Source organism: Mixophyes fleayi, chromosome 4 (assembly GCF_038048845.1).
Source record: "Mixophyes fleayi isolate aMixFle1 chromosome 4, aMixFle1.hap1, whole genome shotgun sequence".
Classification (NCBI taxonomy): Eukaryota; Metazoa; Chordata; class Amphibia; order Anura; family Limnodynastidae; genus Mixophyes; species Mixophyes fleayi.
In genome coordinates this window covers 64158949-64289901 of record NC_134405.1, presented here as the reverse complement: position 1 = coordinate 64289901, position 130953 = coordinate 64158949, and the positions used below count along the sequence as shown (strand labels likewise).

General features: G+C 41.6%; 4 protein-coding genes, 1 long non-coding RNA gene and 1 pseudogene across 12 annotated transcripts; 3 read left to right on the top strand and 3 right to left on the bottom strand.

The window, feature by feature from the left end:
• The first annotated feature begins 20770 nt into the window (after nt 1–20770).
• Nucleotides 20771–23522, top strand: LOC142150708 (uncharacterized). The gene is made up of 4 exons (XM_075205904.1): nt 20771–20911; nt 21359–21540; nt 22307–22569; nt 23036–23522. The coding sequence occupies exons 1-4, from the start codon at nt 20771–20773 to the stop codon at nt 23497–23499; spliced, it is 1050 nt and encodes a 349-aa protein (XP_075062005.1). The 3' UTR covers nt 23500–23522.
• A 736-nt stretch (nt 23523–24258) lies between these two features.
• On the bottom strand, nt 24259–24861 carry LOC142149881 (uncharacterized). The gene is made up of 3 exons (XR_012690899.1): nt 24783–24861; nt 24578–24695; nt 24259–24367 (listed from the first exon to the last, which is right to left on the bottom strand). It is a non-coding gene; the product is annotated as an uncharacterized LOC142149881 (long non-coding RNA).
• Nucleotides 24862–33604: 8743 nt separating this feature from the next.
• On the bottom strand, nt 33605–94386 carry POLM (DNA polymerase mu). 8 transcript variants are annotated; one of them, XR_012691208.1, is made up of 13 exons: nt 93716–94307; nt 92970–93162; nt 86714–86906; nt 84654–84758; nt 83786–83956; nt 83040–83111; nt 82643–82763; nt 82434–82566; nt 81251–81353; nt 79573–79848; nt 77397–77480; nt 74959–75098; nt 33605–33765 (listed from the first exon to the last, which is right to left on the bottom strand). XR_012691208.1 is itself a non-coding variant. In XM_075207310.1 (13 exons), exons 3-13 carry the CDS (start codon nt 93152–93154, stop codon nt 75012–75014), a joined length of 1530 nt encoding a protein of 509 aa, XP_075063411.1. In that variant the 5' UTR covers nt 93155–93162; nt 93716–93754; nt 94354–94386; the 3' UTR covers nt 74904–75011. The 8 variants fall into 8 exon arrangements, 3 of the variants coding, with proteins under 3 accessions (XP_075063411.1, XP_075063412.1, XP_075063413.1); XR_012691209.1 differs by lacking the exon at nt 33605–33765 and adding an exon at nt 36723–36738; XR_012691206.1 differs by lacking the exon at nt 33605–33765 and adding an exon at nt 62224–63630.
• H2AZ2 (H2A.Z variant histone 2) lies at nt 69639–74517 on the top strand. Its single transcript, XM_075207313.1, has 5 exons — nt 69639–69835; nt 72957–73034; nt 73370–73483; nt 73761–73890; nt 74158–74517. The coding sequence occupies exons 1-5, from the start codon at nt 69833–69835 to the stop codon at nt 74217–74219; spliced, it is 387 nt and encodes a 128-aa protein (XP_075063414.1). The 5' UTR covers nt 69639–69832; the 3' UTR covers nt 74220–74517.
• Nucleotides 94387–94673: 287 nt separating the features above from the next.
• On the top strand, nt 94674–117681 carry SH2D6 (SH2 domain containing 6). Its single transcript, XM_075207309.1, has 14 exons — nt 94674–95000; nt 96762–96787; nt 96880–96914; nt 99541–99557; nt 99637–99742; nt 101318–101376; nt 103484–103505; nt 105045–105182; nt 106955–106983; nt 108187–108214; nt 109420–109451; nt 111602–111685; nt 112728–112883; nt 117304–117681. The coding sequence occupies exons 2-14, from the start codon at nt 96765–96767 to the stop codon at nt 117418–117420; spliced, it is 846 nt and encodes a 281-aa protein (XP_075063410.1). The 5' UTR covers nt 94674–95000; nt 96762–96764; the 3' UTR covers nt 117421–117681.
• Nucleotides 110441–110556, bottom strand: LOC142155554 (5S ribosomal RNA; annotated as a pseudogene).
• Nucleotides 117682–130953: the final 13272 nt, after the last annotated feature.

Below are 130953 nucleotides of genomic sequence, written 5' to 3'. Positions count from 1 at the left end.
TTCTTTCTTCTGTAGGATCCGGTCTTGTAAGCTTTCAATCCAAATTTGTCCTGACTGCCGGGATGTATGTCCCGCTCAACACATTGCGGAACAGCGGTGAGCGAGAAAAGTCAGCATCTGCCAATGGTGCTAGGCTCACCTCTCCTGAACGGTTGGAAGCTTTGTGTTCTGCGCTGCATCCCGGCAACGAAGGGAACCGGGTGCGCACGCGCAGCAGCCTGAAACCTGTGGCTTGATTAGACAAGCCTTCCACCAGTCTGTGAGTGATTTATGTTGTGTTATTAATCATGCAGGGGGCTGTGAGTTATTCAGAGCTAGGCTCTGATTGGTGGCCACTAGTATTTAAGGCAGTGAGGTCTGCAGCCTCACTGCCGGTTATAGCTCCTGTTACCAGTCTACTGACCTGCTCTGCTCCTTGCTCCTGCCCTTTGTATATTCTGTTGGATTGCCCGTGTATGACCCCTTGCCTGGATTTGGACCCTGCCTGTGTTTCTTGTGACCCCGACCTCTGGCGTGTTCATCGACCTTCCTGTTTGCTCGTGACCCTTGACCTTGGCTTGTCTATTGGATTCGTTGTCTGCTGCCGGCCCTCGACCCTTGTCTGGACTTCGCCCCACTTTCCTGGGTTCTCCCCAGCCGGTACGCACTTCACGACCCTCTGTCAGTCTGCGGCCCAGTCTGTCCCCACCACTAGGGGCTCCAGTGAACACCTGACTGGCAGAGTAGATTCCGGGTTGTGCTGTACCGGCTAGAGGGGCTCCTAACAGATAAGTGAGTTAATGGAACTTCTTTTATTTGCTTAAGGAACTAAATGTGAAGCATCATAGTTCTGTAGAACTGTGAGCACGTTGTTTGCAAATGGTGCTGGGGTGAAGTGTGCCAAACGTGATCATGTGCAAAAATTTATATCATAAATCATATGTAGTTTCTATTATGCAATTAAATGTAATTTTGGGAGTAAATGATGACAGAGGACCTATTATGGCCAAAGATTGTGCCTAGATTATCTTCATATCCTTTGCTTCCAAAGGAGTTAGGTAACGGACTATCGGGATACCCTAAGAGATAACAGTCAGCTCTGCACCGTGTTGTTTCTACTTTGTAAGATCAGCAAAACTAAAGCTCAATAAAAATTTACTTTTAACTGCATGAATCTTCTGACTAGTGATAGTTTCTGTGTGAGTGTCTACAAGACAATCCCCCACAGTCCTAAATATCTTAATCCATTTATATTATTAATCAGTATTTACATAGCAGTCACTGTAATATTAAAAATATATATCATAGTGTTAGAAGAGTAAAATATCAGGCTCTTTTGTCACAGAATTCCACATATGATCTAATTAAATGTTTCATTTGTGTCTGTAACATTTTTATTATATTACTATCATATTTTTTTTAAATATTGCAGAGATTACTTACTAGGTAAATAAGCTGTATATGATTTTTATGTTTGTGCTGTTTGTATGTGTATGTAATAAATAAGTGCAAATAAAGGGTGCGCTTCAACCTCAAAAATAAAAAAATGTGAAGAAACAATACTGATTTGGCAACTTTAATAGCTTAAATGTGTCCAAACGATCAGTACAATAGATCCCAAGTAGCACTAAAATACTTGTGGATCTACAGCTCTCCTTTTAATTACCCAATGTCTCTTCAGGCTATGATATTTATAAAGAAAGAAAATAAGAAAAAGGAGGCACATTATAATGCAATATTATTACTTTATTAAAAACACTTTTTCTGAATTAAAAATACACGTACCAGATAGGAATAGTACAAGGCATGTAGAATTGAGGAACACATCAAATTACCACCATGGAGAAGAATCATAGATACAATCTCATTTCATCTGTTGCCTAAAACGCAGCACATTCAAGTAAGCTCTGAGCGCCAAGCCAACCTCACGCGTTTTGTCAGCATAGAACTTCATCAGGCAGATGTCCTGGCATGGGTGCATATGGTTTATATAATATATAGCTCATAAGGAGACTAGCAATGGTGGTTTTTTGCATAATTAACCAATCAGATTCAGTCATACTATACAGACTGCTCAAAATGGCCAATCCGAATACACATCACAATAACAAATCAGAATAAACAGAATACAAACAGTTCTAATAGCCAATTGGGATACAGAATTCATTGATAAATAAAATTAAAAATCAAAGTTTTTTATGTTATCTTTACTTATGAACTATATACTACACCAACCACCCAAGTCAGGACATCCCCCTGACGAAATCCTTCATTGACGAAACGCGTTTTAGGTAAAAGATGAAATGAGATTGTATCTATGTTCCTTCTCGTTGGTGGTAATTTGATGTGTCCTTCATTTATTACACATGCCTTGTTACTTTTTCTTGTCTGGTTCAAGTTTTTTTTATCTACAAGATGCATGTCATGCGTCAGACTCCTAGGCTTACTTACCGGGGTCCAGTGTGCAAGACAGTGTTCAGTGTGCAAGACTGTCCTCCTCCAATGGGCCTCTCCATGGCGGTGATGGTTCCTCCGTCTTCCGTTGGCGGACACCATCTTGAATTGCGGGAGTGCACATGCATTGCAGGTTAAATTGGCTTCCAGAAGCTTTCACTGGAGAAATCTGGTAAGTCCGTTCACCAGCGTAGGCTACTGCTGGCAATAGCACGGTAGTACACTTTGATAGATAGGGTGAAGCCCTATTTCCTGTTAAAAAAAACCACCAGTTTTTGCCAGAGGTAGGACTTTGTTCTGTTTAAAAAACAGATCCCATAGGATTTTTAATCCTTTATCTATTTAGTAAAAGTAATATGAAGCTGCTCATATATTTTTCTTTTTCTTGTTCAGTATATTAAAGATTAGAGACTGTCTTAGAGTGCTCTTTTACCCTTCTCATACAGTAATCAGTTTTAGCCCCGAAAGGTATTTCATTTTTTTCTTTTATGTGCAGGAACATGTGGCTGGGCTCCATGAAATGAGTACATGAATCCACAAATATCCCACAAGCCACTAGTAAAAGCTCTATGTACAGTTTAGGACCAGCAGGACAATAGCTGAAGCAAATAAGTGTTTCATACGTTAGTTATTTCTCCTGCACCAGTCACAGGAGATATTAAACTGCTGCTCAGGATCTGATTTGATATTGTGTACACCTTTTGAGGCAATGTTTTTCCTTTGAACATATAATGTGCTATGAAATGCAGAATAGTTTTAGTCTCACTGTTTTTACGTTGAGCGAAAATGGTTCTGTGACTTCAGCCTAACACACGTGATTACCATAATAATAATTATAGGTAAAGGCATTTGTGTGTCTCTCTACTTCTTTGTACCTATGCTAGGTACACAATCTATATATACAGTTCCAAATTATATATAAGCTATTGCCAACTTGTATGATCTCAGTGTCAGGTGGCAAGGGCAGGAGGGGGGTTGGTCAATCCAAGGCTTCACTGTGGCCACGCCCACTGTTATGTAATGCCAACATTTACTGCATCCCATACAACGAGGATGGCTGTAATTATGCAAATTGCGCCATTAAGCCCCACCTCTATCGAGATCCGAGGTGCCTACACTTCTGGGAGTCCAGGGTGACTCCCCCAAGTTTTGGAGCCTCTCAGAAATTCCAGGAGAGTAGGAAAGTATGATATAAGAAGCTATCGTGTAGAAAAGTATCAAAAACTGTTACAAGCGACCTTTTCTCAGATTCACAAAGATTATGTATATTAAACATTTAGTATTTTAGTGTGTTATGAATAAATAATATGTAAGAAGGAAAAAGAAACTTCCCTTTATGAAAATTTCATGAGCCTATCTACTCTTGGTGCTTCCAGGCTAGAGTTATTCCAGGACACTATAACCTGTGATGGTGTTCCTAAGCTATACCCCACGCATTTTGTGATTCTCAAGTAATCCTAGTAATGGGCTACTAGAGGTAAGGTGCAGGTAACATACTGTACTCAATATTTATTACTTATTTTGCAAAAAAATCTAATTCACAAAACAAAGAACAATGTACTGTGACACATAACACATACACAATCTCCCCAGACAGTTGCTCTCACGTCCTGTAGTGTCTCTGCCGGCTATGAGGCATAAAGACGGAGAGATGCTACAAGAAGTTTTATGAGGAATCTGAAAAGAACACAGATGGATGTGCTATGCAGTGTAAATGAGATCATACAAAGCAAAGATCTGTGAGAGAATTAGAAAACACAGACACCATCATGAGAATAATATATTTGGACAAGGAGTCTATGTATGTACAGGATCACTGCCTTCCAACAGCCTTGTACAACAATTAGGTCTTGCTTGATTTGTTTTTCTCAATTATACTGGATCAGGTTACCTAGAATATAGGTCAGAGGTCGCAACCAGTGTGTCGGAAGCCCAAGTGTTTGACACAGAATACCATTTTTGGGTTCTTTGATTGTCAGAAGAGCAATACACTGTATTGGGAGCTGCCTCTTGGGGTCCCAGGACAATGACACACCGACACTTTACAGAGTAATTGTACAATTACGCATAGGGTAACAGCTATAACATCCTTGTGTGCCAGGGTTATAGACAACAGTATTTGCTGTAAATTATGGAGACTACCTATTGTTTGCAGTACAGTAAAAAGAGACAGAACATTCAGACTGAGAGACTCTCTATCAGTGTGGAATTTGTATGTTCTGCCCGTGTTTATGTGGGTTTCCTCCAGGTGCTCCAGTTTCCTTCCACACAGTCAAAGTAAAACATACTGTTAAGTTAATAGGCTTCCGTCAGAAATGGACCCTAGTGTGGTAGGGAATTTAGACTGTAAGCTCCAATGCATCAGGGACTGATAGAATAACAGCTGAGCACGCCCTAGATGGCTGCCTCACCCTCAGCAACAATGTAAAGTGCTTTGAGTCCTATTGGGAGAAAGGTGCTATATAATTAATTCATATTATAAGTGTACCTTTACCCTTTTTGATGTTATGCTTAAATCTAAGCATGTAGTGTACCTTTCAGCGTATAGAATATTTTATTCCAAAAAGAAACCTAATGAAATCCTCCAAATGATATTGTTGGCTAAATACAGACCTAGAGAACACTCAATCAAATGGGCTGTTTGGTCACTTGACAGGTCGCAGCTGTTCTCAAAGCTCAGTACCAGTTTAGCGGCTGGTTGAATTTTTGTATCAGCGCTAAAATATATAGTCTTCTGCTTCTTCTTACAGCTGTCAGTGAGTCCAGCTGTCAGTAAGTTCCAACCAGCAAACGTAGCATTCGTTCTCTTGGAGAAAAATAAGAAGACCCAACATTAGTTACAAGGACCTGCTAGGGAGGTGCAGGAGAAATCTTCACCTACATCTAACTCTACAAACATGCTTAATTTTATTTAGGTCAACAGTGTATGCAACGCTCCATATCTACAAGGCAAAAATAATAAGCAATTTATGGTGGTGTCCGATGGAGTTCGCTTGAGATGCCTGAAATGTCTTCATGTGATTAGAATCTCTATTAAAATTGTACACATACCCGGAGGAAGAGGAGGGTACACCAAAATAAAACACATACACAAGTTTGAATTTGTATAGAACCTTTGGCGAAAAAAATTGTGGGCTAACGTTAGGAGTGTCCAACCTAAGGAGTTACCAACTCTTAGGGATAAATGTATCAAGTTTCGAGTTTGGGCGGGTTTGAAAGGTGGAGATGTTGCCTATAGCAACCAATCATATTTTAGTTATCATTTATTTAGTACATTCTACATAATGACAGCTAGAATCTGATTGATTGCTATAGGAAACATCTCCACTTTTCAAACCAACTGGAAACTCACAGCTTGATAAATTTATCCCTTAGCATATATTCTAGCACTGGTGACCATGGTACTTGTAAAGTACAACTAAATCTTAAACACAAGTTGGCTTATATAAATGAGCTACTAATGACATTCACAAATATATATCAAATTGGTCATAGCTGCTGTAATATTGAAGCTGGTATTGGACAATTGGCCCAAAACTGCAGCATGTTTGATTCATGTTTTTGTGGCTCACAAATGGTTTACATCTTGTGGTGAACCCTCTATATTCACTTTTGTGAAGTCTTCTCTTGATTGTTGACTTTGACACATATACACCTACCTCCTGGAGAGTGTTCTTGATTTGGCCAACTGTTGTGAAGGGGTTTTTCTTCACCAGGGAAAAAATTCTTCTGTCATCCACCACAGTTGTTTTCCGTGGTCTTCCGGGTCTTTTGGTGTTGTGGAGCGGAACAGTTGATTTGGCCACACCTAATGTTTTTGCTATCTCTCTGATGGGTTTGTTCTGATTTTTCAGCCTAATGATGGCTTGCTTCACTGATAGTGACAGCTCTTTGGATCTCATATTGAGAGTTGACAGCAACAGATTCCAAATACATATGTCACACCTAGAATCAACTCCAGACCTTTTACCTGCTTAATTGATGATGAAATAACGAGGGAATAGCCCACACATGTCCATGAAATAGCTTTTGAGTCGATTGTCCCATTACTTGTGGTCCCTTAAAAAGTGGGAGGCACATATAGAAACCGTTGTAATTCCTACACCGTTCACCTGATTTGGATGTAAATTCCCTCAAATTAAAGCTGAAAGTCTGCAGTTAAAGCACATTTTGTTAGTTTCATTTCAAATCCATTGTGGTGGTGTATAGAGCCCAAAATATGAGAATTGTGTCAATTTCCTAATATTTATGGACTTGACTGTACATCATGGTCAAATCAGACAGTGATCCTGCCATTCTGCTCCTGTGCTTAGTCAGTAATTTCACTGAAGGACACTGCAGCCAGCCACTTTTAGGAACATTTTGCAGTAAATTGCTTGTTTTGTAGTGTTCTATATTTGTTAGTGTATAATATAGTTGTATTATGATCATGTACAGTGGTCAGGTCATGTTGGGGGTGCAGTGTCCTATGTCTGTATAATGTGTAATAGAATTGTATGATGATCATGTACAGTGGTCAGGTCATGTTGGGGGTGTAGTGTCCTATGTCTGTATAGTGTGTAATAGAATTGTATTATGATCATGTACAGTGGTCAGGTCATGTTGGAGGTGTAGTGTCCTATGTCTGTATAATGTGTAATAGAATTGTATTATGATCATGTACAGTGGTCAGGTCATTTTGGGGGTGTAGTCTCCTATGTCTGTATAGTGTGTAATAGAATTGTATTAGGATCACGTACAGTGGTCAGGTCATGTTGGAGGTGCAGTGTCCTATGTCTGTATAGTGTGTAATAGAATTGTATTAGGATCATGTACAGTGGTCAGGTCATGTTGGAGGTGCAGTGTCCTATGTCTGTATAGTGTGTAAAAGAATTGTATTAGGATCATGTACAGTGGTCAGGTCATGTTGGAGGTGCAGTGTCCTATGTCTGTATAATGTGTAATAGAATTGTATTATGATCATGTACAGTGGTCAGGTCATGTTGGAGGTGTAGTGTCCTATGTCTGTATAGTGTGTAATAGAATTGTATTAGGATCATGTACAGTGGTCAGGTCATGTTGGAGGTGCAGTGTCCTATGTCTGTATAATGTGTAATAGAATTGTATTATGATCATGTACAGTGGTCAGGTCATTTTGGGGGTGTAGTGTCCTATGTCTGTATATAGTGTAATAGAATTGTATTATGATGTCCAATGGTCAGGTCATGTTGGAGGTGCAGTGTCCTATGTCTTTATAGTGTGTAATAGAATTGTATTACGATCATGTACAGTGGTCAGGTCATGTTGGAGGTGTAGTGTCCTATGTCTGTATATAGTGTAATAGAATTGTATTATGATGTCCAATGGTCAGGTCATTTTGGAGGTGCAGTGTCCTATGTCTGTATATAGTGTAATATAATTGTATTATGATGTCCAATGGTCAGGTCATGTTGGAGGTGCAGTGTCCTATGTCTTTATAGTGTGTAATAGAATTGTATTACGATCATGTACAGTGGTCAGGTCATGTTGGAGGTGTAGTTTTGTATGTCTGTATAGAGTGTATTAGAATTGTACTATGATCATGTACAGTGGTCAGGTCATGTTGGGAGGTGTAGTGTCCTATGTCTGTATAGAGTGTAATAGAATTTTATTATGATCATGTACAGTGGTCAGGTCATGTTGGGAGGTGCAGTGTCCTATGTCTGTGCAGTGTCCTATGTCTGTACAGTGTAATAGAATTGTATTATGATGTCCAATGGTCAGGTTTTATTATGATCATGTACAGGAGTCAGGTCATGTTGTAGGTGTATTGTCCTATGTCTGTATAGTGTATAATAAAATTGTATTATGATCATGTACATTGGTCAGATCATGTTGGAGGTGCAGTGTCCTATGTCTGTATAGTGTATAATAGAATTGTATTATGATCATGTCCAGTGGTCAGGTCAGGGGAGGTGCAGTGTCCTATGTCTGTATAGTGTGTAATAGAATTGTATTATGATCATGTAAAGTGGTCAGGTCCTGTTGGTAGTGTAGTGTCCTATGTCTTTATAGTGTGTAATAGAATTGTACTATGATCATGTCCAGTGGTCAGGTTATGTTGGAGGTGTAGTGTCCTATATCTGTATAGTATGTAATAGAATTGTATTATGATCATGTCCAGTGGTCAGGTCATGTTGGAGGTGTATTGTCCTATGTCTGTATAGTGTAATAGAATTGTATAATGGTCAGTGGCTGAAGTGGAAAGTTTGAAGTGACGGTATGGAAAATGTAACTGAATGGCCATGGGGCCACCTAGTACCAGAAGCTTTAGGGAATTTAATAGGACTAAATACATAATTTTTAATACTATTTAGTAAAATACAAAGACATAGGGGTTTATTTAACAAGTGGTGATGAGCCAAAATGTCAGTATAATTGCTGCCAAAAGGCTCGTTCACTGCTTTTTGCTATTTAAGATAGGGTTAATGTTGGAGAAATCAGAGATAATGCGAAAGATAATGGGTACTGCCCAGTACTTTCTTCCTGTTGCCTGAACTCTCTGCAGTACTGAAGCAAGCGACAGACAGACTAATGGACCCACCACACCTGTGCCATATCACAGGTAATTGCAGGCGATGTAAGAGTTCTCGGGCCCACAAGCTTGGACCCGCTAACCCCCCCCCCCCCACTGACCCCTGCAGCCTTAGCCCAACGTGGCATTATGTCACTCAGTACCCCCTAACTCCTCATGCTCTAGGAAAACACCTTGATTTGCCTAGTGGCCCCGATCACCAGTGGTGTTCTTGCTTCTTGTTACATTTGGCACAAGTACTCGTCTGGAAAAGCAGCATTCAATATATTTTCCTGGTTCAGGCTTTCTCTGCTGTATACAAAACAATCCACTAATGATATAATACAGCTCCATTTTGTTTGCAAACCAATATAAAAGGACTACCAAGATTTACAAATGCACCTAAATTGGCAAATTAGGAACTTATAAGGACTGAAGATGAGGCTGTGATGATGAGAGAACTGTCCTTCCTGTAAGTATATGAAGAACAGATAGCACAAAGAAAATGTAACAAATATTGGCAATTTTTTATGCCAATATTATCAGACTGGAATTTCCAGGGAATAATCACATGTAATGCTCAAAAGCTTCTAACAGAAATTGTACCCTAATACTAAAATCTTAGGATACTCATTCCAGTTGGTAGAAACTTTCCGGACTTTCCTAAAGCTTTCTGTGAAGCACAGATTATCTCTGAGATTTTCAAAAGCTATTAACAGCTTGAAATTACCTAAATGTCCATGGCACGATGTAACCTTGGCTCTGTACTATGAGTAATACTAGTGCAGCTTGGCTTCATTCTGGGCTGTTTACAATAATATGACACTGCCAGCTGGTGATGCTGTGGACATTATATCTATGTTTGAGGCTTTCTTATTCCATACATTGTTGGACATATTTTGTATATAATATTGCCACGATTCTGGAGGATTTCATTTCCCGCCAACTTGTGTTAGTACTGGCACTAACAGAGGCGCGGAGTCTAATGAACCGTTTTTTACCAGGGACCCCTGCAAGGTTGCAGTCCTCTGCCCTGCCTCCAGGTGTGAAGAGCTGGCATCAGACAGAAAGAGGAACTGGTCAACAGAGGCAGGACTGGTACATATAGGGACTGCGTGGCGCCAAACAGGATAACAGGCAGAAGTGTCAGAACAATCCGGGTCAGCAGCACTCAGGAACATAAGCAGAACCAGACAACACGCAGAAGAGAGTCAGGAATGGTCTGGGTCAGAGATCACAGGAAGCAGCCGCAAGATTTACAGGAATGCTGGAGTAAAGGTATGGAGCCTAATACTCCGGTACAGGCCTGTGAACACAGCAGGAATCTATAGGCTGAGCAAATTGAATGGGGCAGGCCTCTGACGTCCTCATCAGTTGTAATATATGGGGCAGCATGGTGGCTTAGTGGTTAGCACTTCTGCCTCACAGCACTGGGGTCATGAGTTCAATTCTCGCCCATGGCCTTATCTGTGTGGAGTTTGTATGTTCTCCCCGTGTTTGCGTGGGTTTCCTCCAAGTCCTCCGGTTTCCTCCCACAATCCAAAAACATACTAGAAGGTTAATTGGCTGCTATCAAATTGACCTTAGTCTTTCTCTGTGTCTGTGTGTGTATTAGGGAATTTAGATTGTAAGCTCCAATGGGGCAGGGACTGATGTGAATGAGTTCTCTGTACAGCGCTGCGGAATCAGTGGTGCTATATAAATAAATAAATGATGATGATGATATATGCACCAAGTTTTCTCTGAGCTTTGGTAAGAATAATATATGTTCAAAAATACATACCTTGAGCTATTTTTGAGTTAACATTTGCTCAGGAGCTGTATAAACAGAATGGCTGGCAGCTGTGAGTAAGTTAGTAAGCCTGACTGAAAGTAAGGAGTGTGCAGTGGTTTAATACACTAGTGAACCTTTAGAGTAGTCACAGATATTGACTTGTTTCAAAATGGTTTATTGAAGTCGGTGTAGGGAGTCTACGTTGTTACTGCTGCTAAGGGCCCATGTAAGACTTAATCTCCCACCAGATATATGTTTTTAAAGTGAATGCCTTTTTTAATAATTGTCATCCAATAGCTATAGATACTCTACCATAGACTTTACCTAAATTGCACTTGTATCATTCAAATGCACTAATGTGAACGCCAGTCAAAATCTGGAACTGTATAAATCCAATAATCTGATTTTCCAATACTTACCTCCAGCACAGATCTCTTCAAATCTATGTGGCACTCTCACCCCCAGATAGTTGTCATGAATGTTTAGATTGTGGGATTTGGTTGGAGTTATTAGAATGTTCCAATCATTGCTCTAAGATGAGTCTACATCCCCCTCTATCAAAATGTGTTATGAATCCAATCATAGGGAACTGTATAAGTGCTTCCACATAAAACAGTTTACAGAATCTTGGATACAAGCTTGTGCATTTCTTCTTCTGATTATCACGTTCTGTCACTTACATTTAGGGAAACCCCAGTGCCTGGAAATTACTCATTTCTGAACTCATATCCTCTTAGTCTAAAATCATCATGTTCTGGCAGTATTATCAGTATAAATTATGACAAAACTATTTCAAAACAACTTTTTTTAAGAGCAAGTGAATTCAAATTTTAGCACATTTTCCTTAGAATAAAAACTCATAAGCTTGAGGAAATATCAATAAATGGCTCAAAAAGGTGAATTGTTTCTACCTATAAAAATATGGTGCTAATTGTATTATCCTTTAATGGGGTTCTCCACATAAAACTAAAAAATAACACTTAATGAACTGTGTAACTCATGTGGGCAATGCATAGTGAAAGAGACCCACAATCAGTACCTCATAGTGGTATTACCATAGGGTAAACTTAATTTACATGCCTTTAATTCCAATTAAAAGTGGGCAGTACCAATACAGACCAATAATTTCCTCATGAAATGCTTCTTATCGGTGTACCGAGCTAGTTTTCCCTTGAAAGTTTTTTTAAAAAAAATATTCAGCGAGAATCCGTGACCAACCAGATACCATCCTTGCACTGCGCCTATATCTCCTCTCTCACCGCCAGTGCCAATCCTCATAACCCGTGTAGTTCTATCTGTCCATTCCTGTGTACACACTGACTATCGTGCTACAGTGAATTACATACGTCAGGATTAACAGGGTGGAAAGGACCTGTAACCCGATAGATAATAAGCAGCTCACTCTTAGCTACATCTACACCTGGTCCCTAGTCAGCTGTCTAATATATTAGACAGTAATAGCTACTTATTACTGGTGGTTGAATTACATGGTGGTGACTTGAACAGTATAATATCAGATGGGTGTTAGCTCAAGTCTTTGCTCAGAGTCAGCAGTAGACTGACTTGTAGAATATATAATATATGTCAGTAGAAAACCTGCCTAGTGACTTCACCTCTTTATAAGACTGAAGTGGCGTGGGTTAATAAAGCAGACTACCTTAAAGTAGGCATCATTTCATCTAATGACAATCGGCATTTCAACACTTTTTACTGTTTTCTCCTCACAACGCCCATTTGAAGGTTATAATTTATGCTCTTTAATCATGCACGTGTGTGTGTGTGTATATATATATATATATATATATATATATATGTATATGACCCAGCTTGTGAATTTGGCTACTGTCTACGCAAAGCAGCTCGAACTAATGTTAATAGTTATTAAGGGATCAGGCAATGGGGAGGGGTTTTGAATTAAAACCTCTCCCCATTGCGCCCGATCCCTTAATAACTATTACCATTTGACCTTACCCATTAGGGGACTTGAGACAACCCCTATAAAGGGATTCCCCCCACCCAGAGAGTGCTATCTGATTTCGAAATATTCGATACTCAGCTCAGACTAATGTATGTACCATAGAGCAAGGTGTTGGTGACTCTGCCCTGTGTATATGACCTCTACATATGTTGCTGCATATATCTATTAATCAGGAACATGCAGCCAGTTATTGAACGTATAATGGAGCTTATAAATCACATATTCTCAGTAGGAAGCAGATTGTGTTGTTCTGTCCCCCTTCCCTCTAAATCTCACATATTGTTGTCCATATAAAATATCTCTCCTATTCTTATTCCATGTGCTTGCTCCATGTACATGCCCAGTGACAGCTGGGAGAGCAGTCCTGTATGTATGCAGCTGTAGAAGATGTCTATATATAGGGGAGGGGGTGGGTGATGCATAGCTGACAACTGTCCCTAATTTCCAAGAATAGTCCCAGGTTTCAGAGAGTTGTTCCTGGAAATTGTTGCGTCTGGAAATGTAAATAATTTTCAATATTGACCAACTACACAATAAAAAGCCTTTGTTCCCCTCTTAGGTCCAAATTCGTACAATTTATTCTTATTAACAGGGCTTTACATTTTGATATTTATTTGTATAGTAGTATGCAAACAAAAGTACATTAGTATCAATCTGAGAAAACATGACCTGATGGAGATTATAGTGCTCCACCAGGAACGTACCACACATGATGTATTCAGATGCACAGCCTCAGCAGCAGAGAGTACCTGGGAAATATCTGCACTAAAGGTGATAAATGATTTAAATAGTGCAGCTTCCAGCCACCCCCCCCCCCCCCACCCCCCCTCACCTTCAGTGCAGCCTATTACAAATAAGTAGGTCACAGGAAATCTACAGGGTATTCTCACTCACCTGCTGTGTACAGAGCACACAAGGCCATAGTACAATAGTGAGACAAAGGTAAATGTCCCAGAGCTTGCAGCAGATATGTGCTATCAGGTTATGAAGCCAGTGCTACATAAAAGCCTAGGCAAATACTGACTAATTTATTTTATTGTTATCCTCATGAACTGCTGTCATTGTCCAACATGCACGAGACAGTTAAAGGCTGATTGGTGATCAGTTCCTATGGTTTTACTGCTCATTTACAAATGAAAAGATAAAAACATCAGCAGATATGTTTAATCATAAAGGTGAGCTATAATTTGTGTCCTATGGTTACTAAGCATAGATGTAAGCACAGTCTGGAAGGCTCCAATGCCATATTTCGAGTGGTGACCACCTACATTTTTTGCTACAACAAATATATATTATTATTATTATGAACTTGATGATATAAAGCTGCTGCTGCTGAACAGACGTGTCCTCCACGCTCTCCTGCCCTCCGTCGGAGCCCAGCTAGGAACCCCCTCTGGCTCCCGCAATCTCCACGGTGATGCCTGTCTCCTCCGCTGCTGACGACTGCTGCTGCTGATGAGGAACTAGGCTGATGGGTGATCTAACCCTCCCCGGCATCTCTCCTCACTCCAGGCCGTGGCTTCGGCCTCACTCTCCGGCCTCCCCCTCCGCCCTGACCTGGGTCAGCTTCCCGGCTGTCCACCTGACTTCCCGGATACCTCTTACTACCTGCCTACTCTGTGGTGCTCTTACCTGATGCCGGTCTGTCTGCCACGCTGCCTTCTGGCTCTCATACTGCCGACTCCCGCTGCCCTTCTGACTCCGTCTCCGCTGGACGCCTGCAGTCTTGACCACGTGGCCGCTTCCTGTCCCCATGACACTGTCCTCTGCTGCTGCTCCTTCATAGGCTGCCTCCGGTCCTGGTCCTCTGGCTGTCTCCGGTCCTGTGGCCCTCTCTACTACACTCCTCCGGGACGGAGCTGCTCTCTCTCCGGTCCTTCTGATGCTCTCCTGGGTTGCCGCCCGTGATTTCCTGCTGCTCCTTCCAAGTCTCCCGTCCTGCTGCTCCGTCTTCTGTGGTCTCCCGTCCTGCTGCTCCTACTGATGTTCCATTGCTGTCTCATCTGGCCCTCCTGATCGCTGGTCCTCCTGTACTCTGGGCTCTCCTGGTCCTTCTTCACCTCTGGTCTCCCGTACTCTGGTCCTACCTGCTCTCTGTGACTCCCCGGGCCTCTCATCCAGCCTGAACTCGGTTTCCCTCAGATCACTGTCCCTCCAGCTACTACCTGTGACCCGTGATCTGCCTGGACTCTGCCTGGACTCGCTTGTTTCCTGCGATCTCCTTTCTCATCGCCTGGTACCTGCTCTCTTTAGTCCTCCATTCTTCTGTTACATTGTATTTTTCATTTTATTTCACATTGCATTTTTCATCTCATTTACATTGTATTTTTCTTTTCATTGTACTTTTTTCTCTTATGTTAATTTTACTATTCGGTCACCTTTACCTTCTCTTATTTTAGTTAATTTCATTGTATTTATTTACTGCATCTGATTTTATTTTTATTTCCAATTTTATCTTTTGCTTACTGTACTCCATTTTGTCTCTGACTCTGCCTTTCTATTCCGCTCTGGTCTTTAGCCCTCTACAGTCCTACTACATTCATTGTTCTTACCTTCCTCGCCCTAACCTTTTCGTCTTCCATATTGCCATTGTCTTCCATATTGCCATTGTCTTCTATTTTGCCATTGTCTTTCATATTGCCATTGTCTTTCATTTTGCCATTGTCTTTCATCTTGCCATTGTCTTTCATCTTGCCATTGTCTTCCATTTTGCCTTTGTCTTCCTTATCGCTATTGTCTCCCTGGTATTATTCTTACCTGTTATTCTCTATCTTCTTTATCTCACTGTTTTGTTACTCCTTGCCTTCCCTGCCCTATTTTCTGTTTGTCTTCCTAGCCCTCTTTGCCTTATCTTTAGCTCCATCATTCTAGGCCTCTCTTACCGACCTCATCCCTTTCGCTCTTGGTCTCCCTTCCTCCTCCTTCCACCCTCTTTTCTGCCCTCCTCCTTTCCGTCACCCCCCCTCTCTCTCCCTACTATGCCTCCTCGCGCTCGCTCCATACCCATACTCTCCCCCCGCCCTACCTCTTCTGCCCCTCCCCGCCCTCTGCCCATCTTGCTAACCTCATCCCCATCTCCCCCCTCTCCTCTCCCCCTTTCTCTTGTGCCCTCTGGAACGCTAGATCAGTTCGCAACAAGCTGACTGCTATCCACGACCTCTTTTTATCCACCTCCCTTAACCTTCTCGCCCTTACCGAAACCTAGCTCTCCGCCTCCCCCGCTGCCCTCTCCTATGGTGGCCTCTCCTTCACCCACTCCGCCAGACCTGGTGCCCGTCCAGGTGGGGGAGTGGGCCTAATCCTATCCTCCTCCTGTACTTTTCGTGTCATTCCCCCTGAACCCTCCCTCTCCTTCTTTGAAGCCCACTCCATTCGCCTCTTCTTCCCCATCGATCTCCGCGCCACTGTCGTCTACCGCCACCCTGGCCCCACCTCCCTCTTCCTTGATAACTTCGCTGCCTGGCTTCCTCACCACCTCCCCTCCATCATCCTTGGCAACTTTAACTTCCCCATGGACAATCCCTCTGACCCTGCTTACTGCAAACTGCTCACCTCTTCCTCCCTTGGCCTTACCCAATGAACCTCCTCCTCTACCCACTGCCTTGGCCACTCCCTTGATCTTGTCTTCTCCTACCTATGTAATCTCTCTGACTTCTCCATCTCTCCCTTTCCTCTATCGATCACAATCTCCTCTCCTTCTCTCTCTCCTCTTTTACTGCACCGCTCCCCCTGCCCAAACCTACTCTATCCATACGCAACATCGATGCCCTTGACCCGGCCACTCTGTCCTCCTCTCTTAATACTCTCCTTTCTCCCCTTTCCTCCCTGTCCTGCCCCAACCAGGCGGTCTCCCTCTACAATCTTACCGTCACCTCTGCTCTGGATGCAGTCGCCCCTGCCCACTCCGTCCACCCTCGCTGCTCCAAACCCCAACCCTGGCACTCCAAACTTACCCGCCTCCTCCAAAAATGCTCCTGTACCGCTGAACGCCACTGGAGAAAATCCCGCTCCCTGGCTGTCTTCCTCCAATTCAAATTCATCCTCTCATCCTACAGCTCTGCCCTCTCACTCGCTAAACAATCTTTCTTCAAGTCACTCATCCTTTCCCAATCATCTAACCCCCGCCGCCTCTCCGCCACCTTCAGCACTCTCCTGGCCCCCTCCTCCCTGACTGCCTCCTTTTTCTCCTCTAAAATTGAAGCCATCCGACTTGAAATCTCCTCCTCCACTCTCTCGTCCACCCCCCCACTCTTCCGTCCTCCCCTCCCTAGCCACCTTCCCCTTCACTCCTTCCGCCCTAAAATGGGTGAGGAAGTCTGCTCTCTCATTTCATCCTCCCCCCCCTCTACCTGTCCCCTGGATCCCATCCCTTCCCACCTTCTTCGCTCCCTTTCCCCCACTACCTGCTCCCACCTCGCTCACCTCTTTAAACTCTCCCTCTCCTCCGGCATCTTCCCCTCCTACTTCAAACATGCTCTCGTTTCCCCATTCTTAAAAAAACTAATCTTGACCCCACTTCTCCCTCTATCGGCCCATATCTCTTTTGCCCTTTGCCTCCAAAATTCTCGAGAGACTCGTCTGTAGCCGTCTCTCCTCCTACCTTTCTGAACACTCCATCCTTGATCCTCTCCAGTCTGGTTTCCGCCCCCTTCACTCCACTGAAACTGCCCTGGCTAAAGTCACCAATGATCTCCTCTCGGCTAAAGCCAGGGGCCACTTCTCCCTTCTCATCCTCCTTGATCTCTCTGCAGCCTTCGACACCGTCGACTACCCCCTCCTCCTCCACACCCTCCAGTCCTTTGGCCTCTCCGGCCCAGTCCTGGTTTACCTCTTACCTTGCTGATCGTTCCTTCTCCGTCACCACCTCTGGGTCTCTCTCCCCCCGTCCACCCTTCCAGTTGGGGTCCCTCAGGGCTCTGTTTTGGGACCCTTACTCTTCTCTCTATACACTTCTTCCCTAGGTGAACTCATCAGCTCCTACGGCCTCAACTATCATCTCTACGCTGACGACACTCAACTTTACCTCTTGTCTCCTGATCTCTCTCCCTCCTCTCTAGAGTGTCCGCCTGCCTCTCTGCCATCTCCTCCTGGATGTCCTCTCGATTCCTCAAACTTAACCCTTCGCCAAAACTGAACTCATAGTCTTCCCTCCCCCTCGCCCCCTTCTGACCTCTCTATCACTGTCGAAAACACCTCTATCTCCCCTGTCCCCCAACTTCGCTGCCTCAGGATCATCCTCGACTCCTCTTTCTCTTTTGGCCCCCACATTCTCTCTCTTGCTAAATCCTGCCGCTTCCAGCTGCGTAACATCGCTCGCATCCGGCCCTTCCTTTCCCAAGATGCCACTAAATGTCTGATCATCTCCCGCTTGGACTACTGCAACCTCCTCCTTACTGGCTCTCACCTCGCTCCCCTTCGATCTGTACTTAACGCCGCCGCTAGGCTTATCTTCCTTTCTCGCCGCTCCTCTTCTGTCTCCCCCCTCTACCAATCCCTTCACTGGCTCCCCTTACCCTACAGAATCCTGTTCAAGCTCCTCACTCTTACATACAAGGCCCTCGCCAACTCCACAGCACCCTACATCTCCTCCCTCCTCTCTATTCATGCTCCATCTCGCCCCCTCCGATCGGCAAATGACCGTCGCCTCTCTTCCCCCCTGATCACCTCCTCCCACACGTGTATCCAAGACTTCGCCCACGCTGCCCCTCTTCACTGGAACAAGCTCCCTCCCTCCATCAGAACTTCCCCTAATCTGTCCAGTTTCAAACGGTGTTTAAAAACCCACCTTTTTCTTAAAGCTTTCCAGTCTCCCACTTAACTTCCTACCTTTTCTTCTGACTCTTCCCCTTTATTCCCCTTCCCCTATCCTTATCCTCCGTTCCTCCTTCTCCTTCTCTCCCTTGTGTCTCTCTGTAAGTCTACCCCACCCCTTAGATTGTACGCTCCTTTGAGCAGGGTCTTCTCTCCTCCTGTCTTCACCAATTTTAACTCTGCTCGCCAGCTACCCTGCCTTCCTCCTCGAGGACCCTCTTCCCCTGTCCCCTCTCGCTCCCCCATCTTCCCGCTGGGGGTCTCCCTCTCATCCGTGCCCTGTCTCCTACGTGCCGTTGTTGGCGAACCTTCCCCTCTCCCCTCCCCTGCCCCTCTAGCTGTGCCTTGAGCTCACTGAGTTACTGTGATTATTGTTTACTGTTCTGTGCTGTCTCACCTCGTATTGTAATTTCGTTTGTCCCTGTACGGCGCCGCGGACACCTAGTGGCGCCCTATAAATAAAAATTAATAAAAAAATAATTATTATTATATCAAATGAAACATGTAGACTGCCCCCTGGTAACGTTAAGGTTTCTACAATTTAAATGTAATTTGTTTGCTGATCTAGAGCAAAATGATTTAATTGTCGAAGACTGTCAGTCAGTGCTTTGATGTTGTAACATCACCACGGACTACGCTTGTTGAAGCGAGGCCCTTGTGTTATATTCTCCCCTGCATGTCAGCACTAGCGAACCTTGTGTAATCTGCTTCTAATGATAGGTAGCATATTAGTTACTATTGTAAACAGTTTATATTGAATCTATCAGTAAAGTAAATAGAAGACACGCAGTCTTAAGTCTTTGCTTTAAGCATTCACCAAATATAAGGTCCCAACTCGATGTTTGCCTAGGGTCCTTTCTGTGTAAAACTGGTCCTGCGGACCCGTGGTGTCCCACTGGTGCAATATCTAGGCTGGGGTCCCTCGGCCATACGGAAGTGCCAGCGCTTCATGCTCAGTAGACATATGTGAAAACCACGCTGTGTGAGTCTGGACTTGTGCGAGTAAAACACAAGGACACTTGCGATCCGTCACCTCTTTCTGTATACTGCACTGTCCTCATCTTGCTGCTTTATAGTTTATAGTAATTTGTGTTCATATACGTTTGTTAATATATGTTATTATATGACATGCGTATTTAAGCTATTAGTTATACGTTGGACAGATTGATTCTTAAATAGTTACTCAGGGATAAGACAGAACAAGAGGTCTGGGCTAAACAATGAGCGTATACAAATACAATATCAGCAAACTTGTCACCTGGCCAACAAGGTGATTACATAACAGTACCCTGAGCCAGACTCCTAGGCACAGTCTCCACAGGAAACAAAAGTTCCCCAGCCACCGGGGGAGGACACTGGGGTTAGCACCATCATCTTACCAACTGTTACAAGCTGGCTACCGCCATAATCCACCTCCCATTAGCTCCATCATCGTGGGCATAAAAAGGGTATATAACCTTCTGCCTTTGGCCTGTACGGAGGTGGATTATGACTAAGAATTGCTCTTCTGTCACATGAATATGCTGTGCTTGTAAGGAATTCATCTACCTGGTGACTGTATATCTAATCGCCTGTATTACCATCTACTGAATAAACTGCTATTTGGTTGCAACAATCTGCCGAGGTGATTTTTAAAGAACCCACTAGGACATACTGTACTCACGCTTGGAAGCTGCTACAGTGGGATCACCTAGTGCGCAACTATGTGGCCAACAATGTCATTGTCACCAATGAAAGGCACAGGGGAAAAGGCTAGAGTAGAACAAGAGATATTGCATTTGCAGAAGATGACACAAAGGATGTGTTGTTAGCCAAGCTTCAATTGGCAGGGCCGTAACTAGGGGCGACCGCCCAGGGCGCAACGCTCAAGGGGGGCACAATTTAAGAATATTTTAGGTTCATTTGGTTAAAATTGAGGGCTAGGGGGGGCGGCATTTGTCTTTCTCGCCCCAGGCTCTAGAATTCTAAGTTACGGCTCTGTCAATGGGAACGAGAGCATCCAACAGGCCAATCCGAGGAGGATATGGAGGAGATTTCGGAGACAATGAATGGGCAGGTGTCACTAAGGTTGCTGGAGAGGACTCCAGAACTATATATTGGGATGTGACAGCAGTTAATGAAACTACCACGACATTGACATGCATCTGAAAGTTTTTGAGAACTTGATGGTGGTCCATGGTATCAAAGAGGAAGACCAGCGATGTTCCTTAGGTCCTAGTCTAACCGGGCGAGCCCTAGAACCATGTCAGACTCTGAGTCCTGCAAATCATCTACCGCCTTTTGGAACTTGGCTTGGGCGCTCTTCATGCCAAAGGCCATTACTTTGAATTCAACTTGCCCAAATGGTGTAATGAAGAGCGCCCAAGCCAAGTTCCAAAAGGCGGTAGATGATTTGCAGGACAGATGTCAGGAATTCGCATGTATTCAGATAATATCTGTATATTCAGTGACATGTTGGAAGACCATTTACTACATGTCATCCAGGTGCTTAGATGCATAGCATTGCCTGACTGACAATCAGACCTGACAAATGCCAAGTGGGAATGGCAGAGGTAAGGTACCTGGGGCGCAGGGTTGGTGGAAGCAACATACGACCACAGCCAACAAGAGCCCATTTTGTCCTGGCCCAGCCACTCCAACCAGAAACAAGTGAGAGCTTTCCTTGGCACTGCACGGTATTACCACACGTTCATGCCTCACTATGGTACCATTGTCAAACGGATGACAGAACTGACTACCAAACAGTTCATGAGACAGGTAGTATGGACAGATGACTGTGAACAGGCCTTCTACCAGCTAAAGGAGGTTTTGTCCCAGTCACCTGTACTAGCTGCCCCTGACTTCCGGCGACGATTCATTGTACAAACTGATGCTTCGGGCTGCGGATTGGCAGCAGTTGTTGAATCAGTTTGGGAAAGATGGTCAAGAACACCCTGGAGCATATTTGTCCCAGAAACTGGTGGCTAGGGAAATTGCCTATTTCACCATTGAGAAAGAGGGTTTGGCCATAGTGTGGGCACTCAAAAAGTTGCAATCCAATCTATATAATACCCCATTCATACTGCACCAAAATCCCGGGTTTTTCCCGGGGCGAGCTCAAACGACCCGGGTCTTGGTGCAGTATGAATGGTACAAGTCCAAAATCCCGGGTCTAAAAACCCGGGTCTTCAACCCGGGATTTATCGAGGGGTAATTCCCGGGTCAGACCCGGGTTGCCTGCACTATGAATGGTGCAACCCGGGTTTTTCAACCCGGGTTGCACAGAAAACATGCTGATTGGCTGTCTGCCTGCCTCTGGAGGATGATGTCATCGGTGGAAGCCCGTGGGAGATTGTAGAAGCTTTTTAGGAGAGATGGTGGATGGTGTACTCAACATCAAGCTGAAGCAGAAACGTTTTTTTAGGGAGAAAATTGCTTTTATTATTTCACAAAAACAGTGTTTATTTACAGCAATTATGACACACTGGATGGAGGAAGAGGTGCGTGAGCTGCTGAATGTCAGAGGGGAGGAAGAAATTAGAAGGCAAGTGACTGGGACTGTGAAGGATGCCACAGTGTACTACAACATCGCCAAAATACTCACACAACGTGGCATAAAGAGAACACAGCAACAAGTCCTGAACAAATTGAAGTCCCTGAAGAAGCAGTACACTAAAGTCCATGACCACAACAGGCGCAAAAGTGGCGCTGAAAGAATGGACTGGCCCTTTTATGACCAGTGCAATATGGACTTTGGACATTCTCCTCTGACAAATCCAATTGCACTGTCATCTTCTAGCAATGTGGATGCGGCTATATCAACACCACCAGAGAGCACACAGACAAGCGAGGCCGCAACGGTAATAATAGAAGATTCTATTGAAGACACCCCAGAACTGGAGTGCTCTGCCACAACAGATGACACCAACATTTCTTGGGAGGAATTGAACGATTCACAGCCATTCCCTGCTGCGCAAGTCGTTACAGATACTTCGCAAGAAATGCAGCCAGAACCAGTGCCGGTGTCAAAGTCTACGCCAGGTCCCAGTTTACGCTCCAACAGTAAGTATCTTTAATAATCTCACATAATAACCAACTATATATACATACCAATATATCTACATAATTGAGAAAAAAAAATGAACTGTATAAACATAACTGCCAAAAACAGAGAACTATATCAACAGAAATGCAAGCCAAATACCAATAAATATATCTACATAACTTTAAAAAAAAAAAAATGTTTGAACATAACTGCCAAAAAAAGAGAAGTATATCAACATAAATGCAAACCAAATACCAATATATCTACATAACTTAAAAAAGAGAACTATATCAACAAAAAGCCCAAAAGACAAATATAATACACTCCAAAGTATTAAAACATTAACACGCATATGTTGCAGTGCAAAACTACTGGGCAAGAGGGAGGAGGCCTCAAGCACATATCAGCTTACAACACTGCTTTTTTGTTCTGCCACATTATATATTCTAATGAATGTTTTACTGTGTTTTTTTCTACGTACAGTTTACAACGTTCCTAAAAAACGCAAAAGGCCCAACAAAATGGAGCAAACAACTAAAACAATGACAACTGTCATGATGGATCAACTGCGGGAGATGGACAGCACCATGAGGGAACACGAGAATACACAACTGCAGCATTTCATGGACAATGAGCGGGATCTCCAGGACTCTTTCCTCATGCAAATCATGAACATGCAGGAACGCGTGTTACGCGAAAATCGTGAGTGTATGATGGAATTCATGGACAGACTCCTCTCACGGGTGCAGGCACCTCCTCCAAGTCCTTACTATTATGACGGACATTATCCTATGTACCAGCGGGGGCAAGCCATAGGCAACAATAACCCTCCAAACCCGGTACATTATACACAACATGCTCAACCTATGAGTAACCCCAACATAGAATACCCACCTGGTAACCAAACCACTCCACAACCAGAAATGCCACAATATCGGCAATTGTAATAATCATGTTTTATGGACAAATGTTTAACAGTTAATTATTATTATTAGCATTATTATTATCCTTTATTTGTTAGGCGCCACAAGGTTTCTGTGGCGCCGTACACAGTACAAAACAGTCGACTATACAGGGTGAAGCAGTACAAAACAATAAACAAAATACCAATACTTCAGAAACTCCAGGCAGGTTTATGCAAATAATTGTTATCATGTATGTTTTACGTGTGATCTGGAATCACGCCGTTAGCTTCACATATTACGTGAAAAGCAAATTTGCACTTACTGTTTGGGCACATTTGTGTCTTCTGTTTACTACATGTGTATATATTTATTTATTTTTTCTACATGCATGTAAGCACTTTTGTATTGTCATTTTATATTTTTGTGAAGAGACATATGAGGAAATATGTACAAAACAAAATACAATATGTGAAATAAACATTTTTTTTTATTTTTACATTTGTGTGGTACATTTAAACAAGTGAGGTCAAATTGGCAGTGAGGGTGGTCCTAATAAGTTCAGCAGAGGTATTGGTGCGCTCTCCTTCAAAAGTACTGGAGTCCACTGACAGCACTGGCATTTCAGATTCCTGCACATTCCACTCAGGTAGAAATTGCTCTTTTTGTATTTCACAAATGTTATGTAAAATACAGCAAGCAGCAACAATAGGCAGCGCCAACGTCCTTTCAAGCGCCCAAAGGCATTTTCCACCACCATCCGAGCCGAGCTGAGGGTATGTGTAAACCGGATCTGTTCCTGAGACAGGTGATGTTGCTGAGTGAACTACTTCATCAGCCAGCGCCTCAAAGGGTAAGCAGCATCCCCAATGATGTGTACCGGTATCTCCACACCATCAACAAACGTAGATTTCTGTAAATAAAAACATGCAGTTTCACGTCACCATGTTAAAAATATTGGTCACATAACGCAGTACACTTGGTACTATATGGTGAAAATGCATTTTGCAAGTGGTACATCTATGTATAAAAAGGGGCAGTAAATACATACAATATTGATAGCAAACAATAGTATATAAGCTTCAATTACAAAAACATCATACAACATTACACCTATATTTACCTCTCTAGGGAACAGCCAGCCATCTTGTCTTTCCTCAGCAATTTGGTAAAGGTCTGAATTTGCTAGAACTCTGGCGTCATGGGAACGTCCAGGCCACCCGATGAAAACATCTGTGAAACTGACATAAAAAAATACATATAGCAATGTTTTACAATACGCATTACACATGGCACAGTACATTAAAAAAAACATAAAAAATGCTTACCAATAGTTGTGGTCAACCACAGCCTGCAGAATGATGGAATGCCAGCCTTTGCGGTTGTAGTAATCCGCATGGTTGTCTGTGGGGGCAATGATGGGGATGTGTGTCTCGTCTATGGCTCCAGCACACTGTGGAAACCCACGCTTCAGGAATCCTGCAATTGTATCATCCAGGCGCTGACCTTGCGGTAAGGAGATGAAGCGATGATACAGGGCTTCCAGCAATGCCGTGGTGACTTCATGCACTAGAGTGCACACCGTGGATATCCCCACTCCAAACAAGCAGGAGATTGTCCGGTATTCTCAAGGGGTAACATACCACCACAACACAATAGAAAGGCGCCTACATGGTGGAATAGGTTTCCCAAAGTTAGTGGCCTTCCTGGAAAGTGCTGGGGTAATAAGGTCCAGCACATAGTTAAATGTCCAACGTGACATTCTGAAGTGTTGCATCCACTGCTGTTCCTCAAACGCTTCCACAGTAGACCAGAAAGCTTCTTCGTGGCTACGCTCTCTGGCACGCATGGTTCGGTTACTGGCAGCACTGAATCTCAAAATTGAGGCAATGCTGGCCCTGAGAAAAGCTCTCCTCCTGCACATATACAGACACCGAGTTTTCTTCTGTTGTGCCATAAACTTCGCCTTCCTCCTCCTGAACTAGGACTGTGCAAGAGTGCACAGTGTCAGCAGCTGCAGCAAACTCTCATTTGCTGCATAAAACAGCAAAAACACACTAGTAAACATGAACTCTGGGCTACACAAAAGTGAGTCGTCGGCCATGATGAAAAGTAATGTGGTAAACAATCACCACCCACTTTTGCATCATCTTTATGTGTCAACAAACCAGTCACCTTTCAATGACATCACCTTTTTTCAGCCAATGAAAACTGCTCTGGTGATGACTCCCACAAATTGCCAGGGCACAGACTTGTGCAGTATGAATGGGGTCAACCCGGGAAATTCCCGGGTCCGAGGTGCAGTATGAATGGTGTTTCTGAGCTGGGACGCTCAGAGCCCCGGCAAAAATCCGGCTTGAAAAACCCGGGATATTGCCGGGGCGACAGTATGAAAGTGGTATAACTGAGAGTTCTTGGTTGTTACTGACCATAATCTTCTCAGTTGGCTCAACCAGACTGCTGGAGACAATGGATGGCTGCTATAATGGATTCTAGCTCTGCAAATGTTTTAACTTTTCCATTTCCAACAAAAAGGGCAGCCAACATGGGAATGTCGATTAACTATCCCGTCAAGAGGAGCCAAATCCTATTCATTCTACCCAGCTGGCCCTGCTGCTTGTCCAGCAGTAGGACAAACAGACTCATGTCCCGGATTTAAGAAGGGGGAGGGATGTAAAAACCACTCTGTGTGAGTTTGGACTTGTGCGACTAAAACACACTTGCAATTCGGGCATAGTAGAACTTCTAGGTCGTAATTATGATTTAGAAAGCTTCCAGGCCATCCAGCTGCCCCCACTGTCACAAAGAGTATGAAAGAAACAGCCAGCCCTGAGACCACGTAGTATATTGGGGTCACATCCCCACCCTCACAGTCCCTTTACCCCAGTACAGTTGTTACCTTTACTACCCCTATTGCTTCACAGCCACTGCAAACACAGAAGACAACACACACTCACATCACAGGCAGAGAAGAGATGAGCCACATGCAGTCTTGACATAGGTGTGTTTTACCCCCATCTCCACAGTACCGTGATCTCTGGACATAACCATAGTATACATTTGTAATATTTCAAACAGTAAGTGGAGAAAATCCAGCTAAAGGGTGTAAATGTGATGCAAGTGGTGTAAATGTATTTTTTTTCATGCAGGAGAATACTGTCCAGACACATTAAACTCCCCTAATATCCCCACACCCATCCCACCATCACCACCCTAGAAGCACAATATGGTTTTGTAAGCTGCAAAAGTCATCATGGATATATTCCTAGCTCTAAACAAGAGTATGAGTTACACACAGCATGGAGAACAAGAGCATTGGTTCAGTGTACCTGGTTAATACATTTATTTTTTAAGGGGACAAACAATTTCAGAATCGCCCCTTCAAGATCTGGTGCTGGTCCTAGAAATCAGAGTAGAACAATGATGTAATCCATCATTAGTGCTGCTGTCAGATACATACAAAAATTATATTGCTATACATCTGCTGCACACCATGCAAATTCCTCCGCTGGTATTCAATATCGCAGGCCTACTCCTAAAATTACTGGGCTAAGCATATGTTACCTCATGCTCTATAGACCTTATGATTCACATGTACTCTGAGCCTGGAGCCACAGAACTCTTACAGATAACGCTATCTGCACCTATTTTATTCACTGTTTGTGATCTTTGGGGGGAATCCAATGGGGGAGGCAGAGGAAACTGCAAATAAGAAAGGTGGGTGCAAAAAAGGGAGGGTAGTGTACACACAAGGATTAATGGTACCACTGTATGTGTCAAACAATGTCAGTCCCAAATAGATATAGTGCACTAAAGGATCTTATTCTTCCACATATATCAATGTCTCGAGTAATAAACTTCCATAAAAGTTATGAATATCTTTTCCATAGAATGTTCAAAAAATGTGTCCCCTTACTCCAAAAGCACCACCACGATATATTCCTACTTCCCTCTAGTAGTACTTCTTTTACTTCTCCTCACCGAGATTTGTATATAAATGGGAGAGAACAGAAAGAAAAGTCGTGGTGTAATACCGTTTTCTATTTATTAAATTAAAAACATAAATTTGAACACTCACATTTAGCATTAAAAACCGTTCATAGAAAGGTATCTTTAGATGATCGAAAGTCCCCTTTATCTCTTCGACCATACGGCAGTGTCCGGCTTCAGTGTCGCAGCCACGATCGAATAAACCGGGCTTCAGAACACCCGGGGAAACTCTGCGGCGTCAGAGGGGGCGTGGACTTTTACGTGTATTCTTTTGATTGGGCCCAACGCGTTGTTACTATTGGAGATCATAGGCAAATCTCCCTGTGAGGTAGTAGCTGCATTCATATCCCTTTCCCCATCCCTCTTTGTGCTTGCCAACCGCTACATCTATCTGAAACTGCAAATAAGACTGAAGCAACAGAAGACTTGTAGCACTTTGCCTTGACTGGTGGATCCTGCTACCTCTTGTGTGCAATCACTAGGTTCAATCATCACAATGCCTACAGAATTTTCAGTGCAGTGTGATTACATCCATCCTGAATGTGGTGTAAGCAAAGTCTAACAAACTGCTTGTCTGGACAAGTTGTAAAGCTTCATTTCATCTCATTTTGTTTCAAATGCCAACTCTCTCTACGTATTCTTATCCTTCCCAACCCCAGAGTAGTTGGATATTTGTGTTTCACGGTTAACTTAATTTCTCTCCTTTTTTTTCAAGCACTACAATCCACAGATATATCTTTGCCACATTGATTAAATCCATCCCTAGTTTGTTGTGTAAAAATGATCATCAAAGCTCTTAATCTTGTTTTGACCACTGTGACCTTCATCTTACTGGCCTTCCAAGCCTCAGTGTTTTAGGCTGGGTACACACTACAGGTTTTTCAGCTGATTATTAAGCCAAACATCCGTAAACCGACTTTTCGGCCCGATATCGCAGTAGTGTGTACACTTACATGATGATTGACAGTCGTTCCAAATCAACGATCATCGGTATATTTGGTATAGACTCAAAATCAGGATCTCCATAGAGTTTACAGAGTCATGATCTTTTCAGCTGATGCCGGCAATTAACATGTCCCGTTGAATAGATGTAGAGAGTGCTGTAGATGGAATAATTTGTCCATTCGTTCTGAGACTGAATATTTTGTTTTAGAGTCACTAAAGCTAAATAAATTTGTAATGACATGTGGATAGCTGTAACAAGGTGCTTAATTAGCGTGATAGGAATGAACGAGTGACTATTGTACTGTCATTCTCTAATCGTCTATAAGACCAGATGAGAAGCACAGATCTGAAAGTAAATTGTGTATAGTGCAGTGGATTCCAAACCTTTTCAGTTCAAGGCACCCTTAGTTCCTCCATAATATTTTCAAGGCATCACTAAGCCAAAATAATTACCAAGTAGTCCCCCGCCTTGCTTACCACTGGCCCTGGCCGAGGCACCCTTGTGAGATCGCCGAGCCACCCGAGAGCCTAGGCACAAAGATTGGGAACCACTGGTATAGTGTGTACGCATGTATCAGCAGACTGATTGGCACTTCTGTCGTTTGTAAAATCATTAGTGATAACAAATTTGTCGAAAGTTTTTGTAGTGTGTACCCAGCCTTACTTTTGTAATTTTTATAATGAAGCAGCAAAATTAAAACTAATTTATTTTGCAAGTCTTTACTCAATTGCCTCAGGTTATCTTACAAACCATATCACTTCTAGCTACTCTCCTTCTGGTCTCCTACACCACAGTGACGTTAGTCTTAGGCTGGGTGCACACTATACAAAATTTCTCCCGATGCGATATCCATAACGAATTTACAAACAACTGAAGAAAAAAAAATCCCAATCAACATTTTAAACAATTTACCTTCAGATCTGTGCTCTTCATCTGTCACAACAATTGGTTAAAAAGATTGTGACTCTGCGGATTCCAAAAAAGGTCTATGGACACTGCCGGTCATGAGTGCAAACACACTGCAGAATTGGCATGACATCGTTCCATTGTTGAACGAAATTTTCAGTTTAAAAATCAAATGAAACAATACAATGTGCTTTGGAAAGATAATAGTTCATCATTGGAGCATACACACTAATGCAATATCGGAACGGTTGTTTATCATGTGACTGGCCTGATACTTGGCTGAAATCCCAGAAGTGTGTACCCAGCCTTAGGCTGTAGGCAGTGAGAGCAATTGCTTGTTGAGCCTTTGTCCCCATTCTTATGTCTATGGAGCAAATAGAGAAAGCCTCTTATCTGGTCAAAAGATGGCTGAAAATAAAATATTTCTGGTTTGGTCTGCACATGATTCAGAATAAATATATAGCTGTGAAAGTCCATATAAGAAGGGCTTCTCAGAATGCATTTTAGCCCTTGATCTTTATAATTCTTGGAAGGAGCAATACAATCAGCAACATGTTATGTTTTCTGATTTAAATGCTAATATATTTTTATACATTTTAAATATTCCTCTTGAATAAATAATAACATATAAAGCCTACAGAATAAGGATAGATTATAAAAAAGACATCAATCATGGAAAAAAGAGTAATTATATTGGACAGTTGGTCAGTGATGAAAACAGGGACATTTCACAAGACAAATATTTAAATCCCTGCACTGCCCCTGGAAAATAGGACAGTCTGGCAAATATAGGTGTCCCCCCTTCCACATGAAAGAGCGCCGGCTAACATAACCGTTGCCCAGTTGTACCATAGATATGTTATGAGTTAGAAGTAAAGACCATAACTGCTTAATAATAAATAAGATTCTTTTCAACATTATGTTACATATTGTCCTGGGGGCACAAATAAAATATGAAATCAATAGATATTAAGGTACGTGGTTTACCCTCAGACAAAATTGTTTAAAAAAACATTTGGTCAGTAAGCCCATGGGGAGGTAATTAGGTAAAGCTCCTCAGAGAGCCCACTGTCTAATAAAGGTATTGTACACACAAGTAAATCACTAGCTTGGAAATTGTTATTTAATTACTCAAGTGGAAACTAGTGAAAACCATTTACTGGGTAGCCAGAGAAACTTTTAGGCAAACCCAGAAGACATCAACTACTTATGTATATATAGAAAACATTAACTGCAAAGTATATTTCCTTATAATTCATGTTTTGAGAAACCAGGATGTCACTTTATACTTAGGGGCAGAAAAAGAATAAGGTGTGCAAAGTATAACTAGCCACTGTACATAGGAACCACCATTTGCACATACCTTTTGGAATTATACTTAAGAATGTTATAATTCCATCATATTTGATATGTAAATGTGCAGGAGGCTATGGCCAGTTTATCGAGTTATGTCTTTGTGACATATCCAAGAAAAGTTATGGAAGGTCAAAGATTTTGGATTACGTTTGGACAAACTATAATTTACAATCAGGGGACATTTCTTCCCCAACATTAGTATGTTCTGAATACATTCCCAATGAAAAATATTTAAATGTTCTGTGTATGAGAGAGCAAATTGTCAGCTCTTGAGGACTCAATCTAATTAAAGGACTGCCTGTTTTCATTCTGCCTTTTCCAAGGCATACAGTTTATGATACATAAGTGTTTATTTTCTGTAATTTCATCCCATTTGATTTATGAGTGTATTGCATTTTTTATTTGTATGTCATTGATTATATGTTCTTTGTTTTATTATATCCAAATTCCTTGTACCTTTGTGTGTTAAATCTAAAATTGAATAAATTTTGTTCTATAACAAATCCATTAGCCTTTTATGAACAATATTACTTTAGCATGTTAACCATTTCAAAGCTGATGTGTGTGAACTGTTAATCCGTATAATCAAGAGATAACATTTTAGTCCGTTTAAGCAAGAGATAAAAATGAGACAAAATGTAAACCAGTGATTATTTCTTACAAAGATATTTGCTGCTCCTGTAAAGATCTATAGAAAGACAGATTGTTCTGTTCTGAACGCCAATAACCCAAAAGTGCATACATGTCAACAGCATTCACCTGAACTAACGAATCAATAAGGATCAAAGTGATGCATAAGACTGCACAAGGCAGAAATACTCCAAGACAGAGGAACATGTGCCCCAAAGTAGACAGGAACCAGACTGGAGACTGAAAATTAAACGACCAGCATATAAAAAGCATAGTCTAATAGATGACAGAGTAGTCCAAAAATGTGATCATTGTGTCAACAAAAATACAAATATTAATTCTTTATTGGTTTTCCAAAAAATAATTGTTAAAGTATATACAAATATATCATCTGCCTTTGTGTAGAAGAAACAATAAATTGTTTACATCAACTTAACAGCGTCCTGTTTTCTATTTATACAATTCTAGATTCAATTATTCAGCTCTGTGTGCGGCATTTGCACAGTTATTATCGTTTGGTAGGATGCATTATAAACATCATGCGGAAAGAAGGGAAGAGGTAGAAAGGAACAAAAGGGGTAAAAAATACAAAAACATTGTTATCTTTAAGAGGTAGTTCTCACTTAATGATATTTGGTGAAAGTGATCAAAATGAATGATTTATTCTTTTTATTATTTAATTGATTGTTTGGTTCTTTTGGTTTAGGTTTTGGCTCGGAATATGCCAAGGGCTTCAGATGATATTAAATGAATGTGTGCAACCGGATGGATGCCATGTGTAAAGTCTTCTCCATTATCACAGTGGATGCTGCTTCAAGTTAACACTCACGGTGATCATTGGTGTTACACCTTGTTCCACGTAAGTGGTATACAGCCTCTGGCTGCATTCAGCAGATAGGTCACCAATATTTTGACATATTTTCCTCCAGACAAATTTGTGGGAAGTACATTACACAAAACAATCATGGGGCCGAATGGTATCTGTAAATCTGTCATCTTACTTATTTTTGTTATGATGAATATTTATCTAATATATAAATGCTTAGTGGCGTCTGTCTGTCTGTGTGTGTGTGGAAAAAAAAACAAGTTGCAGCGCCACCTGCTGGGCAGAGTTATTCACTGACCTACTAAATTCTTAGTGTGTGTGGGGAAAAAAATTCAAAAAGGGCTGAAATTTGGTAGGGCTCAAACTCATTTTCGTGAGGTAATTTTACCTCATGAACACACATGTGTAGAGGCTTGCGTTAGTGTGTGTGTGTGGAAAAAACTATTTTCTCAGAAAGGGCTCATCCAATTGACCTGAAATTTGGTATACTGACATTATTTGACAAAAAAATTAGAATAGTCAAGTCAGTTAACTTCCATCATCCCCCCTTCCCCCCGTGGGAGGGGTAGTAAAGGCTAAATTTACGAGTTGAGGGGTCAAACTCATTTTCGTGAGGTAATTTTACCTCATGAACACACATTAAAAAGGCCGCTTGCGTCAGGAACTAACGCTCTTCCCCTGAGGAGGCCTGGGCTAGGTCCAAATGCATGACAAGAACCTTTTTAAGACCTTAAGTAGCTTGATTTGACTAGAATGCATGAGTATCATGCACGGGTTAACTTGTATAAATATATATATATAGTCCCCTCATATATATTTTGTGTAACATCTAAGAGGGGCACCTCTGGGGTTGCCGCTAATGTCTTTTGCTATAATATTCCGTTCATGGATTGTTAATTAAGTCGATAATTCTTTATTCTCAATTAGTAATGTGTGTTAAGTGCTCTTTTTTCCTGGCCTTCCACTAGTGTAGTGTAAAGTGAGGTCACAGTGATTTTCTTGTTGCCCCAGCGGAGGGATTTCTCCCATTTTGATCTTTCCCTAGGTATGTCTGATTTATGAGTCTACTATGAAAACATAGCTAAGGTTATTAATGAGTCACACAAAGGCTTATAGTAGCAATTAGATACACCACTTAAAAGGCAACTCATTAATAAAGCCAGTTGAAACACGTAGAACTAGCTCTCTGGCAAGTAAATAGCAGCATCTATTACTACAGACATGACTGAGAACCACAGTGAGCCCCGGGTTCCTTGAGTTATATCGGTATCCTCAAAGAATGAGGGTGTTACCAAAAGCCAGGAGCTTTTTGTCCTGGCTGCAAACGTGTCTGCGGCTTTCTCCAGCCTCGGCAGCCATAGAACTGCAAGTGCCAGCATACCCATGGCTGCCAGAGCATACTTGTAGGATCACAGGAGCCAGCATGTCCTTGTGTCCAGGGCCCCCTTGGACCTGTAGGGCTACATTATAAAGTGCTACAAAATACACATACTGTATGAACAATCTAGTATTTTAAACATACACTCCTTCACTTTACAATTTATTGTACTCCTAAATCCTTAGGGGTCTTCTTCCTTCTTTTACCTTCTCCTCTTCTTTCTTCTATGGCAGACCAATCTGCTGTCAAAGTGGACATTTAGAAGTGGCGGTATGGAAACTGTAATGGGAATATAAGAGAATGGACTGTGATAGTTTTACAATAAAAGCAGTAGAAGTGGTGGTGTGACGTACCACCGTATATGACGTACCACCGTATATGACGTACCCCCGTATATGACGTACCCCCGTATATGACGTACCACCGTATATGACGTACCCCCGTATATGACGTACCACCGTATATGACGTACCACCGTATATGACGTACCACCGTATATGACGTACCACCGTATATGACGTACCCCCGTATATGACGTACCACCGTATATGACGTACCACCGTATATGACGTACCCCCGTATATGACGTACCACCGTATATGACGTACCACCGTATATGACGTACCACCGTATATGACGTACCACCATATATGACATACCACCATATATGACGTACCACCATATATAATGTACCACCGTATACCAGCCCCCTTCCACCACTGAGACCAATGGTAAAACCAAACCTCTCATAGATGAATTATGACCTGTTCCTAGTGGAGCCATCACAGCTAAAATACTAAAACACCAGAGGACTTATAAACATCATTACACATAGAATAGACTTTAGTCAGAGTAATTCTGGATGCAAGTTTCAGGGCCTTAGGGATTATTCTATTTACTAAGGTTATGCAGAATAATTTACATTGCTCTCTGGTGTTGCTTGTATGATCAACTACTATTTATTATTATGCCTTATGTATATTCAGTACAATTGTATTCTTTATCTAAATACATACAATAAAATCAAGTTAGAATTAAGTTCTTTATAGAGTTCTTTATAGAGCTGCATGATACTACATTTATATTAGTAATTTACTTATTTCCACTGCGTTTCATTTTAGGTGTATTAGGTGTGAATTGATATTGAAATCATTTATTGTCTATTTCATTGTCTCAATACAACACATAAAAACATCAGAGAAAAAGATATAATCAAAAGGTAAACACACACTGGGGTTGATTTAGATTTGATCCCAAAATGGGTGTAAATTACTCTTAAAAATAAGCACAAACAAACATAGCGTATTTTTGCCCATGCGCAGAGTGAAATACATCTTGAAATGAGTCTGACACTGCAATGGCAGCATATGCGCTAAGTCGTCATCATCAGCGTCTATTTGCTAACAGGCGTATGTGCGTCTCTGCAAGAACAACATTTGCATGACGCCCTTACTGTACTCAGATACAGTGCCCGCCCCTTCCCTCTTCCGATCCTGCAGTGTGTAGGGAATCACAGACAATTTCTTGACCAACTGCAGATAGTTCCGTAATCAGCGACTCCTTTCTGGGCATGTATATGTAAATGTATGATGTTGTCTCTACCTCTGCCACGCCATGCGGTGTCAGAATGTCAGTGGAATGGGAATAATGTGCTTTTAATGGAAAAGCTATAATAAACTTGTTTTACATGCTCCATATGACATTTATGTGTTCCTGTATCCAAGTGTATACAAAATTTATTGTTTTTTTTTTTTTTTTATTGAAAGCCTGGGAACGTGCAATCAAAAACCCAAAGTGCCCAAAAAAGGTGTAAAACCATAAAAAAGTGCACAAGGGGTACGGTACTGGCCCCTTCTTTAAAAAGAAAGGGCCCTGGTCCCCGACCCCCGGAACCAAAAAGGTCCCTTAGGGGGCAAGGGTCTTCAGACCCCCTTCGCTGCGAGGCTAGGGGGGTCCCTTTAGCCCCTGGGATCCACCGAAGCTTTACCCAGGGCTCAACAACTAGTCCACCCCCTAAGGGGAGGACCTACGTGGGTGTTCAGGGAGGCTGGAGCCTAAGGGCCACACAACCTCCCCTAGATCGTCTCGGGGACAGGAGCCCAAAAGGACCTACCCGTACCCAATAAAATCCGGAAACGTGAACACAAAAGAAAAAGTGACAAACGTGAAGAAAAATAAATAGTGCCGAGTGGGTACGGCCCCAGCCTAATGGCTGGGCTTGGTATAAAAATTTTCTCGCCCAGCCATAAGGCCGGGGCAAAGAATAGAGCGAGTGCTTAAAAGAAAGTGGTCAAAAGTGCATGGGTGCCAATCTAATCACGTGTTTAAGGTGCTATGACCAGTGATTTATGGCACCCCCGGGGTCGCCACTCCCGGAGGCACATTTGTCCCAGGCTTTCAAAGCAGCAATCCCAGCCCCTGGTCAGAGGACCAAGTGCAGCTCTGCCACAACTACACTTGATCTTAGCCAAAAGGCCGAGAATACAAAATTTATTGTTACATGTGAAAATACATATTCTCATTAAAGTATCATTTACTTCCTGATGTGACGTGTCCATGTATTTGATTTCATTTATGCGATTATTTTTAAAATACAAAGGCATACCAGCCTTATATTTATGTGTAATGATTGTACATATTATGGCCATTAAAACCTCTATGTGCATAGAACTTTTTTTAAAGTAATGGTATGAAGCAATTTACATAGATGTGTATTGCATATGTCTCCTAGCATTATTAGACACAGATGTCCACCCTGTCTAGACCAATAGAACAGAGCTGTGTATTGCATATGTCACCTTGGGTAATTTTTCACCTATATCCACCCTGTGTGTCTTCCAAACATCATAGATATGTAGTGAACGTTAATTGGTTTTCCCTTTATTTGAAGTCTATCTTTCTTGCAGGTGCACCAAATAAACCACTAATGTGTAATCAAGATCATTTATTTTCAAACAAGAAAACAAAGAAATAGCAGAATTTCTTTATTTACTAATATATTTACCGTTGAACACTACTGCACTCTAATATTACTTTCTCATATATTTGAAACAATTTCAGGTAATTTTTTTCCAGTTTGTGGAACTTTTTCTTAATATCATTGATGTTAGCCCTTAATTCTTTAAAATATTCATTCAGCTTTTCCATCTTCTCGACCACACCTTTTCCATTACCGGAAGTACTATTAATATTAGTGCATGTTGCATCCTTCTCTTCTTCCGAACTTTCATCAGATATGACAACGGTATCTATCTGAAGAAAGGACAAGTATTTAATTATGTTTAATGTCCGGACTCTCTGCGATGTCCGGATGTCCTTTCAGGACCTTGACAATCCTTTCAGGACCTCAAGGTCCTGAAAGAATGCCTTTCAGGACCTTGTCAAGGTCCTGAAAGGACATCCGGACATCGCAGAGAGGACCTTAATCGGGTTTCCAGCATCAGGATCAGACGGAGAGAAGACTCTACCGGACAGAGGAGTCATCTGACAGGGTAAGTGCTACTACCCCTGTATAAGACGCACCCAGTTATTAGACCCAAAATTTTGGGGAAAAAGGTGCGTCTTATACATGGGGAAATACGGTAACTTTTCGGTATTTTCACTTTTGACAGTCATAGTTGTGCTGGTCCAGCACTATCACCATCATCTGTATCGCCCTTGGACTCATTGTCTTTTCTATTTTAATGTCCGCCAATTGCGTTCCTTCTTCTCCATCCCCCTCCACTCCTCTATCACTTCTGTCACTCTTCTTCTGCACCTGTTTCTCATCTGCCATCTTCTCTTGTACCGCCGCAGCCAGACGGGCTACTCTATAATTTTATAGACGCAGACATTGGAGTTACAGTTGGTATGGACCAATCACAGCAGTTACAGATGCAGAGTGGAGCATTGTGGATGAGCATTCATTGGCGTATAATAACCACGTGTTTGCAGATGTGACAGAAATAATTTGCCCTGAACTTTTCGTAGCATACGAACGCGTACCACAAACATTTTACCTGAATTCATTGGTGTTACAGCAAGGTACGTACTTTACAACACAAGTAGGAAAATTCTATAGTGTGCACACAGCCTAAGTATAATAATATGCACCAAGGTTGCTGTGTGGCCCAGTATTTGTCATATACATTCTAGGGGTGTGCACCGGCCACTTTTAGTGTTTTGGGTTCTGATTAGCTTGAGGTTTTGGGTTCTGATTTGTTTTGCCAAAACACCCCACTCAAGGTTTTGGTTCTGATTTAGGGTTTTGGGTTCTGATTTTTTTTTAAAAGAGCATAAAAAGTGCTAAAAAACAGTTTTTTGTTTTTTTCTCACTTCTACGCTATTATTAACCTCAATAACAATCATTTCCACTAATTTCCAGTCTATTCTGAACACCTCACACCTCACAATATTGTTTTTAGGCCAAAAGGTTGCACCGAGGTAGCTGGATGTCTAAGCTAAGCGACACAAGTGGGCGGCACAAACACGTGACCCATCTAGTAGTGGCACTGCAGTGGCAGACAGGATGGCAGTTTGAAAAACTAGGCCCCAAAGAGCACACAATGCCAAAAAAAGAGGTGCAAGATGGAATTGTCCTTGGGAACTCCCACCCACCCTTAGGTTGTTGAAATAGGACATGCGCACTTTAACAAACCAATCATTTCAGCCACAGGGCCTACAAAACTGTGCCTGAAATGATTGGTTTGTTTGGACCCCCACAAAACGAGCTGGCAAAGAAAAAAAAGAGGTGCAAGATGGAATTGTCCTTGGGCCCTCCCACCCACCCTTGTGTTGTTGAAATAGGACATGCACACTTTAACAAACCAATCATTTCAGCGACAGGGCCTACCAAACAACTGTGGCTGAAATGATTGGTTTGTTTGGGCCCCCACACAAAAAAAGCTATTCATCTCTCCCTGTACAAACTAAACTGGCTCTACTGAGGCAAGATGTCGTTCTCATCCTCATCCTCTGATTCCTTGCCCCCTTCAGTGTGTACTTCCTCATCCTCACACATTATCAATTCGTCCCCGCTGGACTCCACAATCACAGGTCCCTCTGTAGTCTCTGGAGGCCAGTGCTGGTCTTGATTGAAGAATTGATAATTAATTTTTATGAACATCATCTTCTCAACGTTTTGCGGAAGCAACCTCCTTCACCGCTCACTGACCAGGTTCCCCGCTGCACTAAAAACTCTTTCGGAGTACACACTGGAGGGGGGACAACTCAGGTAAAATAGAGCCAGTTTGTACAGGGGCTTCCAAACCCCTGCCAGTAAGAATAAGGACTGTCTGACATGTCTACTTGGATGGTGTCAGCAAAGTAATCCTCCACCATTTTTTTAATGGTGACAGCATCCAATGCAGCGACAGTAGACATGTCTGCAATGGTTGGCAGGTCCTTCAGTCCGGACCAGATGTTCTCAGCATCCCCGCCAGCAGGTCATTTATGAAATCTCAGCTGTTTCCTCGCAGCCACAGGTGTGGAAGAAAATGAAGGAGGAGCTGTTGGCATGTCACGGTCCTCTTCAGAGGACAATCTCCTGACCAGCAGGTCTTTGCACCGCTGTAGACTTGTGTTCGCCGGAAACAGAGACACAACATACGCTTTAAACCGAGGATCGAGCACGGTGGCCAGAATGTATTCCTCTGACTTTAAAAGAGTGACCACCCTCGGATCCTGGCAAAGCGTACGAAGGGCTTCATCCACAAGAGCTACATGCTTTGTGGAATCGCAATGCTTTAACAGCTCCTCCCTCACTTTCTCCAGCTGCTTCTGCAACAGCCTGATCAGGGGAATCACCTGACTCAAGCTGGCAGTGTCGGAACTGACTTCTCGTGTGCAAGTTCAAACGGCTGGAGAACCTGGAGAACCTTGCACAACACGGAAATCAGTCTCCACTGCGCTTGACTCAGGCGCATCCCCACTCCTTTGCCTATGTTGTAGGTGGCTGTGTAGGCTTGAATGGCCTTTTCTGCTCCTCCATCCTCTGCAGCATATAGAGGGTGGAGTTCCGGCGTGTCACAACCTCTTGTTTGAGGTGATGGCAGGGCAGGTTCAGGCTTTTTTGATGTTGCTCGAGTCTGTGGTAGGCAGTGGCAGAATGCCGAAAGTGTCCAGCAATTTTGCGGGCCACCGCAAGCATATCCTGCACACCCCTGTCACTCTTCAGGTAATGCTGCACCACCAAATTTATTGTGTGAGCAAAACATGGCACATGCTGGAAATTGCCCATATGTAATGCCCGCACAATGTTACTGGCGTTGTCCGACACCCCAAATCCCCAGGAGAGTGTAAGTGGGGTAAGCCACTGCGAGATTATTTCCCTCAGTTTCTTTAAGAGGCTGCGTTGTGCCTCTTATTAAAACTGGTGATACACAACGTTGCCTGCCTTGGAACGAGCAGGCGTTTTGGAGATGCTGCTACTGATGCTGCTGTTGCTGCGGAAGGCGATGCACCTACCCAGTGGGCTGTCACAGTCATATAGTCCTTAGTTTGCCCTGAACCACTTGTCCACATGTCCGTGGTTAAGTGGACAGTGGGTACAACCGCATTTTTCAGAGCACTGAGGACACTTTTTCGTACTTCTCTGTACATCCCGGGTATCGCCTGCCTAGTGAAGTGGAATCTCAACGGGATTTGGTACCGGGGACACAATACCTCCATCAACCGTCTAAATCCCACTCCACTTATGGCGGACACCGGACGCACGTCTAACACCAACATAGCTGTTACGGCCGCAGTTATCCGCTTTGCCATAGGATGACTACTGTCGTACTTCGTGCTCATGGCAAACAACTGTTTTACGGTCAACTGTTTAGTGAAAGACATAGCGTTCTTACGACTTCCCCTCTGGGAAGATGACCGACTACCAGCAGCAACAGCAGCAGCGGCAGTAGTAGGCGTAGCGCTGCAGGATCCTCCGGAAGAATCCCGGATTGAAGAGAACTCAGTCATGCCGGTGACATGGCCTGCAGGACTATCTACAATCGAGATCGAGGAGGAAATTGACGAGGAGGGTGTTGCTGGTGTGGATACAACAGGACCAAGGGATTTAGGTGTCCCTGGACTGCTGACGGTCCTAGCCACAGTTCCTGAACTAAACACTGAATTATGAAGGTTATTCAGTGACGTATAAGGGAGGATGTCCCTACGTGGCCAAGATCCTTACCTCTGCTTATTTGAGCTTTACATAAGGTACATATGGCCATACATTTGTTGTCCGGATTGGGATAGAAATAATTCCAGACCGAAGAGGTGGATTTCTTGGTCTTCTGGCCAGGCATGACGATGGGCTTTTTCTTCCCATGGACAACAACTGTTTCCCCCCCTGGTGCCTCATTTAAGATAACCACATCAGCATCCACCTCGTCAAGTTCCTCCTCAGCGCCATGCAACATCAATATCCTCCTCCCGGTGTACAACATTCACACCTTCATTAGCCAAATCTGTAACTGGACTGTGGGTGATCATTCCAGCATATGCAGAGGGCGTGCTGCAAATGGTGGAAGGATTCACCTCTTCCCGTAGAGTGATGGGAAGGTCAGGCTTCGCAACCACCAACACCCTTGGACTCGCCTTGGGGATTTGTGATGCCATCTCTTTAGAAGGCAGAGTTGTTTGCTGTGTTGTTGATGACAGCTTAACTCTCTTAAATTTTTTAGAGGGGGGTGAGGAGGAGGGCTTAGATCCTTGGGTGAAGCTGAACCACTAGTCATGAACACGGGCCAGGGCCTAAGCCGTTCCTTGCCACTCCGTGTCGTAAATGGCATATTGGCAAGTTTACGTTTCTCCTCAGATGATTTTAATTTTCTTTTTTGCTAATTTTTGTGAACTTTGGGTTTTTGGATTTTACATGCCCTCTACTATGAGATTGGACATCGGCCTTGGCAGACGACATTGATGCCATTTCATTGTCTATGTCATGACTAGTGGCTGCAGCTTCAGCATTAGGAGGAAGTGGTTCTTGATTTTTCCCTACTTTATCCTCCAAATTTTGGTACTCCATTATATGCAGCACAAGAGAGCGTACCCCTAAACCACACACACTCGGCAAAGCCTTTAAAAATTATATGCGGCACAGGAGAGTACCACTGGACTGGAGATATACAGCAGAACCTATTTTTTGGTACAGCAGGAACAGTGAACGTAGTTTAATATCCAAGTAATAATATTTCTGTCCTGCAGGAACAGTGAATGTAGTTTAATATTGAAGTAATAATATTTCTGGACTGCAGGAACAGTGAACGTAGTTTAATATTGCAGTACTAATATTTCTGGACTGCAGAAACAGTGAACGTAGTTTAATATTGCAGTACTAATATTTCTGGACTGCAGGAACAGTGAACGTAGTTTAATATTGCAGTAGAAATTCCTTTTTACTGCAGGAACAGTGAACGTAGTTAGATATTGCAGTAGAATTTTTTTTTGACTTTTTTTATAATTCTTTTATAATTTTTTTATAACAATGAACTTAGCAGGACAGAGCACAGGACACAGCACTACTGGACTCAGCAGGACAGAGCACTGGACAAAGCACCACTGGACTCAGCAGGACAGAGCACAGGACAAAGCACCACTGGACTCAGCAGGACAGAGCACAGGACAAAGCACCACTGGACTCAGCAGGACAGAGTGACAGGACACAGCACCACTAAAAAACCCAACCTCCCGCTTCCCTGATCAATGCCCGACTGAAGATGGCGGCGGCAAGCGGGGAATTTATACAATCCGAGTCTCGCGAGATCCGACGGCGGGATTTAGAGTCAGAGCCTCGCTTTCAGTGTTTCTCCCCGCCGGAAATACCCGAACAGTGCTCGGATCGCCCTCGGATTGCGATAATCCAATCCCGCTCATGTCTGATACATTCATGATGGTATTTTAAAATGTCCTATTTCATTAGAATCAATCTTTCTTTATGCAGGCGGACTAAGAGCCTATTAAAGTAATTTTATCGTTTTCAAATAAGCATTGCATAGGCGATTGTATTGTGTTTCTAACGCACAAAGTGATTTATTTTAGCAGATGTAAATAGCCAACAATTCAATACATTATTATATTATGATACAGTACAGTACAGCCAATACCAAAAGATACATACATACCGCTGCGCTTCGCTGCGCTAACCACAGGCCCAGAGGACAGTAATTCAACCTTGAATACTGGTTCAGAGTAGACTGAGACTGGTGGGAGTGCAGCTATGATTATATATACAGTACAGTGTTACAGAGTGAACAATAGAGATGACGTAGCTTGTTTCTATAGGTCCAGACGTTGGGTGGGTCCAGGGTAAACAGGTCATAGGCTGATTCAATCTAAGGAATCCAAAGGTGGGGGTCGTCTCTCCAGGGGATGTGAGCATTTCATAGCCAGCATCATAGAAAGGTTTATTCCCTAATATCAATAACTAAAGTATTGTGATGTGCGATCTCTTCGCCGACTGCACCGGACAGCTGCTGATGAATAGGGTTTTAATAGGATACTAGACATGCCACCTTTCCTATTATCTGAACCATATATATAACTGAAGTGCACATATTATCATATTATATAAACTAATAATAAACCAAATACTATCTGCTCATAAATTACAGTGTAACAGAACCAATATGAATATGAATTATATAAATAACTAAATGTTGTAATGCGAGTGTGTACGTGCGTATTTTACTGCGCGATCGCCGTATGCCACGTGTAGCGTGGCATACTGAGTGCAATCGGCCAATAAAACAATATCAACCAATATACTTTCGTTCATCCAATTATACGACTTCGGCAAGCCACGTTAATAAGGTATTTAATTAAAGGCCTGATACTTGGAGATGGGAAGTATCCAAGTATCAGGGGATTGTTGTAATTCCCCAAAGTCTGGTATACCCAATTGAGAACAGATATGGGATACTCATGGCCTGCTTTGCTCATGTCATATGTGAAAAGCGTCATGTAAACTTGAGCATCTGAGTTGTAGATAAGACCATAGACTGTATCCAGCTTTTATGAGTAAGATAAGAGTAAAAGTCTGCCAAACCTTCAGAGTATATCTATTAAATGTGAAGCCAGATAAAATAAAATAAATCAGGAACCTGTAGTCTGCCTGTAGAGGATGGAGCACTGAGGCTTCAGTAGCTAATTCTCTGTTATTAGATGTTTTCCCATTAGAAGAGGAGTGTTTTGTCTGATTGTTATTGTTACTGTTTCCATACAAGAGCATAAAATAAGGGGAGAAAGAGGACACCCTGTCAGGTACCATTAAAAAATTTAAACTATTTAGAATAAGACCCATTAACCTGAGTGCTAGCAGAAGGGTATGAGTTCATGCCGTAACATGTTACAGAAATCTTCCTTCAAATCCAAAACGTTGAAAGAAGGAATGCAGAAATTCCAAATAATACGATCAAGTGGCCGCACTAACGGTTTAAATAAAGGTTCAAACAAATAAAAAAGAATGTGCATCCTTAAAACAGTGACCAGCACCAGTGTTTATAGGGGATACAGAAACATGGAGTCACTGTGTAAAGGTGTCCTGTACCAGGCTCTCCACAGCTGGGCAGGCCATACTATAACAGGGAGATGCGCACCCATGGGGTTCCCTTATAATGTACTGTTGTCTGATCAGCACAGGGCGGAATTCTTTTAGGACAATCAGACTTGCAAAAATGATGCAGGGCCCCCTGGGGAAAACCATCCCTATGCTGTATAGCGAGATCTCTTCCTGACTGCCGCCAGAGGTGGGGTTTGGGGTAATAGAATAGTGCTTTTAGAACATCAGACCCCAGAATGTCCTGGCAGCCAGGGCCCACTGGGCATATTGGTCCACTCTATTAAATAATAGTAAATTAATATACAGGTTATTTTCAGTTAGTCTCTTCCTTAGGTCCTTCAATGTAATCATAAGTGTGGTCAGTGAAGATTGAGGAATAATAAATAGGGGTTCTAATGCCAAATTAAATTCACTACCAGTAACAAATGTACCCTCCCATAAAAACACCAACATTTTTTAACACTTTAATCTGTGCCTGTACTGGACGAAATGTAGGACTTTATCAATTTTACCAGAATTAAACATTTACCGGCTGCTTTAGCGAAAAGATATTATCATTGGAGTCTTGTTAGGAGGTCCGAAATTGTACAGTAATGTTCCAAGAGAATAGGATGGCTATCCGTTTATCACATCTACAAATATTGGGAATATGGGCTTTTGGAATTCAGGAGCATTGGAACCCCAGAAGTGGATTTCTTGTAGAAATAGTTTCAGGAAATATTCTGCATAATATAGTAAAATAAAACAATAAAAGTATATTTATGAGACTTAGCCACAAATTAGGTAAAAGAACACATGAGGAGAACACAGAAGGATAAGAACAGACACAAGACAAATGAGATACCATCTCAGACAGGCATTTTGCACCTCTGAGTTTGAGCTCATTCCTGCATGTTTCCCTGGAGCAGATTTGTCTGGATCCAGAGCAGCAGTCTTCTTGCTATGCAATGTGTGGACCTAGATGTTCCAACTTCCAAACTTGACACTTACCAGCTGTGTGTACGGTCAGTAGTACTTGGTATAGTCCAGTCCATCTCCATTCAAGTGAGTCGTTCCTTTCCCTTTTATATATGCATAGTCTTCTAGTTTAAGCACAGTATTTGGTTAGGGCATTGCAGTATTTGAACACCAGTTTGTTAGTTAATTGAAAAATAAAAGAAGACAGAAGAGTTGATGATGGCATTTTCATAGGTCTTGTGTAGTCAACTTTTTCTGTTACATATCAATCTGACACTCATTAAGGCAATGCGTACCTGGTCAATTTAGTCCTATTTCATCACCAGTCCAAACTAGTTTGATATTTAGAATCCCATTTTATCTTTCTACTTTGCATTCAATTTGTAAATAATATGGGCAATGACACTTCTATCCCTACAGCCTATAACTCCTTATTTACCTGTCCTGTGAAGTGTGTGACTCGCTCAGAATTTATAGATATTAGAATATTGCCCCAGTCTACAATTAAGCAACTGCACATAGATAGCCTTCCAGCCATCATGAAAATATACAAATAACCAATATATATTCAAAGTAACAGCAAATAGACCCAAGTTTGGGGACTGTGTGGATTTGTTTTGTCTTTCAAATTCTCACATTAGTTTAGTATGTAGGACAAATTTGATAAAACTGTGTGCAAAAGAAATACTGAGGCAACCCAGTCCTGGTTCTGGACAGCAATCATCCATCTTTTGCTCATATGAGCCATTAACTAGTGCATGGAAGCACAATATGGGTGTATAACTTAAGGAGCCATCAGGAGGCTATCTGGTGTCCTACAGAGGTTATCTCATTGATAGTTCTAGTCAACAATATCATGGTAGCTACAGAGATCACAGCTAAGGTGACTCCATCAAGCTGTGGCTTGTGAAACAGTAACCAATAGAAAGACTGAGATAACAATGTAGGATGCTTCCTCTATATGCACAGTTATATCTGTGAGGTCAATCCTTGTAAACATAATACTTATTTGTTCATATATTTGCCTTGATGTGCAAATACTTCCCACATCCACGGTATTGGAGCAGATGACAGGCTGGAAAGTATTGACTTTGGCAGTTAGCTGCTCTATATTTTCCAAATTTCCAATCAGGAATGGTGGCAGTACACTCTCTGCAGGTTGGTGCCCTGTCACTGTGACAAGGAGTAAGAGGTGAGAAGTGAAGGAGAATGGAAAGTGATGGGAGAAAAATTAAAAAAAACAACAACATTCTTCCACTGATCATAGTTCCTTGGTTGACTCTACGTCTGCCCACACGAAGTGTATGATGTCTTTCTGGAGAAGAACAAAATCTGGAGTTTAGGTGGATATGGGTAGTGACTGAAGAGATAAAGTAAGCAGGGAAGTATATTCATTATAATGGCCTTGATGCTTCCCAGCCAGGATATGGGGGCAAAAAAGTGCAGGTGAGAAGTTCCAGTTGGAGTCTCCTGGTAACCCCAGATGGAAACCCTCCCCCCCCCGAGGTGCACAAGGACCCCCAGTATGTAAGCATATAACTGTAACATGAAACACATTCAATGAATCAACCAGAGAGAGCTATAAACATGAATGATAAACTTTCAGATAAACAGCATTAAGTTTAAGACAAATTGAACAGCCTATTAAACCTTCAAGGAGGTCAGAGGAGCAAGGAAGGGAGTAGAAGTTGAACATGATGACTAGCGTCTCTAATATGCAGCTGCATCATGACACACTTAAAGCGTATCTTCCTGTAGATACATTTAACATAATATTTTGAGATGTACATATATGTGTAACTCAAAACGTAAATGTTCCATTTTTGCAGCACAAATTTTACGTATATAATTTGGAGGAAAATTGTCCAATTCTAAAAGACCACCTAAATGTTGATGATGGCTCTTTGTTAAAGATCCCAACCTCTCTTGTATTACAGTATCATCATCATCAGCTATTTATATAGCGCCACTAAATCTGCAGCGCTGTACAGAGAACTCACTCACATCAAGCAGAAATGCTAACTACTAAGCCACTGTACAGTATGGATAAAGATGAAACATGTAAAGCTTGTGGAGATTCACTCTGTTCCTAAATGATCCCCAGATGTATATTCCAGTCAGTGAAACACATATAGGAAGAAAAGAACATTTCTCAAAGAAACAGTCAGAAAGAGTTGCAAGAGAAAACAATGAACTTTTCAAGAAACTGCATTAAGACATAAACTTTTAAACTTTTGCAGAGGGCATAAAATAAACTGTGTGGAGAAGTAGTGACATCCGATAAGATTGTGTTCTTGTTTCTGAGAAATGATGAAATCTTTCTGAGGTATGAGATATGATCCTGTTCCATTTCTATTCCATGTAGGTGTTCAAGTGTCTGCTTAGATAATGTTTTGGATCTTGTCGTGAGTTGAGCAATATGAATAAAGCTGTAGGATTCAGTCAAATTGTGGTAGCAGAAAAACAAGTTCTGGGATGTTGTGGGAGGTTATTATATTCTGCAATCTGGTGTCATTTCATAAGAAAACATTGAATATAGAGAGGGTCTGTTTAATCTTCACGCATTGGAGGGTTACTAGCTATGGCAGCTCAATAAAGTGAGTGCAGAAATCTCTGTGTTGCTGAGTCTCTCTCCAAGGGGAATGCCCAGTGTTATTTGATCTGCTGGCATCTCAATATACCAGTCACATGTCTATGAGCCAATACGAGATACCCGACAGGGTGCCAAATCTGCGTAGACATATATTGTTGTTGCTGTGAAGAGAAAGCTATCAGTTGGGGCATTGCTACCATGAGTACCATCCCCCTCTCTCAGGGGTGGCATAGCACTCTCTGGGCATGGCCCATCAGGGAGAATACCAGCTAAGATAGTATTAAATAGCACTTGAAGGTCAGCATGTAAATCTGTTGTTGACACAGGGATCCTTTGTATCTTATGTTATTTCTGTGGGATCTGTTTTCTAAGTCCTCCTGATGGTCCATTTAGGTAATCAATCCGAGAGTATAGTTTTACTGTCATTTTTAGTTCTAGCGTTTGTCTCCCCCTACTGCTCAATATAGGTCTGTATGTGTTGGACTTGTGTCACCAGGGCAGTGATATCTTTACATAAGGATCATCACTGTCATCATTGTTCTTTTATAAAGAGCCAAAAAACACTGCAGCACTGGACAGTCAGTATAACAGATAACACAAAATATAACTCATATACAGAAAAAGAACAAGGTCATACAATGGTGCTGGAGGATGTGCAGACATGAGACAGACGCTAGAGGGTAGTGAGAGCTTACAATCCAGATTGGGCTGTTTTAGCAGCCTTAGATTGTAAAAGCTTTTCAATCTGTCTCTGAGGTCTTGTTTGCTAGTTACCCCGGACAGCGCATTTTCATTGTCCTCCTTGGAGTGCCACGATGGGGCGCTAACTTGGGACTACATGGATGATTGCTGACGTCTTTAGAAGATCTCACAGGTACTTTGAATAGGAATAATGACGGCAGCTGCTGCACCCTTCTTTTATTAGGAGCGGCAATGGGTATTTGCACTACCTTACTTGCATGTTGGGACCATAAGGTGGGAGATACTTAAGATAGAATCTCTTTCTGGATATCTCTTTGCTCTGGATTTTGTAAGGTGCTGTTATGGACACCAGCCTCTGCGGGCTTCCTGATCTGATAACTTATTAAATAATTAAACAGTCTAACAATACATCATCTCATATTTTGTCAGGACACCGCTCCTTACTACCTTTACCTGTCAGAAACCGCAGTCTGTGCACTCGTGGATTGGAAGTCACACAGGATTCTAGCAATTCAGTTTTGCACTGGCCTAACCCTAAGGTAACAGATCTAACTGGTCCCTTCCCTAACACAGGCACCCATTCCCACACCTCTCCTCTGTCACCATCTACATATAAGGCCCGTAGAAATCTTATGACTTAATTATCCAATTGCACACTCTGCGCTTTGATAGCTAAAAGAGTTAACACTTCACACACTGGTATTTAAAGGGTTAACACATCCAAGCAATCAATCTCTTCTAAACAGGCAGTGAATAAGGAGCAATAAGGACAGTACTTATTAAATCTTATATTTAATATACGAAAAAAGTACAATGCCTACAGATTTTTAAAACAAACAATGATAGATAACACCATACAGCAAAACATGTAAAATAAAAAGGAGAAAGTTTCAGAATATAAACTTACATACAAGTAGTATAATCTGCGTCAAGGGAAATTGTCTTGGAAGATGGACAGCAATGTATCAATGTATTGATTTCGCAGAAGTCTGATAATATCTTGTAAGTGGTCTGATCTTTTAAAGAAACTTTTCACCTCTCCCCTCCTACAGGGGTTGGTCTCCAGAAGAGGCCAGCGACACAGTTTTACAAGCACAATTTCCTTGTTTAATCCCCGATGCTAAATTTTAACATATCTTTTCTGGGGAGTGTCACACAGACCTAAGTTTATCATTAATAAATCCAATACAAATTTACCAATCTACAGGTACCAAAAAGGAACAGATCGATTAGTTGAGCTGATATTCATTTCCTCTTATTCCCTGCGTGACAGACAGCTTTATGTGATGTATGGGATGCCCTTCAGCATTCTATTTATGAATTATTGGTTGATCACTAATTATATTGATTGTAAGTGGCATTTTGGAAATTGAATTATATTTGCCTAAATAAAATACAGCAAGCCATCATGTGGTCACAGAGCCCATGTCTCTTTGTGTACGACCCACATGCTGGGATGATTCCCTAAAGTCTCTTTAGGTGTCAAAAACCATTCCAATAACAGGACATAGCTCATCCCATGAGGTCTTTGAAGCTGTTCAGTTCCCCTTGTTATATGTAGTTCTCAGGTCTGCAGGGCCACCGAATAAACACAGGCCAGTATTTCTGGCCTCACATTTTACACATTGAGTTAGATAATTAACCCTGTGAGAGCAGGGCTTTGCTTTGAATTCCCTTGCTATACAGTGTTTACAATGCAGTCCCTTATGATTATGCTATAGTCACAAGTTATATTATGGGGAAATCCTTCTAACTGTAATTCCTCCCTTTTCACTGCAGTGGCTATCAATATCTAGTAGTGCATCTAAAACCTCACATTCATTCCCTAAGGAAGCATGAGCAATAGTGCATACCAGTATGTGTTATAGTGGTAAGCAACCTAGCTGCCCACTTAACTGAGATGAATGTACAAGTAAGATATCACTTACCGTGTGAGCTATATTTTTTTCAAAACTGTTTGGTTTACGTTGTTTTTGAAGCTGGATAAAGCAGATTATGTTTCCGATTGTGACTCAAGACCAAACTGTGACTCCAGACAAAGACACAAGTATATGGGTAGATGGGATAGACACATTCCAGTAAAGGTATTGTACACACTTTCTGTAAATGCTGATCCCATGTCCCTTTAGCAGGGATCAGTGGCAGAACTTCTGGGCAGCCACCGTGGGCTGCATGGTAACTTAGTGGTTAGCACTTCTGCCTCACAGCACTGGGGTCATGAGTTCAATTCCTGACCATAGTCTTATCTGTGAGGAGTTTGTATGTTCTCCCTGTGTTTGCATGGGTTTCCTCCGGGTGTTCAAGTTTCCTCCCACACTCCAAAAACATACTAGTACATTAATTGGCTGCTATTAAAATGACCCTAGTCTGTCTGTCTGTGTGTGTTTGTGTGTGTTAGGGAATTTAGACTGTAAGCTCCAATTGGGCAGGGACTGATTTGAATGAGCTCTCTGTACAGCGCTGCGGAATCAGTGGCGCTATATAAATAAATGGCGATGATGGTGATGATGATGAACTTTGAAAAACAAAAAGAGTAGATGCTCAGTGCTGTAGAGGGCAGTATAAGATTGGTTGTGAATGTTTCAAACGTATGGATCAGCAGAATATACATATACAACTGCTTTAAAATCGATCTCTATATTTAACCGTAGTCAGTCGTCTGACACTTTAAAGGAATGTGATGTTTTCTGTCAAGGAGAACAGCACTTGATTGGACATGAGTCGGAGGAGGTGACAAATATCTGATTAGCTATGGCAACCCTTTAAACATTTGCCTATATAAAAAATCTAAAGACATATTGTACATGGCTAGAAAACAGTTGAGACGCTTTCAGAGTGTCTGCCTCTGATAAAGTGAAATTCAGCTTATCAAGAATAAAAGGCACTTATATCAGAGAACTGTGTCATGTTTCATCAGCCATGTGCTGCACTATTTACACAGTGTCCTTTACATCCCATTAGTATTTTATGTCCTTGCAGTCACTCACGTCCTGGATTTAATTAAAAATAACAGCCTCTGTTTTTGCATTATGTACACATTCACTATTCTTATATTCATCCTAATGGATTTGCTTGTTTATTTAGCAAATGTCAGAGTTCCAGGAAGCTCCAGGTGTTTTAAATTTACCTTTCGTGTTCTATTCCTAATGTATTTTTCTTCTTGGGGGCAGTCCCATACTGAACATCTCCCCCCTCTCCCCCCCATCAAGTAGCTGCATAGTGATGATTTTTTTTGAGCAGCTTTTTAGTTTGTCTTGTCCTATATAAAATATAGGGTACAGCTCTCATACTATAGGACAATTATAGAAGATGGCTTCATCCACCACGAGGTATAGGATGAAGGTATAGCATACTTAAAAAGGCGCCTGACCTTGCATAACAAGGGCACGGTTTGGGCAGATTTGGGTTGTGACCTTCCCCCCAACAGGAGTTTTGGCAAGGCCAATACTGCACCCACTGGGATGGGGGAAGTTGGGTCTTGGGCCCTGGTCAATGGACCCAGGCTTACCGGGGATGGCTCTGGTGGCTGTTCCCTCCCCAGGGTCCAGCCACTTATTAAATGTCTTGTTTTTGTTGTGGACGAGGCTTTTTTTGGCAATCACATTGATTTATTACATACTTACTCCCAAAAGGGACTCAACTTTGTAACATAATTTTTCATTACAGAATGTCCAGGGTCCGGCTCCTGGTGGAGTGGGTGTTTGAGATATTATCCAAAAAATGTGCTGTCCTGCAGAGCCCAACACCTGTGCAAAGAAATATGTGTCCTCCAGAATTTTTTGTGGTCAAGGGATTTTGAAGACATTCTACCCCACAGCATTAAATTAATGAGAAATCAAAGAGTACATGGACTGCTACTGGTCGGATTAACCGGATAATTATTATAGGACCCCTGAATGAGAATTGAGTTGGCAATACCAGAAACTTTAAGTTGTAATAAAATTACTTGTCTTTGCTATTACTATCATAAACATTTATTTATAAAGCGCAACATGGGGTCTGCAGCACCGTACAGAGGGAAAACAACAGTACAAGGTATAACAGTACAATACAGTAAACAAATAACGCTACAACTCTCAATACAGCTTCTGGTGTGCAAGGCTTATATTCAGCGCAGGCTGAAACCTGTGCCCATTAGCGTGGGTGCAACTAACAGGTTTAGAGCCACTGAACGAGGTACGAAGACAATGGAGGAGTGGAGTCAATGGGTAGAGAGCCCAAGGATGAGGTGCACAGTGTAGCTGGTGAGCAAAGGCTATAGGTAATGAGAACAGGAGGGAAGAGGGCCCTGCTCACTAGAGCTTACAATATAAAGGGAGCTAGCTAGTAAGAGAAAATAGAATAGGGTGGAATAAAATAAAAAGAATAGATCGGTAGATAGAAAAAATAGATCTAGATATATATTGGACCCTGAGTGTGCATCTGCATGTTTTCAATCAGAGTTCCAAATAATATATAGTATTCATGCTCCATTCCACAGAGTGTGTGGGGCTCACCTTCCCTGGGGATACTTTGGATCTTACTGACATATCTCTTCAGAGGTGCCTTATAGAAGAGATGGAAGCGTAGCAGCTCTACTAAACACCTTCCTGATTGCAGGTCCATGAGGAATACATGCACTAAGCCCAGGGCCGGTGCTAGGGACCTCGGCGCCCTAGGCACAATGTAAAAATCCGCGCCCCCCCCCCCCTTGGCACAATGTAAAAAACTCCCCCCCCCCCCCCCCCCCCTGTCTTTCCTTACCTTGGCTCCATAAAGCTGGTCCTCTCTGCCGGGTCCCATCCCTCACTGACACTGTCGGGCCGTGATGATGATGTCATGCCCGACAGTCAGTGAGTGGAGGGGAGGAGACAGAGCGCCCCATCAGCTGTTGGAGGGGAGGGCGGCGGTGGTGATCCATAGCCCCTCCCCCTCCCCGTGGATCGATCTCAAGCTGTGCGGCGGCCGTTTAAGGTATGCTCAGCGGTCGCCGTACAGTTTTAAACTACAATAGTAATTGCTTTTTAATTCTGAGGCACCCTGCAGAGCCCGGCAACTGCCTAACCTTGCCTAATGGGAGCGCCGGGCCTGACTAAGCCAACATAAGTAGCAGAAGCCCAATATTACTGACAAATGTCATCAAAACACTTCAAATCATGCAGCATTCTGGAAGATCAGTAATTATTTATTTGCACCCTCATGTTATAAAGGAACCCAATATTATAAATAAAAACTAGGCATGTGCACCGGCCACTTTTGGTGTCTCGTGTTTTGTATTCGGATTTGCTTGAGGTTTTAAGTTCGGATTTGTTTTGCAAAACACCTGACTAAAGGTTTTGGTTCGGATTTAAGGTTTTGAATTCGGATTTATTTTGAAAAAAACATAAAAAGTGTTAAAATCAAGTTTTTGGGTTTATCTTCACTCCTATGCTATTATTAACCTCAATAACAATCATTTCCACTAATTCCCAGTCTATTCTGCAGAATCAGTGAACTTTGTAATATTGCAGTACCAATGGACTTATACTGCAGGATTGTTTTTGGATATTTTTTTTTTATTTCTTTTTTTTATAACGAGATATAGCAGGACAGAGGACCACCTAACACAACCTCCCTCTACCCTGATCAATGCCCGAGTGAAGATGGCGGCGGCTAGCGGGGAATTTATAGGATCCGAGTATCGCGAGATCCGACAGCGGGATTATGACTCAAAGCCTCGGTTTCAGTTTTGCAATTGGCGGGAATACCAAGATCTGTCTCGGATCCGGCTCGGATCGGTAACGTTCGGGTGGGCTCGGATTTCAGATATCCGAGCCCGCTCATCTCTAATAAAAACGGCACAACGTTGTCTGGAATGCACTGGCAATAGCAGTGTTGCAATACATACCTATAGATTGCAAGCTTGCGAGCAGGGTTCTCTTACCTCTCTGTCTGTATGTATTACCCAGTATTGTCTTATTAATGTTTGTTCCCAATTGTAAAGCGCTACGGAATTTGCTGGCGCTATATAAATGAATGTTGATGAAGATGATGATGATACTTTGCAGGGTGTGCAATTTCCTTATTTATAAGGTATAACTGTAATTAGAATCAAGATGCCCTGCTTGAGAACACTCATACCGTCTCCTCACCCATCAAATGATAGGAGGTGCAACTAAAAATGAGCCCTAATTTCCATACCCGGTTATTATTGTAATTGAATTAATGTCTGAAAAATGATGTGAGAGGCAAATTGAATTGCCCCCTAAGAGGTAGATTGGAGTACGGTCAGATCTCGTGATGCAAGCATGAGGTTTCTTGGACAATGGGACAGGCACTGGCTGCTAACAAGGCTTCTTTCCTTGACAAATTCATAAAACACATCCCAGCTACTCAATCCTGACAGCACCCACTAGTTTATTTATGTATACATCATAAAAAGCAGTTTCTGTCTTTGTAATACCTCTTTCTTAGTATGATAAATGAGGCACTCTCTCATTGCCTAAGAATGCCTCTTTTAAACATTTTTGTTATGCAAACCTAATATCTACAGGAAACAGTTCTAGCCCAATATTTAAATGGCTTTGAATATGTTGGAAAGCTTTATGTGGAAAATTTGCATGGTTATCTCAGCCAAGCAGTGCAGGATTATAACACATATGGTTTGAGCTGCAGCCCGGGGTCAGAGCTGTGTCAGTCCCAGGTTTTTACTATTCATTTATCTTGGAGCAACTATGTAATTACAGGAATGAGGACTTTTAAAAAAAGATGAATATAATCTTAGTTGCTGGAGAAGGATAAACACAGAACACTGTACCAAGTACAGCTCAAGAGTCCCATTGCTGAGAAGATCCTTCAGCTCATCCGAAGATCAGGGGTCTACTGGGCATAGGGTAACCTCATTCAATCTCTCCCTGCACCTGCGTGCCACAAGTATACCTCCCAACTTTTCCAAATATGTAATGGATGTAGCGCCAAAGGGACATGTCACGTCACTGCGTGTGGCCACAGAGCTTGCCTAGCGCTTCTGAAGTGCTACTCCACTCCTTACCCTCAAAACTCCCATGCACAGCAGTGAACGGGGAATACCTCCAAACAGGGAAAAGGTGCCGATGTTCAGACAGGAGAACAGACCCCTCAAATCAGGACTGAACTGCCTAAATCTGGGCAGTTGGGTTCATTATTATCATTTATTTATATAGCGCCTGCAAATTCTGTAGTCACTCATGATCCCTACATTTGTAGCTTTTGCTGAATGAGAAATCAATTTAAGCACTAGGTACTTTGGTAAAAACCCACTTCAGCAAGTACTGCAGAGAAAAGATCCTATGGGCCTGAGTCATTAAGGAAAGTAAGGCAAATAAAAAAAAAAAAGAGTACATTTGATCCTGGACAAACCATGTTACAATGCAAGGGGTGCAAATTAGCGTTTATTATTTGCACATAAGTTAAATACTGGCTGCTTTTTCATATAGCACACAAATACTTGGTTTTATTTTTACAATGAAATGTACAGTTGATCTAGGGCATGCCCTATCCCAACTATAAATCTGTCCCCACATTTTAAATTTACCTCCCCCTCCAATGCAACATGGGTTTGCCAAGGTGCAAAGTTACTCTTTTTTTGTGCTATAATGCAGAGTATACATTTTAATCTGTGTTTACGTACAACTGATAACTGAATAGTGCAACTTATCTAGTACTTTCGCAAACGTACTTTTCCAAAACGTGCTGTTAACTTGATGTAAACAGGTGATTGATAAAAAATAGGCACAGTTCACCCTTCCCCTTTCCTCATAGTTCATAGAGGAAAGTCACAGCGCTCACCACTCACTTCCATGTTATGCTGAATGAGCGTATCTCGGCATAGCCTTGCTGTAGAATGATGTGCTTACCTGGTCAGAACATGTCTAACTTGTGACCTTGCCCGTCCTGGTAAAATGTGGACGATGGGTAAAGGAGGAATTGGTAAACGCTTTGCCTAGATTACATCTGCGGCACACACTTATATTTTAAAATTAACACATTGACATGTGAGGTTATCTCCAAACAAAAGTATAAAAGATAACTGTGTATTTCTTTATAGGAAAATAAATGAATGATATCATGTAGTTTCTCTGTGGTACATTAATGATGGGATGCATTTTGCACCTGAAGGACAAGACTCAATTTTACTTTTAGATGATGAATTTACTACACCATCAACATGTAAAATCTTGTCCCCCCCCAAAGGTTTTTCCTCTTGAAAGAGGAGGACAAGTAGAGCTTTTACTTAGTAAATCGATATATTATATTAAAATACACTACTATATAGGAAGTTATTCAGGGCCCTGCATCTAAGACTTGCTATATATTCTCAGTCACATAATTTTTGAATAGTTTATAGCTGGTAATATTGTGTTACAATTCCAATAAATGTATAATGTTACCACTGTGTACTGAACGTTTACATTGCATCTACAGTAAGTCTCCAAAACCTGCTAATGCTAAGATGGAAACGTATTTTTCTATATAGGGGAATAAAATGCTAGAAATGACTAGACTGGTTTCCTTAAACTGTGCGCAATGAGTCATAGTTATTCAGGCTGCATTGGTCTGTACAACGCAGTATGCTAGATGTCGCTCTGGTTAAAGGTAAATTTCCCTATACCTTATTGTACAGTATATGTAGTAGTTCTCTTTTGTTAAAATCATAACTACCATAGAACTTTACACATGTGTAGAGTTAACATTCCCCTACACATGAAAATAACAGAAGACAAATACAACAGAATAGCTGTTCAGAATTACTTTTTATTGCTAGGAAATGCGGTTATCAGTTAATGCGTCCACATGGTCCCAGTGGATCAATTTAATGGTTAAGAACACAATTGAGTAAGAAGAATGATCGTACACAGTAAATGCCCTCACCAATAGAGTCAAACCGGACATGGCCAGCCACCTCCTCCAGGTTATTATCCAAATTTACTGTGTAGTGACACTATCAGCAGGAGAGTGGGCAACATAACTGGGAGGGTGGTTGTACAATTCTTATCACACAACAGCAAACATGCTGCTCCCTCCCCCCCCCCCCCCCATTCATACCCGATAGGCATCATTCTTACCTGGCTGTATACCGTGTGTAACATTTTTGGGATAACGCCAGTGAATCTTGGATGCGTAACGTTTTGTCCATTCTCTCTGATATGGTTGATTATTTTTCTATGATCCTCAGTACTCCTTACCTTACTCCTTAGGCCATTGTTCTTTTCATGTGCAGGATAATTCAAAATTTAGTTGTGTGGACTGTTTTATTGTGTTGTAAAATGACACATTCTTACTATTCAAGATTGATATAAAAGGTGGTAAAATTCCTTCAAAAATGATCTTTTCCATTATAGCTCCCAGGATTGTAAATTAAAATGACATTATGTGGTGTTTACACTTTTGCATACTGCACCTCTAAATATTATTCCACGTCTATGCACATAGAATGCACTTTGGCAGAACCAGCTCCTGAGGCTGGAGCAAAAGGCTTGCACCTTGATGTACACTGGGCAGGCCATCGAGGTGCTGGAGTGCAAAGCCAAAGGCTTCAACAACTGCATTTCCAGGTATGACTACCAATGATTTGTATAATGTATACCATAGTCAGCATTTACTTTTATTCGGTAAAGATTTGTTTCCTGAGTAAACCTAAATTGAAAATGTTTCTATTTAAATGCACCCTCCTTAAAGATCTCCTTCTCTCTTCAACAACCCTGGTGGTGCAAGGTTTCAGGAAGAAAATCAGTTTCACACCCATCCCCATGGTTGGCCAATCAGCTGTGCTAGCTGGTGTTCAGGTAAAAAAAAAAAGGGTTTGAAAAAGTGGAGATGTTGCCTATAGCAACCAATCACCTTCTAGATATCATTTATTTAGTACATTCTACAAAATGACAGCCAGAATCTGATTGGTTGCTATAGGCCACATCTTCAAACCCACAGTTTAGTAAATATATCCCTAAGAGTCACTATTGCCTAGTCAGGAGGGATTTATAGACCAGAAAGGGGCGATGGGGCGCGAGGTATCTGTGCTCCTGTCATGGAGTCCTGCAGTGGTATAACAGAGGCTGAACGGTTGGTAAAGCCGCTGATCATTCTGAACAAGAGACGATCTACTTTGCAGCTGTTTACAAACACAGATTGAAAATGGATTTGCAGAGTTTCATCCAGAGGGCAGAATACATGAAATGGCATTGTGCGGCTGTCCATAGACATAATAGAACTGATTTAAAGAATAACACCAAGCATACAGAGCAGAGACTTTAGCCAGTGTATATCATCCAGAAATAAAAAAACAAGTCTTTAAAATCTGGGATAGCCCTGGAAAATAAGGGTAGTTGCCAATTATGATTAAATGGAACATTTACTTCTCAGCCACCCAATCAATTAACTAGCAAATCTAGATTTACACATGCTAATTGTGTAACATATCTTGTAACATATACAGGGTTATACAATACACATGCCCATTATTACATAACAGGAATGTAATAGGAGACTTCATAACCAGTAGTCAATAGTCACCTGCATTGCTGCAGTGTCAACATATATATTTACATACTTGGGTGTGAGTGTTTTTTTTTTTTTAAACAATTAGGCCTATCGTTGACAACTAGTGGTAACTTACAAGTACAGTCCCCTGTTTAATGATTTGTCTTTCAAAATGTCTCTATTTTATAAAACTTATCAGGTAATACGTGTAGGTTATAATAAGCTACGAGCAGGGCCCTCTTCCCTCCTGTCTCCACACCTATTCTTCTGCTCCAGCCTCACTAATTGCTATGCCTGGAGCCCCGGGAGTATAGGTAATACTCGTTTATTGTTTCGTTCTGTTTTACCCTGTATGGTTTACTGTCTTGTATTGTGTACAGAGCTGCCTTATAAATAAACGATAATAATAATTACAAGTTCTCTTTTTCATTACACTATTTAAATAACTTTCGAAAGAGGACCTAAAATCTACACGTTGAAGGTCTCTATAACTTGATTTTCTTGTTGGCCCTTAAAGGCCAAGTCCATTTTAACTCACTGATGTCAACAAGGTAAAGTGGCTATGGGTGGTGGCCGTGCGTAGATTACTTAGTATGGCCAGTGTGAGTAGTCTGCAGTACCAGGCACTATTAATAATGATTAAACACGTCTCATCAGTAAGAATGTTGGAGGCACTTGCCTGATTGTGTTCTTAAATGTCATATTGTTTCTAACAATGTACGCCAAGCTCTTGAAAGAGCTATAGTAATCCTGGATGTGTGTGTCCAAAGGACTTGTACTGAACTCCGTTACGAAGGACAATAATCTCTGACTGTAACAACGCTATGTAATGGGACACTATGCTTTAGTGGTCAAACATGACGAACTGGAAGTGTCAATCAACCTGGATCTCTGAAATGCTTGAAAATACACCAAGACATTAAGAATAAGAGCTAGAATAGGTTTATCTATGAGGACTGTGCACTTTTGTTCAAGGCCAATAGCTATTGTAGGATCCCCTTAACTATAGTCTTCAGGGAGCCATCATCGGCAGGGGGTCCCAAGGTACGCAAGGCAAAAACTTGGCCCTAAACCATCACAGAGGATAATGGCCAACAACCCTGACAACCCAGGACTGGATGCCCCTCTGATACCCAGCACTCCACACCATGGCAGTGCCCGAAAGCATTTGGGAGACTTGGAAGCTGACAAGACTGGAGGTTACGGCTTCCACTGTACTGTCTATAAGGATTGTTGCTGGAGAACCATTTAGGATCAGGAGACTCTCTAACAGACGTAGGTACCTCTATTTATCCTTCACCTTGTGTGTGCCTGCCAAAATTGGGGTGGATAACTGCCTTTCTAGCAGTGGAGAATGGGATTATGATAAACTCTATTCAAATAACCTGGGTAGCTTGTTAAGCATGCTATTTGTGTTGTATGTTTTCCCCTTGAATGTTACATTATACTGTACAGTGTAAAGTATAATTGAAAAGTGCTATAGACATTAGTTGATTGTAATAAATAATACTTTAAGTCAGTGGATTCCAAACTTTTTCAGTTCAAGGCACCCTTAGGGTCTCCAAAATGTTTTCAAGGCACCCCTAAGCCAAAATAATTACAATGTAGTCCCCCGCCTTGCTTACCACTGGCCCTGGCCGAGGCACCCCTGTGAGATCGCCAAGGCACCCCAGGTAGCCTAGGCACACAGTTTGGGAACCACTGCTTTAAGTATAAGATATCTGACAAGGTATAAAAGATGTACCATCTGTTAGTAGTATCAGAAATAGGGATAAGGTGCAGAATTCGCAGATTGGTACCTTGTGTGTGCTGGAGCTGATCCCGGTTATATATAGGTGTAGCACGAGTAGTGAGACAGTAGTAGGGTCGGTGCTGTGACAGCCAGCTTCCCTGAATATGGGGATGCTATAGATAAGTAGATACTAGAGAATATACCTACAAAATGATTAACATATGATATGGTGAATATTTTTAAAATAGATTTAGTCCATGTCACAAATTGTTGACGCCCCTCCTGCTGAAATTAAAACTCAACTTTAAAGAAAAGACATTAAGAAAAACATAATGTGGGGTTATATTTGTTTCATAACTTGCCTGTAATAAAGGATAGCTCCGGCCAATACAATTTATTGTCGTTGATTTGTAAGGCACCACAGTGGGTAAAAGAGCATACTTAAAGCAGGGACATGCAAAGTAAAATAAAATAAAAATAATACAAAATAAATGTAGACAGAAAACAAAGGGCAGGGACATCTCTGTTCATGAGAAAGCTTGGGCTTTGCAGCTCTGATTTGGACAAGTTGAACTTTAGGTAGTTTTAGGACATCCATATGGAAATAGCAGAAAGTTGGTCACATGAGAGGTAGATGTCGGTGTCATTAGCATAGAGGTGCTAGTAAATGCTGAATTAATGAATTCACCAAGAGGTGTACAGTAAGAAAAGCAGAGGACTGAGAATGTACCAGAGGTACAGGAATTGAGGGCATGATTCATGTGGGACTTATGTAAATTTGTGTAGTGTATCTTGTGTGAAGTAGCTCTGTGTATGTCAGAAACGGACTTTATGCCAATAAAAGCAATTGCACACAATTCATGTCTGAATGCAAATGACACAACTGCCTACGACTTGAGAGGTGGAATGGGGTAGGGCAGGGGCCGACTAATGTAGGCCAAGTACAGTAAGGGCGTTCCGTTGCAGATGCTGTTCATGTCCTGGGTTCCTTGTAAGTGCTTGTTTTCAGCTGTATCATTTGCACTCACTACAGAGCTGGTGTAGTGCTGACTGATAGTGATGATGGCCATGGCACAATCTTTTACAAACCACAATTATCGTGTCACTAGATAGCACAGAACATGTATATACAAGTAAGATAGACTATATAAAGGCATTGTATGTAGAGTACTCATTAAAAAAAAAAAAGCTTATTTATTGTTAAATAAAATATTAAATTTGTTTTAATGAAAAAATGAATAAATTATTTTTTTATTAATGACTATACTGTTAAGAGTTGTTCATTTATTAAATAATATACATTATATTGCACATATATGTGTAGATACTGCAGTCTGTTCTGTCTGTCTACGTAAGACAAGTACTGTTTAGGCAGAGTGTACTTACACCCAGATTCAATTGAAGTGCATCTCGAGATCCGCTTTGATTTGAATACGGACGGAGCTATGAATAAGTTCTGTGCTCTTTTGTCCTTGGTCCGAAAATGAATCAGGCCCCTGAATAAGCAGTTGGATAAGTAGGAAGTGAATCAAGAAAGAACTATGTAATGAAGGCCTGTGAAGGGTTTGCAGAAGAGAGTGTTCAACGGTATGAAATGTGCAACAACAGAAATACTAATTATAAGGAAAATTATTTTTAGTGGCTATGAATGTTTTGTACATTTTGCTATGAAGAGTTTGAATTAGGCTGTACTGCTAGTACACCTATATTCAGGGTCAGGCTGGACTGGGGGGGCATCTGTCCCCCTGGCTGGTCCCATAGTGGACTACCTTGGGCTGGGTCACCTCTATTTTTTTTTCTTTTAAAAATGTTCCTAATAGGCTGCTGAGTCAAGTCCTGCCCCCCGGGCTAAAGTTTGCCAGCCCTCCCCTGCCTATATTGTATAGTGTGTATACTGTATTGTCCCGTAATGCTATGTACTGTTTAGTTGCATACTCTCTGTACAGCGCTACTGACCCTTTGTGGCACCCTATAAAGGATATTAATAATACTACACTGTTTTCCATTTTTAATCTTTTCACTCAAGTAATTGGCTTGTCACATGACCTACATATTAAGTCTCATGATGTCACAATAGTGTCTTACATCATAAACCATGGAATGTACTTGCAACAGCATCACTTCTTCTGTCTGCTACAGTGACTACAAGCAACTACTGCATGTCAGATGTACAAGTGATTCCCAAGAAGGTAAAATACTAATAATAAACAAATGGATAGATACTGAAAGCAGGGATGTTAATATTTTACTGATGTTATAAAAAATGTTCTGGCATGTAGCATTTTTAGTGACATTGTTAGGTTATAATAAAATGTATCTGCTCTGTTCACAGTGGTGGTGTTGATAAGGTCTTTGTAGATGAGTTATTAATCTGAATTGTATTATGAAGAATATGGTGAGCTAGGGTAGGAAGTTGTAGAATGGTGCGGTAAATCTGGAGCGGAAAGACAGGTATATCAGCCAGTCACAGTAGTTAGGTCAGATTAAAGCAGGGACTGGTGGGTGAGGTGAATGCCAGATAGGAGCAGCTAGATTGATTTTCCTTGCAAATCGCTCTTCTTCTGATAAGCCACTTTGTCAGTCTCTACATTGGTTGCCTGGTTTTCCTGAATCCAATATAAAATACTTCTATTAAAATACAAGGCCATCAACAAAACTGCACCAACATGCATCTTGTCTCAAAATATCCCCTAACTTTTCACCACCGTTCTGCATAAGATCTGTGTCTATCATCCATTTTCATCACATCCTCCCATTGCCAGTTACAGGACTTTTTTCGGGCTACACACACTGTATGGAATTGCCTCCCTTGCACAATAAGACTTCCCTCTAGTCTTCAAACCTTTAAGTCTGAAAACTCATCTCTTCGGGCAAGCTTATAATATTCCTCAACCTCCCAAGGTTACCCTACTACCACTCTATATACATTTCACAAAAGACAATAACCCTTTGATCAACACTGCTCTGTGACTGGATCATATAGCCCACTAAGCACCTTTGCAATCTGGCTGGACCAATATGCAATATAGCACTTAACCTCATGTATCAAACCCCTTATTGTCCCATAGACTGTAGGCTTGCGAGCAGGGCCTTCTTACCTCTCTGTCTCTATTACTCAACATTGTTTTACTACTGTGTTTGTTCCCAATTCTAAAACTAAATTTGCTGGCACTACATAAATAGATGATGATGATGATAGGAGGATGTTGAAGTAGTAAAGCAGGAGATAATGAGATAATGGATGAGAGTTTTGTTTCATCTTAGGTAAAAAAATAAAAAATAAATAAGCATATTCTAGTAAATGCTGAAGGTGGCAACAACGAAACTGCGAGAGATACTGAATGTGAGAAGTAAAGCGAAGGTTGGAGTCAAGGGTGACAGCAAGGCAGTGGGCTTGGTAGATTAAGGAAATTTTGGTCTTGTTGGCGGTAAGGGAGATTTAAGAGGTTGTGGTGACTGGAAGAAGGGAAGATGATAGAGAAGATCTGTCTTAGATACAATGAACTTTAGATACTGTTGTGACATACTGTATATGTGAAAATAGCAGAAAGGAATTGTCACACGAGTTAATAGAAATCAGTGGAGGACAGGTAGATGGTGTATTATGTAATGTGTTATGGATCATTAATGTCTGTTTGTTGTGTACTTCCGTATATGTCATGTAAGGCACTGCATTCCTTTTGTGGTGCCTTAAAAATAAACGATAATAATAATTAGAGGTGGTATTAAAGGTAAACTAATTCACCAAGAGGAGCACAGTAAGAAAAGCAGAGGACTCTCAACAGAGCCTTGTACGACCATAACAAATAGTGGGAATGAAGTGGAGGATGTACCAGAGGTACAGGCATTGAAGAAGATGGATAAGTAGGAAATTAACCAAGAACTATATCATTAAGTTCAGTGATGGGTGTGCAGGAGAAGAGGGTGATCAATTGTGTGATATGTGTAACAATAGGAATACTACTTCTCAGACAAAAAAAATATTGTAATTATGAAGATTTTGTATATTGTGACTCTGAAATGTGTGAATTAGGTTGTACTGCTAGTACACTGTTTTCCACTATTAATATTTTCATTAATTGGCTTGTCACATGACCTACATATTAAGTGTTATGATGTCACAATGGTACCATACATTATAAGCCCTGGAATGTACTTACAACAGCATCACTTCTTCTGACTTCAAGTGTGACTACAAGCATCTACTGGATGTCAGATGTACAAGTGATACCCAAGAAGGTAAAATAATAATAATAACAAATGGACAACCAGCAGGGGATAACAACACTTGAAAATATGTTTTTACTGACAAAGCTATAAAAAATTCCTTGACATGTAGCATTTTAGTGATATATTGTTAGATCAAAATGTCCCCCAAAGTGAAAGGGGTAACATTATTTATGGAAGGAGGTACAGTGTCTCCAAGTTATTAGTTAGATACTTATAAATGAAATTGATGATGGAGATGTCCTATTTTTAACTGACAAGTTTTGTTTCACATGACAGATGAAAATGTTACACTTTGTTTCACCTTCTGGCTCACTTTACTAACAGCAACCCTGACTACCAGGAACAAACACACTAAATTAGCACACTTATGGATCAGGAGTAGAATATTTGCACCGATTTCCAAATTGCTTAGATTAAGTCACTCATAAGACTAGTGTTACAAGGACTGTTTGTGTCCACGTGTTTTAGCCATAGAAAAATGTAGTTCCACTCACATGACCACTCATATGCTACACAAGTGGTGAATGCATGACATGGAATTCCCATAAGCTTTTGAAAGCCACAATATTTATTTTAGACAGGTTGGTGAAGATTATTGTGAAGATCTTATTTAAAATGCACCACTTAATTCCACTTAAAACGTTAACCAAGATTAAATAGATAATGGAATGTTTGTAAGTACCTATTAATTACAATAATTTATCCTACAGTAACAAACAGGGCAACTGTTTCTTTTAGTTCAAGATCAAAACCAGTATTTTAAAGATGAAAAATATACCCAAGATAACTACTAGGGTTATACTTTGCTAAACATGTCCATCATGGGAACCATAGGTGATTTTGTGTGCCTGTTTTTATGTAAATGTACCCGTTTTCAGTTAAATATATGGATTCGTGGACCGAAACTATGCACATCTTTATACAGGTCAATTTGGAAAGGTCAAGCCATATCTCTATTGTAAGTGAAATTCTGTATTTTGGGATGAGACTGAAAAAAAAAAAGGATTTTTGTACTTACGTTAAATCCTTTTCTCTGATTCCATTTGGGGACACTGCTACCATGGGGTTGTATGAGGGCACATGGAGTTGGCACTTGAATAATTAAACTGTTAATGTAACTGTTGACAGAAGTTCCTGCCCTCTGCAACCCCTGAAACTCCTCAGCTCAACTGAAAAGTCCCAAGGAAGGAAACAGAACAGCATACACTGTGTGCCCCAGATGGAATCAGAGAAAAGGATTTAACGCAAGTACAAAAATCCTATTTTCACTTTCATCCAATCTTTGGGACACTGCTACATGGGGACTTTCTAAAGTAGCCCCTTGAGGGAGGGACCGCTCTGTCAATCTGCAAAACATTGCGGACCAAACTTGCATCAGGAGACACAAAAACATGAAAACGATAAAACCCAGTAAAGTGTGGACAGAGAACCTGGTTGGCTCCAGGCAGAGCTGATCTGCCAATACACCGTTACGCAGCACAGCCCAAGAGGTCCACCACAGACTAGATGGAGTTAGATATAACTGTAGTGTGTATACATATACACACACACATAGAATTAGTGGCTCTATATAAATAGCTAATGATGATGATGATGTATATATATATATATATATATATATATATATATATATATATATATATATATATATATATACACACACACACACACACAGTTTTCTCTCTATTACAACAAGGAACCTCATTAATTAGTTATTCCCCATTGGGGTACTTAGCTGCCAAGGACCCAAGGCCTGTATGAGGATGAAGAGGGAAGGAGCCAGCCGCTGTAATTTAATAGCTGATGCCCCTGTCTTCTGTGAGGTGAGCAATAAGCTGTGCGTCTGTCATTTAGGTGCTAAAAATTCCCGCTATGAGGAATACCAAGTTGTGGGGGAGCCTCTCTGCTCTTACTCCCCGGCACTGTTTGTGCTCACTTTTCTGCCTGGCGAGATCCAAGTTCCCCCCTGCGCCTCAGCGGTGGACTTGGTATCTCCCTGTAATGGCTGCTCACTGATCAGGGCACTACACTCTATGCCTGAGACAGCACAGACCTGTCAGGAGAAATCAGTGCCAGCCTCGTCACGGCTGTCGCTGCTTCCAACTGAAGAAATCTCCAGCAAAACTGAAATGAACGGAGCGGTGCTCAGTTTAGTCCTATGGGTGCAAGTGCTGCTTACAGCACTTACCCCGTCCTAAGTAAAAATAAAAAAAGAAACAATAATAAAGAAATAAAAACTAATCTAACTAACGGCAAGTACTGCAGAGCAATACTGAAAACAGCCCAACTCCTTGGGCACTTAAATAACACTGAGGAGCTTCAGGGGGTGCAGAGGGGAGGAGCTTCTGTCAACAGTTACATTAACTATTTAATTGCCAGCTCCATGCGCCCTCATACAACCCCATAGAAGCAGTGTCCCCCAGACTGGATGAAAGAGAAAAGTATATACAAACTTAAAAAATGTTTTAAAAAAATCAAGGCAAAGTGTGCATTTGTGATGCAATTAAATGGCGAACACAAGACATTTGCTACACATTAAAAAAAATACAAAAAAACAACACAAGATTCATTTGCCAGTGATATGCGAATTGTGATTGAAAGTAACATAAGTAGAGACACAGCTTAAGGTCACTGGAGAAGTTTGTAAAATTTGAGCTGCACTATCCCTTCACTTTCACCATGTCTGCATTCCTTTTGACTTCTTATCTCATCGACTCTTGCCGATCCCATCTGAGTCTGTACTCTCACGTTCCATGGCCTCCCTTGAACTGTCAAGCCTTGTCCTCATAGCTTCCCCAATCCGATCTCCCCATTGTGCCCTACTTACCACCAGCTCCTCCTGAACTTACGCTTTTTTTTTTATTCAGTACCTATTGGAGCCTAATTTCATGGGCACTGCATGATTGCATCATCTTACAACACTCCTGAGTTATAAAGGTTCTTATTTCTTCTGTATGAGCTACGTCGGTGTTACTGTAGATATAGCGCCAATGGAGGAAGTAGAGGTAAGGTGAACCATATCTTGAGCTCTGATCCCACATAAAATATAAGGGTGACAGCAGTGTCCTTGGTATGCAGCAATGGACCCTTTTGCTATAGCACTGAAAAGGTATGAATTTTAACCAAATCAATAGTCCTTCTCTTTTTAGCCACATCAACTCCTAGCAATTAAGGTATATGTGATCACTGGGAAGCATGGTGGCTTAGTGGACTGAACTTCTGCCTCACAGTACTGGCGTCATGAGTTCAATTCTTAACCATGGCCTCTGTGTAGTTTGCTCCGGGTGCTACGATTTCCTCCCACACTCCTAGAACATACTAATAGGTTAATTGGCTTCTATTAAATTGACCTTGATCTATGTGTTTGTATGTTAGAGAATTTAGACTAAGGACCAATGGGGCAGGGACTGATGTGAGTTCTCTGTACAGCGCAGCAGAATTAGTGGTGCTATATTAGTAGCTGATGATGGGTGATTCCTGCAATGCCCCATATGTGGCAACTAACTGGAAAAGATGATAAAGCTTCCTGGAAAAACAGACTGCTCTTAGCTGTGGGCAGTTGCCAGTGGTGTATTGTTGGTGGCAAAAACACTTATGTGGCTTTAGCCTTAGAGCGTAATACAGTGCTGCTTGTTCTGTAGCAGAGGCTTGCACAGAGCTTCTGACAAAGGTTGTAAGACACCATCATCCAACTGCTTCAGATACAATCAAACATAAAAAATGACTGACTATCTGAATGTATCATGTATCATTTTTGCTTGCACCTATATGAGCAAAGATTTTAACCAGTGGGTAAATAATAGACAAATCCTAAACACGTGTTTGCTTTTCCCTGACGCCAGTTACCAATTTCCCAACTGCATTTACCTGGGCTGAATTAAGTGGAGAAAAGGGAGCAGAGCGGCATAATTGGTGATATTAAGGCGTGCTATAGGTTGTGGTATTAGCAGCTGTCTTTTAATAATTAATATCCAAAAGGTCTGCCAAGGTAACCCTGCATATTTAAGGAAGGGTGCGTCTAGTTTTACTTTCTCAGGAAACATGAAGATCAACCTTTTTTTTTTTTTTAATAAAAACCATCATAGGCAAATTTTTGGCTTGAGCTCTCTTGGGAGCATGGGCAATGTGGAAATCTTTAATTTACATGCCCATAGCGGCTAGTTTCTCAATGGCATTCAAATGGAATTTTAGAAACTCCACTGCCTCTGGCAATAGAAATTTGTGTTACTTTATTTTAATACATTTAAAACAAAATTCTACAGTCACTTTCTTATGTGCATCATTTACCAATGCTTATTATTTTCTACTTGAGCAAATAAAGTATATAATATTCCTGTCAGTTTACTGCACAATGTTTTACTCTCGCTCTTGTCCGTTTTGTTAAGCTAATTGCATTGAGAGACGTCAGTGCAACTGTACTTGCATAAGACGTGAAAAAAGGCTCTTCTATCCCAACTAACAAGTATAACCATATCCTACATGGCTACTATAGACGTTGGTGGGATTCTAGTACTGCATATTTAGGAAATTTAGATGCCGTCAGTCTTAGTGCCAGAAAGCCCACAGGGCGCTTCGCCCTCACTGTCACCACAGAACAGGCGCCATTTTAGCTTTTTCCTAAAGCAAACAAGGCTCGGAGTGCGGGAAAGTGACGAGCCAACCCCATCCAGAAGCCATTCATCCCATTGGCTAATACGCCTGTCAAGTACATTAGCGTCCCTGCCCACTCAGAAATACGTGACAAGATTGGCGGGCGTATTTATCAGTCAGGACCGGGAATCCTTTATAATTGGCTAGATTTCTCCCGCTGACGCACTGTAATCACGCCCACTCACTTGCGGGCCGTGTGCAAAAACAAGCTGAGGGGCCTTGGGAGGGAAGCAGCCGTTAAGTGAAAGGGGCAGGGTCACACCAGGCACCTGGGGAAGAAGGCCGCGTTCGATTGGCGAGGACGCAGTTTCAAACCAGGAAGGCGCGCCGTGATTGGCTGTAGCGTGTCCTCTCGCTCGGGCCTGACGGGCAGGGGGGTTATTGTGTGTGTGAGGCTGAGAGTACGCGGTACCGGCAGCAGAGAGGAGCATAGACACGGGGCAACTTTATCTGGATTTCCTAACGGCGACGCTCGGAGTTCTGGAACATGGTAAATACCTCAGGCGGGATTATTGGGAGCCTCCGACCCGGGGTCCAGGAGTACATACCCTATAATACCCCGGTGGTAAATGGCGGGAAGAACAGGATGCGGTAACGCGCGAGGGTGAGGTGCGCCCTTTCCATGCACCGGGGTATACGGTGATGCTGGTAGTACCACCTCTGCCTGCACGGCAGACGTGTAAGTACTACCCCCGCAGCGCAGGCGGCCATAGTGGGGCAGGATCTGTCCGTGTAGTCTGGGAGATCCACTCAGGTCACAGCTACAGGACAGACCCCTACTCTACATTGTACAACATCACATCTGTGAGCTGTCTGCCGCTGTATCCCGCAGCCATACCAGAAAGTGGCAGCAATCCTTCTGTAATGTAAACATTTATTATCAGCCTCTCCAGACTTCACCCAACAGGGACATGAATAGGCAGTGTCCATAGTGTCAGCAATGCAAGTCCTGGGGTGATGTGCACAGTATAGGTCTAAGAACAACACATGGACTATGTTAGGAACATTACATTATACTTATGTGCACATTCTCAGATTTGTTTTTCCCCAAGTCAGTTTGTCCAAAGATTTACAGGTTATGGCATCACTGACAGCTCAAGATGCACACTACCCAAATACTACCATAGTCTGTGACATATGTATCCTTGTGTGGACATGATCTCTTTATCCTGTGACAGCTGGAGCTGGGATAGGACTAGTCAACCAAAAAATATAGCACCTGTATTTTGTTTTCAATGCATTCTAAATAAACATTGAACAGTGTTTTTATTTATATGATGCTGGTATCATAGTAAACACTCAAAGTACATGGTCTCCCCATTATATTGCAAATTGTTCAAGCTATAAGCCATAACAAAGTGTTTGACAGAATCACCACATTACAAACTGCTTCTTGTAGACATATTTTGGTAATTTGCATTTGTCATTATAAACCTATTCAAACTAACATTTAAAAATAAATAAAAAAATCAACTGCATCTGAAGTGTTTGTAAAGCTCACTGATGTGTTTACAATTAGTGTTCTAAACCGCTAAGGCAGCACAATTAAAAAAAACAAACAAAAAAAAACACCAGTGGTTATGCTAACAATAGAAACAATGGGTTTTAGTGTTCAACTATTTCTACATATGAAAAACAATATTAGTGAGTATGAGCCTTTAAACATTTCTAAGGAACAATTATTATTTTTTTTTTAATATGTCAAGGCTTGTACCACAAACACTTTTACCATGGGTTTAATACCAGTTTGTTTAAGTTCATATATTGTGTAATGAAATAGGAAAATTTGGCATTACTACTACTTTTTTAACATATTACACTAATCTATTTTATCATAGTGTTCATCAACTTGGGCTTTTTTTATTTTAATTCTAAGCAAGGTCCATTTAGAGGGTACATGGCATCGTAGGAACGACGCCTATTTTTGCTATAAATGATATTAATTTACATGCTGTGGAAATTACTGTTAAGGCTCACTGTTTAACCAAGTTACAAATCCAATGTATAATTTGCTTCTGTCAAAGAATCCACCTTTCCTGATTTGCTTTTAAAATAATTTGCCCTATGAAAACACATTCATGCTCTGTAGTCTTTTCAGCTAAATTTTAGTAATACTCTAAAAATTCCATCAGTGCAAGCAGAAGAGCCAGCATTGTAGGCATGGTGACTGTCAAACCCCTCTTCACACAACACTTAGACAATCTGTCAGCATCAGGTGGAGAAAGGGGCTCACAGTCACGATGCTAATAATTGCAGAGGCTTTGTAGGTATTTCGAGTAGAGATCACCTGCCACAACAGATGGAAGCACTGCAATAACATTAAAAATTGTGTGGAGACTGGTTACAAAGCATTTTTTTTTTTTTCTCCCTAGCTGTTTTCATAAACCTAAAATTACCTATTACGCAAACTTTCAGTATACAGGGTTTTCCTAAAAAACAGCTATTCTCCTAAGAACGTGTAGGACAATGTTATATGAAAGTTCACTCACAATTCACTACTTTTCAACAGCTTCCCCCACCTCTCAGACCTTGACATGTCGCAGCCAATGATATGCTGGCATAGTTCTGCAGTAGTTTGCACGACAACCGTTTTTCTTAAATCTGCTTATGACAGTTCATCTGTCTTAAAACCTTCGTGCTGTAGTGCACATGCTCTTTAGTATGTGAGGGGGGGGGGGGGGGGCATAAGACTGAACACAGATACATTCCTAAGTAAAAAGAAATTATGTTTTAAACACTTCAGAACACCCTAAGGGGCCTGCTATGCCAACTCCTGTAAAATACTTGTTTTTTGCCCCTTTTAAAGGAGATGTCAAAGGGATGCAGTCAATAGTTCAGACATTGGGAACGTTGGAAGTTATCCTGTCAGTAGGTTAAATGCCAACACTTCCATTCTGGTCATAATGGCCACATGATAAAAGCAATGCCGGCGGACACGCAATCAGCACAGATTTGGATTTGTTTTGGAAGGGAGGAGGGATAGTTTTAAACTTTTTTTTAACATTTTGTGCCTGTGGTTCTTTTAATGTCGACATTGTGAATGTCAACACACTGTCCACATTTTCAAGCTGTCGCCAGAATGGAAATGTCGGCATTGAACCTGCCGCCATTTTCATGTCGACAGGATAACTGCTGACACTTCCACTGTCTACATTTTGTACCCAACCCAGTTACAAATTAGATTTTACGAAATAGGAAAACTGGCAAGCCCATGCCAGAAACCACTGCAGTTTAGGGTTACTCCCTGCATCTATCATGTGGGTGATTTGTAAAGCAAACAAACATTTTTACACCAATTCCTAATACAGGCATTGATTGGACAGTCAAGGCTGTGTTAGAAAATGATACATTGCTGTTTGTTCCTCTTGTTGTTGACAAGGAAACGCTCGATTACAGCAGGGTTGGTTAAAGTTATAGGGGCTGGTGAGTTAAAGAATATATGTAGTTACAAATAATCTTAAGTAAACTGTTACAGACTAGAACAATTTTGCAATGTCAATGTATTAAAAATCATACATAAGACATGTGCAGGGTGGTGGTGGGGGTGCTGGGGCAGAACACCACCATATATGAACTCATTTTTTGTAATATTTTTCCCTGTTTATATATAGGCTGGTGGTAAGGCTGGGAAGGATAGCGGGAAGGCTAAGGCCAAGGCTGTATCTCGCTCACAGAGAGCAGGACTACAGGTAAGTGTGGACTATGTGAATTATGTCCAATTAAATTCCTGAACACCCCCTGTGTAAAAAAAAAACGCAGATTTTTCCACTCAAATTAGCTATGAGAATGCCATACAAAACCTTTGTTTTCCAATTAGTCTCCCAGATTCAACCCTCCACTGCTCACTGTTTTGTCAGGTTTCTGTTTGAAGATAAAGTATAGTATGTAGACATAGTCGTTTGGAATATTTCCTTTAGGGGACTGTTTGTGCTCCTTTTTAGCGTGGCCGGCCTGTGGTGCAGAAGAGATTGGCTGGTTAAAGATGGTTTTAGTAACTGCCTATGATAACTTGTATTTGTTTTAGTTCCCAGTGGGCCGTATCCACAGACACTTGAAGACCCGCACTACAAGCCACGGAAGAGTTGGTGCTACTGCAGCAGTGTACAGTGCTGCCATTCTGGAATACCTTACTGCTGAAGTAGGTTTATTGTTTATAGACCCATAATGACAGATTGTGTGTTTCAGGGGTTGTGGGTAGCAAATATCTATTCCATCCATTAATTATTATGTGGCTTTCCTGGTAGTGTTAAACTAAGTTTCAGCGAGTCATACCTTTTTTTTTTTTCTTCCCAAACCAAAACCCAAAGTTGGGCATTGCCATACTTTTTTGATAGTCGGGAAATCATTGATAATTTAAGCTGGTTTAATAGTACCATTTATTATTTCTTTTTTTTTAAAAAAAAACAACAAAACAGGTATTGGAATTGGCAGGAAATGCCTCTAAGGATCTGAAAGTGAAGCGTATCACTCCTCGTCACTTGCAGCTAGCCATTCGTGGTGATGAAGAATTGGACTCCCTCATCAAGGCCACCATTGCAGGAGGAGGTACATTGTCTCCGAGTAGCTACCCACCTCACCCTAGTTTAACATGCTATGTAGTCCAACTCTTTTACGCCACTTCAGATTATGCCTAACCCTTTACATGCCAAGCCCCATAGCTTAACAGGTACTGTGGTATATAAGAGACACTAATCTCCCTACACCAGAAATTCTAGAACAGAAATAGCTTAAGCAGTTACTTGAACAGCAGTAGAAATTTTGTCCTGTGACAGATTGCAGATAAGTAACCCCAATCTCTCCGCTTCCCTGCAGGTGTTATTCCTCATATCCACAAGTCTCTGATTGGAAAGAAGGGACAGCAGAAAACTGCATAAGGAAAAGGTCCTGCTTCCCTCTACTATTGTACTGTAACTGGGACAGAAGAAAAATGGGGATATGTGGAATTTGTTTTGTTTATTTTCGTCAAAATTTTACTTTTTCTAAAAGATAGTTAAAAGGAAGGTAATAGACAGAGTAGACTTAAAGGTAAAACCTTTGTATGTTGTTTAGGTTCAGTTTCACAACAAAAAAAGTTCCTGGAGTCTTGTAAATGAAATCTGTATGTTGATTGGCTAGGTTTCTCCCGTGTGTGTTTTATACAAAAATGGAACAGATAAACCATTTTTTACAGAAGCTTGCCTCTGTGTTATAAATATCTCTCTAGGCCACCGGTTTTCTTCCTGGATTAACGGTTTCTTTTTATAACCTACAACTTCCAGCATCTTTATCCAGGAAGCTATTAAAAACTGGGCATCTGTATGGGAAAAAGTAATTATCATAATTATTGCTTACCTATATACTAGTTGGGTAGAGTCTTCATCAGTGTCACTTCTAGCGTTGTAGAATCACCATCAATGCATTTGGCCCAGGAGAATTTGTAAACAGTTTCACATTGAGGAATGCAGAAGTAATGGATAGAAATTGGGTACAGCAAGTCTGGAGATCAATGCCATAGAAATAGCTCATCCAGCTTTTCGAGGCCTAGATTATGCTACACACATTTCTCAAATACCAATCAAAACATTCCTGAAACAGATTTATTATAAAAATATCTGTATTTACAAAAATTAGTACCTTTTCACAGGCAAGTTCTCCAACAATGATCTAAAAGCCTTTGGCAGATAAAGTTATGCATTTCTGTCAGAAGGTGGAACATAGAGTAAGCCCAGATGTGCAAATATGTCTTCCTCAGATGTTGCTGGGTTAGAGCATTTCTAAAACAAAAAAAAAAGGGAAGACTTTAGAGCACAGATTCCCATTGGCATGTGATTTGAGCTGTGCTTTGAATAAGAAAATGCCATTAAAGCGGCATGGCCATATGGAATGAATTAGCTCCTGTTTAAAATCTGCTCCTTTTTTTCCTGGTAGTTTGTGGTTCGTCTTGCAGCCCTGGAGGAAATCTGGGTTAAATGAGAGGACAAAGTACAGTCACGGGTGGGGTAAGTTTTTCCGAATAAAAAAAATGCAGATAATAGTTAGAGCGACCTAAAAATAGCGATTACTATAAGGGCGTCATTGAAGAAACAGACTTACCATAAGTCAGATAGACACTATGTCCGACACAACGGATATATACGGCTGCTATAAATTGCGACTACAAAATGCGGCGACTGGGATTCATCACTTACAATGGCAAGAGTGAGATTGCTGGTTTTAAGGCAGCAATGCCACGATCCATATACAGGCCACTGGTCCGCCCATTGCTGCCTTAAAACTAGCAGTTGCAATTTATAGCAGCGGTATATCAGGCGTGTCGGACATAGAATTATGGCAAGTCTCTATTTCCTCAATGTCGCCCTTATAGTAATCACCATTTTTAGGTCACTAACTATTGTCGACATTCTTCTATTCAGAAAACTGACTACCATCAATTCCTACCGCCCTCTAAAACCACTTCACAGTGGTGAATGAAATCATTTACCGCTTTAAGATGCTTGATAAGCGAAGTCTAAATTAAATGCCAATTTTGTTAAAAACAAACCTATGCTGCTATGGAGAGACCTTCAGTCACATGCCAAAACTCTTGTGAGCAACAATAGTGATACGTGCATGGTATGACACACCAACTAAATACTGAACAAATACAGAATATGAAAATTGGCTACGTAGTTTTCTCTTTAACCAAACTGCATAAAAGGGCAGCTATTGTCTACACGTGGTGGAAGCAGCCATTTTGTAGGCGGAGCCAAAATGCATGAACATGCACCATCTAGGGACAAGGAGCTATTACATTGAAGCGTCACAGTTGCACTTAACATTTAAATAACTTGAACAGTTATGTAAAAGTAGTCATTTGAAGTCAGTTTTATAGAGTACCATATATAATCAATTTTAAAAAGTTGCCCCAATGAAAAAAAAATTACCACAATATGCACCAGGAATGTAAAATACATTGTTTAGTGTTGTAAAGTATTAACTCCCCAATTCCATCCCAGCTCTTGCTATATCTTTAGGACACGGATCTAACAGAATATGATGGTTAAATATAAAAGTTGAATTTGCACTGCTGTGACATCACTGACCCCACCCACTAGCTGTCAATCACTGTCTACTTGTTTAGTTAGAGAAGTACCTCCCTGTCTAAAGCTGGTTACCCACCAGCATTCAGAAGACACCAATGCCACTGACTGCAAAAGAACTGTCTGACATGATGTGTTTTCACTTGGGAAGGGGACGATGTAAATAAATGAAAAAATGCATCATCCAAAGATGGCACCAAAGATGGGGGTATGGGGTCTTTAAAACCAATAAGTAACCAATAAGTTCCATTACCATTTCTAGTGTTAATACTAGTAGAAGTATTTATTTTTGTCAGTGGGTAAGTAACCTTAGTAAAACACTAGTACATTTTCAAAATTTGGGTGCTAAACAAACATCAAATATTAAAGACAATGGGGTAACACACATACATAGTGGAAACTTATTAAGCAGTGCTTTACAGAGAATGTTTAATCCGTCACATCAGTTCCAGCCCCAGTGATGCTAAATTGTGTGCCACGCAAACACACAGTAACATTATTAACCAACCAGTCAGTTTTTGGACTGGGAGGAAACCTTTATAATTATGGGGAAGACGTACAAACTCATCACAATGGTGTCCTGGTCAGTACTGAAGCCACTGCCAGCCTCTCATGCTTAATTAATAAACTTGTGTGAAATAAACGTGTCACATGAAATGATGCGGAGGGCCAGAAAAGCTCTATAAGGGACACATAATTATTAAAGGAAGGGAAGACGAGGCATCCGCTCCACAGGACATTATTTACAGACAATAATAAACTTTTTACTATTTTTCTAAATTAGAGACCAAATTGTAAAACTTGCTTTTGTCTAGATTAGAGCATTTTACAGTAATACGTGCAATTTAAAGCCCAAAAAGTTATTAGAACTGATAACTGCTAAATAGTCAGTTTAAATAAAGGTGACAAGTGACAGAATTGCAAAGTCCGGCATGCAGCAAACACCTCACTATAGTCTAATTATTCACCTGTAACCTGAAAGGGGGCACTCACCTTCTCAGCATCATAGAGTCCATGACTACTTAGGGACTGTTTTTTCTCTTGCCATGAGAAGCGCCGCATCTCTCTCTCAAAGTGCTGCAAGAGATGATTTTGGCATTAGCAAACTCTAGCGGGCAGAATCAATTGTCCGCAATGTTCCTAAGAACATCAAAGACACGCTTTTTTACCAGTATTATGGTACAAACTTGCATCGATTTTTGCTCGCACCTCTATGAGACCTCTGAGGTCTCTCGCGGCCGTTCCAGAGACACCTCACGCTGATATTTTATTAATTGAATCTGCCCCTTGGAATCTTGCACATCTTTCTTGTCATTAATAATTCTCTCCTGTGTGAAAGAGACTGGATACATACACAGCTATGACGAATGGAGCATGTTGGTAGGCCACAAGGCTAGTTTATGCAGCAGTGCTCTATAATGCAGCAGTTCTTTGTGAAATTCACATTACAATTATTACACATCACACTCAGATGGGACACACTGCTCCTCCCCCTCACATTCCCCCTCTGCAGCCATTTTAAAGTGGCGAATTTATGTTCAGCCATGTGGTGGTCGTGCAGCTTTAAAATACATTCTTATATTTAAATGGAATCTTGATCCACATAACAAAATGCATTTGTTTTTTTAAGATACCTTTTTTGTTGGAAACCTAAAACACATTGGTGTGAAAATGGCCTTTACAAAACTAGTACACCGGACAAACGTTGCTATAAGCCTTAGCAATCAGATTATTGCTTTAATTTTCTAAACTGAACTAGACAAAATTATAGATTAATAGTCTTCTGTTACAACAGCTTTTTCTCGTTAATTATACAAGTAGACTCCAAAAGATAGTTCTTTTTCCCCCAGAAATAACCTACCTAGCTGCATGTGTTAGATACACCCAATGGAGTATAACCAACTTTCACTTTATTTTCAAATAAGTCTTTTGTAGATTTTAAATCCATATGTAGTCATATGACCCACCCCACCACATTTGATTTGCATCAGTGCTATCAAAGTATGTACAGAAACAGTATTGGATTTGCTGTAATTAAGGAAGAGTATTAAAAGGTGGCACACAAAGCTAGGGGCCACAGAAGACCAAAAAAGCAATTTAATGCTGCCTGTGGCCAGAAAACAACCACAAAGACGTATTGTAATGATGCAATGAATTCACTGGATCATTTGGCATAGTGGTGAATGCAGTTGGAAGATGACCACTATCAGCCTGTGTGTGGTCATCTGCTGCCCACATTAAAAAGACTGAGTTGACAGATCCCTTCCAATTTGGCCACAAATGTGTCGTCCTGAGTGACAGGGGTCGCTGCTTGTAATGTTTGCTTAATTAAGAAATATAGTTATTCATGGTAAAATTGACACTTTGCCAAAACATGAAAATTGGATTGGCAATAAAGGGGTTTTTAATGCCCTCAAAAAAACCACCACTTCTCACAGCTCCCCTAGCAGGAGTAGATAACTGGCGACTCATATGCCAGTTGAACTACAACTCCGAGCATGCTCCACCCTTAGTTACTTGTGCAGCACAATGCCCATGAATGCTTAAAGTATTATACAAAATAGCCAGAGAAACATGCAGCCCCAGCACTGCACATAGTCTGATGCCTAAAATGTATGTACACCTTAGATGGGTGCCACGTTTGCATACCCTAGCAGAACAGAACATGGGTGGTAGGAACCGCTCTCTCATGTACAAGTATAATATAGTTTCCCAGTAACACATAAACAGGGGAAGGGGAGTTGTGAATGGAGGTAACCCCCCCCATGAGGTAGATATCTTGTGACCCCTGTATGGAGCAATAGAGAAATTTCATTACCCACCCTAACTATGAAGCGTTTGAGTTTGTCGATCACAGCTTTCTGGATTACACAAAGAAATATTCTGCAACATTTGTCATAGAGTGGCTTGGTGGTTCGCATTTCTGCCTTACAGCACTGGGGTCATGAGCTTAATTTCCAACCATGGCCTTATATGTGTGGAGTTTGTATGTTCTCCCCGTGTTTGCGTGGGTTTCCTCCGGGTGCTCCGGTTTCCTCCCACACTCCAAAAAACATACTGGTAGGTTAATTGGCTGCTAACAAATTTTGCGCAATTAGTTGCACTATATAAATAAATGATGATAGTGTACCCTGTCATTATAATCCAAGGACACGACAGCACCACTGACCTTTGATCCTGTCCAGCCCAGAAGTGCATATGGATACTCTTTATAAGGGGTGACCACCAAATCAACTCTGACAGCTCTCCATCTGCGAGGGGCTTTGTCTCCAAGAGATGGGGCTGTAAGTTCACTGCACGGCTCACCAGGAACCACTGCTTCAGCCTCAGACTTCTCCAAGGCACTGCTTGGAAGGGCAAAGATAGCATAACAGGTTTCATGACCGTCAAATCGTTCATGTGGTGCATGAGATCGCTCCTTCATATGGTGGTACAAGAGTATACCCTGCAATGATACATGTGATCTTTTGTTAAAAGTACAGTACAACCAACACGTGAGCTTCTGCCACTAGACCCACAATCAATCTTGCTCGTTATGCAGAGAAATTCGCTTTACTATAATGAAATGTGAATACAGTCCATTAGTGAATTCCACATTTTTACAGCAACCTGAAAGTAATTGTAGACAGCTCTCCCTCTCTTCCTACCCTAATAAAGTACTTCCACTGCCATAAAACTTCCATTCCTAGCAGCCTTAAAGCACTATGAGACTCTCCTGCTCTAGAAGAGGTTGTCTGGGGGGCAATAAACATGTATCTCAGAGCTGGTAAACCTGCTAGAGATTGGTCAGACACCTGCTAGTAGGGAGGTGGCTTACAGTACACTATATTAATGCTGGCAAATGTATCAGAAAGGTTGATTACCCCTCAAAGTAATCCCATTAATGAACTGAAGTAATTCTCCATTACAAAGAAATTAAAGGAGAAGCACGCTATTCTGATATGGGGGACAGATGTAGCTGTGTCCTGTAGGTAAAAAGGAATCCCCACCCATCGACAAACATACAAATATATATATATATATATATATATATATAAAAATTAAAACCATTTTAGGCACAGTGGTGGTTTTTATGACCAGGTTCATTTTAATGGTTTTGCCAGGACTTTACTTTTATCATTCTACCCCCATTTTTGGGCTGTTGAAAGTATCTGTTACTGAGGTTTTTGTTTTTTAAAAACTAATAGTAATATTGTTCATAGTGTAATTTGCACATCATCCTCCCCCACCATAAGTTGATGTATTGGCGATTCGGCTATACACAGCAGGGAAGTAGGCCTGATTTTCTGCATTTGCACACTGGTGCTATCGCATGCTACAGACAGCACTGCCTTATAATACTGTACAGATCGTGGAGCCTGGAACCACACTTGGCCATATGGTTGAACCTGACAGCAGAACTTGACAGCCAGAGTTGGCACATGGGAGTCACCCACAGGAGCATTCTCCCCTCATCTTCATCAACACATTTTGCTTGAGGGTGGAAGTAGGGAACATTATGTTGTGCCCTGTAGAACAGACTATATACATTGCTGGTACCACTTAACTTCACTGTACGCAGGAGGAAATCCCAAAGAAACTAATACCATTATGCAGTCCCTAATCCTAGCTTTATCATTAAAACTGAGTGACATGGTTCTGGGATACCTTTATCTTTGCACTTCTCTCTTTCAGACTGTAATGGGGCTTTTGCAATGAACGAGTACACACACTATTCTTACAACCAGTGCAGTGGATCATGTACTTATTCAATGTAGTCTGCTCATCAGCCTAGAACAGAACAGCATGCACGCTGAGCTACACAATGACACCAATGTGCTTCCTCAGTGCATGTACATCGTACTCACCTGGCCATCCAGCCAATCTACAGCTTTCTTCAGTAGCCTGGTCAGTGCTCTGTCATCAGGGTGGGTGATGAGGAAATCCACATCATGTCCTTGCTGCTTCCCCCTGTCAGGCAAGTTACAATGAATGTCTTGTGTATAATAAAGGGGACATGTGGTGTTTTAAGTAGCAGCCACAAATTGTTTAAGGGCGGCCTTGAATGTAACCAGCCCCCCAAACACTCCAGATACCATACAATGCAACTTATAAGCAATTCATTGTGTTCATGTGTCACAACGGATTTATGAATAATTATGGTGGTGCCTCCTACTTACCAGACTGTAAGCTTGTTTGGGCATAGACCTCTATAACCTTCTATTTCAATACATAATTTCATGTATCTGTCTATGCCATTATTATTGCTTATTTAGCTCCAATCAGTTTACAGCACAGTGAGCGATTTGTTTTTGCATGAGTATTATAGTTTCAGAAGGAGAGTCATATATCTGTAGATAAAGAGTTTTATGGAAGGCTTGCAGTATCATGATTATAAATATTCTGCAGCTAAATAGTGCCAATTTTGGCTCCTAAATTTGTATTTCACTAATCATCATTGTTGCAGCTTTACATTAGAGCATTGGGATTCGGACCACAATTCCTGCTCCTTTATAGTTACAAAGGGCCTAATGCCCACAATGTTTGGGATTTAAGGTGCCCAGATAAAGGTTTCTTTTGTAATCAGTGCATCATGCCTAATAAGTATATAATATCTACTAAATTACTCTGGTCTCTCCCCATAAGCTTCCCCTTCATGGCCGTACCCCCCACAGGAGGTGGCACCTCGTGATCATCTTCACCAAGACCCAGATCTTTCACGCAGGGAAAACAGATGAAGTCACTAGTGCTCCGTGCATGTCACAAGGACACCACTATAACGCATGAGGGTAGGTAGCAAGGAGGACACCCTGTACAAGCAATTTCTACAACCTTTTACACCCGCTACATGTACTTTAAATTGTAAATGAGTAACGGGAATACTATAATTAGAAAAACTGCAGTTAGCCTTTAACACTGGGGATTACGACCCATGGAATCATCCATTTAAAATGAACCTTGATCAATATGCAGGGAGAAGCGCTACCTATACAGCACAGATGTCCCGCAACCAAATTTGTGGTCAATAATCTGATCCTTAATTATTCCTACCTGCTGAACCCTCCAGTCATTGTAATCTGGATGTCTGGAACGAATCTACGCAGAGCATCTCTCACTAGACGTTCCACACGTTCAGCCTCGGCCCGGGTCACAAGCTGCTGTAAGTCTGTGTAGTGCTCCAGCCCTGTGTGAGGGACACCACTAATTATGATGCCGACAAGGACCGTACATCCTCCCATGAACTCCATGCTAGCTTCTACCTGCTCTCTGGTCTGCAGTCAGCTTAATCTTGGGGTCCTTCAAGTCACTCAGATTCCGCACACCATCTTTGTACCATCGCTCTGCTGTCCGTACCCCAACACCAAAAATACCTGTGAGGAGCTAGAGGTGGAGAACAAATCTTGTGTAATATTATGTATCATTTGCCACATAATTCAGACAAGCATCAGCAGCTGTGTTAAATGCAGGAAAGTCACTATTGTACAACAGAACTGTCAGCGTAAACGCAGACTACCACGAAAAATGTATCGCACACATTTTACCATAAAATGAGCAGCTGCAATCCTATGGTACATTATTTATACACCACCCAGATCACTGGATAGGGAACAATCTAGAGTAAAATAATAATAAAAAATATGAAGCCGTCACACACACCTCCATACACTGGAACTGTTCACTGTTATTAAGCACCTCCACTTCACTGCAAACCCCATATTCCAGGATCTCCTGCACATGAATGATCAGGTATCAAAATGCATCTTAAATCAATCAGTTACCAGATTTGTGTTCTGGAACCTAAACAAAGATCTAGGGTGGGTTAATCAACTGTGCTACTTCTTCATACATTGGTCCAAATGTATTCTCCAAGAGGGAATTGTATCCCCAGTAAGAATATATTATGGGGTGGTAGAATGAGTAAAAGAGCCATGTTAGCTGGGAAACACACACAATGGACATTCAACAGAACACCAGTTATGAAAATAACCCATATAAAACAAGAAGATTTTAAAAAGGTCTTGTGTTGTATAGTTTAGAGATTAAAAGCAAAGTCTGCATAGTATGGGTTATAGCACCATTTTCTGTCCTGATAAATTTAATATAATTTCCCCTAGTCTGTACAACCTGCAGAACTTTACCACCAATATAAACCATATTAAGTCGACTACTTCAGATAAGTTTAATGTAAACTACTAGGCTATAGTATGACACTATATTTTCCCCATATTACACATAACATGCTCGAAGTTCTAATGCTAGTCTAGCCTTATTACAACAGTTGCCAGTTTATATGCATCTAATAAATCTCTACTCAGAGAATATGCCGCCGTGTAGGGTTGAAAAGACAGGATAACATTTAAGCATCGCAGATAGCGGCTTACTGTGTCTGGTATGTACGTTACCTGGATAACAGTCTTGCAGTGCCCCCCACACCACACCAGGTCTTTTGCTTCTTCTGCAGACTGTAGCTTGAATGGTAGAGACTTAAGCACAGATGCCGCTCTTGTGAAACCCAGACATCGAACCTCCGAGCCCTGATAAGCAGCTGCTCGTGCTAGTATTTCCAGCGCATTCTGAGAAGGTAACATACAACATCACATAAATACATCAAATACTTAAGTTAAGTATACCTAATAATGTAAAACATATTAAACCTTCATGTGAGCACTTAAAAAGCTTTCCCCGCTGAATAATTGCCAGTGGAATCAATGCATTATCTCAGCCCCATAGATTCCTAATGGGATCTATGGGGCAATGTAGGCAATGTTTTACTTGAAGAGAAATGTGTAGTGAAGGTGGCACCTGATTGGCCGTCCGTGGAACCAGTCCAGTTCGGTGGCTTGGTAAAGGTTCCATGAGGACCATGCCATTACATCCTCTATTTGGGCAGGTAAAAAGTTTTAACGACAGAGATTTAGTGGTGTTGTCACTATTTGCACTCCTCTCCCCAACCAAATACCACATTCATTACAAGTTTCACTTCGGCAGCCAATAAAATTGTCTCAGCTTCTTAAATCCTCCAGAGATCGCAAGGCTCAGAGGACGTTCCAGCGGGTGTTGTATGACTTACCGGCTCTGACAAAGCCAACACTTAAGCACTGCAAATTAACCCCAAAAGCAATAACATTGATAGTATAAGAATGTAGACTTACCACATAGGGACTGGGGCTTATGTCCTAAGGCGAGCTCAGGGAGCAGAAAGACCACCACCGGTTCCAGCGTCTACCCCAATCTAAGAAAGGGACTTGCTTACAACTCATAAGCACTTACCGTAAGGTTTGGATTATGGTGGATTAGAGGTGTCCGTCGTTGGCAGGCATATGGGGATACTGTGGGGATGGCAGGTTTATCACTGCAGGCTGAAGGGTTTACAACCTGGAATTAGGGTTTGATGGGGGATAAGAGATAGACTAGTTATATTTATATCAACAAATGTGAGTTTTAAGGGAGAAGCCCAATACATAAAAACCAATAAAACGGACAGTGCTCCAGTTGATAGTAAAATAACCAAAACATTGCTATTCATTATAGAAAATAGGTAGAAAAAACAAAAGCTGTAACTGGCTACTAATATTTGTAGTGAATATGGATGCGACTTGAGATGAATGTCTTTTCAAAGTCTTGTGATACAATTCAACCTAAATCTGCAGCACAAAAATAATTGTATTAAGAAACAATTTTAATATATGGTCCCCACTATTATGCTGGAGAACCGGTAATCTAATTTACATCCTATCAATTCAAAGGAAATTAAACCATATATAAATGACATGGAGCTCTCTTATATAGCAGCACTACCACCTAAGAAAATATCTTACTAAAAGTGCCCCTTACACTAAACTGAGCCCTGGGGGCTGCTCCAAGTACCCAATATTTCCTGTGACTCCTTATCTCACAGCACTGCCCAAACTGAGGACCTGGGGATTGTGACTGATCCTCTCACACACAGTTTACTGCCATTTTAAGAAAGTGAGCACGCATTATTCATGAGCCGGGACTGTATTATAGTGCCCCAGAAGTACCTGCTGCATGAAACAGCCCCTGGGCAGAGGGAAGGGGGGTGGGGTACGGAATAATGATGATGATGATTATTCCGACAACACTTACCCCGACATCTTCACATCGAATGGCTCCTTCCAGACGAGGCTCGATGACGATTGATGTGGCAACCAACTGGAAGCTATCGCGATGAAGAAGCCGCCGTGACGCTGTTAACGCTGCTGTTAAGGGGGTAATGTAAGTATGCGCCCATGTACAATGTACTTTACAAAGCGTTGTACATTGTACATGGGCGCATACTTACATTACCCCCTTAACAGCAGCGTTAACAGCGTCGTGGATGTAAGCGACATCATCAAGTCGCGGCGGCTTCTTCATTCATCACGATTGCTTCCAGTCGGTTGTCACATCAGTTGTCATCAAGCCTCGTCGTGAAGGAGCCCTTCGGTGTGAAGATGTCAGTGTAAGTGTTGTCGGGGTAGTCAGCATTGATATGCACCGGGAAGGGGCACCTCAGGTGGCAGTGAAGCTTTATAACAGTCACCACCTCCTCTTATACATCCTTATGTGTTTATAAACAATGTGACTGTTAAACATCAAACTGGGTGAAATAAGAAACATATAACCAGGTTACCTTGTACCACAATTGTTTTTGTTTTTTTTTTAACTTAGATAAGTTGTTTAATAAAAACCAGATACGTAATGTTACAGTTTTGTAAACATCAAGAACTCATTCACATTATCAGCTCTGAAGTGCGCAGTGGGTGTGGCCCAGTTTCGCCATTCTTACTACATGCGCAGACACTGGGATCACTGCACCCTGTCAGGGCCCCTCCTCCGCTCACCACAAGCGTCAGTACAATGCGCTAGGAACATGAGGAACAAGATGGTAGAGTAGTTTCTGATGGATCTATTTAGGAGCTGAGCGGCATCAATTCTGTGAGAAATATAGTGGGTGGAGCTCACATCCCCACATCCTTCCTACTAAAGCAGCAAGCCACAATTGCTGTTAGTTCTTATTATGATGGAACATTGTTCTCTCTTTAGTGCTGCAGAGAAGCTAATAAGCCTTATTAATTAGCAGCAAACTAATTAATAACACTAATTGCTAATCCCATCATCAATTGGGGAATAGGAGTAAAACAAATTAGGTGGACACCTCTTAAAAACATATTGTGTGCTGTAAGATTCAATGTGTAATATTAAAATATTGTATACAAAAGACAGATGAAGAAACCAAGTAATACAAGTAAATCCATCATTTTAAATGGACACTCAAATTTCTTGTGACAAAACTACATTGCTGGATAAATGATACTTCCTGCACTTACTCCTAAACAGTGTCTCTTCTCCACTGGTGCAGGCTTTCCTGAGCTCATGCTCTCTGTGAACCAGCTAATGTCCAGGATATGTGGTGACCTCTGTCCTTCCGCGACCGGCGCCAGCTTCCCAGATTTCCTTTCAATCCAGCTCAGGACCTCTGGGAGAGTGTTCTGTTCAGACACCACGTGCGTCACGGCATCACTGCAACACGAATGTGGATGTGACTTGTATGGCTAGGTAACATTTATATACAGACACAGTATCAGCAGTGGAACAAAAACAAACTGAAAATGCTTCAATAAAAAAAAAAAAAAAGACCACACACAGTGTGCATTCAATCACCTCTAGACACATTCCACACCCTCTCTCAACAACTTCAGCAGCCAGTAATCCAGCCCCTCGGCTCATACACCAGGAGACAGGAATACAATCCAATGTGGCCTTACATTTAGTGGGCAAACTGGAAGAGACACAGCCATATGGCACCTCAGATCAAGTTGCTGGATCACTTGCGGCAAGACTGGGACCAGTTAGATAATGCCCACAAGGCCAAGATCAGTGACCTGCAGCTATCTTCTGACCACATGCTGCGATATCAAGCCAAAATGTGGCCAGCAGTAAGCACATGGTACACAGAACATAATTAACCAGCAACACAGGAAATGGCTGAAAGCAAGTTTAGCAGAACACAGCAAAGGAAAAACAAGATAATAAATTGAACTTTCTGAATAGCATCATCATAAAATAAGATATTCTGGCTAGAATTTGCCATGACCCCATTTGAAGCTCAGGACATGGATGTGCCTTGGACTAAATTACACAAGTGAATTTCAGTAGCTTCATCACTGGAGCTTAGTCTCTTCCTAGCGATTGCCCACAGAGATTTTTTATTATCCATGTAGTGAAACAACTGTCTTCAATTACGCAATGCTGCAATACAACCAAGTTGCATGAATCTCAAGCGATTAGTTTCCTAACTATAATGGCATCGCTCATTCGTGCGATTTATTAGGCAATTCAAGACAGAAAGTGCTAGACATTGATAGAGTAATCTCAGGTGAATAATCAAAGAAAGGAGCATCATAGTTTAAGTCTAAAGAAGACAGCGATAAACATAATAAATGACTTTAGGAGAAACAAGTCAGTCTTTGTTTAAACCATTTTGGCCTAAGCCTGACGGCAAATGTCCTGGTGAACGAATGGACTATGCGATAGAAGATCGTTCTGTAGAGGAAATTACCATCCTGGGCCTGTCTCCACCCTTAGAAGGTCTCTTCATGGTCATTCTGGAGCCACAAGGATGACCAGAACGCCCTCCATCTTGGCCTTCTTGTGGATATGAGGGAGCATCAGAATTGGAGAGAAGACCAAGTTAAAGTTTCGAGACACCATCATGGCATCCACTAGTGCTGCCAAAGGGTCCCTGGTCCTGGAGCAGAATGTGGCAAATTTGTTGCGATCAAATCCACTTCCAGCATGCCCTCCTCTCTGAACCTCCAGACAGAATACCTCCAGATAAAGACACCACTCTCCTGGGATAAAGGAACACCTGCTCAGGAAATCAAGAATTATCCACCCCCAGAATGTACACTGCCAGATCATTGGCAGAAAGCTTCCTCCCATGTCAGGACTCTCATCACTGGGGAGCTTTTAGTTCCTCCCTGATGACTTGAGACGTTGTCTGACTGAATGCGGACAAGCTTGCCTTTCAGTACAGAGTGTACTCCTGTCAGAGGATGGATCACTGCCTCCGACTGCCAGAATATTGGTAAATAGGAACTTTGCTTTGTCCCTGGATCAAAGACCCTGAAGGTGCAAAGTTACCGTCTTCCGTCATTACAATGGTCCAACAGAGAATGGAAAATGGGTGGCCCTTGATCAAGTGGCTTGCTTTTAAACAACACCCAAGAAACTGGCATGAGCCAAGAATCCAACCAAAAGCCTCCAAGATATTCAGCTGAAACACCTTGCGTAAAACATGGCATACTGCACCACGTTGAAAGGCGGAGACCATCTTCACCATCAACTTCACACATAGCAGAACAGATGGACGTATGAGGGCCAGAATTCACTTTGAGAGTACAGATCTTGTTTTCTGGAAGGAAGACACTCTGCTTCCTAGTGTCGAAGATTAGACACCATCCTCCGACTCAGAACTAGGTTGTATTTCTGATCATTCAAAATCAACCCATTTGATTCCAGTATTTTAGAGCCTTCCTCTGCAGGTCAATCTGCAGCAAGAGAATTGACTTGGCCTGGAGGAGAAGATCGTCCAGGTATGGCATGAAGGGGATTACCAGAGATCTCCACAGGGCTGCCATAAGCTTTGTGAAGGCTCATGAACCAATGGCCCGACCAAAAGGAAGTGTCCTGAATTGAAAGACAGTCCTGAACTGAGAATCTGAGTAGGCTATTGTGCTCCTCCCAGATCAGAATGAAGATATGCATCCTTAATTTCTATGGATGCTAAAAATGTGTGACTAGGAAGAGGTTTGCGTAAAACCCCAGTCTTCTCCTGTTCCAGGATGGGGAGATCAATCCAGAAGAGAGGAGATAGACTTCCTGAAAGCAAAGACCTTTTTTGCCCCTGGAAGACTAGGATTGCGGCCAAAAGGAGGCACGAAGGGAACAAAACTTTGGTCCCTTGGAGGGGTTCACTGTGAGAAAAAGACTCTCCCTGAAGTAGCCTCACAATTCATTTTGACAAGCATATGTCCAAGAAGAACCAAATGGAAAAGATTCCAGAGATTTATTGAACTCAAGATCTGCGTCCAAAGACCAGAGCCAAAGTGCTCACCTTGCAACTACAAACGGGGCAAAGATCCAAGAGCTGGTAGAGGCTGCGTCAAGAGCCACTTCAACCACGTATTCAGAAATGTCTCCAATAAGTTCCGCTAACAGAAGCAATTTGACTTTGGCCAGTCAGACTCCAACTCCTTCAACAGCTGATGAGCTCATTATTCCATAGCCTTACAAATCCACACCGATGCTAGAGAAGACCTAAGTTCTGCACCCACATATGGGCTTTAAAATGCCATCAGCAGCCCTATAGAAAATTACCAAACTTCTAGGGCACTAAAAAAAGTGGGGTTAGGAGAAGCTAAATTCTTCAGCTGTTAACTATTTAGTGCCAGGCTCCTGCACTCTCATCACACCCCCCAAAGTAGCAGCACCCCCCCAAGATTAGATGTAGGAGAAGAGTAGCAAAACATTAGCAAAAGAAAGAAGAGAGCCCTGCTCACAATCTATAAAAAAAAAAAAAAAAAAAAAGGAGTTTGATAGATGAGGTTAAATAATCTAGTCAGATTTAGTGAAGTTAAGAAGATGGCTTGAGAATTTGGTAAGTTTGCCTAAAGAGATGACTTTTTCAGAGTACTGGACTACTGATCAAACATTACATGTTTCTCCACCAGAATTTGTATTTTAAGAAGCTATTAAGTCTACCTCTGTGGCCTTTTTTTTTGAGGGAGGAGAGAGTGCAAAACAAAAATCAAGGGTCAATTATGACAATATAACCCCCTATTTGTCAGACAGATAAACACTATCTAGTATAGCACCTATAATAGCTTGTTCAATTTACACCAGTGATTTCTAGTATGTGATGCGGCATTGTATTACATGTGTTGAGGTGATGCAGGCACAAGCTGATGACAATACACACCCAGAACCCTGCAGATAATCTGCTGTAAAACGTACTGGCTACACATACTCTACTCGCAGGTGACAATGATAAATGGACTATGTATTGGAGTGCAGCACCTTGCTACAGCCTGTAGATGGCACTACTTGTAGTTCAAGAGGTTGAAGCTGCTTAGAAATAATTAGTCTTCCTTGTTTTTATCATCAACATTTATTTATATAGCGCCAACATATTCCGCAGCGATTTACAATTGGGAACAAACAGTAATAAACAAACTTGGTAAAACAGACAAAGAGGTGAGCGGGCCCTGCTCGCAAGCGTTTTTATGCATAAAACAGACTAGATCAGTGGTTCCCAAACTTTTTCAGTTTGCGGCACCCATAGGGTCACCATAATTTTTTCAAGGCACCACTCCAAAATAATTACCAAGCAGTCCTGTTTTGTAAGTGGTGGGGTCAAAATAACGTAATAAGTATTTAGGTCAAGACAGAAATACTCAAGTTGTTTGCAGAAATAATACATCTGCAACAGAAAAGAATAATTTTATTTATTTTTTTTTAAAATATATTTCTGTCAAAGAACAGTTTACAGCTATCACTAAGAGGAATAAGATCAAACAATAAAACAATATGTACAATAGTCATCCCACTGTGCCCCATCACCATCACACTGCCCCTTCATGCTCACACTGGGCCCTCCTTCTCTCTCTTCCCCTCCACCGGTGTTTCCTATTACTATTTCTCCTCCGTTTCTTTACTTACTTTACTTGGCCTTCTTTCTTCCAGCTCCTCTTTGCGTGGCTCTTCAGTGACTATGACGGGCGTGATAACGTCACGACCGACACTCAGTGAGAAGGAATAGCTTCAGGACTTATTCCACTGGTACCTCTCACAGGAGAAGTCCATTGCAACACACGATTACACCATGAGTAAAAATCGCTTGTCAGCCTTTTGGCCAAGACCAGATGTAACATAGTAACATAGGAACATAGTTGATGAGGTTGAAAAAAAAGACACCAGTCCATCAAGTTCAACCTATTTTGGATCTTCTGCGATCCTGCACTTATATTTGAAATTAATCCAGAATAGGCAACTGCCCATCTGTTTCAATTTTGAAAATCCCCCCAGACTCAATATTGCAATCCAATTTTTACCCTATATCCACTACTATCCTTTATTTTAAATTAACGGTCGTATCCCAGGATACACCTTTCCGCTAAAAATTTGTCTAACCCTTTCTTAAACATATCTATTGAATCTGCCATCACGACCTTCCCTGGCAATGAATTCCATATCTTGAATGCCCTTACTGTAAAGAACCCCTTCCTTTGCTGGTTGTGAAATTTCCTCTCCTCTAACCTTAGATATCTATGTACACAGTATGGCTTAAAGGCGCCCCCTGTGGGCGAAGGGCTGTCACCTGGTCCTCTGGCCAGGAGGCCGGTGGGGTCTTAAGCCCTAGATGCTGATGGGTCCCTGGTAACATAAAGGGCCAGGGATGCCTGAAAATTCACCAATGATGGGAACCTGTAGGACCCTCACTGTGGACAGAGAACAGCACAAGCACTAAGCACTTTTAACTTCCTTTCATCACCTTATTTTTTCTTGGTCCTGGCCATTTTGCTGTATCAGAACAATCTGTATAATCACGGGCCATCAAGCTGGGGCCTGCAGGCACTTATTTATAGACACATAGTACTTACTGCCAAGCACTTTTTTCATGTTTTTTGTTTGTTGTGTGGCAAGTTTTTTGGTTTAGTGGTTTAGGTTAAGACCATTATGGGCAACCCTGTCCCCAAATCTTCCAAAGATCCCGCCTTCTGGGGGAGCTGAAGAGCCAGTTTCTTTGGGGAAAGCTTTGGAGTGCCCAAGCCTTGCGGGGGAGGTTGGCCTGAAGACTCCTGCCTCCTAAACGGACCTTTGGCTCTAGAGGTAGGGGGTGTCAAGGGGCTCTCCCTAGCTTCAGCGAATGAGGGCCTGAAGATCTTTTTTCCCCTCTCTGGAGGCCTTCTTGCTAAGGGATAGGAAGGAACAGGGCCCTTTCCCTTTTGGGAAGTGTCCAAAGTCCCAAGCCCCAGCACAGTCACTGACTGCACTGCGTGATTTGAAGCATGCACCATGGGCTTCAAAAAGAGAGTAAAGCACAATCTACGAAGATAAGTGGACATAAACCAATGTATTAAAAAAGTGATAAAAATGTGTATATCAAACAAAGGCAGACCTGATGTCCACCTAATGCCATGAATAATCTGAACTGTGAATGGAGAATAAAATTAGTTTTATTAATGATTAACTAAATGAAACAGGAGGCCATACTTACTGATGGCATTTTTAATTTGCCCAAGATATGATCTCAACACACCATACAAACTGCTGTGATCATGAACACATCTGTGCAAGTGTTTGTGTCATGACCAGTAACACATTTATAGATATATTGCATGGTGTATATCTAGCTCTTTGAAATTACCCTGATATAACACCCCAAACTGTGACAGGTCAGCAAAATGTTTACAGGTCAATCAATTCAAACAGGACAACAACTATATTTATGTTGCAAGTATATTATATACTTGTTAGAATAGTGTTATTTCTCAATGCTCAAGCAGTGCTTGTGCTATGTACCTGTACTCGTGTGCCACGCAGAATCCCTTCCTCTGTGCTAGCGCTGTAAGGAAGCTCCTTCGTGCAGACCCCATTCTGCGCTCCACCAAGTAGACACAGACATCAGGAAATAAACTTGCTAGATCTAGTGTTTTGGTGGGTTCTGGAACCTCTCTCTTTCTCCTTTTCAGAGGGATCGGAAACATGACAGCACCTGGGCAGGTAACAGACAAACAAAGGTGTGATACGAGGCAAAAAGGATTGTTGTAATTTGTATGTGGGTTTCAAGTACCTAACTGTATTGGAGCTGAGGATCAAAACAAACATGTCGTGCCTGCTGTGCTGTTACTTTGGACAGTCCCAAATACACTTCAACAATTTCTCCTGGGAAACTATACAATGCACCTACCAATGTCGTAAAACAGGCTTTGCAAACCTGTGGCTCTCCAGTGGCTGTGGAACTACAAATCCCAGGATAACTTTCTGTGGACCATAGAGCTACAACAACTGGAAAGCCACTAGTTGTCTTCTGCCACAGTACAGTTTTAAAACCATATAACTGAGTACAGACATCTACAAAAAGGAGGGAATTAAAATTGATGAGTCTTTTCCATTCTCAAGCTGTGCCACCTACAATATTACGAGATAAGTGGCACTTTATAAACACCGTTCAAGAGCATTCAGGCACCATTCGCAAACCTTTAGTTTTAGTTGTCCTGCTTTCATACATAGAAATGCATTTCAAAGTACTCTGCTAATTTACTTACTGTAACTGTGGTTCAATGATTGTATCAGGAGATTGTTATCTGTGGTTAAAAAGTGGAAGAGAGATGCAGCATTAGTAATGTGTTCTACATATAAGCCAAGTCACAGGGAGACAGTAAACTAGCAGAGGCTTAAAATGCAGTTGTGAAATGTATATTTCACTGCTGTGTCCTCCATTTTATACACATTGTGTCCTTTCTGCTCACACACATCACAAGGGTAAGATACATCTTGCAACCTCCTGGACACACCACATGCTGATCACCTCCTACTTTACCATCACACCACCCAATACTAATGCACCCCTCCCCCACCTACACCTTACCTTCTCCACATAGCAACACATCTGCAGCCCACCCTCATTACACTTACTACCATGAGATAACTGCATAACACCACTGCTTACATATCGTTATCCACATACCTGGACCCTCATATATCCCTATGATAGGTCTTATTATACCCCTACCCTACAGACTAAGCCTAACACCCCACTTTTTATAGATCTCTACCCCATATCACCATTATCTACTGTTCCCCTGCAGACTATTCTCAATGCACCTTCTTTCTGTCCTGATCTCTATGCTGCCCCCATTCCCACCACACCTTCACCCCAAACTTGGCCCTTTCCTCCACAAACCTACTGTGCAGCCAAAGAGACTTCCGGTTTTGTGACCACGCCCCTTATGTAAATAACTCGGACACGCCGATAACAGAAGCCGCGACATGCTCCCGCCCCTTATTTAAATATGTGTCTGACTTATTCCCGGCAAAGTGTCCATCATCTGAAGCCCCGCCCACAGGCAAAGGGCCCCCCTTCTTAGTGCACTTACTGTACAGTTACCACCAGCATGAGGTGAGGTGGTTACATACAATACTGTGTATGTGTATTTCAGAGTTATTCAAATAACCAGCAGGCTGACTGCTTTCTCTTTTTTTTTTTTTTTTTTTTTTTTTTCTTTTTTTTTATCTGATACTTGTTGCTTCCTCTTTGGTGAATTTGTAACATGCAAATAAAACACAAATGAAATAAACAAATGCCCCCTGTACAGACAACAGTACACACATATATATATATATATCTATCCACAGCCTCACAGAGATGCATACACACACAAAGGATCAGCTATAAGCTAACACATGCACACATAACATATACAACTATACAATTGTATGTACTGTGCCTACTATACACATAAATATCTATATTGCAGCATCCTATACAATAGACAATAAGAAAACAGTGTTTCTGTGCGCAGGAGGCTACATTCAGCAGCTTGTATCAAGGTGAGACATTTATATTAATTCCCTCCTTTTGTTTAGTATACTGTATTGTATTTTGGCCTTGTCAATGATTTGTGTTGGCAAAGGGAGTGAACAGCATTTATCTGTATCGGGTAAATGACTCTGTGGGCATGGGTAGAGACAAAGAGAGGATAATGTTGACATTATCCAATTATTGGTTGGATAGCATCATTTTTGATACTTGGTGAATTGAAGTATTAGTAGCTATAGCCTATAGAAATGAAGGTCTCTCGCTTAGGAGAAAAGTTTTCTATAAGTATTATTATTCTTTTTATTTTACATTCAGGTTTGTAAATTTGAGCAAGTTCATTTCTAAAAGTGCCCCTACACACTTTCATTTTTGACAGACAGTTATGCAATTTTAGAACCAATCCCATGTTTTAAAGATTTGTCCTTGAAGATATTTTTTATTTTTGTGGCATGTTATGTGTCATCTTTGCTGTGTTTCAGTACATATTACTGTCCTGCCCCCAGTATGCAGTTATCAGTAATGCTTACCTGTTCTGCAGCACTATCATAACATATTAAAGCAGTTGATGTCATTGTACAGGAACAGTAAGCGCTATGGAATTTGCTGGCGCTCAGGGCCGGATTAACCATAGGGCTAACTGGGCTACAGCCCAGGGGCCTCGGGCATCCAGGGGGCCCTTGAAAGTTCTCAGCAGCAGTATTGATCCGTCGGGGGCTGCTGAGCACTTTCACTGCAGTCCTTCACCGGCGCACTGTGGTCTCCTTACTGAGGAGATCTCGTGAGTCTCACTCTCACAAAATCTCCTCAGTAGAGAGCGTACAGCGAGCTGGGGAAGGACTGCAATGCCAGGAGGAGGTAAGTGCCTTGGGGGCGGCTCGATCATGGGGGGGGGGGGCTCTCATGGGGGAATGGAGGCCCCCTTAGCCCAGGGGCCTCCATTCCCTTAATCCGACCCTGCTGGCGCTATATAAATAAATGTTGATGATTACGATGATTCCACATCATAGACGATGGGCAAGTTCTGTGTCCTTTTAGGGGCAATTACAGTATCTTGTTGGGTAGGATTCCAAATGATAAAGGTATCATAGAATGTGAATTATCATAGGGGCAAACACAAGAGATCCACAGTTGCTTTTCAACCCTTACTCTTTTTTTGTCAAATGCCACATCACAGTTTTGTTATACACCTATCATACCTACTATACAGTACACTACATTATATAACGTGGTATGTCTGACTATTGCCCTACTAGAGTTTTGCATTTAATTTTCTTGAATGGTGTTTGTTTTTATGTATTATGCTGTAATCCCCCTCTGTATGGTACTGCAGAATTTTGTGGCACCTACTAAATTAATAATCGTTATAGTACAAGCGAAAAATATATTTTAACAAAAAATTGCAAAAAATATGATTTGAATAAGAGGTCCTGGTTGTCAAAAGTGGACCTGCATACCATCCCCCTAAACAACGCCAGTGGCCTTGTGTTGATTCTACATATTGTAGGAAACATATTTGGTCAGCCTGTGGATAACTAAACAACTGAATACTTGTTATTACTTACATCAATTATACACTCTGGTCAGTAGGACCTTCTTTACTATTTGTGCCACAATGTGATTGTAATTTAGATTGTATTTGTATGTCACTATCTACTTATTTTTACAATGTCTGATGTTTTATAAATAAATAGTAAATTATTATAATAATTCTTTTTTTTAATGCATTTTGTTACATAGCGTATTTTTTTGAGCAATATTTTATTTTTATTCAGATTATGTACGGAAGCAACAGACGGCAGTGAGTATGAGTGTATATTATTATACTTATAATGACATGCATCCTGATGTCTGTATAGCGGCTTATATACTGTATCTCTGCACTTCTTACAGGTCCTGCCTGCCTCCAGACCCTCCGTGCCGATATGGTAACACAAAATAGTGTCAAGTGTCACACTTTGTAACAAATTATGTGAAATATTGTTATTTACTCAAATATTACGTCCTAGGACAGATACAGTATAGACTGGGTTGCAGTGATAGTATTCGGGTCAGGTTCTGCTCTAGATTGCTGAATAAAAGCTCCGGTATTCACCTAGGGCTTGATGCTGAGCTGAAGTTATCATCATCATCATTTATTTATATAGCGCCACTAAATCCGCAGTGCTGTACAGAGAACTCATTCACATCAGTCCCTGCCCCATTGGAGCTTACAGTCTAAATTCCCTATATAGACACACACTCACACACGGACAGAGAGGGAGAGACTAGGGTCAATTTTGATAGCAGCCAATTAACCTACCAGTATGTTTTTGAAGTGTGGGAGGAAACCGGAGCACCCGGAGGAAACCCACGCAAAAACAGGGAGAGCATACAAACTCTACACAGATGTATTGCATTGACTGGGGCCTGTATTGGGCCACCAGAGACATAGATAATGATTGTGTGGGCAGTAGCCTTTAAAAGACATAGGAGGTGATTTAGAGTTTGCATTTGCACTGGGTAATGATATTTCCTTGTACAACTTGCGCCAGCATTTTAAGCTTTGAGAAGCGGATCATAAACATGGAAATACAGCACAACAAGACATACCTCTTAACTTAGGGCTCTGTTCAGCTGTCCCATCTGGTGAAATGTTTGTCCCGCGGGTGTAAATGTTGGGAGGTATCTTCCCCTCACAGCTGCTCTACATATGGTTTTGGGTGTCACCAGCATATAGAGGTTTTACTGGAGACTGGGGGGCAGATTTATCAAACCTTCTAAAAAGAAAAATGGAGGTGTTGCCCATAGCAACCAATAAGATTCCAGCTATCATTTTCTGGACTGTGCTAGATAAATGATATCTATAATCGGATTGGTTGCTATGGGCGACACCTCCACTTTTCCTGTTTAGAAGGTTTCATAAATCTACTCATAAATGAGCAAATAAGTTCACCAAGAGAAGAGGTTAAATGAAAAATTTGTGTTAACAGAACCATTGAATCAGTCATAGACTGCTTTTGTTTACCAAATAAGGCAGACAAATAAGAAGTAATGAGGAGGCTCTGTCCATCTCTTTCTTTACTAGTTTGCATAACATGAAGGAGGTGGAACCTAACAAAGTATTGTTTGTTTGAGTGAAACTTCCTCTTTACCATCAGTAAAGTTATTACACAGGAACATCCAGCTTCAGAACTCATGTTCTGCATTCCATAAGGTGACTGCACACACAGGCCAATGGCAATCGTCTTCTGACCGCAAATATGAACTCAATAATCATCCAATTAATTAGATCTGATTATTATCAGGCATCAGGGTAATTTTTGGGCACACACACACTGTCATATCAAGCCAATTGGGCAATATTGGCAGCAATATTACAGTGCACATGGTCAGCATCTTAAATGGCAATGCCAGAAGTAATCCGGTTAACAAACCGTGGAGCCAAATTGGACGTTGATACTGTCAGTTTAGGTTGAAGGATTCTATGGGGTTTATTTGTTGAAAATAGCCATCAAAGGAAACAATAGCAAAAACTGTGCACAAGTTCTGCCAAGGTGTGTAAACTTTCACATATATATTTGTAAATGTTACAAGATGGCTATATATTTTTGACCATCATGTATTTAAGGGTTTAGTCACACAAGGGGGTAAATGTATTAACATGCGGGTTCTTCAACACCCGTGAGTTCAGCGTCTTCGGCGATTAAATTTAAAGCGGCGCTGCATTGTAAAGGGAAACTTCCCTTTACAATGCAGCGCCGCTTTAAATTTAATCGCCGAAGATGCTGAACTCGCGGGTGTTGAAGAACCCGCATGTTAATACATTTAACCCCAGATCTTTGAATGTTTTATTTGGCAACTGGCAAAACCTGTGGTGTTTATTAGGTTTTTTAAAGCATGTTAGAGGTTTTTTAATATGTGTTTGACTGGGGATTCATCACCTTTTGTGATTCGTCATCTTCTGTTCATCCATACTTATCATATGGGGTGAGGTAGGCCAGCCAGATCACAGCAGCACAATGTATTTCAGGAGATGAAAGGAGCAAGGACTTATGTATTTTAAGTGTAAGGCTATTTAAAGTAGTTATAAAAATCTGAAATCATGCATTTGTGTGAATAAACCCTTCGGTTTCAACACCCTTAAGTACGGGTGTTGTTTTGTCTGGCAATGACCACTCTACATAGTAGCGCCAGTGACTAAAATTCTGACGAAAGTGTTGGGTAAAATGATGTCCCCATCACCTCATAGCACATGAGCTGCCAATCAGTACATTTTGGTCACATTTCACTCTAATCCAGGTGTTTGGTAGCTGTCCACAACAACAAATCACAATGCAGGCGTAGGCTCGTTCATTAACAGGCAAACAACGTTTGGTATCACAATCTTGCTATTGCGTACAAGTTTATAATAGAAGACACAATATATGTATTACCCTTAGAGGCGGATCAGGCATTTCTGCATTCTGCACAGATCAGTATAATGAAATAGGACAGCCAGCTGTTGAATACAGTTGAGGCAATGTTAGGTCATGGCACTATATGTCCTGACGTGTCTTCTCTGTCTTTTTCCAGTGAGTGAAGTGCCAGAGGTAAGTGCACACTGTGTTCTTCTCCATATCTTTTTCCTGTCGTTATTTGACTGTCTCAGCTTTCTTCTTACTTTTCCAGGAGGAGGAGGAGGATGACGACTTGTATGAGCCGCCCCCATGTCAGCTGCAGAGTAGGACAACCCCATCTGTCTGGACACCCCAGGAGAATGACAGTCTCTATTTAGGTACAAAATGGGCAAAGTTCATGAAGCATGTTTAAACATAGAAACATAGAATTTGACGGCAGATAAGAACCACTTGGCCCATCTAGCCTTCCCATTTTTTAACCTATGTTAACCTCAACCCCTGTTTGATCCTTAGTTCTTTTGTAAGGATATCCTCATGTCTATCCCAAGCATGTTTAAATTGCTCTACTGTATTACCTCTACCACCTCTGATGGGAGGCTACTCCACTTAGCCACTTCCCTTTCTGTAAAGTAGTTTTTCCTCAAATTTCCTCTGAACCTCCTTTCCTCTAGTGTCAGTGCATGTCCTCGTGTTATAATACTTCTCTTCCTTTGAAGAATGTTTCCCTCTTGTACCTTTACAGCATAGTATTTTTGTAACAATAGTCCTTGGAACAGTATGTACTACTCCTCTAGGACATCAGCAAACAGTTGTAGTTTATCTCTAGTCTTCCCTCAGACCAGCCTTCCCTTACTATTGGTTATAGAGCTTCAGCTGTGAGACTATGTCTTGTAATCCAGCATAAAGACATTCTTTGCTATCACACACACTGTCACATTGACAGTTTTCCAAACAGGGATTTGCACTAATGAAAACAGAACCACCTATAGGCTGCTATCCTGTGTACGAGGAAAACTGTATGGGTTTGGTAGATGGTTGTAGGATGTGATGGGATCTTGGCGAATAGCAGGTGATACAGAGCTCTCTATTTATGTATCACTGTGTCATACAGGGACTTGTGAGGGTCAAAAACACCATCATACTATTAATACTCAGACAGTAGTACTCAGACAACCCTGGCCGAATAAGCATAGACAAAGTATTCAAGAAGATTATTGAAGCATTAAATTTACAACTATTTATAGTCTTTATATATATATATATATATATATATATATATATAGTCTTTATATATAGTCTTTCACAGGGCCATAGACAGTTTTTACCAGCACAGCTATGAGTAGAAAATGCAATGGTCTTCTGTTTCCCAGGTCTTATGTTGTACATGGAAACCATATAGGACCTCATTTAGAGTTGGACGCAAAGTCCGTTTTAGGCGCATCCAACATAAAAACACTGCCACGCACGTGCAGAAAGCACCAAATCCGCCTGCATCTTGGACGCAATTAACACTTGCGACAGCTTGCGACTCACAACGAGAGAATGGGAGAAATGTGGAATTGTGAAGACGTGACCATGTAAATATATCCTATTCGCAGTGAGGCGCAGACGCAACACACGTCAAAACAGGGCTAAAGCTGTGCGGCAGGAATTAGGTGGCGCAAGCATTAGCTAGCTGCAGGAACTGCTCGCAGCTCGATAGGGTATTACGAGTGGGATGCAACTAGAGTTGCTTGCCACTCGTAATACCCTACCAAGCTGTGGCACACTCTCACTCCTACACTTCTTAAACGGACTTTGCGTCCGACTCTAAATGAGGTCCATAGAGTACATATATTGTTTGGGTATACTTAAATCGTACATAAAGTAATAACCGTTCTGGTAAATGTTTCCAGGTTGTTTTTCTTAAATAGTTTTTATACTGTAATGTGTAATTAGCATAATTTCTTCAGGCCGTCCGGCAGGTGGACCTATTCCACAGAAACCTCCCATACCGGAAAGGGTTGAGCAGGTAAGGGATTATATTACAGCTCCTGACAAATTCTAGAATGGATGACTCTTAAAACAAAGATATTAGTAAGCATGTTAAAGGTCATTGCATGGATTTTTTTTTGCCTAAAATGGCTAATTTAAAATTTTAGAGAGATAATGTTAAATGCTTTGCCGAATATTTAAATTCCTTTACTGGTATGGGAACTTTTATAAACATGTTTAGGAATGCTACAAGATACCTTTCATATTTGATGAACTTATATTTTAGATTTAGTGGTCCTTGGTAGTTGCACTACTGCGATATGACCACAAGGTGGCCTACCTTACACTGGTTTGTGATAATGTTGTGCACAAAACAGTGTTTATTAAGTTGTGGTCCAAGGAAACAAAATTACTGACTTATTCAATTTGTTGCAAATGTCAGAAACTATTCAAAAATAATTACAATCTAGAACAAAACATTCCCCTTGTACTTGGGGCTGCACTGATTCTACAAAGAGTGACCATGGGAAGAATTCACAAAAAAGTATTGGTTTTCTTATGCCTATTTTTTCCTAGCTAATTACCAAAAAAATAAAAATATATCTTTTCTAATTTTCTACTAAATGAATGCCAAATCTGTTCAGCAAAAAAAAGGCACTATAAAATTTGCTCAGTTAGACTTAGAAATAAAAAATATACTCTTGTCAAAGCTAATTATGCACAAAATTGCATAGGTTGATCCTAGCATGATGGGATAAAATACTGCTGGTCATTGGAGTAGTGTAAGGCTGGGTACACGCTACAGAAAATTTCTCCCGATATCTTTAAAGATTTTACTAACGACTGAGAGTCCCAATCAGCAGCCGATTCATCTGTACACACTTTTGCACAATTTTACAATGATTTACCTTCAGATCTGTGATGTAACCATCTGCTAAAAAGATTGTGATTCTAGACTCTATGGATATCTGCCTACACTGCTGGCCCTGAGTGCATACACACTGCAGAATTTGCCCGACATCGTTCTATCGTTTATAGAGTTTTTAATCCGGTTATAAAATCAAATCAAACAATACGATGTGCTTTGGTATGATAAAACATAATTGTTGGAGCGTACACACTAACCGGTCATATCAGTCGTTTATCGTGTGATTGGCCGATAATCTGTTGAGCAACCTATATTGTGTACCTAGATTAAGTCTTCATAAGCAGCAATCCTTTGAAATGTACGTTTCCGGATTTTGAGACAACAAGTCCTTCAGAGTGTGACCCTCCACCACTTTGATTGTGCAGTGTAATTTATTAACAGAATCCCAGCACGTCCATGTACTTTACTACAACATGAATCTGGGTCATCGGTGAATTTATCTAGAACATATGCCTGACCCTGGCCTGACAATTGATGAGCAGTAGAATACTAGCAAGGTCAAATGGACATTAACTTACAATACCATTTGTCTTAAAAGACCTGCTGATAACATGCATAGGTATATAAGTAAAGATTGCTGATCCATATCAACAATTCAATAAAACATAATACACAGGGCCTGGGACCCCCCCCCCCCCCTCCCAAACCACCACCTCTGCAGAAATAGGTTCAGGTTACATATACAACAAAAAATCTGCGATCAAGTAGCAACGTTTATTGTTTCATAATTACACATAATACAAATGGCATTGAACAAGATATGATTTCTGTACATGAAAATATACATATATTATCTATCTTCATGCAGTTGTTCATGACAAAAGCTGTTGCAAACTATATAACCAAATGTAATGTTAATAGCATATCTCTGTAAATACAAAAATATATAGAGAGTAAAAAAAAAACAGCAAGAAAAAATTAAAATGTATTTATCCAGTTGACTGTGTGGTAATAACAGAAATAAACCTTTTCATTGCTGTACCTGAAGATACGTTGGCAGGGCTGAGTATTTATCCTACTAGAAAAACTGTTGAATTCACCCCCTCCTTTACATGACACACATTATGAGTGTGATATAAATGTAAGACGTAGATAGCAAGACGTGTGTGATGTGTTGTTGAATTACAAGATGACCAATGAAGGTGACAGGTTGGTTTTAAAATGACCAAAGTGGTTCTTCATATGAACGTGTATAAGTCTCTGTTTTTATCCTCAGAGTCACAGGCAGCCGATACCACGTGAGTTATCTTGATCTTCTTTTCGGGAATTGATTATTATTATTATTATTAATATTTATTTATAAGGCGCCACAAGGCATCCGCAGCGCCGTACAGAGACAAACAAAATCACAATACAATGGGAGACAGCACAGTACAGTAAACACAGCAACTCAGTAAGCTCAATGCACAGCTAGAGAGGGCGGGGAAGGGGGAGGGAGGATCCGCAAACGACGGGGCCCAAGAAGGAGGGCGCGGAAGACAGGGAGACCCCCAGGGGGGAGGAGGGAGAGTGGACGTGGGGTGGAGGACCCTCGAGGAGGAGGGCTAAGTAGCTGGAGAGCAGAGTTAGAAGTGGTGGAAACAGGAGGAGAGATGGCCCTGCTCAGAGGAGCGTACAATCTAATTGATGATGAAAGGTCTTTGTTGTGTAGCCATCTTCACGGTGGGAATCATCTCCAAGGGGTGTCTTAATTTACCACTGCCCCCCTTTGCAAAATATTAGACCTCACTCTCTTTTCACTAAGCTGCTCTTTCATCATGCTAGGTCACCCGAGCCTATCACAACTATGGTACAATATATTGTATTGTAAGAGTACTATAGAAGTAGCACAATGCAGTTATCTATATATACAGAAATAAAACTGTTGAGAATAATACCCTCATTGGATGATCACATTGCCGGCCACTTTGCACACATCCCGCTGCAATGCTTTTTCAATATTTTTATTTTTCTCCTACTCAACCTGATCTTTTATTCCATTGTGACATTACGCTCCCTCTTTCAATTTTTGCTGTTCGCGCCATTGGTTCCTCTCCCTGGTGCACACCCCAAGATACACCTGTAGTAGTTTGGCTAGGATATGATACTGATGCAGAGATGTCTGGCTGAAATCCCCATATTAGTACAGGAAAGTCATGTATGAGAAAACGGATATAGAACATATAGGGCATGTGGGGATGTTGAAATTATAAACATTGAGGGCCTGATTCATTACAGCAAAGTGAACACAATTTACATTGGGGGTTTTTTTTTAAACAGGAGTAAAATTCATGCAGGTGCATATTCGACAAGAAGAGTTTGTAGCCGAATATGGCCATACGGCACTTGCAGTATATATATATATATATAGACTCAGTGTCAGCAATATAATCATTAATACAAATACTTTAAATAAAGTAGCTGGTGTAAGGGATACAGCAGCAATTCACATACATGAGAGATGCCCAAATCTTGAATCGGACAGATGTGCGTGTACTCGTCCTTACTGTACACCGACTACGTGCACGCGCCCCTTCTCTTCCCTGTTAGGCCCTTGAAATTGCAGGCTGTCGGAAGTGTCCTTTGTTTTTGAAGATTAATTGCAAATACTTGCGTTTACTGGCATATAGTCCAGTTCTGAGCATACACAGAGCAATTTTATGCAAAATACGTCCCATTTCAGCATTTCCGTTCCTTAATGAATCAGGCCCTGAGTGTATGTACGTTGTTAGAAAGGGGCGTAGCTGGAAGTAATGTATAGTTGTGTTTGCTAACATCTCTCTTCTCCTCTGTTGTAGCCCCATTGCAGCCCAGACCAGTACCATCTATAAAACATGCAGCGCCTCTCCCCCTCCCTGACCGCAGGGTGTCTCTTCCCTGCACTGCCCTGAGGTCACCCCCAACGTCTTCCAGCAAGTTTCCACGAGGCATGGATGGTGAGAGTTCCATGTTCCATAGAGGAGTGATCTTTAGAGGCGCTCCTTTCTGCTACACCCGAGAAAGACTGTGACAGGGCTGCAAGCTAGCAGTGGTAGCCTGCAAACACTTTAGGCCTGATGTAGAGTTGGCAAGTGAGCGGAAATTACACAGTTTTATGCACATATCACTTAATACAACAAGTAGAAAGCTGATTGTGATTTCAGGAACTATACATTTATTATTCATAATCACTGTAAATAGATTTTGTTGTTCCCCATTCATACTTAGGAGTCAGTTTATCAATAGGAGAAATGCCTATATCTAGGTATGTTTCTAATGTAGCAAAGCCCCTTGGCCAGTGATGACTAATAGGACCTCTGGTGAAGTTTCCCCTTGCAAAGCATGGGCAAGGCTGTCCGCCATCTAGCGCCATCTCAGGATGAACTGAAACTAATGCTTCAGTATGAAAATAAAGCATTTTCTTTTAAACAAATTTATTATTATATTTTTTATTTTTTTCTATTTTTTACTATTTTGTTTAATATTTATTTATTTTGTTTACTTAATCTCGAACACTTGGGCTTTCAGTTTCGGTGCGAAAGCGCCAGCCGAGAAGCCAGCTCACACGCGCGCAGGTTGACACCAGACTAGCCTGGCGAGCAGTACGACTCCTGAGTGTTGTCAGGGGACAGAGCATCACTCATCTGCCTCTGTGAAATTTTGTTCATAAACAGCTCAGGAGGAGTCTTGGTAAATAGACCCATTAGCTTCCTGTTGCGATAAACCCAGAAAATAAGTTTTTGTTGACCATCATCGTGGGACTCCCATATGTTGCATTTTTTTTTTCTCTGGCACAGTCCCGAATTTTTTACCATCAACATTTTTTAATTGACAATATTTATTTTCCTGGTGAAACCAAATTAGCAGGAGTTCAAGTTAGTATGTTGTACCTGTTTAGCCTTAGTTGGGACCATAAGAGAAGTATGGGGCAGGTTATATTGCCTGAGCGAACATCAGGTCACATGGTGCCCTAATGTGAGCTGCAATGTTACTGTGTGTATATGTGAACTCATTGCCCGTCCTATGATACTGACGCCAGCCATCTTTGATTATCTATTTTGGTATGATTTTTTTTTAACGAAGTTACAAATGTCTAGTGTGGAATGTGGCACATCATTGGCTAGTCCTCAGTCTGTGCTAGAGCTGCAGACATGCCAACGTGACCAATGTCATCAGGAAGAACTCTATCTGGTCCAGTATTCCATGCTTACATTTAGCTGAATTAAAGTGGTAATTACATGAGGGAAAATGCACCCAAACCTGTGGAATGTAAACATATTAGACATCACAGTGATGTTTAGTGCACATATAAATGCAGGAGATGTGTATAGCCTTCTATATAATTGCAAAATATTACACAGCCAACGTCTTAATGAAACATGAAAAAATTGAATGATCTAAGTACAAAAAAAACTAATCAGGTTATCATAGATAAACAAATACATGTTAAAATACAGGTTAATACTATATAATTATCATTTAGTGCAGAGTTGTCCAACCAATGGCCCACATCCAGTATTTTCATATTTGTCATCCTCTGTAACCACTTCTATATGATATGACACGTGTATTGGATTAAGGATTCACCCTTTCAGCATATATTTACAAACACATATCCACCCAGCTGTTTAAAAGACTTGTATATAAAACTGTCATATTCACAGATATGTAATTATTAGATATGTGTATTCCCGGCTCTTGTAATCTATGTTTTTCTCATCCTTTGCAGATTTGTATTTAACTTTGCTGGATACACAGGTAAAGTTTGGCATCATGCCGTCCCTTAATGGGACATTATTCTGTGTAGGGATAAAGATCCTTTTCTGCTTGTCCATGATGCAGTACGTTCAGGGACAATAAGTTATTAGATCTTACACACTTTGCTACTTCTCAAAAACTGAGTTATTTGAGTCTCAAAACCGCAACCTCACAATGCAAATGGTCATTTGTGATGGTCTGCGGCTACTGTTGCTCAATTTCCCAGATTTATGGGAAAGCACATGGATTTGTGAGCCAAGATAACGGCATCTTTGGAAGTGCAACCGTCTGATGGGGGAAGTTGAGTGAATGTAATATGCAAAACAGTGGTGGAAATGGGGATGTGTACTGTGGTATGTCACACCGCCACTTCTCCTACTGCCTTCATTGTAACACTAGCAAATTCCGTTCACTTACATTCCCATTACATTTTCCATACCGCCACTTCTAAATATCCACTTCGACCATTGATGCAAAAGCAACGTTTTGTTTTGCAGGATGGGATTATTTAAATGAGATAAGACCCAAATTCCACATTCTGGAATTCGGGTCGTATCCTTTAATGGGACATATTTTGCACCTTCCATTTTCCGTCAGGAAAGCTCATTTCTTGGCGAGCTTCAACAGAATTTTCCGCCAAGTCCTAGAGATGGGCTCTCGTACCTATACATGTTGCGCCCTCCATTTTTACATCAACCATACTTGCCAATTTCTTTTTTCTCCCCTTCGAGGTGAAGTGCAAGTAGTGAGGGGGACAGGGCTTCACATATCGCGTCATTTTGGTACCGCCCCCGCGATGCTCTGCAGAGATTGCATCATTTCACCATGTGTTTGTTTAATCTGGTATTGATAAATATTAACTTTGCAGATTTCTATTTAAGAGCATGTGATCACTTTGGTGCTTTGTAACTTTGTATTATTTCATAATATTCGTGGTAATTGAATTTTACTTGATATTTTTATCCACTCAGTAATAGATTTACCTAATTACCCAAGTACAAATGACCAATCTAGAATTTTGCAGCAGGAAAAATAGTTTTTTGTTTTTCTAATCAATGACCTACGTTTTACTGCCCCCTCCTGCTTCTGAGATACTGCCTTGGTTAACTCATTCTCATAATAAATAAGAGAGTACAGTTCTAAGTATATATTTTATTATATTGCTTACAATCTAAATAGTTGCATTCCCTTTCTTCACTGCAGGCCAGATCACACAATGATGTTGCTACAGGTAAGAACACACAAATCTCTGTTGAATTTGAGGGTTCTCCAGTGAATATTCTCTGGATCAGAGGAAGGAAACAGCTGGAGAGTCACAGGTTGTGTAAGTCTGCTGTAGCTAGACAGTAACAAGCAGCATCGTTCATCTGAACGGAGATGTTGAGGATAGTGAACAAGTCCAAATATAGCAGCATATGGTATAAGTGACAACAGAATTATTATTTATTATTACTGTTTGCAGATTTCAGTATAGCCAAGTTCTAGCTTCAGCTGATCCCACCCTAGGTGTTGGCTAAGCCCCAAATTAGTGGTTGTGCACACCACATGCTAATTCTCTCACCCCCTCCTCATATTGTACTTGTAAAAATATAAGTGGTTAGTAAAAAAACAAGTTGCAAAAACGTATTCTAAGTGTAGCGCCCCTGTCCCTAGCACACCGAAAGGGTGGTGAAATGTTCTCTCTCTCTTCAGTGCCTCCACCCAAGTCTTCTGCACAGTGTGGTGGGATGCTGACTGTGACTGAATCCACCAGACTCTTCACTGTTATTTTGCCACACAAATGTTCTCCACCTGTATCTCTATAACTTAGGTGACTGTACAAATGTGTAACTCTGTAGCCTTCCTCTGCAAATTGCCAGCTAAATACCTCCTCTTTTAGAAGCCTGTGACAAACCACTCCCTTTGTCACAATATATATATATATATATATATATATATATATATATATACATACAAGTTAACCCGTGCATGGTACTCATGCATTCTAGTCAAATCAAGCTACTTAAGGTGTTAAAAAGGTTCTTGTCATGCATTTGGGCCATAGCCCAGGCCTCAACCACCAACCACTCCCCACTGTCACCCCCGGCAACCACCAACCACTCCCCACTGTCACTTCTCCTTCAAGAAATATATATATATATTTTTTAAATCTTTATAAACACTTTTAACAATTAACAAATTAAAAACATCTTAGTATACCAAATTTCAGCCCTTTCTGAATTTTTTTTCCCACACACACTAAGAATTTAGTAGGTCAGTGTATAACTGCGCCCAGCAGGTGGCGCTGCAGCTTGGTTTTATTTTTTCCACACACAGACAGACTAACACAGTCCACTAAGCATAAATATTATATATATATATATATATATATATATATATATATATATACACACACACACACATATCAGTAAGAAATGAACTCTCGCTTTTCCACAGGCAGTGAAGAGAAATCCAGTCTTCAGTCGGTGGTGAGTAAGCACATGTGTTGGCGATATATAATAATGAGTAAAGTAATGTGCTCATATTCCACAATGCAGTGCATCTGGTGGCACTGTTTCTATGTTTGGCTGTGGAGAGCTATATTTTGCTGGGCTATTATGGGCTTAGTATGCCTGTCTCACCGTGTAATTGTCATAGAAGTACAATGTGGAACTAATGACATCAATAGTGCATGCTTTTGGAGAATAAATGACTCTTCTCCAGTCAATGTCTCCTTACAAGGGGGACTTTATCTCCACAAATGTGTGAAATATATATATAGAATTAGTTGACTCTCATATATATTTATATATAATTTATGTTCTTTTTCCATTATTAAGCTATCCGCTATCCGTTTCTGTAACATATTGGCTATTTAATTATGTTCTAAGCATAGAATATATAATATACCTACATGTACAGCCCTCTAGCAGCACACTTAGATGGTCTGTCAGTGCACATCATAGCGCACACCTGCTTGCTCTGCTATCGGTATAGAAAAGGTGCACTGTACAAATGTGTAGCTATCACATCAAGTCCAGTCTCCTTTCATGACATTAACAGGGGGATATGGAGTGCACACTATTGTATATTACCTGTGACCGTAACTAGAACTTCTTGTTATCAACAGAGATTATTGATCTCTATGGTAAATGTGTTCTCCATACCCACTGCAGCGCTGAATGCACATAACATAGTACATGCTGTAATCCAGGTGTCTCCAGTGATTCATTTATTATGGAGGATGCATTTACCATACAGTTCAATGATCTCTATAACAGCAGGCATTTTAGCTGTGTCCGCATCATAAACACTATAATATAGTGTAATAAATAAATGTTTTAGATTCCCCTGTGCTACCTCCAATGGCAGGAATATACATCTTAGGGTAACATCCAATTGAACAAAAACAAATAAAGTGTACTATGCGCTATTGGTACATTATACAACAACAATAGAATTTTATTAATTATACTTTAGCCTACAGCACTTGGTGTCCTCAGGTGGTCTCCCATCCAAGTACTAACCCAGCCCAAGCCTGCTTAGCTTCCAAGATCAGACAAGATTGGGCTTGATCAGGGTGGTGCAGCTGGCATATCTTAACATAATGTTCATTTAAAGTGATGTGTGCCTTCTTCCTAATAGAAGTGTGTCACTTCCTATTTTTCCTCTAGTGTTACAATATAAACAAGCAAACAAATATTGTCCTTTAAAATGATGTGTACTTTCTTCTACTATAATATAGTGTATTTGATGGTTATTGATGAGAAAACAGCTTGTCCCACGTGTGTGCTATCTTTTGGTTTAATAAAGAAAATATTAAGAGTGCATATTGTAATTTATTTATGCTTTTGATCTCTGTTATGTTTCTGCTTAAGTTTAAAAAAAATCTATGTATTGCTTATTCCCTTTTCCTGCAATGATTTGTTTTAGATTTGTGCATTTGTAAGAAATCATTTCGGTTTTCAGTTCTAGAACACTTTAAAGTGTTCAGGTTTCAAGAACAGAGAAACTCGAAATTTAGGGCAGTCTGAAAACTGTCCAGCAAAAACTGTACAGATGGCAGCCTTACTTTGGGCCTCATGTAGGAGTAAATCCAGCTATAAGGTGCAATATTGTACTATGGGACAAAGTATACATTTGCACAAATTGTTATATTATTTTGCATTCAACCCCCTGTGATCGGTATTACTGGACCTTATCCAAACAAGTGTCACCAAGTACAATACTAAATTACTCAATATGCATACTGTTGGCTTATTATATTACTATTTATTTATAAAGCACCACCATATTATGCAGCACTGTGCAGATAATATGTAATAATTCACATCCGTCCCTGCTCCATTTCTGCTTACAGTCTAAATTCCCTACCACACTCACTAAAGTCCATTGTAGTCAGCTGCCAATTAGCCTACCAGTATATGTTTGGACTACGGTGTTGGTCGGTATTGAACCCCAACTTTGCCTATCGCTGTGCTGCCCGTCTTATGTATGTTATGTATGTTGTTAGCAGTATCATGTCCTATTCAGATTGTGGCCCTGGTTTGCTGCTTCTACAGTCATTTCTGAATGTTGAGCAATAAGGATTCTTCATTGAATGAACTGTAAATGAATGTTGTGCTGCATTGTGATACAGGACACGGGAGTGATGGACAAACCTTGGTACGCAGGAGAGATGGATCGCAGAGAAGCAGAGATAGCTCTGCGCACAGTTAATAAGGTAAAGATTAATAACTGAGAGCTTATTAAGCAGATTTCTATAAACACACCATGAGATTACCTCCATTGTGCTTTTATAACTCCACCTATTTCCCATTATACGGCTCACCAATTGCACAACAGCTGGGTGTATATACAGAGAGCTTTGTGCCTAGAGCCATCACAGAAGACACTGTGATTAATGCTATACTGACCCACATTATCTATAATTAAATACACTGATCTTGATTTATTGCTAACTACCCATATTGCACTACACTCACCGCAGTACATCTAGAGACCCAACCACTTGGACAGAACTACCTTTGTCTTGTTATTATATACATTTGACTGATACAACATATTGCTTCTTGCAATTCCTGTTTTTCAATTGTATCCTCTCTCACATGAGCTCTACCAATGATGGGCAACAGACGGCCCTCGGGCCTTCACCTGCGGCTTCCAGCTCCTTCCTCGTTTATTGTCTGATTTATTGGTTATAGCTTGTAACACTTGTTTAAAATGTCTACTCATATATTAAAACATTTAGGTGTCTCCTTTACTAATTGTTTTAACTGGTTAGAGGGCCACCCCATGTGGCCCCTGAAGTGTATCAGGTTGCTCATCACTGATCTATACTCTATATTGCTCTACACTTCCATCCTACTTCTGTGTATCTTTGTGGCTTGTAACTTCAGCCAATAATCAGTCCTGTTTCTCTGTCTGTTCATTTGTCATAGCTCCTTGGTCATTGTATATGATCCTTTCCTGAAACTCAACATAATCTGTCCCTAAAACATGTCCTATTACCCCATCTGAACTAATTCTACTGTCCGGTCAACAGCCTTAGCTGGGAATGTCTGACTTGGTGGATTGTAGTGAAGCCAGATGTACAGTAGTTCATTCGTTATATCTCATGTGTCACGAATATCCAATACAGGCTGTGACAAACTCAGTCCCTATAATAAGCTTGACCCACCTCAGTTTACTGACTCCAGGTCAGGTTTCCAGCAACAGCCTCTTCTAGCCCTTCCTAATAACTTTTCTGTATGTCTTATCTGTAGAATGGCTGTTTCTTGGTGCGTTTGAGCAAGGCACAGAGTCAGCTGCAGCCGTATACCCTGGCTGTGCTCAACAATGGCCATGTTTACAACATCCCCATACGAGCTGTGGGCAACCGCGGGATTTCATTGGGGAAGGAGGGCAAGCAGCATGAGGAGGTAAGCGAGCAGTGGGGTATGTGCCATAGTCACACTAAGACAGGGGCAGACCAGCTGCCTCAATCTGCCTCCTGATAGGATCAGTCATAATACTATTAGCTTTTCATGGTATGGTAGCAATATAGGTTAATGTTTCATAATGATTTTTGCTGTGACTGTGGTAAGTAGCTGCTGTGCCTGCCAGGTAGTATGGTAATACATGTGCCAATCCTGTATGGTCAGTTTCACTGTAGAAAATGAATAATGTATTGGTTTTGTACTGATGCACAGAACACCATCACTGTGCCCAAATTCTCCCGTTGGCTATGCAAACATCTGCCCTTCAGAAAACTCTGCCATATGGCTCATAAAAGCATGAGCTTTGACAAAAACTTAGGCAGACTTGTGCAAATCAAGGCATACAAGATCTCCAAGTCAGATTTATCGCTGTATCTCATTGGCTTTATGCTTTGTAAATGAGCCCCATAGTGTTTAATGGCTAGTTTGTAGTAACGGAATTTAATACTCAACACTCCATCCATTTTATTTAATTTTCCACCATGTTATGGTGCTATCACCTCTTCACAGAAGATCGTAGGAACTTGCTAGTATTTGCATATGTGGAAGATGGTTACATAGCACGTCTTGTATCGCATAGACTGATTATGTAACGTATAGATCTGATAGATAATAACATACTTAGTCTTGTTGAATGTTCTACCATTTTTCATGCTTTACTCAACAAAGCTTTCCAGTGCAAGTAGCTATACACAACATTTACTAGTAGCTATACACAACATTTACTAGTAGCTATACACAACATTTACTAGTAGCTATACACAACATTTACAAGTAGCTATACACAACATTTACAAGCAGCTATACACAACATTTACTAGTAGCTATACACAACATTTACTAGTAGCTATACACAACATTTACAAGTAGCTATACACAACATTTACAAGTAGCTATACACAACATTTACAAGCAGCTATACACAACATTTACTAGTAGCTATACACAACATTTACTAGTAGCTATACACAACATTTACTAGTAGCTATACACAACATTTACAAGCAGCTATACACAACATTTACAAGCAGCTATACACAACATTTACTAGTAGCTATACACAACATTTACTAGTAGCTATACACAACATTTACTAGTAGCTATACACAACATTTACAAGCAGCTATACACAACATTTACTAGTAGCTATACACAACATTTACTAGTAGCTATACACAACATTTACAAGCAGCTATACACAACATTTACAAGCAGCTATACACAACATTTACAAGCAGCTATACACAACATTTACAAGCAGCTATACACAACATTTACAAGCAGCTATACACAACATTTACAAGCAGCTATACACAACATTTACAAGTAGCTATACACAACATTTACTAGTAGCTATACACAACATTTACAAGCAGCTATACACAACATTTACTAGTAGCTATACACAACATTTACTAGTAGCTATACACAACATTTACAAGTAGCTATACACAACATTTACAAGTAGCTATACACAACATTTACAAGCAGCTATACACAACATTTACTAGTAGCTATACACAACATTTACTAGTAGCTATACACAACATTTACTAGTAGCTATACACAACATTTACAAGCAGCTATACACAACATTTACAAGCAGCTATACACAACATTTACTAGTAGCTATACACAACATTTACTAGTAGCTATACACAACATTTACTAGTAGCTATACACAACATTTACAAGCAGCTATACACAACATTTACTAGTAGCTATACACAACATTTACAAGCAGCTATACACAACATTTACAAGCAGCTATACACAACATTTACTAGTAGCTATACACAACATTTACAAGCAGCTATACACAACATTTACAAGCAGCTATACACAACATTTACAAGCAGCTATACACAACATTTACAAGTAGCTATACACAACATTTACTAGTAGCTATACACAACATTTACAAGCAGCTATACACAACATTTACTAGTAGCTATACACAACATTTACTAGTAGCTATACACAACATTTACTAGTAGCTATACACAACATTTACAAGTAGCTATACACAACATTTACTAGTAGCTATACACAACATTTACAAGCAGCTATACACAACATTTACAAGCAGCTATACACAACATTTACTAGTAGCTATACACAACATTTACTAGTAGCTATACACAACATTTACAAGTAGCTATACACAACATTTACAAGCAGCTATACACAACATTTACAAGCAGCTATACACAACATTTACTAGCAGCTATACACAACATTTACTAGTAGCTATACACAACATTTACAAGTAGCTATACACAACATTTACAAGCAGCTATACACAACATTTACAAGCAGCTATACACAACATTTACTAGTAGCTATACACAACATTTACTAGTAGCTATACACAACATTTACAAGCAGCTATACACAACATTCACAAGTAGCCATACCCAACATTTACAAGCAGCTATACACAACATTTACACTATAGACAACTTATCCCATAGATTATAAGTTTTCGAGCAGGGCCTTCCTACAGTGCATCCGGAAAGTATTCACAGCGCTTCACTTTTTCCACATTTTGTTATGTTACAGCCTTATTCCAAAATGGAATAAATTCCTCTTTTCCCTCCAAATTCTACACACAATACCCCATAATGACAATGTGAAAAAAGTTTTTGGGAGATTTTTGCAAATTTATTAAAAATAAAAAACTAAGAAATCACATGTACATAAGTATTCACAGCCTTTGCCCAATACTTTGTTGATGCACTTTTGGCAGCAATTACAGCCTCAAGTCTTTTTGAATATGATGCCACAAGCTTGGCACACCTATCTTTGGGCAGTTTCACCCATTCCTCTTTGCAGCACCTCTCAAGCTCCATCAGGTTGGATAGGAGGCGTCAGTGCACACCCATTTTCAGATCTCTCCAGAGATGTTCAATCGGATTCAAGTCTGGGCTCTGGCTGGGCCACTCAAGGACATTCACAGAGTTGTCTTGAAGCCATTCCTTTGATATCTTGGCTGTGTGCTTAGGGTCGTTGTCCTCCTGAAAGATGAACCATCGCCCCAGTCTGAGGTCAAGAGTGCTCTGGAGCAGGTTTTCATCCAGGATGTCTCTGTACATTGCTGCATTCATCTTTCCCTCTATCCTGACTAGTTTCCCAGTTCCTGCCGCTGAAAAATATCCCCACAGCATGATGCTGCCACCACCATGCTTCACTGTAGGGATGGCATTGACCAGGTGATGAGTGGTGCCTGGTTTCCTCCAAACATGACGACTGGCATTTATGCCAAAGAGTTCAATCTTTGTCTCATCAGACCAGAGAATTTTGTTGCTCATGGTCTGAGAGTCCTTCAGGTGCATTTTGGCAAACTTCAGGCGGCCTGCCATGTGCTTTTACTAAGGAGTGGCTTCTGTCTGGCCACTCTACCATACAGGCCTGATTGGTGGATTGCTGCTGAGATGGTTGTCCTTCTGGAAGGTTCTCCTCTCTCCACAGAGGAATGCTGTACCTCTGACAAAGTGACCATCGGGTTCTGGGTCACCTCCCTGACTAGGGCCGTTCTCCCCTGATCGCTCAGTTTAGACGGTCGGCCAGCTCTAGGAAGAGTACTGGTGGTTCCAAACTTCTTCCATCTACAGATGATGGAGGCCACTGTACTCAATGGGACCTTCAAAGAAGTAGATATTTTTCTGTACCCTTCGCCAGATTTGTGCCTCGTGACAATCCTGTCTCGGATTGGTTTGTCTCAGACATGTACTGTCAAGTGTGGGACCTTATATAGACAGGTGTGTGCCTTTGAAAATCATGTCCAATCAACTGAATTTACCATAGGTGGACTCCAATTAAGCTGTAGGAACATCTCAAGGATGATCAGTGGAAACAGGATGCACCTGAGCTCAATTTTGAACTTCATGACAAAGGCTGTGAATACTTATGTAAATGTGATTTCTTAGTTTTTTATTTTTGATAAATTTGCAAAAATCTCCCCCCCAAAAAATTCACGTTGTCATTATGGGGTATTGTGTGTAGAATTTTGAGGGAAAAAAAGGAATTTATTCCATTTTGCAATAAGGCTGTAACATAACAAAATGTGGAGAAAGTGAAGCGCTGTGAATACTTTCCAGATGCACTGTACATCCCTGTTTTACCAAATATTGTTTTATTACTGTGTTTGTTCCCAATTATGAAGCGCTACTGAATTTGCTGGCGCTATATAAATAAATGTTGATGATGATCTTGATGATAAACCTGCTTGTCTTGTCTCCATATGTTCTCTCTCTGAACATCAAAACGTACACTTCTATTTCCTCCCGTTTTATAACTTGTTTCATAATGTATGGCCTTCTTCTACACATCGGTAATGCCTGAACCTCTCTCCTTTCCTCAGGTATTCCCTAGTGTTGTTCAGCTGATTGAGCATTACCAGAATGAACAGTTGTACCTGGTGAATCGGCAAACATCAGAAAGAGAGTCCACCTCCCTGCTATACCCTGCTTTCTTTTGAGAGTGTAACCCATGTATGCACTCTCTGTTCTGTCTCTATCATCATAGCAGGACATCTCCATAGTACAGTCATATCATGCACCCATTAATACCCTGCAGCAGAACTTGAAACTCTATCCAGGATTTCTTCATTCTTTCTGCAGCAGAGGTTAATCTTCCACAATAACTAAACAGCAGCAATACAGCAGTGATAGTGTCAGACGTAAATGAGTGTTGGATGTTTTAAATCATACCTGCCAACTTTATGTAGCTGGCATCTGGGAGATCCTGGGGAGGGGAAGGGGGAGTGGTGAGAGGGCGGGGTTAGGGTTGTGTCATTTTGTCGTGGTGGGTGGGGCCAAAATTACCCAAGAATTGCGTCATTTTGCCACCCGATGGGCAGGATGCAGGAGATTTGTCTGCTCTCCCAGGAGACCTACCCAGAATTCGGGAGTCTCCCGGACATTCTGGGAGAGTGGGCAAGTATGTTTTAAATATATATATATATATATATATATATATATATATGTTTATGCACAGTCTAAACCTGGCTTTCCATGTGTGAGATTGCAGGAGACATTAAAAACACTGCATGAGTGACACTGTGTCACTATGTGTCATTATGTGACATTATATCACTCATTCAGTGTTCTAGGCACCCTCAACCGTTTAGTTGGCGCCGACCCTGAATCTAAAGTTTTCTTGCAGGCCCTGATGTTTTTAGGGGTAACGTTAGACACAGCAGTTCCTCTGCAGTCCACATGATGGCATAACTATCTCACACTAGTCTTTTGGCCAGCTTGTGGGATAGTTTTATTAGGGCAAATTATTATAAAAAGCATTACTCATTGATTAAGTGCATCTGAATTCAAATTCAAAGAAGTTTTCCTACAGGGGCAGTGAGACAGAGTGAATCGTGAATACTGTAGGAGATCCTACATGCACTTATACTAATTGCTAATCAACAAGATGGAGATTATGATTTGAAATGACTGCTTACCGAACGCCTATTATCTCTGAGTACAGATTCTTCATCCTAGATACCTTAGGGCAACTATGCTTTAGATCACTGTTGATTTTAGATATTATGTTTGCTTGTGCCATGTAAATTACCTGTTATAGAAAATGTATTTATGGTCTGGACCTTAATTTTGAGGTTGTCAGGTTGTCTTCTATTTTAATTTTATTAAACTTTTTGCCATAACTCTATCTCTGTGCCCATAACCACTCTGTACCCATCTCCACCACCTATACACCATCTGCACCAGGGAATCTACTCTTCCGTGTCTATAACAGTATCTCGACTTCTATCTTCTCCAGCTGATCTGTCTCTTGGGAACATCCTACTAATCTAGGTCAAGTTTCCTCACATAGTATTGTCCTTGAACAATATATAGTTCATCAGGAGCGTAACTAGCCATCAAAAGTGTTTTGGGGGCGTCCTAGTGATGAGTATTTATTTAGCGCTCCTGAGGCCACTGCTATACTCTTCAGAGCTTACTCAGAGGAGTGTGCAGTGGAGCTCTGTTTGAGATATCAGTTCCACTGTGATAATTAACATAATTCTTAAAACTTATAGTGAAACTGAAAGCCCAAATGGGGTTCCACTGCATATGCTCAAAAGAGCATAAATAGGGTCTCGGGAGAGGATGGACATATGTTGCTGAGCGCTGAGGCAGCCAAGACGTGTTAGACATACCTAATAGGGTTAATGAAGGTTATGTTATTATTCCTAATTAAAGGCCCTGTACTAGAGGGTACAAAGTGAATGCAGAACACTCTTCTTCCTAGCATCGGCTTTGGAGGTTAACCTCTCCTTTTGATGTACATTTCCCCTTCTCCTCAACCTGTCAGGGTGGGAGTGATTTTGATTCTATGAACTAGAGATGGGCGGGCTCGGTTCCCCGAGATCTGAATCTGAATGGGCGGGAGAGTCGGCTCGGTACTCTTCCGCCCATTCGGATTCGAAATCGAGGCAAAACGTCATTGTGACGTAGTCGGATCTCAGAGCTCGGTTCTCGCGATATTTGAAATGCATAAATACCCGCCTACACAGCAATCCATCGCCATTTGACAGAGGGAGAGAGCAGGGTTAGGTCACAGGCTGTATTAGAGCAGGGACAGAGCAATAATTGTACACCTTATTCTTTCTATTATTATTTAAATTCTGATACCAATTCTATTAGCAATTGTTAGAGCAGGAAGATAGGAGAATAGAGGAGGCATTTTTTTCAATATTTTGCACTACAAGTGCTTTGGGGTGTCCCATATTCCCCAGTGTGAAACAATAATTTTTCTGGCTTGCCAAAAGTCATATTTAGCAGCAGTATCTATACAATATTTTGCACTACAAGTGCTTTAGGGTGTCCCATATTCCCCAGTGTGAAACAATAATTTTTCTGGCTGCCAAAAGTCATATTTAGCAGCAGTATCTATACGATATTTTGCACTACAAGTGCTTTGGGGTGTCCCATATTCCCCAGTGTGAAACAATAATTTTTCTGGCTGCAAAAAGTCATATTTAGCAGCAGTATCTATCTATACAATATTTTGCACTACAAGTGCTTTGGGGTGTCCCATATTCCCCAGTGTGAAGCAATAATTTTTCTGGCTGCAAAAAGTCATATTTAGCAGCAGTATCTATGCCATATTTTGCAGCACTATCTATTGAATATTTTGCACTCATTAAAATGGATTAAAAGCAGTCCACATATGAGCAGGATCAGCAAGCAGGTGCTGGCACCAGTCCTGATGGTAGTGTTCCCAGTACATCATCTAGTAAAGCCTATGTAAAAGTACATAGTCTTTAAAGGAAAAAAAACACACAATTTTTTTTTTTACCGTGTTGAAGCGAAAAAGAAGTGTAACTGAGGAAAAGTTAACTGCCTCTAAAAAAAAAATTTGCCAACATGCCATTCTACGCAAGGAGTGGCAAAGAAAGAATGAGGCCTTCGCCTTTCTCTATTAGTGGCAGATCAAAAAATGTTACTGTGCCGCCTTCTTGTACGGTCACTCGTGACCAAGTAATTTGGAGTCTAAAAGTGGTGCACAACTACTGTTACGCGTGAAAGACGAGCTACAAGAAAACAGTAAGGCATTAGAGGATAATGTATGCTCTGAATCAGAAATGACACCAATCCCTGTGGAGAGTGTGCCTGAACAGCCCAAGTGTAGCCGGTGATACACAAATTGAGGATGCCACTTTGGAATTAGAAGAGGATGAGGAAGAGATTTGTGTAGGAGACGAGGGCGCTAATGAGGATGTTGATGAGGTTGTTTGTGTAAGTCCTGCACCAGTGGCAGCAGTTCTGGCACGTGACAAGAAAAAGGCCATTGTCATGCCGGGGCATAACACAAAAAAATCCACTTCTTATGTGTGGAATTACTTCTACCCAAATCCAGACAACAGTTGTATAGCCATTTGTAGTGTATGTCAAGCCACAGTCAGTCGAGGGAGGGACCTTAACCATCTTGGAACCTCGTCTATGTTACGCCATTTGACGAGAGTTCATGGCAAAGTGTTGGGAAAAGCTGTAAGTTCTTCCAAAAAAATTACAAGCACTCCATCATCAGCTAGGACCCTTCGGTCACCGACATCCCAACGGCTACAAAATACACCCACAACACCATCCTCATCAATATCCTCAGTAGCGCTCGGAGTTAGCCCTGCATCCCACTTAGTAAGGCTGGATGACTCCTGCACTATATTTGATTCCTCTGAAGAAAGCGTTAGTCCCACTGCTGCTGCTGTTGCTGCTGCTGGGGGTGAATCGTCATCCCAGAGGAAGGCCAAGAAAAAGAGCAGTCCTACATTTCAACAATAAACTGTGAAACAATCATTTGCTAGGGGAAGCAAATATGACAGCAGTCACCCAGTCGCCAAGCGAATCACAGACGCCATGGCTACCATGTTAGTGTTAGATCTGCGTCCAATATCCACAATAAACGCAGCTGGTTTTTCACAGTTAATTGAGGTTTTGAGTCTGCATTACAGATTTCCATTGCGACACCATTTTTCCCATAAAGCTATTCCACAACTATACCAAAAAGTGTAAAAATGTAGAGATTGCGCTGAAAAATGCCATTCTGCCCCCTGTCCACTTAACCACAGATATGTCGACAAGTGGAAGTGGGCAAATCAAAGACTATATGACTGTGACAGCCCACTGGGTTGGTCATTTGCCTTCACCAGCAGGAACAGCAGCAGCATGTACACCACTACGTAACATTTGTCACAGGCAGGCCACTCTTTGTATCACCGGCTTCACTAACAGGCATACAGCTGACAATTTGTTACAAAAGCTAAGAGATGTGATTGATACATGGCTTATACCACTTGGACTTTCCCAGGAGAGTCATTTCTGATAACGCCAACAATATAGTGCGAGCATTACAGCTGGGTGATTTCCAGCACATTCCCTGTTTTGCTCACACCATCAACTTGGTGGTGCAGAGCTTTCTAAGAAATAACCGTGAGGTGCAGGAGATGCTTTCGGTGGCCCGTAAAATTTCAGGGCATTTAAGGCATTCTGCCACAGCATGTAGGAGATTACAGCAGCTCCGAGAACAGTTTAACTTGCCCTTCCACCAACTTAAGCAAGAGGTGTTAACTAGGTGGAATTCCACCCTGTACATGCTTCAGAGGATGGAGGAACAGCGCAAAGCCATCCAAGCGTATTGCACAAGCCATGACATTGGGAAAGGAGGGGGGATGTATTTCACTCTTGCACAGTAGGGAATCCTTTCAGTGCTGTGCAAGGTGCTGAAACCATTTGAAATTGTGACGTGTGAAGTGAGTGCAGACTCTGCTAGCTTGAGCCAAGTCATTACTTTAAATAGACTATTGGAAAAGCAGCTTGAGAAACTGAAGGAGGAGATGAAAGCAAACAAATCTGCAAAGTATGTTGGCCTTGTAGATCAAGTACTTAATTCACTTCACAATGTTATTAAAATCTTGAACTCGGATGACTACGTTTTGGCCACTGTGCTTGATCCAAGGTTTAAGACCTACATTGAGTCTTTGCTTCAAAATGAGCAAGATGTGAACTTTTGCAAGGAGCTATTGCTCAGCAAGTTGTCCGCTGAACTGGGCCTTGGTTTGACGACGTGTCCTCCTTCAGTTTCTCAAACAGCTGCTGCTCGTAAAAAAATAAATTTTCAAAAAAGAAGCAGGGAAGACACAGGGGGCAGACCATAACAGTTTAACATCTGGGCTGGTTTGAAGGATTTTTCCCAAAAATTTGTGACCTTGCCCATAACTCCATCAAATCCGAGTATTAACATGCAAAGGATGGTGGAGGATTATTTTCAAGAGGTAATTGATATGGAAATGTCAGACAGTCCCTTTCCTTACTGGGAAGAAAAGAGGGCCACTTGGAAACCCATGTACAAACTTGCTTTGCAATACCTAAGCTGCCCACCCTCCAGTGTGTACTCTGAACGAGTATTCAGCACAGCCGGGAACCTAGTCAGTGATCGCCGTAGGAGGTTACTTCCAAAAAATGTTGAGAAAATTATGTTCATAAAAATGAACTACATCTTCCACGAGGAAGGCCTTCATCATCAAAGACATCCAAGCACTGACTGTTGTCTAATGGCGGATTCAAGCGGCGATGAATTGATAGTCTGTGATGATGACCTACACACTGATGAGGGTGAGGAGGAAGCTGAAGATGATGATGATAACATCTTTTTAAAACTTTCTATTTAAGTGTAGGGTGCAATCTATCCCCAAATAGGAAAGGGACTTGGGGCATTTCTATATCACATACAGTCTTGAAAGGCTGCTGTTTTGGCAATTTCTCAATAAGGGTAAGGTGTCATCCCCAAATAGGAAAGGGACTTGGGGCAATTCTATATCACGTACAGTCTTGAAAGGCTGCTGTTTTGGCAATTTCTCAATAAGGGTAAGGTGTCATACACAGGCTGACCCCAAACTGGCTTTGTCCATTTCAATTCATATTGTACAGTCTATAACGGCTGCATTTTTTAGTATTTTCTACAACTGAAGGGTGGCCTATAGAGACAGAAACCAAACTGCCTTTGTCCATTTCAATTTATATTGTACAGTCTATAACGGCTGAATTTTTTAGTATTTTCAACAAGTGGAGGGGGGCCTATAGAGACAGAAACCAAACTGCCCTTGTCTATTTCAATTTATATTGTACAGTCTATACCGGCTGAATTTTTTAGTATTTTCAACAAGTGGAGGGGGGCCTATAGAGACAGAAACCAAACTGCCTTTGTCTATTTCAATTTATATTGTACAGTCTATACCGGCTGAATTTTTTAATATTTCTACAAGTGGAGGGGGACCTATACAGACAGAAACCAAACTGCCTTTGTCCATTTCTTTATATATTTAACTATAAGTGTAGAGTGTAATATACACCCAAAGACCATGGCTGCATTTCCAATCGGCATAGATGGAGAGGAAGACAATCTGGTTTGTGTGTAGAATTAATGACGGCCTACCAGGAATTAAACTGTTTTTTTCATAATTTATTAGCTTTACAATTACCTTACTTATCCAAGAAACAGGTGCAGCACTAAATTAGGTTATTTTAGGCCCAAAAAATTGAGTTTTAAACAAAATTGCAAAACAAAACCAAAACACACAAGGGTGCTTTTGCCAAAACCAAAACCCGAAGGTAATCCATGTTAGGAACTCCTCCAGCCGGCACAACACAACCCGGAGTCTAATCCGTCAGTCAGGTGTTCAGTGGAGCCCCTGATGGTGGGGACAGACTGGGCCGCAGACTGACAGAGGGTCGTGAAGTGTGTACCAGCTGGGGAGAACCCAGGCAAGCGTAGTGGGGTCCAAGCAGAGGTCAGGGGTCACGAGCAGACAGGGAGTACGGTATACAAGCCAGAGGTCAGGGGTCACGAGCAGACAGGGAGATCGGTATTCAAGCCAGGGGTCACAAGAAGCACAAGCAAAGTCCAAATTCAAGCCAAGGGTCATACACGGGAAATCAGCAGCGAGTCCAAAAAACAGGAACAAGGCAGGGAGCAGGTTAAGCTGACTGGACACAGGAACTATAACCGGCAGTGAGGCTGCAGACCTCACTGCCTTAAGTACTGAAGACCACCAATCAGAGCCTAGCTCTAAATCAAGCACAGCCCCTGTAGATTAATCAGCCCACAGGCTGGCCTGTCACACATGCGCCCGGCTACTCAGCCTGCCGGAGCACCTACAGCCTATTTTCGGCGTCCGGCCGTTTCCCTGGATACCGGAAGTGACGTCCCGGTCGTCATGGCGACGGCCGGGACGTCGGAGAGAGGTAATGTGTGTCGTGGCGGTGCCCGCGGCCGCCGCGACTGTCTAACAGTACATCCCACTTGAGGAGGGGTCAAAGAACCCCGACACCCAGGTTTCCTAGGGAATTTTTTGAAAAATTCTTTTAAATGTTTGGCAGCATGAAGCCGTCTTTGCAGGACCCAGGACCGCTCTTCTAGTCCACGATTTTTCCACTGTACTAGGAAGTGCACCTGCCCCTGCACTCTTTTAGAGTCGAGAATCTTCTGGACCAAAAATTTTTGTGGTATGTTCCTATTTCCCACAGAAAGCCCTGTAGGCTGGGATTGATTCGGGTATAATACTGGCTTAAGTAACGAACAATGAAACGCGTTGGTGATCTTTAGTGAGCCAGGAATCTTCAATCTAAAAGCTACCGGATTGATCTGTTTGGTAATCATGAACGGACGAATAAATTTAGGCCCCAGTTTCTTACAAGGCTGTCTGAGCCTAACATTTCGAGTTGACAGCCACACTTTCTGGCCCACTTTGAATGAGCAGGTGGTACGGTGGCGATCCAATTTTTTTTTAGAAGACAATGAGGACTTCTTCAAGGAGGACTGAACTTTCCTCCAAATTACTTTCAGATCAGCAGCTGTGGGACGAATCTCCGGGATACCAGCAGATTTGAGAGAATATAGAGAATTAGACCTGGGATGGAAACCGAAGTTACAGTAGAACGGGGAAGTTTGAGTAGCTGAGTGAGATGAGTTATTGTAGGCAAACTCTGCCCAGGGCAGCAAAGTGGACCAATTGTCATGGAATTCAGAAGAATAACATCGGAGGAACTGTTCAAGTGACTGGTTGACCCTTTCAGTTTGCCCATTAGACTGAGGGTGGTATGCAGATGACAGACTGATCCTGATTCCGAGAAGGGTGCAGAAGGATTTCCAGAATTGCGCTATGAATTGTGAACCACGATCGGAAACAATATCAGAAGGAAGTCCATGGAGCCGGAAAATATGTTGTATGAAGAGAATGGCCAGATCTCGAGCGGTAGGAAGCCTGGTTAATGGGATGAAATGTGCCATTTTGCTGAACCGGTCTACCACAACCCAAATAGTATTGTGTCCTGCAGAAGGTGGCAAATCAACAATAAAGTCCATGGACAAATGTGTCCAAGGTTTTGCAGGAATGGGCAATGGAACCAACTGACCTACCGGGCGAGTCCTGGGGACTTTGTTTCTGGCACAAATCTCACATGAGAGGACATGACTCTTGACATCAGCAGACAAGGATGGCCACCAGACCGTACGGGAAAGGATTTCCAACGTCTTGTTTATTCCAGGATGTCCAGCAGACCTAATTATTATGCGCCTCTGTAAGGACCGCTTTCCTTAGATGAACTGGGACAAAGAGACGTCGCTCCGGAGTAGTATCAGGGGCTAATCTCTGTAATCTCTGAAGAGTGATACTCAGATCCTGGGTTAACCCAGCATGGATTATGGAAGGAGGAATAATAGGCTCTGGGTTTGTAACTGGAATGTGGTGTGCCAAGAAACTTCTGGACAGAGCATCTGCCCGGACATTTTTGGAACCTGGTCGATAGGTGATCAGGAAATTAAATCAGGTAAAAAATAACGACCAACGGGCTTGTCTGGGATTTAGACGTTTGGCCGATTGAATATACTGCAAGTTCTTGTGGTCGGTAATGACAGAGATCTGATGTGAAGCACCCTCCAGCCAATGCCGCCACTCTTCGAAGGACCATTTGATTGCCAATAGTTCTCTATTACCGACATCATAGTTGGCTTCTGCTGAAGAGAACTGACGGGAGAAATAGGCACATGGGTGTAGTCGATTAGTATGAGGATCCTTCTGCGATAGAATGGCACCAGCACCGGCGTCAGAGGCGTCGACCTCAAGAACAAATGTCTTAGCTGGATCCGGGTGTCTAAGGACCTGAGCGGAGACAAAGGCTTTTTTCAGGCTTTAGAATGAGGCTACTGCTTGGGGCAACCAATTAGTTGGATCCATTCCTTTACGGGTCAGAGCGACAATGGGAGCCACAATGTCCGCAGAGCCATGAATGAATCTTCTATAATAGTTGGAGAAGCACAGGAACCTCTGCACCGCCTTAAGATTGTTTGGTTGCACCCAATCCAAAATAGCCTGAACCTTAGTTGGATCCATGGAGAATCCCTCAGAAGAGATTATGTAACCTAAAAAAGATACCTTCTGCACCTCGAACTCACACTTTTCCAGCTTGGCATAAAGGTGATTCTCTCGCAATCTTCGTAGAACTTGTTTGACGTGATTCTGATGTGCGGGCAAAGATCTGGAAAAGATGAGGATATCATCTAAATAGACGACCACGAAACAACCAAGGAAGTCCCGAAGAACCTCATTGATCAAGTCCTGAAACACTGCAGGTGCATTACTAAGGCCAAACGGCATGACCAGATACTCGTAATGGCCAGAGTGCGTATTGAATGCCGTCTTCCACTCGTCTCCTTCCTTGATACGGATGAGGTTATATGCTCCACGAAGGTCGATTTTTGTGAAGACAGTAGCACCTCTCAACTGATCAAATAATACTGAGATGAGCGGAAGGGGATAGGTGTTCTTGATTGTGATAAGATTCAATCCCCGGTAATCAATACAAGGTCTTAGTCCTCCGTCCTTTTTGGATACAAAGAAGCATGCTGCTCCTACAGGAGATTTAGATGGCCTGATGAAGCCTTTCTCCAAGTTTTCTTCAATGTATTCCTGCATGGATTTGGTCTCTGGACCAGAGAGGGAGTACAAGCCTCCCTTAGGTAACTTGGAACCAGGAATAAGCTCGATGGCACAGTCGAAGTCACGATGTGGTGGTAAAGTATCAGCAGCCTTCTTGGAGAACACATCCCAGAACTCATGATATTAGGAGGGAAGCTGCTCCAGAATAAACTGAATCACACGCAGAGGCAGTGACAAGCAGGACTGTGTACAATAAGAGCTCCACTGGACAATTTCTCCTTTTACCCAGTCCATGACAGGGTTATGACGGGAAAGCCATGGGTGGCCCAGGATCAAGGGAACTGACAAACAATCGATAAGGAAGAAGGTTATTGACTCAGAATGGAGAGCTCCGATATTCAACTGTAGTGGTGGGGTCTCCCAGGAAATCTTGCCACCAGGTAACGGACTTCCATCTAAGCCACAGACAGTAATAGCAGATTTGAGTTTTACCATCGGAATTCCAGCAGCGCGGGCAAACCCGATGTCAAGGAAGTTGCCGGCAGCTCCACTGTCAATGAAGGCAGACAGGTCCACAGAACGAGCACTGAACATGAGCTGTGCAGGGATCAATACAGCATTTTTCGGGGAGACAATTTGCAGACCTAGGTGAACTTTCCCCTCGTTCCCTAGGCATGGTCTTTTCCCGGCTTATTTGGGCAGGAACGGGAGAAGTGGCCTTTAGTGCCACAATAGAGACATAAGCCTTGTGATCGTCTCCTGTCTCTTTCCTCAGGGGAGAGACGATACGCTCCTAATTGCATCGGCTCCTCACCATCCGTGGAAACAGGAATGAAGGCGGACGGAGGTGAAGATGCCTCCTTTCCGGTTTTCCACTCTTTAAATCTCTTGTCGATTTTAATGGAGAGGTGCATCAGATCCTCCAGGGAGGTAGGAGATGGGTATTGCACCAAAGAGTCTTTAATCTGTTCTGACAGGCCGAGACGAAACTGAATTGCATAAGGCAGGGTCATTCCATCCACTGTCGGGTGACCATCTACGAAATTCAGCGCAGTATTCCTCTGCCGTCCGCCGGCCTTGTTTCAAGGCCCGTAGATGAGCTTCCGCGGAGGCCATTCGATCCGGGTCATCATATAGTAGACCTAATGCCTCAAAGAAAGCGTCTATGGACTGCATGGCAGGACTGGTCTGTGGCAAAGAAAAGGCCCAGGACTGGGGGTCACCCTGTAGGAGGGAAATGATAATCCCGACTCTTTGTTGCTCTGAACCGGAGGAGCGGGGTCTCAACCGGAAATAGAGCTTGCAGCTCTCCCTGAAATTCCGAAACAGGGATCTATTTCCAGAGAACCAATCTGGCAAATTCATCTTAGGTTCACAGGTGGAACTCGGAGCGGGTTGTGAGGTTTTCGCGGCTTCTTCTTGAACGGACAAACGCTCAGCCAATCCCTGGATCATTTGATACAAGGACTCAACATGGCCTGCTAGGGCTTGTGCCGGAGACGGTGTTGATCCGCTTGCATCCATTCCAACCTCGTCTCCATGTGTGGGCCGGTTATAATGTTAGGAACCCCTCCAGCCGGCACAACACAACCCGGAGTCTACTCCGTCAGTCAGGTGTTCACTGGAGCCCCTGATGGTGGGGACAGACTGGGCCGCAGACTGACAGAGGGTCGTGAAGTGTGTACCAGCTGGGGAGAACCCAGGCAAGCATAGTGGGGTCCAAGCAGAGGTCAGGGGTCACGAGCAGACCGGGAGATCGGTATTCAAGCCAGGGGTCACAAGAAGCACAAGCAAAGTCCAAATCCAAGCCAAGGGTCATACACGGGAAATCAGCAGCGAGTCCAAAAAACAGGAACAAGGCAGAGAGCAGGTTAAGCTGACTGGACACAGGAACTATAACTGGCAGTGAGGCTGCAGACCTCACTGCCTTAAGTACTGAAGACCACCAATCAGAGCCTAGCTCTGAATCAAGCACAGCCCCTGTAGATTAATCAGCCCACAGGCTGGCCTGTCACACATGCGCCCGGCTACTCAGCCTGCCGGAGCGCCTACAGCCTATAACTATTGTTAGAAGGTGCTCCATCATGCTGGAAAAAGCATTGTTCTTCACCAAACTGTTCTTGGATGGTTGGGAGAAGTTGCTCTTGGAGGATGTCTTGATACCATTCTTTATTCATGGCTGTGTTATTAGGTAAAATTGTGAGTGATCCCACTCCCACCAGTCCAGAGCTTGCTCAGGAATGGCAGCAGCCAGGTGTGAGTGCATCTGCACACACAGTGAAGTAAAGACTTTTGGAGGATGGCCAGGTTCCTGTGTTGGTGTTTCAACCTAAGACTGATTACCCGTGTATGACCCTTGCCTGTTCCTGTACTCTGAACCTGTGCTTCTGACCCTGATCTATTGCCTGAATTTGGAATCTGAACCTTTGCTAGTGACCCTGATCTTATGCCTGTCCCTGGATTCTGAACCTGTGCCTGCGACCCCTGACCTTGGTTTGTTCTCTGGCTACGTTGTCTGCTGCCAGCACCGATTCTGGCCTGGACCCCACGCTGCTGTCTATCATCACGCTCTATTCCTGGGTTCTCCTTAGCCGGTACGCATCTCTCGACCCTCTGTGTGTCTGCAACTAAGTCTGTCCCCGCCACTAGGGGCAACAGTGAACACCAGACTTCAGAGCAGACTCCGGGTTTTGTTGTACCGGCTGGAGGGGTTGCTAACAAGTATACCATAGCAACATCTGACAAAAAGGTCTAAAATCACTGAAGCAGAAAAATTTGTGAAAACCAATATTTGTGTCATTCTCAAAACTTTTGGCCATGATTGTAAATAGTTAAGTCTCACATAAATAGTGTTACATTGGATGTCACACTATAAACCTGCACTTTCACAGAGAAGATGTTCAAAACAATTGCACCACAGCAAGGAAAGTATAAGTCCACACAGTTAGATAGAACTGTAAACAATAAAAGTATGAAGGGGTAAAAGGGTCTCAAATAAATACTAATAGTCCAGCCCAAATTGACAATGGTGCCAACAGCGCACACTAAATGATAGAAACGGAGCACGATATGTATATACAGGATACACTAAATAAAACTCATAGGGTTAGTGTGGTCAGGTAAAAGGGGCTTCCGAGTCAACCCCTGGTGGGTCCAGTTACAGTCCACTGTGGAGGCACTGAAGCGAAGAAAGACAATATTTCACCACCCCTTTCAGAGTGCTAGGGAAAGGGGTGCTACATACAGATGTGAAATGTGGTATTACTAACATGCATGTGCCCGGCAGCATGACAAGGGGCATGGCTGCCCATTAGACATCTCCCTTCCCCTCAACATGCTAGTCCCTCGCTGAAGTTGGGAGGTATGATACAGCATAAAGATGCAGCCAGAGTAAAGATACCGCAGACTTGTAGCTCCACAGTAGTATTTCATCTGTTTTTAACTTCTCACTCTTACCCTGCTACCCAATGCAACAGGGGTGCCAGGAAGAGCCTTAATTCAGCACAGGGCAGTTTGCCCCTGGGACGACAGACTGTATGCGTTTTGCAAGCCCAATTCCCCTTAGGATTTGAGCCTCAT

Bases quoted from the DNA above. Each gene is read 5' to 3' on its own strand.
- LOC142150708 (XM_075205904.1), top strand. From the start codon at position 20,771: ATGTCAGACTCTGAGTCCTGCAAATCATCTACCGCCTTTTGGAACTTG. The intron at 21,541-22,306 runs GTGGGCACTCAA...GTCATCTTCTAG, and splicing joins AAAGAGGGTTTGGCCATAGT to CAATGTGGATGCGGCTATAT. The intron at 22,570-23,035 runs GTAAGTATCTTT...TTCTACGTACAG, and splicing joins TCCCAGTTTACGCTCCAACA to TTTACAACGTTCCTAAAAAA.
- H2AZ2 (XM_075207313.1), top strand. The intron at 73,035-73,369 runs GTAAGTGTGGAC...TATTTGTTTTAG, and splicing joins CACAGAGAGCAGGACTACAG to TTCCCAGTGGGCCGTATCCA. The intron at 73,484-73,760 runs GTAGGTTTATTG...ACAACAAAACAG, and splicing joins TGGAATACCTTACTGCTGAA to GTATTGGAATTGGCAGGAAA.
- SH2D6 (XM_075207309.1), top strand. From the start codon at position 96,765: ATGTACGGAAGCAACAGACGGCA. The intron at 99,743-101,317 runs GTACAAAATGGG...TAATTTCTTCAG, and splicing joins GAATGACAGTCTCTATTTAG to GCCGTCCGGCAGGTGGACCT. The intron at 112,884-117,303 runs GTAAGCGAGCAG...TCCTTTCCTCAG, and splicing joins AGGGCAAGCAGCATGAGGAG to GTATTCCCTAGTGTTGTTCA.
- POLM (XM_075207310.1), bottom strand. From the start codon at position 93,154: ATGTTTCCGATCCCTCTGAAAAGGAGAAAGAGAGAGGTTCCAGAACCC. The intron at 86,907-92,969 runs GTACATAGCACA...TTCGTGTTGCAG, and splicing joins TGCGTGGCACACGAGTACAG to TGATGCCGTGACGCACGTGG. The intron at 83,957-84,653 runs GTAAGTGCTTAT...TTACCTTCTCAG, and splicing joins ACCATAATCCAAACCTTACG to AATGCGCTGGAAATACTAGC.